Source organism: Molothrus ater, chromosome 8 (genome assembly GCF_012460135.2).
Source record: "Molothrus ater isolate BHLD 08-10-18 breed brown headed cowbird chromosome 8, BPBGC_Mater_1.1, whole genome shotgun sequence".
Lineage (NCBI taxonomy): Eukaryota > Metazoa > Chordata > Aves > Passeriformes > Icteridae > Molothrus > Molothrus ater.
This window is the reverse complement of record NC_050485.2, coordinates 22,884,041-23,005,936: the sequence shown is the minus strand read 5'-3', so window position 1 is coordinate 23,005,936 and position 121,896 is coordinate 22,884,041. Positions and strand designations below refer to the sequence as shown.

General features: G+C 53.4%; 8 protein-coding genes and 1 long non-coding RNA gene across 17 annotated transcripts; 7 read left to right on the top strand and 2 right to left on the bottom strand.

The window, feature by feature from the left end:
- Positions 1-290: 290 nt before the first annotated feature.
- SLF2 (SMC5-SMC6 complex localization factor 2) lies at positions 291-38,243 on the top strand. 2 transcript variants are annotated; one of them, XM_036385484.2, is made up of 20 exons: positions 291-511; positions 14,244-14,287; positions 14,762-14,916; positions 16,126-16,177; positions 16,864-17,999; positions 20,948-21,030; positions 22,004-22,114; positions 22,387-22,554; positions 24,531-24,633; positions 26,074-26,149; positions 27,429-27,570; positions 28,007-28,112; positions 28,727-28,900; positions 29,463-29,560; positions 30,176-30,263; positions 30,758-30,883; positions 31,712-31,789; positions 33,381-33,467; positions 34,843-34,911; positions 36,059-38,243. In XM_036385484.2, the coding sequence occupies exons 1-20, from the start codon at positions 402-404 to the stop codon at positions 36,092-36,094; spliced, it is 3,042 nt and encodes a 1,013-aa protein (XP_036241377.1). In that variant the 5' UTR covers positions 291-401; the 3' UTR covers positions 36,095-38,243. The 2 variants fall into 2 exon arrangements, with proteins under 2 accessions (XP_036241377.1, XP_054371528.1); XM_054515553.1 differs by lacking the exon at positions 291-511 and having other exon boundaries at positions 12,007-14,287; positions 14,766-14,916.
- On the top strand, positions 7,333-12,014 carry LOC129046740 (uncharacterized). The gene is made up of 3 exons (XR_008508501.1): positions 7,333-7,344; positions 8,240-8,313; positions 11,689-12,014. It is a non-coding gene; the product is annotated as an uncharacterized LOC129046740 (long non-coding RNA).
- A 2,566-nt stretch (positions 38,244-40,809) lies between the features above and the next one.
- Positions 40,810-70,055, top strand: SEMA4G (semaphorin 4G). Of its 3 annotated transcripts, XM_036385723.1 has the most exons (17): positions 40,811-41,054; positions 61,405-61,618; positions 62,791-62,939; positions 63,460-63,522; positions 63,602-63,700; positions 64,869-64,962; positions 65,154-65,267; positions 65,456-65,622; positions 65,771-65,940; positions 66,104-66,248; positions 66,326-66,548; positions 66,635-66,750; positions 67,075-67,226; positions 67,416-67,477; positions 67,559-68,830; positions 69,041-69,168; positions 69,251-70,055. In XM_036385723.1, the coding sequence occupies exons 2-15, from the start codon at positions 61,495-61,497 to the stop codon at positions 68,413-68,415; spliced, it is 2,535 nt and encodes an 844-aa protein (XP_036241616.1). In that variant the 5' UTR covers positions 40,811-41,054; positions 61,405-61,494; the 3' UTR covers positions 68,416-68,830; positions 69,041-69,168; positions 69,251-70,055. The 3 variants fall into 3 exon arrangements, with proteins under 3 accessions (XP_054371554.1, XP_036241616.1, XP_036241618.1); XM_054515579.1 differs by lacking the exon at positions 61,405-61,618 and having other exon boundaries at positions 40,810-41,054; XM_036385725.1 differs by lacking the exon at positions 40,811-41,054 and having other exon boundaries at positions 61,496-61,618; positions 62,736-62,939.
- A 50-nt stretch (positions 70,056-70,105) lies between these two features.
- Positions 70,106-71,134, bottom strand: MRPL43 (mitochondrial ribosomal protein L43). Its single transcript, XM_036385726.1, has 3 exons — positions 70,983-71,134; positions 70,533-70,645; positions 70,106-70,337 (listed from the first exon to the last, which is right to left on the bottom strand). Exons 1-3 carry the CDS (start codon positions 71,111-71,113, stop codon positions 70,123-70,125), a joined length of 459 nt encoding a protein of 152 aa, XP_036241619.1. The 5' UTR covers positions 71,114-71,134; the 3' UTR covers positions 70,106-70,122.
- A 103-nt stretch (positions 71,135-71,237) lies between these two features.
- TWNK (twinkle mtDNA helicase) lies at positions 71,238-76,318 on the top strand. The gene is made up of 5 exons (XM_036386209.2): positions 71,238-72,593; positions 73,114-73,354; positions 74,022-74,129; positions 74,469-74,610; positions 75,174-76,318. The coding sequence occupies exons 1-5, from the start codon at positions 71,333-71,335 to the stop codon at positions 75,426-75,428; spliced, it is 2,007 nt and encodes a 668-aa protein (XP_036242102.1). The 5' UTR covers positions 71,238-71,332; the 3' UTR covers positions 75,429-76,318.
- Positions 76,319-78,422: 2,104 nt separating this feature from the next.
- Positions 78,423-83,830, top strand: LZTS2 (leucine zipper tumor suppressor 2). Its single transcript, XM_036385512.1, has 6 exons — positions 78,423-78,473; positions 78,934-79,002; positions 80,025-80,465; positions 80,823-81,338; positions 81,858-82,127; positions 82,218-83,830. The coding sequence occupies exons 3-6, from the start codon at positions 80,064-80,066 to the stop codon at positions 82,893-82,895; spliced, it is 1,866 nt and encodes a 621-aa protein (XP_036241405.1). The 5' UTR covers positions 78,423-78,473; positions 78,934-79,002; positions 80,025-80,063; the 3' UTR covers positions 82,896-83,830.
- Positions 83,691-92,677, bottom strand: PDZD7 (PDZ domain containing 7). 3 transcript variants are annotated; one of them, XM_036385508.2, is made up of 17 exons: positions 91,483-92,677; positions 90,437-90,844; positions 90,115-90,255; positions 89,577-89,751; positions 89,069-89,245; positions 88,700-88,847; positions 88,413-88,473; positions 87,537-87,962; positions 86,849-87,052; positions 86,629-86,670; positions 86,284-86,441; positions 86,014-86,105; positions 85,777-85,868; positions 85,609-85,680; positions 84,742-85,233; positions 84,338-84,438; positions 83,691-84,196 (listed from the first exon to the last, which is right to left on the bottom strand). In XM_036385508.2, exons 2-17 carry the CDS (start codon positions 90,627-90,629, stop codon positions 84,047-84,049), a joined length of 2,724 nt encoding a protein of 907 aa, XP_036241401.1. In that variant the 5' UTR covers positions 90,630-90,844; positions 91,483-92,677; the 3' UTR covers positions 83,691-84,046. The 3 variants fall into 3 exon arrangements, with proteins under 3 accessions (XP_036241401.1, XP_036241403.1, XP_036241404.1); XM_036385510.2 differs by lacking the exon at positions 86,629-86,670; XM_036385511.2 differs by lacking the exon at positions 91,483-92,677 and having other exon boundaries at positions 89,577-89,746; positions 90,437-90,612.
- Positions 91,664-97,645, top strand: SFXN3 (sideroflexin 3). Of its 4 annotated transcripts, none has more exons than XM_036385514.2 (11): positions 91,664-91,991; positions 93,397-93,560; positions 93,782-93,952; positions 94,114-94,212; positions 94,473-94,548; positions 94,992-95,077; positions 95,402-95,529; positions 95,655-95,704; positions 95,859-95,908; positions 96,378-96,425; positions 96,672-97,645. In XM_036385514.2, exons 1-11 carry the CDS (start codon positions 91,869-91,871, stop codon positions 96,766-96,768), a joined length of 1,092 nt encoding a protein of 363 aa, XP_036241407.1. In that variant the 5' UTR covers positions 91,664-91,868; the 3' UTR covers positions 96,769-97,645. The 4 variants fall into 4 exon arrangements, with proteins under 4 accessions (XP_036241407.1, XP_036241406.1, XP_036241409.1 ...); XM_036385513.2 differs by having other exon boundaries at positions 93,394-93,560; XM_036385516.2 differs by lacking the exon at positions 91,664-91,991 and adding an exon at positions 92,757-92,839 and having other exon boundaries at positions 93,394-93,560.
- Positions 97,646-103,457: 5,812 nt separating this feature from the next.
- Positions 103,458-110,136, top strand: KAZALD1 (Kazal type serine peptidase inhibitor domain 1). Its single transcript, XM_036386206.2, has 5 exons — positions 103,458-103,585; positions 105,083-105,683; positions 106,898-107,058; positions 108,048-108,195; positions 108,388-110,136. Exons 2-5 carry the CDS (start codon positions 105,182-105,184, stop codon positions 108,471-108,473), a joined length of 897 nt encoding a protein of 298 aa, XP_036242099.1. The 5' UTR covers positions 103,458-103,585; positions 105,083-105,181; the 3' UTR covers positions 108,474-110,136.
- Positions 110,137-121,896: the final 11,760 nt, after the last annotated feature.

Below are 121,896 nucleotides of genomic sequence, written 5' to 3'. Positions count from 1 at the left end.
GCGGCGGGGGCGGGGCCCGTCCTGAACGCACCAATCAGAGAGCGGCAGCGCGGGCGGGGGACCGGCACGAGATCAAGGCGCCAAACAACCCTTCCTCCCTCGGACACGGAACGGCGCTCCCGCCCTGCGCTCCGCAGCAGCCAATCACAGCTACGATCCGGCTGCACGTCCCGCCCCCCGCCGGAAAGAAACCAATGGAAGACGCAGCTGCTGCAGGCGTTCAGCCAATCAGAGTCTGCGCCCATTGAAAAAGGAAGAGCGGAGCCCGTTAGCTACCGCCCGTAACCTGCGGCCGCGCTGGGCGTTCCGGCCGTCTGGGGCGTTCGAGCCGCGCTCCTGGCGATGCTGCCGGCGGCGGCCGCTCCCCTCCTCCGCTCGGGCCCCGCCGTGCCGCCCGTGCCATGACCCGACCACTCGGCGAGGGGCTGCCGTCTCCGGGCCCGCCCTTCGCCATGTCCCGCCGCCATGTTACGCCGGCGGCCGCGGGCAGAGAGGCGGCCCAGGACTGCAGGTACGGGCGGGGCGCGGGAGAGGAGCGGTCGCAGTCGTCGCAGGGCACCGAGCCCGCCTAGTGGGGCGCCCCGGCTGCCGGTGTGCGCTGCGCTGCCCAGGGTGGGTGGCGGGGGTCGGCTCGGTGGGGGTTACCGGGAGCTCCCCGGGAGCATCGCCGGGAGCCTGCCCCGGTGTTGCAGCCGCCGAGGGGCCCGGCCGGGGCCTCCCCATCGGAACCGGCTCGTGGTGCCGCTGTTCGTTGGCCAGGGGGTCTGGCAGCGTCCCGGAGTCTGAGGGGAGTGTCCAGCAGAGTTCAGGCTGGCATTCCCAGCGCATCCTTCAGGATGCCGGGGCCGTCCCCCCTGTGCCCTCCCAGCCCTGCCCGGGCGTTACCCAGCCCACCTGCGCAGCCCGACGGCTCCAGCGGTTCGGTCTAACCGAGAACTTGGGCTGTCGGTTCAGCTCCCGAACCTGCTCCGGCCGGGACCTGCTCCTAACGGTGCTGGGGGACACTGCCCCGGGAAAACACGGGCTGTCAGTGACAGCCTTAAATAGTGTGTTTTTAGACTTGACAAACTTGTCTGCTAACTAGCAATTCAAATTCTGCCAAAGATTTGAGGTTTTTCAGAGGCTGCTGTACTGTTTCTTGCAGAAAGAGACAAGTCACAATTTTCTTATGCTGTTAGTAGCACTTTACTTTGTTCAGATCCTCTGTTTTGATGGCACTGTCATTTAAATGAAAGGGACAGGGTAAACGTTTGTAGCCTGCTCTGCGGCCACGGGAGCCGGACAAATGCCGGCTAGCCGCTCCCGGTGTGTGGCCGGAGGGGGCCACAACCCGGCCACTCCCGGGTTCTCCTCGAAAACCTCGGGTAGTGGTGCCGTCTGCGGCGTGGGTGGTGCAGGTGAGAGCGTAGCTATGAAGTCCCGAGATAAAGGAAGGAGAGACTGGACACTCGTATGGATGCCAAGGAGATTTACTTCCCAGACGGGACCAGGGACCGTGTCAGAGGGGAAGGGCTTGAGGAGGCACTGATAAAGGGAGTGGGCGTGATAGCAGGAGACACGAGGTGAGCAATAAACGAAGCTCAGGGGAGGAACGCGGGACACAACTGGACCAGTGAGCATCCATCACATAGGGGAGGGAAGGGGCTCTGGAGGCAAATCATACATCGAGTAAGGGATGATTTTCACGGAAAATTCTCGTGAGAAATAAAGGGAGGGGGGTGGTAATAAATGATACAGAGGAAGTGGGCAGCACCAGGAGGGAGGAGATAAACTTATAAGGGCATAAAGGGAAGGATCAAGGGGTCACATCGAGGGACAAGCCATTGGCAGGAAAACAAGGGGTAAACAGGGAGAAACCATGGTGAGGGGGAGCCGAGAACCAAACCATATCTTTAACTTATAAAAGGGATAACCAGCTTTACAACCAAACTCATATAAACATTTTAAAACACATGATGCCGCAAACATTCACTGTTTCAATCTTACTTTTTGCATAAGAAAGTGAATTGAAACTGCAATTTCAGTTTTGTTGCAGTTGTCTGAAAGACTGAATTTTTCTATGTGAGTTTCTGTTTTGGCTGGTTTTGTTGTGTTTTTCTTTGGTTTTGGGTGTTTGTTTGGTTTTGCTCTTTTTACAGAGCTTTCCAAGATGCTCTATGTTGTCAAAGATGTAGTAGCTTTTTGTAGTTTATTCCTACGTTATGAGAATGTGCTATCTTGGAGCTATTGCTAGTGTTTCCAATACAACTTTTTAAAAGGGTTGTTTTAATCCAGCCAGAGATAACCACGAATATGGCTGTAAACAGTAACAGCTTTTACGAAATGCTTAGGGGGTTGTTTTTTAAGACAAATGAAAGTATTTCCTCCTTCCCTCTTCCATGCAGGCTGTGTCCTTAGTTTTGAAAGGCCTGGAAGGTCTGTTAGGTTCATCTCCTGGTCATGCAGCTTTTTTCTGTTGTTGGGTCGGATAATGTATTTATGGGTTTTGCATTTTCTTTTGGATTTTTAGTGGTCTCCTTGGTGTCCTAGTCAAGCTGAGATTTCACAAAATATGATGTGATAATTTTTATTTGGGATAAAAGGTCTTGCTGAATTTATATATATTGCTGAAAAGTGTTAACCAGAGCTGTATAGTGGTTCAGGAAGATAAACAACTGTGATTTTCATGTTAGCAAAAGAGTGAAACACAGTAGCCTTCAACTAAAGGGTGGAGATTCTCCTGTGAACTGTTTGTGAACAGTTATGGCCCCATTCACATAGAAAATCACATTTCTCCTTGTACTTTCACATGTATGTAAAAGGCAAGTTGTATGGCCCAATTCTTTTTCACGTTCTTCCTTGTACTGTATTGAATTCTTTCTTTTTTTCTTTTCTCCACCCTTTGCTTTTGTCTGAAGTTTCTACTACACTTCCTTGTCTGAGACACCATGCAGAACTTTGGCTGGACAGTTCCTTGCACTTCAAAAAGCAGAGTTACAAACTCAGAGGAGAAAATATTGGTGGATTAGCACTTCCAAACAAGCTGCCTAAGACAAATCACTCGCCATGTCTTCATTCAAATTAAACTTGAGGGAGAAGGGAAGTGCCTTCACTCCCTGTTGTTTTGCATAATTATGGGATAAACAGAAATTCTGTTACAAAGCTCTTGGATTTATAATAAAAGACAGCAAAAAGAACACTATGGGAAGGACAGAAGCAGTCATTTGGAATCAATGGCTGTGGAAACAAGGACAGGGATGGCAGAAGGCCTTGGGTTTTGGTTTTGTTACAAGCTGCCCCCAAAGGCCGGAGTAACTGAGGTTCTTGTTAATTGGTCCCTTGGGGCAGATTAGAGGGAAAGAACACTGAATACCTGGTGTTTATATATATGCCCACATAGGATTTATTTTATGATGATTTGGTTGCAATGGAAATGAGGTATGTAGCCATTTTGGTTGTTATCTCTAGTAATATGACAATATAAAAATATAAAGAAACCACTTAAGGAAATATATAAGGAAAAGAGAGAAAAAGCAAGGATAGGAGTAGATTGCAGAGGTATCAGCACCATGGACCCAGTGATGAGATTTGATTGTTGCAATTCCAATGTCTGCTGGGCGAAGTGGAACTTGAAGTCTTGATCAGTCAGGGATGTGGGAAGGCCCCAAAATGCAGAGTTCAGTGGGTTAAAGGGTGTTCGGGTGGGAATGCCCAGGTACCTCCCTTGGAGAGGGTGAATTTAACACTCTCTGTTGCAAGGTCCCAGAAATGAGTCTGGGGGCACTTCGGGGGTCTTTGATGGTTTATGACCACATCTTTGACCAGTGTTTCTCACATAATGTTTTCTCACATTATTCCTTATCAGAAGGGATAAATACCTTCAGCCTACGTGTGAATATGCCAATACCTCCCCCTGGGTGGGGGGTGCTGTTTTGCACCTGAGCCAGTTGTGTAAGGGAGGACATTGGTGTGATAAAAAGCATTTTCCCACCCCCACAGGGTCTGTGCCTTATCGTCCTTGTCCCTTGTCTGGCTCAAGCCTCAGCTTGTTTTGTCGTGGTCGTGCTCCGGATGTGGGCGTACACCCTCTTCTGTCTTGGGCACATCAGAGGTTTCAACACCACACACAAAAACCCTCTCCTTCCCCCCTTCCATTGAGGGGTGCAAACCTGGGCCTCAGCAGTATTGCTTGTTTGAGTCAGTGACCTTTTAACATTTCTCGCCATTTGTCTGCAAGATTTAGGTGCAGAGAGGAGTGTGGGTGGTAACTGAAGATGAGATGTGGCCTGCCAGCAGTGCTTCGTGTGCAGCTGGGGCTTTAATGGGGAAGAAAGAAGTGTACAGTATCTCAGTTAGGAGAAGAGGAAGGGTTTGGAGGATAGGCAGTGTGGAAAGCTCTGGGCACCGGATGATTTTGCGGCTTGAGAGCAGCCCAAGCAAGCACCGGGTGTGTCCTGAGGAATGCGAGGTGGAGAGGGCTTTGCTGCAAGCAGGTGAGGCCAGTGTGGAGTGCAGGGAGGACTAGGGCAGGAAAACAAATCAGTCAGCAGCAGTTACAGTGAATAAACCTGCATTTAAGTCTTTGGTTCTTCTGCTGAACTGAAATACAGGAATCCTGTGTGCTGAAATTTTTCTCGTATTTAAAAGTAGCTGAGTGATAGAAATAGCAAGAGTTGTTAGGCTGCAGGTTGAACTCTACTTGAACTACAAGCTCTGCTGAGTGAGTCAAAGATGGACTATAGCAAAACCTGGGGCTAACAACCTGAACATTAACAGTTGTTAGACTAGACAATGTTAATGGCTTAAATATTACTTTAAAATTAATAGCTGGAGTGGACAGCCCATAAATAGTGGTACATGAACAGTAACAACCATATTTACAACATGGACCACGGAACCAACTGAAATTCCCCCGAAACAGCCTAGGAGGGTGTGAATATGACCACAGAGCACTGCTGGGTAGCAAAACAGTGAACCAATTGTTGTGGTTTGTGTTTGGTTTGTTCCGTTCCCCCCTCTCCTAGCTTGGCAAGTTGGTCTGGCTCAAACCCCCAGTTATGTCAATCACGGTTTTCCCCTCCTCATTTTCCCTCATTATCCCTTATTTGTCCTTGTACCCCCTCCCCAGGCCTTCTGCCAATCACCGGCACCCCGCCCCAAGTTCCAGAATCTTCCAGCTAGGGTGTCGAGTGATTGGCTGGTAGGCCTGGGCTCCTCCCCTGACCTATCCCCATTGATCCACACCACCCATCAGTCTTCAATGTATGCAAATTTTCGTTCTGTGATTGGTTTCTTGTGTACCCACCCCTTCCCTGTAAAACCTGGTCCCCGGAGGGGCCCGGGGCTCCTCCTCCGCTCGCCACCTTTGGGTGGCCACCCTGCACTTCCCCTACCCTGGATTAAACCAAGTTAATTCACCCAGCAGAGGAGGGCCGTCTCTTTTCTTCACTCCTGCGGCGTGGTTGCTTCAATATCGGTGACTGTTTCCTCTCACCCCACCCACGGTCGGCACATGCTTCTGGCTTCGTGCCAGGGGAGTGCCGGTGTAGCTGAAGGTGGCTGGATTCTCTAAATCCCTTCAGCCGGGCCCCCCTTAAAAACAGCCACAGCTTCAGTTGCTGGCGCCCACGTGGGGCCCCTCTGCATCGATTGCCTGCTCCTGGTCGGCCGGATTTGGGACCAGTAGAGCCTGGACTTACAATCTTCGCAAGGACCCTACGGATTTTGGACTCCGTCCTTTGGACGCAGCAGCACCCCGAGGTGAGCAGGCCCTCTGAGGCAGCGCTCCCCGGGGACCGGACGGGACCTCGAGCACCCCGAGCCGTCCGGCCGCAGGACCCGCTTCGCCGCGCTTTCCTTTGATAGCCCACCGGACACGTGAGTGTTTCGCCGCTCTCCCTGTCGTCCTCCCCAGTCCCCAGGGTGTTCTGCCGCCCTCCCTTGATTTTACAGGCAGGGGCCGGTGGGTGGTCACCTTTTAGTTTTCGTTTTCCCTTTTGCGTGGCAGATAGGGCTCGAAGTTCTTAGTAGTGGACATTTGACTTCGTGGGAAGTCTCTACTAGCTATGGGTGCTAAGCTGTCCACTGCCCAAAAGAGACTTATTATCCAAGTTGAGGGAATCCTTGTTGGGGGGGGAATTGTTTATGAAAAACCTGTTGTTGAAAAATTAATAAAATGGGTCTCTTCTGAGTTCCCGGAGGTTTCGCCTGACCTGATCAAAAATCCGGCCTTTTGGCGGAGGGTTAAAACTCGACTCTCGGAGTTGTTCAGGCCAGGCGACGCTTCCCTCATACAATTGGCCAGGCTTGTTGCCCAAATTAGAAAAATATTAAAAGAAGAAGGGAGCTCAGAACAGGCCACAGTTCGAGTTAAACGTTGCCCCAGTTCGGTTTCGCACCCCAGTTCGGTTTCCTCACCCTCTGTCCCGAATACCCCTTCCCGTACGCCCAAACTTAAAACCGGGATTCTGAAGGGGGCACCCCCCCAGACCAGCCAGGCGCAGGGCGTTCCATCATCCCCTGGCCCTCTCCAGAATACCCGGTCCCCCCGCCCCGAGAGTTCTGGCCAAACTCTCGGGGGCTCCTCGACTTGTCCTGCCTCCCCTGCTCCTGTCCCCAAACCCCAGAGTTATGTACCCCAGTTCGTTGAATCCCCAGTTTGCCCCGGGTCGCCTCTGGTTTCACAAGATGGCCGCGGCGTGGCCCAAAATGGAGGCGACCGCATGGTCGAGATGGCGGGAAAACCCCCATCCTCATCCCAGAATCCTTTTCTTCCAAGTTCCAACCCCTTCCTGCCTCTCGGCCACTCCCCTTTCCCCGCCCCTTCCCTCCCGACCTCCCCCCAGCTCCACCCTCTATCTGACCCCTCCCATCTCGTTTCCCCGCCTCCCTTTCCCATGATAGCTCCTCCCATCGTTCCTCCCACAATCCCGCCCCTTTCCCCGCCCACCGCTTGCCACTGTGCCCCGCCTCCTGCTCCCGCCTCCGGGGACGGCCCCTCGTCATCGGGCCGCCCAGTCTCCCGCCACGCCCCCTCCTCCCCTTCTTCCGGTTCCCACGCCCCTCCCTCCGGTTCCCACGGTTCGGGGCCCGGGGGGGGGGGGGGCCAAAGGCCGGGAACCGGAGCCGGCCACTGTACCATCGGCGGCTCCGGTTGTTTACCAGCCAGAAGCGGGTGGGGGAGTGCGTCGCCAATGGGTCCCATTAAGTCATTCACAAATTAAGGAGCTGGTCAAAGCCCAAAAGGAGTACGGCCGGGAGAGTGAATACTTCCGGGGAGTTTTGGAAGCAACACTCTCCGAAGCAGAGATCACCCCCTTCGATGTCCGGCGGCTTTTCACTTGCCTGCTGAATCCATCCGAGCGGGTAATGTGGGAAGCCGTCTGGAGGAGGGGGGTGACTGAAGCCCTCCCAAGCCTGTGGAGTCAACCCCAATCGGGAGTTGATTTCACAGGTCGCCCTTTGGCCATCGACCAGCTCCTGGGGACCGGGGACTGGGAAGATGGGTACTCCCAGGCGAGTACCCTTCCCCGGGAGGCTCTTAAAGCGTCGGCAGCTGCCGCAGAAAAAGCCTTTTTGTTGCTGCCGGGGGGCGCGCCCCCAACTGCCTTTTCTAGAATCTCTCAGGGTCCAGACGAGGCCTTCCTTGACTTCGTGGAGAAGTTGAGGAAGGCCATTGAACATCAGGTGTCGGACGAAGGAGCTAGAAGCACCATCTTGCGGGAGGTGGCGTCCTCAAATGCCAACCAGGCATGCAGGGATGCCATCCTCAGCCTGCCCCTCCACCCGGCACCGCAGATGGCTGATATGTTGGAAGTGTGCGCGCGTAAGGTCCCGCTACTGACCACCAGGGACAGCGAAAAGAGGAGGATTCAACCTCCCCGGGTCGCCGCGGCAGAAGAGCCCTCCACCGAGCAGGGTGTTGCAGCAGCTGTTTCGTCGAAGTCCTCCGCACCCTGCCATTTGTGTGGGAGGACTGGACATTGGATGCCGGACTGCCCCCTACGGGCAGAATTTTACAAATTTAAAAGGGAGCAGGGACAGTTGGGGGCCAACCCCCCAAAAAACCAAAATCGGAGCGCAGTGCCCCCCTGCGCGCTGACAAAAATCAGGCGGGCCATTTATCATCATCGCGTAGGGGGAAGGGAGATCAGGGACCGCCGCCAACTAAATGTGACCAATACTTACCGGACTTGACTTCTGTTTTACCAATTCAAACAAGACCTGTACTAACGGCCGCTTCTGCTTTTGCACCCTATAGGTTGCGGCTCTCGGAGGCTCTCCACCTAAGGACCTCCGACTTTCAACTCGTTGCTGTCGACCCGGAGTGCCCAGGTAACTGGGGACGGATTCGCTGCAAGTATGTTGTGGTCGGTGATACTAAGCACACACCACCGACGGTGAACATTATCCCGGGCCTCTTACCATCGGACCCGGGGGTGTTCGCCGTCGGCCTGCACTGTGTCCAGCCCCCCATCTTTTTGCCTAAAGGGCAGATTGTAGCTCAGGCAATCCCAGTGCCTGAAATAACCTGGGATTTATATCAAACATCAGAAAACACCACGCCGACCATCGCATGGGCCCAGGTTTTGGGGCACGAAAGACCTTGCCTCGATTGTTATATTACAAAAGGGGGGGAAGGCAAACAGCTAAAAGGCCTTTTGGACACTGGGGCGGATGTCACGGTCATTCCTTCTCGGGAGTGGCCGTCGCATTGGGAGTTGCAAACCGCGCCTGGACACGTCCGTGGTGTTGGGGGTTTACAATTGGCCAGACAATCTAAGAGCATCGTGCAAATTACGGGGCCTGATGGGCAATTGGCTTCTATACGCCCATTCGTTTTAGATTATACGGAGCCCCTGTGGGGGAGAGACCTCCTAGCCCAGTGGGGAGCCCGAATTGACCTTCCAGCGGCTCCCCAGGTTTTTCGGGCGGCGGTCACTGATGAGCGCCCTACCTGGAAGCTCAATTGGAAATCAGATAAGCCAGTCCAGGTAGTGCAGTGGCCGCTTAATAAACAGAAATTGGCGGCGCTCAAGGAGCTCGTTGAGGAGCAACTACTTAAGGGCAATATCGTGGAGACCACGTCACCGTGGAATTCTCCCGTGTTTGTCATCAAAAAGCCCAATAAGGACAAGTGGCGGCTTCTCCACGACCTCCGCCAAATCAACAACATTATAGAAGATATGGGGCCTCTCCAACCAGGGATGCCCTCCCCAACGATGCTCCCACAAAATTGGGAATTGGCTGTGATTGATATAAAGGATTGCTTTTTTCAAATTCCCCTCCACCCGGACGATGCCCCGCGTTTTGCGTTCACGGTTCCTTCCATCAACCGTGAGTCCCCAAGCAAGCGCTACCATTGGCGGGTCCTTCCACAAGGCCTAAAGTGCAGCCCAGTGATCTGCCAATGGTACGTCGCTTCCTTGCTGTCCCCAATACGTGCAGTGGTAAACGATGCCATCATTTACCATTACATGGATGACATCCTGGTGTGTGCCCCGACCGCTGACATACTTGGCCACGCCCTTGACCTGACAGTCGATGCGCTGGTTGCTGCAGGGTTCGAGCTCCAACAGGAAAAAATTCAAAGGGTGCCGCCTTGGAAGTATCTGGGCCTGGAAATTACTAAGAGGACCATTGTTCCTCAGAAATTGGCTATTGTAACAACTATCAAAACCTTGGCGGATGTTCACCAGCTGTGTGGATCTTTGAATTGGGTAAGACCTTGGCTGGGCATACCAACAGAAGACCTGGCCCCCCTTTTCAATTTATTGAAAGGGGGAGAGGAGCTAAGTTCTCCCAGGACCCTTACCCCAGAGGCGAGGATTGCACTAGAGAAAATCCAGAGACTCATTTCGGCTAGGCAGGCCCACCGCTGTCATCCGGGCCTGCCATTTAAATTCATTATTTGCGGCAAACTGCCACACCTCCACGGGGTGATTTTTCAGTGGGACAACGCCACCAAAGGCAGGGACCGGGGCTCGAGTGACCCCCTCTTAATCATTGAGTGGGTGTTCCTCAGCCACCATCGGTCCAAGAGAATGACACAGCCCGCTGAACTGGTGGCAGAGTTGATCCGGAAAGCTAGGCTGAGGATCAGAGAGCTGGCAGGCGTTGATCTTGCGTGCATATACATTCCTCTTAAATTAAATTCGGGCCACCTAAAACAAAAGGTAATTGACAGCCTCCTGCAAACAAATGCAGCTTTGCAGTTTGCTCTAGATAGCTACTCCGGCCAAATTAGTGTTGATCGGCCGGCCCATAAATTATTCAATCAGGAGTTCGTATTATCTATAAAATCGATCCAGAGCAGAACTCCTCTAAAGGCAATGACCATTTTTACTGATGCGTCTGGAAGATCCCACAAGTCAGTCATGACTTGGAGGAATCCCCAAACTCGGGAGTGGGAGTCCGATGTCACCGAGGTTGAAGGTTCACCTCAAATTGCCGAGTTGGACGCAGTCGTCAGAGCCTTTGAGAGGTTCCCTGGACCTTTCAATTTAGTTACGGATTCAGCCTATGTAGCGGGTGTAGTGTCCAGAGCTGAAAATGCTGTGCTGCAGGAGGTGTCAAACCCAAAATTGTACGACTTGCTCTCCAAATTGGTTCAATTGGTCTCCCACCGAGAGCAACCCTTTTATGTCATGCACGTGAGATCACACACCGATTTGCCGGGGTTCATAGCGGAGGGCAACCGGCGTGCCGATGCCCTTGCCGCCCCTGTTCAAGTGGCCCCGCTCCCTGATCTCTTCAGTCAAGCCAAGATCAGCCACCAGTTGTTCCATCAGAATGCGCCTGGCCTGGTTCGGCAGTTCCATCTGACGCGCGAACAGGCCAAGGCCATTGTGGCTACATGTCCTCACTGCCAGTCCCACCAGCTCCCTTCTGTCCCTCTCGGAGCTAACCCCCGTGGTTTGTCCAGCTGCGAGGTGTGGCAGATGGACGTAACCCATTATCCATCATTCGGCCGCTTTAAGTTTGTACGTGTCTCTGTGGACACTTTCTCTGGTGCTGTCTTTGCCTCTGCCCACACAGGTGAGAGGGCTGCGGATTGCAGGAAGCATATGCTTCAGGCATTCGCGGTCCTGGGCATCCCTAAGGTAATCAAAACAGATAACGGCCCAGCTTACAAATCCAAGGAACTGCGGAGCTTCCTACAGCAATGGGGAATAGAACACAAGACCGGCATCCCCTATTCCCCGACAGGCCAAGCCGTGGTGGAGAGGACCCACCAGAGCCTTAAAAGGATTTTGGAGCAACAGCATTCGGCAGTGAAGGTGGAGTCCCCTCACATCCGTCTCGCACGGGCGTTGTATACTATCAACTTTCTAAATTGCTCCTTTGAAAATCTCAACCCGCCCATAGTGCGACACTTCGGGAAGCACGAGGAGCTGCGACCTAGGGCCAGGCCCCCGGTCCTCATTAAGGATCCGGAGACCTGGAAAACGGAGGGGCCATTTGATCTCGTGACCTGGGGTAGGGGTTACGCTTGCGTGTCCACTCCCTCAGGTCCGAGATGGATTCCATCAAAGTGGGTCAAGCCCTTCCGCCCTAAGCGGGGTGCAAGACCAGAACCGGTCCCACAGGTAGCAGAGGCGTGCTGGCGGCGGAAACGGAGGAACTGGTGGGTGAGCCACCATTGACCACGGTCCTGACCCCCCCCTCTCGAGCCAGACCTTCTTAATTTATATTTCTGTTTCTTTTTAGTTGATCTCCCGCCTGCATGGACCCGATGACCATCATTACCCTCCTGACAGTCCCCCTTATCGAGGCTGGGGACTGTCAGGATGGGCCGGGTCCATAGTTCGGTCCGTCTTATATTTTGTTTTAGTTATATTCGCAATTGTCATCGCCTGCTCCCTAATGTGGGGATTGGTTAAGAGACTTCTGCTGAATGCCTCAGCGGCCAACATAAACCATCTGGAGCTTTCAGATGTCGAGGAGGACCCTGCCTCGACTTCAGACTCTGAAAGCGTGAGCGGTGGAAGCCTGGACTTTAAAACAGCACAAGAGACAACTGCCGCCTGATTATAAGGGACCGTTTGTTTTCTCCCTTCCTTTTCTTTTTAAACAAAAAAGGGGGAGATGTTGTGGTTTGTGTTTGGTTTGTTCCGTTCCCCCCTCTCCTAGCTTGGCAAGTTGGTCTGGCTCAAACCCCCAGTTATGTCAATCACGGTTTTCCCCTCCTCATTTTCCCTCATTATCCCTTATTTGTCCTTGTACCCCCTCCCCAGGCCTTCTGCCAATCACTGGCACCCCGCCCCAAGTTCCAGAATCTTCCAGCTAGGGTGTCGAGTGATTGGCTGGTAGGCCTGGGCTCCTCCCCTGACCTATCCCCATTGATCCACACCACCCATCAGTCTTCAATGTATGCAAATTTTCGTTCTGTGATTGGTTTCTTGTGTACCCACCCCTTCCCTGTAAAACCTGGTCCCCGGAGGGGCCCGGGGCTCCTCCTCCGCTCGCCACCTTTGGGTGGCCACCCTGCACTTCCCCTACCCTGGATTAAACCAAGTTAATTCACCCAGCAGAGGAGGGCCGTCTCTTTTCTTCACTCCTGCGGCGTGGTTGCTTCAATATCGGTGACTGTTTCCTCTCACCCCACCCACGGTCGGCACATGCTTCTGGCTTCGTGCCAGGGGAGTGCCGGTGTAGCTGAAGGTGGCTGGATTCTCTAAATCCCTTCAGCCGGGCCCCCCTTAAAAACAGCCACAGCTTCACCAATGATGACTGACAAGATTCCAGACCATAAAATCACTATTGATCTGGACTGGTGGGTAGTTTAGATTGCCCAGGGATTTCTGTTTGTGGTCCCTTTTTTGAGGCACCAGCTTAAGCTACCACTAGGTAACTGATTTATGCCATTAAACTTGTCTAATGGAGTTGAGAGCCTGGTGTCCACAATTTAACACTGTTGCTGTAATATGTGGGAAGAACACACATATTTTGTCCTATGTCAAACTGAGTTGAGATAAGCTGGAGGCAGCCAGTCTTTGACAAGTAGTTTCTCTGCTGTCTTTGGTAAGCCAAACCCAGTTTTGTGCACCCACAGATTCTGATTACAGGTTACTTTTCGCCGAGTTACAGTATCTTCAAATATCAGTGCTTGCCAGTATCCTGATTTAAGAAGTATCAGTGCATTATAAACAGCTTTTTGTATTTCTGTAGGTGCTAACAATGCAAATGCTGTGTCAGAAAATGAAAAATTGATGGTTACAATCTTACAGATTCAAAATGAGATCCAGATTAATTTCATTTTTTGAAGTTTGTCATCTTCATATTCTGCACACACTCCTGATAAAAATAACCACAGTGGGTTCTTCTGGCCTAAACTTCGAATATGGTTACTGAATCTTTGGGGACACAGTCATGTATGGATACTTGTATATGTTAATTTAGTTTCTGGAGTAAGTAGGTTTTGCCTTTGTTATCACTGTTACTCAGGCAACAACTATGTAACTTTGCCTTGGAAGGCACAGAAAGACAACTAAACTTGGACACCACCTCTGCTGTTCTTGCAACAATGTGAACAATTGTGCTCACATCAATACTTTGTTTGAACTTCCAGACACTTCCAAAGCAGGCACTCAGTATAGCCTTAAAGTCATTAGCAAGCTGTGTGGAGGAAGATGAAGATACCAAATTCAGAGATTGTGATGCGTTTTGTTGCTCAAAGTGCACCTTGTTCAGCCAACCTGCCCATTTTTAGAAGTGATGTTCTTCAGTGAAGAATGCCCTGGCGTTCTCATGTCCCACTTGTTTTTGCCAGAGAAAAAACCTCTGATTTCAAGCTAGTAATTACCTGGTAGGTGGCAGTAGGCTGCTCGCTGTTGGAAGCTGGGTGAGATAGATGCTAGCTTGAGTTAGCAGCTCAGAGTGATGGTGGACATGGGGAGGTTGTTAAATGACATCATGTCATCACAATGTGCTGGTGAGGTCTCACCTGGGATCCTGGGTGCAGATGAGGTCAGTCCCATTCAGGACAGCTTTAGTTTAAGGTGGAAAGGTGGTTAAGATTTACCAGGATTATAAAGAAAACAGTTGGAGTGAGGAAACGGACACGTTTAACTTCATTAGCCAAGCAGAGCAAAGGCTAGAAGGTGAAGACAGATGATGCTTTTTCTGATTTATCAGAAATAAGAGCTGCTGGCACTAAAGAAAATCTGTAGAAGTAATTTGTAGTATTTTAATTATGTAACATTCACTGAATGGGCATTTATTTATTGTTCTTTTATAAAGATAAAATTATGTTTTCTCTTCAGAAACCAGTTGATTACAGAGTTCTTCAAGCCAGTTTTAAGTCCAGGTAAATATGTTTTTTTCTAAGTGGAAGATATTTATATGAATTATAATTATGTTAGCATCCAGACTGATAATCCAATTTCATTCTGTAGTGGAGCAGCAACATAATGAGTATAGTTTACCAAATGTGTCAAAATGACCACATTTAAATTTTTCAAATAATGTAACTGAAAATATCAATTTCCTGTTTTAATTAATTTCTTCAAATAGTGATGTAATTATTATTTAAAGTTCTGTCTCATGCTTATGGCAGATTGTTTATAACAAGTGAAGTTGCATCATAGGTCATGTGATTCTTTGCATGGCAGTAGCAAAACTGGATGATTAAGTTAGTTAATTTTGGATTATATGTGAGAGAGAGAAAATATCAAGTAATACACTCTAATAGGGTTTGTTGTTTTGTTTTTGGTTAGTTTTTTTTCCCAATATAGTTTTTGTGAGTAATTGGTCTTTTTTCTCCTACACCATGTCCATAAAGACAGAACTGTGCTGTCCTCACCAGACAAAGGAAATGTAAAAGATGAAGGAATGGGACTGTCTGTCTTATGCACTGAAGGTTTTGAAAGGAGTTCATCTTCTCCAAAGAAGGTCAGAAGAAAAAGATGCCAGACCAAACACCAAATGAGTCCTGTGGTAGGTGTCTTTTGGAAAAGAATTGAGGAAAAGGGACAGTGTGAGCATGTCAGAGAATGGCAGAGTGTGCAGGGCCCTGGGTTTGTTGTAGGCAAAAGTTGTGATTCAGAAACTCCTTGTTGCTGCAGGGTCTCAGGGGCATTCCTTGACCAAAAAGGAAAAGACTGCCTAGCCAGAGCAGGGAAAAATGAGAAGTGCCTGGGTGAAAGGAGAGCACTATTGTCTTATGGAAATAGTTGGGAAGAGAAGAATGACTCTATGGATCTCACAGACTCTGACAAATGGGTTTCACCTGCAGAAGCTGATATATATTGAAAAGCCTGGGCTGGAAAAATGCCACTGTGAGCACCACATCTCTGTGCTCAAGCCAGATTTCCCCACTGCCCTGCTCTCCTGCATTTAGGTTGTCACTGGAAGCTCTCTGCAGAGAAAGGGAATGGGAGAAACAGAAATTGAAACAATCTAAGCCATATCCTGTAAAAGCATTATAAGGAACAAATGTTTTGTATCAGATGTTTTTAAAGGAGTTATTAAAGGTGGAAATCACTGACCCATTGTGCATATGAATTTTTAAATTTTTAGATTTTTAAAATTTTACACGGCAAGATCAGATTCTTGGTGCTGCCTTTTTCAAATGTAACACCAGTTTATGTTCTTTTCCTATTCCTTTTTAAGTTTTAGGTCATACTTGGGTAAGCTGGTTCTTAATAATTTTACAATCAATGAAAAATCCTGTTTTAAAAGCAGGGTAAATATTCTGGGCTAGATGCAAGCATGGAAATGCAATAGAAATTGTAACTTGAAATTGTATTTTGTAGCAAAAGATGCCTTTATCTTAAATGCCTTATCTTGTGTGTTCTTTCAATGTAGCTTAGGGAGCAGACTGGCAAACTTCTGCTATTTAGAAGTTGCAGTTAAGAGCAGTTCAGATTTATACATTTAAGCCACAGTATTTAGATAGAGATGGGAGTGGTCCTATTACAAATGTAGTTTTTAATTACAGGTCACTTTACAGGTCCTTAATCTGAAGGAAAAAATATATAATTTGGGTTCTGGAGAGATCTTTGCATCTGTGTTTTAAATTTGTCTTGAAAATAGGTCCATTAACATATTTCTGGGGGTGTGTGGAACTAAGTCTTTGCTAGGTTCAACGTTGGTTTTTAAAAGTATACAAGTAATTTTTTTATCTCCCTCTATCTTTATTTTTAGGGATGTCCTGTAAGGAAAAAAATGCCTTTTGGTTCAAGGGAGATTGCCTCAGGTATGTGCATTGCTGTTAATATAGAATTAATTAATTGAATTCATCACTTCATGTCTATTTTTAATGGCTTTTTTTCCTTGAAAGTGTTTTCTATTTTCTTTTACTAAAACAATAATTGCTACTGAATAGCCAATATTATTTCTAATATATGGCTAGTTTGAAGCGTTTTAAAAGTAATTTAGGATTTTAGTGTAAAACACATTGATTGTAACTTAATTAGAATTTGTGATATTTCATTGTCTTAAAACCTTGATCCCAGATTTTTTTATGGTTTCTCTTGTGTTTTGGATAATCCACATTTTCTGTGGTGGTTAATAAATTGTGCCTTTTAGCTTAATCCAGAAAGGATATTCTTGTTGACCCAGCCACTAAGTTTAAGCTGTTTGGTTTTTTTTTTTTGTTTTTTGACCTTTTTAAGCACATAATTTTGTTCAATGGATGGTAGAATGGAATCTAAAAAGCTTGAGGTAGGTCAGTAGGAAGATAAACTTCAAAAATATAAAAAAAATGAGGGTGGAAACTCATTAGACTCTTTACTGCTCTAGTCCTAGTTGACGTAAAAACAGAAGTCAGTTTTTAAAATGGAGAGCTGTTACATGTTTGTTTTTTAAGACAATTACTGTTACTATTTTGATTTTTTAAAACATGATAATGATGTTTTATCTTTTTTCTCCGACGCTTCATAGATGACCCATCTCAAGCAAGGCTAACTCAGATTTTAGAACATGAGCCATCTTCTCCACAGGCATTTAGAACATCATCTGAGATGGCCTCTGGGGCACCAAAGAGCCCAGCTGTTCCTTCTCACTTCCTTAAGGCATCCTTTGGGCTATCCAAACCAAGAGACTCTCCTGGGAAGAGAAAACACTCTGCCATGAGTGTGGATGTAGATGGTTCAGATGAATCTGAAGTGGACGACCCTGCTTTTAGTAGATCACCAAAATGCAAAAATTGGAGGTGTGGTTTTGTAAAAAATATCTTTTTAAAGTCTCCTCATGATGATGTTCTGCAGCTCAAGGAGCCTGCTACCCTGTCTGGACATGATTTGGCTCTTTCAGAGGATTTCCTCAACTCAAGCAATGAAAAGGAGAAAAGTAATTACTCCACTGTAGGTTTATCATCTTCTTATTCTGCACACAGTGCTAAAAATAACCACATTTCTGTTGTGGATACCAAAGAGAATCAATTGCAGCTGGCTAACTCATGCTTTTTCTTGGAAAAGTCACTTCCCTTTTCTCAGGAAAAAAGTACTGTGTTGCCTTCTCCCCACCACTTCACACAAACAAAAATCATGAAGTCCCCTCTCCAGGTTGCTGGCTTACCTCAGGTATTGGATGTTAGGAAAGAACAAGATAAAAGACCAGAAAGACATGAATGGAATAAAGGACACAGTATTCAACCCAGCAACAGTTTTTCAAATATAGTCCCTGAGATTTCTGAAAATACTCCTGATTGCTGTAGAATGGAAATCTCTGCCAAACTTGGACTGTCCCCAGAGACTGGCAAAAGTGTTCCCCCTTCATTGCCTTTGGAAGAGTCTTTTGTGGACAGCTGCCATGAGTCTTCACAACCCTCAGGAGAAGTGGAAGATAAAAGGAACCTTACACACAAGTCCAAGCTGAGCAGAAAATGGCAAAGCAGCTCTGAGAGTGAGGATGACGTTTTGGAATGCATTCTAGATGATGATGAAGAAGAAGAAGAAGAAGCATTAATGCCACTGCACAAAATGCTTAATTCAAGTCTCAAACCACAGGCAAGAACCCTGGAGGACTCCTTTGACAGTGTTTCTCAGGACACTCTAACTCCATTACGGAAGCTTCATGTAAGTTGACTAAAAACCAGAAAAACACATTCTTTCAAGTATTCTTTTATAGATGTTATGTGCAAGAAAAGTAGAGATTTTAGCACAGTGCAGGGCCCAGTGGGTGCTAAGTTATTACCCCATATTTCAAATTTTAGGAGAATGAAATTTTATATAGTAGGGATATACCACCAAAACACAGACAGAGGCCCAGGTGGATGGAGACATCTCATACTCAAAAATAAAATTGCTCCAACCTCACCTGTTCATCTGGCACATACAGACAGCAGCTTGTTTAGGTGTGCCACAGAACTAATTTCTACTATTTAGCTCAGTTTTATAAACAAATAACAAGCTACTTGAGCAGCTAAGATGTCCAGTAGTCTTCTAGTACCTGTTCAGTCAGGATGTGTGTGACTGGTTGTTAATGGTTACTTTACATTAATTTTAGTCAAAAATGTACCAACACTCAGCCACCTCTTGCTGATTCTCACTATGCCATTAAAGCCATAGCAGAGTATAATGAGATAGCAGATAATCAGCTCTATGTTGTGTTTTTATACGATTTTCTCCCTTATTCATAATGCATGATAATTCAGAATTATTTGCCTGCAAAGCTGCTTACTTGGCTTAAGGGTCCTGTACTGCTGTGCAGTTACAGTGTAGTTGGAGCAGGGATGTGCTTGTTACTGTGCTTGTCCTGGGAATGCCTGAAAGATGGTTTCTGCAGCCAAATTGATTTAGCTCTATCCCTTCTGCTTGTTTTTAGGAGTTTTGTTTTTGCTCTTTCCCCCCCAAAGTTAGGAGGCTACATTTAGAAAATGCGTGCAGTCTAATGGTTTTGTTTTCCTAGTCAGGTAAGATTTTGATGAGCTGAAGTTAACTGGACGAAATTGATACAGACATTTAGAGATCTGTGTGCTAGACTCCAGTCATATATCCTTGCCACAGTCTGTGATTGTCAGAGATCTGAGTGTGAGTAAGTGTGGTGTTTTCTTTGAGGTTGTATTTCATGGAAATTGGAAGTATTTTAGGATTTCAAAAAGCTGAATGAATTCTGATCACAGGGGATAGATGACGTCTTTAAATCCCTGTGTACAGGATATTATGGTGATGTATTGGTGTTTTTAAAATTAGCTCATTTGTTCAATAAGAGCTTGTCAAATAGGTACTGATTTTGAAGTTTTATTGTAAAATGATGTTTTAATAGGGAAGGTCCTGCAGTGGGTCTAAGTGTGGCATTCCTGACAGTTGGTACAGGTTGGGAATGGCTGTATTTAAACAAAGATATTTCGTACTGAGCCTGGCTGGGTTGGAATTAATGTTCTTTATAACAGCTGTATGGTGCTGTGTGTTTCAGGCAAAACCAGTGTTGATAACAGATCAGTCTTCTACCTGTTGTGGAGCTCTACTTGCACAGCATCAAGGCTTTGTCCTCTTCCCATGCTGCCCCCATAGAGCAGACAAAAAGCTGGGAGGGAACAGAGCCTGGAAAACAGACTCTGGATGACCAAAGGGATGTATTCCATGCCACATAATGTCATGCTCAGCAATCAAAAAACCAACGGGGGGATTTGGTCTGGCGTGTAGCTTGGTATCCCTCTGTTGTCAGACGTGCTGAGTGACTGCCTTTGAATAGCTTTTTCTTTTCTTGCTTATGCCCTTTCCCTTACTAAACTGTTGTTAACCCATTAATTCTCTTGTCTTTGCTTTTCTTGCTTTTCTTTTCACTGCCCTGCACCACTGGCTGGGGAAATGGCCAAGCTGTGTTGTGGTGCTTAGCTGCTGGCTGGGGTCAGCCCATCACTAGTTTCTAGAGTGGAAAACAAACAGCAGAATACCTGTATAAATTCTCTCTTCTGCCTTCCCTTCTCCTCATGCTTTTCAATCTCTGATAGGTTTATTTGTTGACTGAGTTACTGTCTCCATGGGCAGATGTTGAGCAGCCATAATTATTTAATCTGTTTTTATGATTCTGTAATCAAGAGTGTTAGAGATCAGACTTGTGTGGTTTCATATGTATTTCACAATCTCAGCACACATGACTACCTGATTAATGGTTAAGCCTGATAAACACATGCAGCAAATGCTTGTGGGACATGTGTGTGACCACAACATTTGGCTGGCCTGTTCCTGATAAAATTAATGGCCAAGTAAGACAGAACAGTTTAGAGCAGTCCTAACATTTCTATGACCATGATTTTTGTGTATATCCACATTCTTCTCTTGTAAGAAAGGATGTATGTGTACATTGGAATAAAGGTTTGATTCCCTGTTTGTTCAACAGTTTACTTGGCAGATATTGACCAAATATAAAATAAGCTAAGAAGTCTTGCAGATATCCCACACAAAGACGTGCTGCTTGTTACATTTAAGAGATGACTGAATACCAGGGTGGTGTCAAAAGAGCTGTGCTCGTCCAAAGAATGGAATCGTGGCCATAAAAGTTTTCAAATCTGTTGTCTGCTACAAGCTGAATGAAAGACTGGCTACTGAAAAACAAGCCGCTAGCAACATTTATTAAAACTTTTTGTGTGTTCTGTTTATTAGTGCCTTAATTTGGTTTTATATTGGGATTTTGATTGGAAATTTTCTTTTGTTTGATTTATTTAGAGATCATTTAGCAAACACTGGAATTTTGCCCTCTAGGGACTCTGAAAATAAAAGAACTAAGTAATTTTTGGAGGTTCTTGTCTCATGCACAAGAATGGGGGTTCCCAGGGTCTCAGTGGATGATAATAATAGTAGAGTTGTGAGGTAAAAGGCTTCTGATGGTAATGCTCATGTAAAATTGTCAAGGGACTGAGAAACTTAAACTGATAATCATCCCGTTTTGCAGGGTCTCCTTTAGGTTTATATCTGCATGTAAAATATCATTAAAATTAGAAGAGGTTTCTATTTTGATTATTGTCTAATAATGAATTCATGGCTTATGGTATTTTTTAAATGTCTTGCTATTTTATTTACAGCTTTCTAAGACTCCTGTTATAAGCAAGGTGTCCTATGTGAACAGCTTAGATCATCTCTTCGAGGAGGATGAAGGAGATAGAAGGTTTGTTTCTTAAAGCTGGTTTGAAAAATGTGGGATGGTGTTGTAGAAGCTTGGATTTGCCTTGTCTCCCCAGAACTGATGGAGTTTGATTAGCAGCAGGCTAAGCTTTGCCTGCTGATGCCACCAACATACAACTGAATGACAGGAACCTACAAGTGTTGTTTAAATGGTAAAAGCTGAATGACAGGCTCCCTTCAAGCAACAAGGAATGATTTGTGCTACATGTGTTTATCCCTGAAGAGCCAGGCTAAATTTACTGATGCCTTCGTTTTAGGTCAGTGAGCCAGCTAGCAGCTGCTGGTCAGGCATGAAATAGAAATATTTATGTAGACTTACTGTAGTAGTTTTTTCAAAGGCATTTGCAGCTCAGTATTGGTTGCCAAATTTTGCAGGCTATGGATGTCTTGAGTAGTTACACAGGTCAGTGAACAGAACTAATGAGTATTCTTACAAGAGATCTTTTGGGTAGGAAGGGAAATGTGGTTTGTGTTAATGGCAAGTGGTGGTGATGAGTATATGTGTTTAACTGCTTATGTGATTAACTGTTTTGATTAAAGAATTTGACCCTGGTAACTATGGGCTTACTGCCAATGGAGTAGCAGATACTCCTGTAACTAATAGTGTTTAACAAATAAAATACTTGTTTGGTGCTTAGAAAAAAAGTAAACATTCAGCCACAAGATCGAAAGTTTTGTGTAATTACAAAAACTTTATCAGAGGTTGGTTGAGTATTTGTGTCTGACAGGCCAGTGATTGATTGTGCTGTTGGAAATTCATTAGGTTTTGGGAAAAAAATACTTTGTGTCTTGGAATAGCAAGATGCTTGGGTTTTACACAGATGCAATGCCTCACATGGTTTTGCTGTGTGTAAATGGCTACTGATTCCAGGGTTCACATTCAGAGCTTGGGTTTTGTTGATTGTGCTGTAAATATTAAATGGTGATGGTATGCTCTGCTGCTGCTATTATTTCAGGTTAGAGGAAATAGTGAAACGTTTACAGGAAGACATAGAAAGAGAGGACAATGCTTCAGATGGAGAAAAAGAGGACAATGCCAATGGAGATGATCTCCTGGAAGAGCACAGGTCCTTGCAACTCCAAAACCAATGAAATATTGATCTCTGCTTTTCTAGCCTTTTTATCCCTAACCTCTCTCTGTTTCCAACAATTGTTAATATGTTTAATGAGAACCATTTTAAAATCTTTTGGGGTTGGGTGGATTTCCTTGGGTGCAACTGTATTTTGACAATTCAACTTTCACATAAGACTGATGTGTTCATAATCTGCAAATAACTTTCTCAAGCGGGAAATAGCTTCTCAGTGTTTGAGTTGATAAAAGCAATTTTGAATTTTACAGGGCCTTTATGAAGAGATTTTCAGTAGCAACTTATGTCATACCTGACAAACACCCTGGAGAAGATTTATTTGATTTATCAGCTGCTGGGAAAATCTTCACTCAACATAACCTTGACTTGAGGAATTTTCACTTTGTCCCTCAAAATCGTATAGAATATCTGCTTGTGAAGTAAGAATATGCTCTTTACTTTGCTGTGTTTACTTGTACAATTTTCTTGTTATTTTTAGTAGTTTTAATGTACTGTTTAATCTTTGCATGCAAATGAGCTCTGCCTTACTAAATAGGCAAGACTGGTTCCCTTTCCCTGGAATTTTCCTTTCTGAGTTAGCTTTACAGAATAGTAAATTGTAATTTGAAGCTTCCTTCTTTTCTCCTCTGGAATTCTTGAAAAACCTCTTAAATGAGACATGAGGAAAACCAGCTGTTCTGGCCTCTTCCATATTTCTCCCACACTGGGCTATTGTTGATAACCTTACCAGTTTGTGGGAGACAAAAGCAGAAGTGAAATATTATAATGAACACAAGCTTAACCATGTGCAGACTGAAAGACCTTTGTGGTTACCTGTTTGTGACCTTCTAGTGTTACATTATGTCTGCTGAAAGACTTTTGGTGCTTCCATGCTGGATGGGCCTGGCACTTGGGGCTCCCTCTGATGAGGATTGCAGAGGGTCAGGATCTCTCACATCTGTTAGATTCAGTCACTGAGCCACTGGTGTGTCTCTGTGTACATAAACAACTGCTCTGTAACCCACAGGCATTTCTGCTCTATATTTATGGGGCTGTCGCACTACAAATAGCTGGACAAATACTTGCCTAATGCCACAAGTGAAAATCCTGAAAATTTCTGGGTATTTCATTTGGTATTTTATTCCAAACATGCATTGGAGGAACTGAGAGAGTTCAATTACTCTTCAAGGATTTTTATGTACATGAATATGTGTGGTTGTGGGTGTGAAGAGGTGGAGAGTGACTTCTCATCTCTTGAGGGAATGGTGGTTGTGATACACTCCTTTGGCTTCAGGCCTTTCTGTTAATGTTTTGAAGATCACAAGGGTATGAGCTTCAAAAGCATCTTGTAAATCAGTGACTAGAGGAATGAGGATTACACTGATCATCCCTTGCAGAAGGCAATTATGATTTAATTGCTTATGCATTCAGCCAAGTTGGCAGGGCTGGCACAGACTGGCTGCCCAGTTGGCACATGGAGGTCTTACCAGTCAGGCAGGTAGAGGGTATATGTGGGAGTTAGGACACAGATCTCTCGACAGAGTTACCTGGTTTAGTAGACAGAGAGAACAGAGGAGACTAAAGAAGGGTGTGGGGGAAACAGGATATCTTTAGTTCAGCTGCTTATGACATCCCTAACTTTCTAAAGAAGGATAATAGAATATCCTGAGTTGGAAGGGACCCACAAGGATCATCAAGTCCAACTCTTAAGGCAGTGGTCCATATGGGATTTGAACCCATGAGGTTGGTGTTACCAGCACCGTGCTCTGACCAGCTGAACTCACCCTGGTGACTAAAGCTCCAGTGATTCAGTAATAGCAATGGCACACTTTCTGTTATCCCAACAGCTACTGTTTGCACCCCACAAATTTGCACAGTGAGATTAGGCTGTGGGATTTTAATTGCATTGGTTTGCTCTCCAGACCCTTTATTTAAAAGGGCATTTTAAAAATTTTGGAAACAATATTTTTTCTCTCTTATTCTGAAATTGTTGGTAAAGGTCATTGGACAGTTAAAAATCTTATTTAATAGTCTCATTGAGTATAGCAGGCTGTCTGTGTAGTCAGGCACAGTGGTTCACAGTACGGTAGTGTAAATCAATGTTTGTTTGAAACTATTATTCCCTAATAATGCAGATGTTTCCAGACTGTATAGTATGGCTTTATAAAGAGAAAGATAGATAGTTGTTCTAAAGGACATTTGTAAAGTTGATTGCTATTAAAAATCAAGGCTTGATTACTATGACATTTTATATAAGTAATAGCATAAGAATAACACCTCTATTGCATATTCAGATCTTTCTTTGCTGTTGATGATGATCTGAGGGATGAGGAAGTTCTTATGTTTTTGTGAAAGTGATGATGCAACCACTAATCAATTTTTATCCTCTTTACTTGCCCCCATTTTTCTCTTACAGTTCTAGTATAACACAGCAGCTTTTTTTAGTTGTTAATGGCATTCTAAGTTCTGCTTACCATGATACACCTTGTCCCATAGCAATTCTGAAGTGGCTGTTCCAGGTAAGTCTGTGCTATTCATGTAGTTATCATAACTCTGTGCATGTGTAATATTTTTCCTGGAAGCCAGTTGAAGAACTTTGTGAATCTGTTCCATTAACAACTTTTAAATCAGATATTATTTTCTCTCCTGGGTTCTGATTTGTTCTCCCATCTGAAGTACTTTGATTGTCACTAGGGGTGTAACAATTGAGAGCCTTTTCTCCACACTCTGAGTGAATGCAAAGCTGCATGTCCATGTTCATATATGCTTCTGCATTGAAAAAGGACACAGTAAGTGAGGAAAGGTGCTGTGGGCCACATCATAAGCAAATGCTAATCTTATTTCCTTTCACTCTTAGAAAAACAATACATGCTGCAGTATGCAAAAGTGCAGAGGTACCATTTTCTACATATATAATCTTCTAAATCACCAGTGATACCAGCATTGTCAGATAATTTTCATTTGGAAAAGGTACCTTATGGCTCAGGAAGAAGCCTGGAGTCATTCTCAAAGGAAATGTGGTGACTCTCTCCTTTCAAGATATCTGTGTCAGTCTCTGAATCACCAGGAATTTACACAGGGCTGTTAGTCACAAAAATGCCTCCCTGCAGTCTCCATTCTGTTATTAATTGCCACATTCTAACTGCACCTGAAACAAAAAAAGAAATCTGGACCACCTGGGAAGTTGCAGCTTCAGTCTGTTGACTGACTTTCTACATTGGCCAAAAGCAAAACATTTTGCTTTTCCATGTCCTTCCCTCCAGCCAGTTAAAAATTGCTTTCCTCCTTTCTGTGAGCTCTGGTGTTCCACTAATAAGGAAGAAGTGTGAGCCAATTAAGATCACTTGCAGAGCAGGAAACTATCCAGCACCTGGAGGAGAAAAAGAAGTTTTTGTTGGGCCAGTGAAGTGCTCCAGGGTATCTGAACTGTACTTCATAGTCATGTTTTTGTAGTTAAGAGTTATGTGAAAAACCAAGAATTCACTGTTTGGGTTTAGTATTGCATATGTCCAACTTGTCTGTGACTGGAAAAGGGTGTAGTTAACTTTGTTGCCTTCACTCCTGCTCAGGGAGCTCAATTTGATCACAGATACAAATGGGCTCCAAAGGGATATGTGATACTTTCTATTCTCTTAACCCTCAGAACTTGTTTATAAACCAACGTGGGGTTACAGCATTCTGATACTGTAAATAATTAATTTTACAGTATTCATATCATCTTTGCAGTGCTTGAAATAATCAATGTTCACAGTATTCTGTTCTCATTGGTGTATCTTGCTTTAGAGGCTTTGGGGTTAGGTTTTTTGTTTGTTTGTTTTTTAATCTGTTACTCATTTTACTCTGCTGGGAAGTTTGGTGTTGTTTTTGTTCTGGTTTGATGTGGGGTTTTTTTTTCTAATTAAAAGAAAATGATGCCATCATGCAGCTTGGTTTTTGATGCATAGCTTCTCTGTTCACAGATGATGTCTATTCATCCTGACCATTGTGTTTCCACCAAGATCTTGGACAGATTGATGGAGTTATCACTAAAAAACTGTAAGCATTTGAAGGATGGAAAACTGACCACCTGAGTGAAAGCACTTCTCCTCTCATCAGCTTAGAAAAGTGTTAGTGAGGAAGTAAAAGGCACTAGTTCTGTTGGGTGATTTTTGGCTTGAATTTAGGCTCTAGTTTTACTAATGTAATGCAGAAATGGGGCTGACCTTCACTGAGTGTGTGCAACCTGTATCACAGTATATGGTCCTGGCACATACCTCCAAAGTAGCGCATCCAGTACAGAGCCTTTAAACTCACTCCTGGTGTTTCACAAATAGAATTAACCTGAAGAGAAGCTCAGTCTGCTCAAAAGTTTGCCCTCCTTTCCATCTTTTACTTTGGATGATGCAGACATTTGTAGCTTAAGCATTGCAAGATGTTTTTCACATTGTCATTCCCAGTATGTAGCACTTCATGATTTCTTTTCCAGATAAATGACAAAAATGAAGTGATTCATACACCTGCACAGAAACACTTTGAAGGATCTGCTTCAGCCCACAGTGCTTCTACTGTCTTCTGTGTTTTGTCTTCTTCCTTTGTCTGTACTCAAATATTTCTCCACTACAAGTTCCTTTGTATGTTCCCCATGTCCTCATTCAGATCCATCAAATGTGACATTCATTTAAGACTACCAGTTGACATTGTTAATGTAATGTGGTTCTCTTGAAGTATTTGCTCAGGCCTGTCCAAATTGTATCCTGTATTTTAATTCTTGTTTGACATCAGAGCTGGTATCAGAGGCAATGTAGCCTCCTTTATTTTATGCCTTGCTGGCATTAGGCTGGATTCTGAATGAACAGTTCAAGATAATGAATGAGCATTCAAATAATTAAGGCTGGGAGTTCCTTGTTTACCTCTTCTGTTCTAGAAACCTTGCCTGTTTTCAAATCTTACTTAGCTTCTCTTCTAGTCCCACTCTGATAACACCTTCTTACCTTTGCCTACACAGGCAGTAATTTGTGTTCTCTTAGACAAAAATATTGCTTTGTTGCTTGTTCTGCTGTTTGTGATGAAAGAGAACTATGACAGAAAATGGGTGGAATTTGAAAGCAATTGACCTGTTATGTAGGCAAGATGTGTCCCTAGTGTAAAATACCATATTAGACTTTTTTTCCTCCCTCCTTGTTCTGAAAATAAGCTTACTGTTTAATGTACTGACTCCTCTGAGATGAGAGCTGGTAGAATTGATGCAAACTGCTAAGCTTATTTGTTTCCCTTAAAAGGAACTAATGCTAAGAACTAAATTTAAACTAATCCATTCCATGTCTTTTATTTGTAGCTTCCATCAGTGATGAGCAGCTTAAACCATGGATTCCTTCAATAGCTGATATATCAACTGTTTTTGTCAATATGGGTGTTGGGTTCAGATCTCTCTTTCCATTGCAACATCTTCAACCCCCCTTCAATGAGCATGATATTTTGTAAGTGTTTTCCTTTTAATTTTTTTTCCTCGATCCTATGAAAACAAGTTTTTTTTGCTCAGAATCTAGAATCAGAAGTTTCTTCTTTATTTCCTTTCCCATACTCTATAAGTTCTTGGCTCAGCTCGTAGTGAGAATAAATAACTCTGGAATTCAAACAATGCCTTCTAGGTAAGGATTCAGCAAACCAGAGCATTGTCCTTGTCCTGCATCTTCCTAGTGAGGATTTGTAGGAATACTGGCTAAATAGCTGGGCAAAGTAATTTGCTACAAGTGGAGTTAGATATGTGTGTTGGGTGCTCTGGAACTGAGGAGTATTTTGATTTGAAGGCATTTTGATAAATGCAGGATTTTTTTTCCTTCAGTTTGATGTCAGTAAACCTTTGTGGGCTTTTGAATTGTTCATTTTTTGCTCAGATTGTCTTTCTTCTATTAGAAGTCAGGCGCAAGAATCAGCAAGTCAACAGCCAAGAGGAGATGAAGCCACTGCCAGTCCAGTGTTCCCCAATCTACTTGAAAACAATTTAATTAATATGATTAAGGTGAGAAAACTCCAAGGTTTTTGTGGGCTGGGTTTCTTTTTTGTGTGTGTGTGTGTTTATTTTTGGGAGGGAGGATAGGGTTTGCAATCCAGTCCTGAGCATGTGTTTGAGTAGATGCTCTCCTGAGACTTCAGCTTCACATCCAGCAGAATTTATTGCAGGCATTTTGCAAACTTCAGTTTCTTGTCACTCCCAACTGCAGAGTTTTTCTGCTTCCCTTATACAGCTCTGGCACTTCATAGAATATCTTGACTCCCTCACATAGAAGAAACTATCCACTGATTTCAGTTTTCAGTATTACTGAAGTATTTAGAAAATATTTTGGCCTTTCCCTCAATTAAAGGAGGATTATCTATGTAGAAAAGAAAGATCTTTCCTGCTCCAGTAGTGTCTGGGCAATATTGCCATTGCTCAAAAAAATGAGTCTCCAGCAGGTATTAAAATAAAAGGGTGGTGTTACTGGGAGAGAGGGATATGTTAGTAGACAAGTGCTGCCAAAACAGTACATCATTTGAGGTACATTTTACTGTGAGTGTGGAAAACTTAAGTTCTCATCATGCTTCAAAATAAGCTAAAATAATTCCATATTTTAATGCTTTGTATTTTTTTTAAAGTTTCTAGTTTTCTGTACGTCGGTAATTCACGATGGATATACTGACCAAGAAATATGGCTGCTGCTTATATTGCTATTTAAAATAAGCTTGGAGAAACAGTTAAAACCTTTTCTGACAGATTTTCAGTGCCTTTTTCTCAAGCTTCTGATGAATATAAAAGACTGGGATACAAAGGTAACTTCATAAATTTATTGTACTAGATTTGTGAAACTGCAATTTGTGTTTGAAGTTTTCTTTATTTTTTCTTTTTTGACATAAAAAAGTACTGGCTGAAGATGTAATACAGAATTTTCAATAATAGTACAGATAATAATATGAAAAATTCAAAGCTTTGTGTTTGTGTGAGATTTAGGAAGTGGGTGGGTATACTGAGAGGGTTTTTGTTGCATGACATTGAGTTGCCTGTCCTCTTCTACAAGTTTGTTTATCTTAAGATTATGTGTGCTAAAATAGCTGTATGTTTAAAATGGCAGTCTGAAAGAATGAAGAAATTACTGCACTATGCTGGTAAGCTGTCATTAAAGACATTCTGATCTCAACTACCCTACTTTAAACTGTATTTAGCAGACTCACTTGCTGGTGCAGCACAGACATTTTTATGTACATCATCTCTTGTTAGATCAGTTCCTTTTATCAATTATGCCACCTGTGTTTCTGGGGAGTAGGTGTGTGCTCCTTTGCAAATAAAGCAAACAGCCCTTCTTCAGTTTCAGGATGTTTTGTTGTTCTTTTGAAGATGCCTGAGCTGTGCCTGTCAGTGAGTGAGCTCTCCAGCAATCCCCACAACCTCCTGTGGCTCGTTCAGCTGGTGCCCAGCTGCATCGCACGCGGACGGTAACGACACTGTTGTGTCAGAAATGCATAGATCTTTAACACTTAAAAAACAAAAGGGATTTGTTTTCTCATATGTTACAGATAAATGTGCAACCCTTGGTGTGCATGTATAGCTTCCTGATCACCTCTGCTGTGAAAAAGGGTTGTTAAATCCTTCTATGTAGTTTCTGGGCTGTGGGTTCTTGGTACACTGTAGCAAAGGAAGGCTTAGCTTCAGGTTCTGACATCCATCACTCTAATTCTTGTCTGAGTGACCAAAATTTAAATCTTCTTTGGGTGATTCATGTCTGCTTCTAAGCAATATTTTGAGTTCTGTATCTTTGAAATTAGTAAACTGTAATGTGAGTGAGCAGAATAAGTTAGGTCATTATCTTCAGGCTTGGAGACAAGTATCTAGCATTGTTTACTTGTGCAGAAGCTGAGCTGCAATGAGATTGAGGATACTTCTGTTTTACTAGCTGACTTACTGGTTTATATAGCTCTTATATTCAGAAAATCCAGTTTAATAGTTGCAAGCAAATTTATGTCTAAGGAAGACACGCATAGGCTCACATACTTTGTAGAAACCGTGGGTTTAAAAAATTCTTAGGGAAATAATTTTTAATTGTTTTTCAGGGAAGTAAAAAGGCGCCTTAGCCTAGTGATAATTGCAAAATTTCTTCATAAGAAGCACGTAGAAATACCTGATGACAGTGACAAGCAGGTACTGCTTACATATATTGTCTTTGTAGAATTTGAAAGTTCAGAAAACATTAATATATGCTTGTGTTTTATGTTTTAATATTGTAAGCCTGTTTTCAAGAACTTTACCAAATGACCAATTAATAATTTTCTGTCTAGATTAGTGTTAAAAGTGCATTTGCACATGTGTGTAATCTGCACGTTCTGCAGCTTGTGCTTGTTTATATGCCCAAATGTTAGTTTTAGACATTAGAAAGAAGTCTACATTTCTTTGAGTCTTCCTTTTGTAATCATGTGGACATGCTGTTTTCATAGGTTTGATCTTTATTGAGAAAGTGTACAAACACTGAAGTCTGTGAATAGTCAAAAATTACTCAAAGCATGAAAACTTCTTTTTTAATTAAAAATCCCTTTTCTGTTCCTGTTCCAATGGATAAGTAATATTGTAGGGGCACTCAATTTCCAATTTTCTGTTGTTAGTAAATCAGTCCAATTTGTTAATGCTTGTATCTGTAGATGTTTCTTCTGCATCAGTTTCTGGTGAGTATGAAACCTTCTTATCTACTGAAGAAGATGAGAGAGATGAGAAAAGGGCAGAAGGAACATGAAGATGATGAAGTTCATGCAGAACTAGAACATGAGGTATATAGCCAAGTGCTTTTTTGCTTTTGTTTTTTATGCATCTTTTTAATATTTTATGTGTAATATCATATATTACAATACTATTTGGGGAATATTTCTTTTACTTTTAAAAAGTTCTCTATGTGGAACTGTAAATACACTGTTTTGTTACTGTTCATCTCTCTCTAAAATATTACTAATTTTGGTTATAGCCATGGGGGAAGGAAAGGAGTATGTGGTGGAGGAACCTGTATTGGGTTGTTTTGCAAACAGGGAAATGGTCAGATTTTCTGAAGTCGCAGGGAAGTCTTGAGTCTCTACTTCTGTAATCAGGGGACAATCTTCCCTTCCTTCTGATGTAATCAGTGAAGACTGTTCAGTGCTGAGCCAAAACTTTAACTTCAGGTTTCAGAAAAAGATTTGTGAATATTCTATTAATATCTTCTCTCAAACAAGTGTTAAAAAGATTGAGTATTTCCATCCATCCAAAAATTGAATATTGGTTTGGTTATTTAAGTGGTTGTCATGGAATCTCTCAGCAAGTGTTTTGATCTGGGGGTAGATTGAGGGAAAATAAAGCCAACTGCTGAATTTAATTTTCAGTTAGTAAAACTACATTTTTATGGATTACTTAGGTTATTTAAACCAGTATAATACTGGTTTAAAATGTTTCTAATATGTGAATATACTGTTTCAAATTAGCTATTTAGGCAGATGTGTTGCTATACTTGTCCATTGGCCTGGCTGTTGCAGGATTCATTCCAGAAAGCAGAGATGGTTCCATGTCTAGGTGCGAAGAGTTAAAATAATGGTGCTTTCACTGCTAAAGCTCTTTTGATCTCTCTCCAGGTATACTACCTAATCTATGTCCTCCTTCATCTAGTCAGTGAAGCCAGTTTCCTTGATGTTGTAAATTCTAGTCAAAGGGTAAGTAACTTTAGTGGCTAGACCTTTAGATTTTAAAATGTTGTCTATCATGCACATTTAGTGTGTTTTGGTAAGAGCTATCGTGTGATGGAAGATCACCAGTGCATAAGAGCACTGGGGGAAGCTTTTGTTCTGGGCAAGGTAAATGCAGAAGCACTTGTGTGTATTTACTGCAGAGAAAACTCTTCTGTGTTTCTGTGAATGGAGCTACCTCCAGACATAAGGCTGTGAAAGAGCAGGCATTTGTTGTGTTAATCTTTCTCAGAAGGTATCTGGAGGTAAACTTAACACAGAAATTCTAAGTCAAATGATTCTATCAACTTTGGAAGTCGGTTTGAAATTTTTCAGTCTAGGAGAAAATCACTTCAAAGATACCCAGTAAAATATTTTCAAGCACATTTCAGTTTCCTGTGCTGGTGTGCAGCAAGTGAAAGCAGGACTGTAGCTCTTCTCTATAGTGGTAGTTCCTTTTTGCCATGTGATGTGAACATCTTCTAAGTAATTCTGTCTGCTTAGCCTTTCAGTATTTCTATTCAGATTTCTGTGATCATTTGCTGGGAGTTGCTTGCTGCAAGGTGTCTGTGTAAACCTTCTGCCCTGTAGAATCACTCTTGGCTTTTAAGAAATCTGTCACAGGAACTGTTTGAGAGACATAAACCAGTAATGTTTGGCTACATTTGGATGCTTAGGTGTCTCAGTAGTACTTAGATTTGTGGAGAACTTGATATTTTCAATTATTTTTTTTAATGTCTCAATTTCTTAAGGAAGAAAAACTTTATAATTCACTGACCTATTAGCCATCAAGTGGCAAGAGAGGTATGGCTGAATATTGTGCAGGCTGAACTTGTGCAAAATCAATCTTGACTATTTAATTTCTGCCCGTCTTCCAGTTAGAGAGGATAAATTCTGGTGGTCTTGAGACACCAGCAAATGTTTATAAATAGAATTTCAGCATGTCTCACCTGTTCTGCAGAGTGGAGCCTCTTGGCAGCTGTTCAGTGAGAGACTGAAAACAGGAATTTTATGAAGGAATTAACAGAATGTGAAAGACCTTGGGAGTCATTATCAAGAGATCCTGAAGTGCAAAACTGCTTTATTAAAGTAATCAGAAATTTAGAGAAAATAAAAGATCAGCGCATAAAACCTTGGATATATTTTACCTGCTCAGCCAATTCCTACAAAAGAAATTACCTGAGTCATCATTACTGAAAAGGTTATTTTCAGCTATTGTAACTTCAGAATTTTTTTGCTGATAAAAGATGTGAATGGCACTGCACTGTGTTTGCTATTTTGGGGGCAGAAAGGATTTGCAAATTAGTTAGCAGGAACTTTAGAATTTGTGTCGTATAGCTCTGCTATACTTTGAAACTGCTTTTAAAAACTCTTAGACCTGCTTTACCAGGAGCATGCCAGCAACAGATAGAGGATCTTGCAATGTGGTCTTGTTTTCTTTCTTTTCCCTTTCTTAACTATGTATTTCTGAGAAAAATTCAAACTGAAGCATGTAATTTTTAAATTGATACAATATTTAAATAAAGCCTGTAGTTTTGACATGGAGGATTAAGAGCTGTACACTTTTGTCTTTATTTAGCAACACTTAGTGAAGCTTTGTCGTGCCTTAGTTAAGCATGTGAAAGGTGATATTAGGGAAGATGCAAGAATGTTTTATCGGTCTAAGGTAAGATGCAGAACTTGATTTTGTGTTTCGTTTTAGTTTTGGGGTGGTTTTTTGTGTTTGTGATGCATGTTGTTCCCTCATCTCAGCCCTAGATATTCTAGGAGTTGGTCATGGGCCTGGGGGTTTTTCCTCTTTTTTCTATCTGCATCATGTCTTTGCGTGGGAATAAATACATGCCCATTTTAATTCACTGAAAATACTCCTAATGCTAACAGTGGGACTCTTAGCAGCTCTGAAATGTGACTGATCATCCCTTTAGCCAGGCATCTCCACGTTTAGGCCCCCAGAGTTGCTCTGTTTCTCTTTGTGGCAGTCACTGGTAGCTGACTGCAGTTGTAAGAGCAGAGCCTACCTGCAGGGCAGGTACAGAGGACTGAGAAAGTTGCCTGTTTCGCACGAGTCTCCATTTTATTTTTCAAATAAATGGATTGATTCAAAGTGCTTTGGATTTAAGCCAGCTGTATGTGATGTAGCATCAAGCTTGGACAGCTGCCTTTTATTTGCTTTGTCTGTGAGCCTTACATCTGATAGTCCTAATTTTGTGACCTCCAGGCTTTGCATGCTACAAACCAAGTCAGCTCAGTGAAAAAGTCACCAGCCCCAGCTTTGAAAAGCCTTGGCTTCTTCAGCTTTAAATCAGACATTTGCAGTTGTGTGCTTCCTTACCTCTCAAAAACATTCTTCTTTTCTTACTCAGATTAGTGGAGCATGGATCCTTTTAACAAGTTAATTGCTCTTGCCTTGGAGTGTTGTATCGCTGGTTGCTTTCACTTCTGTTTCTATTTGTCTTTGCACTGAGAGGGGAAAATCTTACTCTGGTTTCTCCATTGCTTCATTTGTGTAATACTGCAGTAACTTCTAGAGGATGCCACTGTGCTGGGTTTTAACTCAGGAGATGAAGCAAATCTCAGTGTGAATGGCTTGGATTAAACACCTGCTTGTGCCTGGTTATGAAAAAGCACAGTTTATGTACAAGGAATTTGTTTCAGAAGCAGCCAGTGCTGCATTGTTGGCTTTTGTGGCCGCAGTTGCACCTGTTCTAGGTACAATCAGACTTGTGACAAACCTCATTTCCCAGGGATGAGGTGGTGTTTGGAGGGCAGAGGTTTGCATGGTGATTCCAAACATTCAACCTGAGGAGTCATGTGCCTCTAATGTTTGTGGAGTGCATGACTTTCAATTCAGAGTAATGAGTTACAGGGATCTGAAGTTGAGATGATGATACTTCCTGACAATAAAATTGTTCCTTTCCAGTAAACCTTGTATGTTGGGTTATCTGTTTATTTTTGAGTTTAGAGCAGTGAGGGGGAACACAGGGTATGATTTTTTTTAATTTTTAACAAAAATGGCTAAATTAATCAATGTGAATTTGCAGGTAAGCTGCTTGGCTGCTAGGATATTTGAGAAATGGCAGGACGTGATACAAAGCACTCGGCTTACTCAGGTACTGTAATGAAACTTCTCTTCCCTCATTGCAGCTGTGCATTTAACTCTGTTTTTAGCACTTGAAAATGGCAAATCCTTTCAAGAGATTTTCTATATAAATGGCATGGCTGTGGAATACACTTATGTGTATTAGAATGGATTTGAATTAAAATTCTTACTTTGCTGGCTTCAATAAAAGCAGGATCTCCTCTCCATTGTTAAAAGCTCTGTTTTTGTAAAGGTATGTGTAATACACTGAAATCCCAGTCCTGAGCCGAGTCACAGGGCCTGTCTCTGATTACAGCTATTAGCAGATGCTTCCAAAAGGAAATTGGGACAGGAATGCAGTGAGGCACATCCTGCTGTGGTCTGGCACCGTGTGGCTTTGAGGCTTCTTGAGTCCAGGGCTTTATTCACATATGTTAAGGGCTCTCAACAACTCCTCCCCCTTTGATTGTGTCAAATTTCATGGCATGATTAGGCAAAGCCTCTCATGTTTGTAAAAGTATGCAGTAGTAAATAATGCCTTGATAAGTCTCAGAAATATTTGCCTTTGTGACACCTAGCTGGCCTTGGTAGAATAGGTGGATAATTTCTGCTGATACACGAAGTTCAGAGCTCCTTCTTCCAGCCTTGGCTCGTAAGGTTTCAGTTGTAATGTGATCAGACCACCTGTGTGAGTCCTGTCTTGGAACATAAAGCAATCTCTCTGGAAGCTTAACTTTCCAGTCCTGCAGAGTATCATTTACATAAAATTTAAATTATACATTATGCCTAGTATTGATTCCAGTCAAAAACTGTGTAATTAACCATTAGTAAAGACTATTGATTCCTCCCAACAATGTGCAAAAAAAAAGTTCTGTGTAGTGTGTGTGATATTTTATGTTCTGAGCACTCCAGATCAAGGAGTGACACATGTAACACATGGCTACAGAATCTCCTTAGAAATTAATGAAAGTTGGTAATGAGGTGGCTCTTTCAGTATTGTTTTTTTGGAGGTATTTGGGGTTGATTCATAGATGAGAAACTGGCAAGTGTTTCAGAATAAAATTCCAGCGATTTTTCCAGCACATTGTGGTGCTCCCAAGCTAAGCACTTGCCTACTCTACTAATTTCTTCTGACACTGAATTTCTGACTTGTATACTAATTTGTTTTTATTCTCTAGGGAAAACTGCATGACTTCTGGGAGCCAGATTCATGAAATCTTGCCTAGTTAAGTGAAAATAGCAGAAACTGAAATCAAGGAGGATGTAGAATGAATGGAGCTTCACCTTGTTTGGAACAGAAGAAATCAGTCACCTGAGTTAGAACTTGAGCTTGATTCAGACAAGCTCTAGACACATGAGAATCTGATTTGACTAACATTGTTTTTTACTACAAGTGCTCTACTTCTGAAAAATTGAAGTTGATCAACTGAAAAAAACCCAGCTGTTCCTATAGCCCTATCCGAACTGGCTAGAAATATTTTACTATATTGAAAGCTGAGGGAACTTTTCTTGTTTCCCTTGTTAATCACAAGACCTATTTGATAACAGCAAGTATTTATTTTCTTGCCAGCACATACCTGCAAGCATTGTTTAGGTTGGCTGGGAAAGAACTACCCTGTGACATGAAATGTGAGTTCAGGAGGAGTGTTAGACCTCCCCTGTTGTGAGCAGGTGAGGAAGTGGTTCAGATGTGGGCTGAATCATAGTAATCTGCAAAGCAGAATTGATATCAACATCCAGTGTCTCTTAAAAATACAAAATACAGCAGTTGCACCTTCGTTAAATGGAGAATAAAATATCATCTCAGTGGAGATTAGAGAACAGCATTTGGCTCACCTTTGTAAGACTATGAAAGCCATATGATGACTGAATTCCTTGGTGTGAAGTCCTGCTGCACAGACAATATGTGCTCAAAGCTTCAGGAGCTGTTTATGAAATAAGCAGAGGAAGATGTGATCTCCTTTTGTGTTCTCTGTACAAATGTTATCACTTAAATCTTACACTGTGGTTTGTCTGTAGAATGGATGTAATAGGAAGAAAAGTTCAGTTATTGGGTAGAAACACCAATGGGGATTCCCATAATAAGAGATTTTTAATAACATGAACATTTGTATTTTAAAATACTGTTTTAATTCTTGTAGATTACTCTGTCTTGTATGGAATTCTGTATAATAAGAATGTAAAATAAGGCTTAAAAATCCTGCCAACTACAAAACCTTCAAATTTAATTTGTGTATTACATATAAAAGAACTGCTATAGAATGGACACATCTTAGAGGAAGTCTATTAGATTTGAAAATTCATACTAAATGTTATTTTTTATCAAGTGTTACGCTGCTACGTCAATGTCATCTTTTGCTCTTTGATAGCTCATCTGCCTTCCCTCTCATAGCAGTTCTTACTTTGTTGAATATATTGTATGTAATTTTATTAATGTTTTTATTTTTTTCACTAATATTGTATAAAGATAAAAAAATGTTGAATGTTTACTGTATTTAATGTGTATATATTTTCTTACGGTGTAAAGTCGACATTGCTGGCCTGTATATTTTGAAGACTAAAAGGGGAGGAGTTTAGATGAACAGCTTTTGTACTGCAGTTCAAAGCATGTTGAAACTGCTGAGGGTTTTTCCACACAAAATAGCCACTTTGCTATTTACTTTCATTTAACAGAACAATGAAAAAATAAAACCAGACACTCCTTTCTAGTTAAATATCCCTGGAGAAAATGGGCTCTGTTTCATTAAAAACAAATGGCCACAGGTCCTATTTTATTCTTATGGCACATTTTACAATTCTTGGTTTTACAGCTGATTAGCTCACTATAGATGAAGACAGTCTTGAAATCATTCTCAGCTCAGCCAGTCCTGTGTTTTCATGCTTAATGCCTGTTCCAGCACTTTCCCTCTTCCCCCACTCCTGCTTGGTCTGGATTTCTCTTCCATCTGTTCTGTAGCTGAGGAGTAATTCCTCAAGAGCTGAAGTCTAGGTGTGGGTTAAATTGGTGCTCATCAGAATCCTTACAGAAATGATTCCCAAGCATCACTACAGGGTCTTTACAAGAGGGTCCTGGCAGTGAAATAGCAAACCTGCTGCCCTTGTGTTTTGCCAACTCATTTGCTGTCCCTCAGCCAGGACTTGCATGCATTGGAAAAGGCTGTTTCCTTTTCCTGCAAAAGGTTGTTGCACACTAAAGGTCTTAACTGCTTTGGATGTCTTCAGAGAAGCATTTTGCACTTGAGGTCTATCTTTTGATACTGTATTGGCTATATTAAGAGCCCAATTTTCACATTTCATGTGGAAGTAGGTGCAATTTATTGCAGTAATAACAGAAAAAAAATTAAAGTCTGGTTGTAAAATATATGTTTGTAGCTCCTTGCCTTTTTTTTTCCTTTAGTTTTCTGACAAGCCTCTCTATGGCTTAAAATAACCCAAAGACTTCTGGTTTTAAAGCTGAAGAAACCTGACAGTGAAACTATTTGTGCATCTCATATTCTCACTGTTCCTATTATGGAACTTGGTAATGGATGGGGATTTCAGAAGTGATTAATGATATGCAGGTAGGTCTGGCTGAAGGTCAGTAGGACATTTCATTGATGCAGCAGCTGCAGGAACTCTCTGAAGTCCCCAAGATAATGATTTAGTTGAGAATGTCTTTGGGAAAAGCAGGTGACTGGAATATTTGAAGTGTGTTGTTGTTATTGGTGGAGGATCTGGTTAGATTGCTGCAAAGGACATTTTAGAGGTAGGATTTCAGTGTGGAAAAAGACTTAATACTGAGGGTTGATTCACATATGGGAAACTGGCAAGTGTTTCAGAATAAAATTGCTGTGCTGGTTTTCTGAGCACAGAAAGCCAGGTCTGTCTCCGTGAGAGGGGTCTGTGCTCAGCACTGTCCAGGACCAGTCCTGGGGGCCAACATTTGGGCACAGGGGCTGCAACAGACTCTGCTGCTGTGGAGATTCAGGCAAGTACTTCCAGGTAGCTGGGTTCCTCTGCTCACCCTGTCACTAGCAGGAATACCGGAGCTCCAGTACTAATGCTGGTCTTCTGTTTGTTTTCATTCCCAGGGGAGCTGTATGTGTAGCACAGTATCCCTGGCTCGGGGTTTGTGTTTTGGTGTTTTGTTGGTTCATCTTCCACTGGTTTGTGGTGGTTGTGACTTTTTGTTTTACTGAGAAGGGCAAATCAGAAAGGTTTCTGCTGGAGATGACCCTCCTAATTTTTCTGGGGTCCTATTCCTTGGGTTTGTGAGCTTTTGGAAAACTGCTTCTTGCCTAAAGTTCCCCAGTGGGAAACACCGCCCTCTGCCCGAGGGGTAGCGGTTTCCACTGGCATATTAGTGCTTCTTTTTGCATCCAGAAAGAGAGAAAAGGCTCTTGGGACCGGCTGACTTTGAGGGAAGAGGTTTGATGAGCTTGTAGGAGCCTAAGCAGCTGCTGAGGAGCTCCAAAGGAGCTGCCCAGAGGGGTCAGACAATCATTAGTGGATTTAGCTTATTCCTTGTGGTTTAACTTATCAAAATTCCTTTAATTGCCCTTTTCCCCATATTCCCCCCAGGCTGTGAAATACCTTCATGTTTTGCCTTGTGGATATTTTGCCAGCTTTACTGGCAGGGCCCCTTCTTATCACGTGTTGAAAAGGGCTTTCAGTGCTGGGGAATGGCGCGGGCTGCTGGTGGGAAGGATCCTAGGAAAACTGAATTCCTTGAAGGGCTTCTCTTTGCAGAGAAGCTTTTAGTTTTGCCTGGCTGATGCTTTTTTCAGCCAGCGCTTCCTCGCCTTTGCAGTCAGGAATTTGAAAGGGAGTATTTTATCTGGTAGCAAAAGCAAGGCTGGGTGGTGAGCGAAGAAAAACATTTGCATCTTCCATCTTGATATTTTGATCTGTTTGGAGAAAGTCAGTCCTATGCTTTAAGGCTGCTTTTAAGTGGCGTTTGGATATGTAGTACTTTTTTGAATGCCTCCCTTGTCTCTGCGTGGTGAGATGCTGCTAATGTTTCACCTCCTTCAGCTTCCCTGCCACCTCCCAGTTCCCTGTAGGGAGGTCACAGGGGAAGGGATGGAAACTCCACTGGAATTGTTCCCTTCATTGTCATCAAAGCGCCTTTGCCATCAGCCTGGGGGGAAACCCAAAACTTTTCAAGGCAGGCTTGGCCCTCATGGTGTGTGGGGGTGGATAAAGGGGCCATTTTCACACACCCTTGTCCCAGTGCTTCCCCTTGGGTTTGCATTTGCGGCTGAAGCTGCCTGAAGCCGGGCGAGCGATGCTCCTTCTCTCGCAGAGAGGAGCAGAAAGGGTGAATGGATTTGTGCTGCTTTTGTGCTGCGGGGGAGTCCTTCACCGGAGCAGTGAGCGCTCTGGGCTGGGGTGGGCACGCAGGCTCCGGGGCTTTGCCTCTGGGTTTCAGGCTCTCTTCTCCCGAGGCTTGCTGGAACTCCTGGCTCTCGGAGCAGATGCAGGAGCAGAGGGTCCCCTTCCTCTCCGGACTGACCGCCAGGCTGCAGCTGAAATAAAAACAATAGCTTCAAGCTGCCAGGGGCAGTGGTGGGGAGAGGGGGGTAAGGCATCCAGTTTCATGCTTTATTCGCACTGCAGGCTTTTATAAAGGCAGTGTAAATCATGCAGAGCAGCCGTGGGCTCCGCAGACAGCATCGCTCAGGCTCTCAGACACATTGATCTGCATGCTGGAAACTGAGCATGTCCCTTTGCCCTGACCAGGCTGTGGGGAGAGGCCTGCCAGGTGAGGATGCTGAGCTGCTGCACTGCATATCAGCTCTCCTTCACCTTTGTGAAGCACTGCCTGCCTCCCCTGTGTACTAACCCATTTCCCCCCCGCCCAGTATTTTGTGCTCCAGCATTGTTATGGCAAGGCTTGCACAACGCAATGTGTTTTTCCCCCCAGTTGATTTTCTCTGATTAGCCCATTTTTCCTCTTGCCCTCATTCTGTTTTTCCCGCAGTATGCGAACGCCGTTTGCTGAGAAACTGTGTCAGCCTTCCTCTAATTAAGAGTCTGGCAGGAGGCAGCGCAACAGTAATTTTGGAGATGACGCTTCCAGTTTGGAGCTGACAGGGAGCTGAGGTGCTGCAGCAGGCGCTGGTGCTGGGGATGCAGGAATGTTCTCCGGCTGAGCAGGACAGGGGGACCCACAAGGAGCCTGCTGCAGGAGCAGTGAGTACCCTGGGTGCTTGGGTGTTTGAACTGTGTCCTCTTGAAAAGCAGCTGCAGGAATGGTTAAATCCGTGGTTATGTCACAGGTTTAGCCCTTTGTGAGGGTGTCTCTGTGTGTGTGTAAAGGACAGGAATAAATTGCAGTGGCCCTAAGTCGGCTGCATCTCTCTGAAATAGTTGTAATGTTGGAAAGTAAGATGGAGAGCTCAACAATCAAATGGCCTGAAAAAGGGCAAATAAGGAGAAGCCATTCAATGGCGCTCTGTCATACGGCTTCAGACTCCATAGTTCTTTTATTAGCAGGAAAGCTCAAAGCAAACAAAAGGAGACAGGAGCTGGGGATCTGCTTGCCTCAGGATGTTGTGGATGCTAAAAGCTTAGAGGTTCAAAGAGCATTTTATGGCAGAAAAATGCAGCAGGGGTCTGTGAAATGAAAGCTGTTCTCCCTGGCTGAGAAAGCTCAGGCTGCTGATCCCTGGAGGGTGGAGCATGTGCTGGGGAGATATCCCAGATGTCTGTCCCATTCCTTCACCCCCTGCAAGGTGCTAGGGTTTGGTCCAGTGTGCTGTTAATGCCTGTATGCTTTACATGAACAGCTGAGGGATTTCATGTCATCTCTCAGTTTCCTAACAGTCCATCATGTCCACCATTCTGTCTCTCCATCCACTCCTGAGACAGAAGTTGCTGTTGAAGGTGGTGCCAGCCCTTACTCTGAAGGAGCCTAGTGAGGTGTATGGGGTCAAATGTTTCATTTGGCTGAAGAAAACTCAGTGACATTTTTTGATCTTTCTAATGACCCTGTGAGTGAGACTAGGAAAACGAGTTGTGTGGTTCAGGAACTCCAGCAGAACACAGCCAGCCACATGCCAGAGTTGACCTCCTTCCTCTCCCCTCCCACCTCATCCACAGATGTTTGCAGCTAGGGAGAAGTACAAATAAGAGCAGATGAGGAGATTTTTTTTTTTTTTAAATCCTTCCTATGTGGTACCACTAGAGCACAATTCAGCATTTTCCCTCTCTACTTGCTGTGTCACATTTGCCTCTTGGGGGCAACCTCACCCCACTCCGGCTGAGACCAAAGGGAGCTCGAGTGCTTGGGGGGCGATGACTCACTGCGCATCTCTCTCTGCCTTTGCGTTATCTGATCATTTTTAGTAATCGAGGTCATAATTTGCTGAAAGGATTTTAGGATTTAAGCCGTCGAGGCTGACTGTTGGTGGCTTTTCAGAAAAGACGTGATTGGCTCTTGAAGGTCCCTTTCGAGGCTTGGAGTCCTTCAAAGTTTTTTCCTGCCTTGGTGTCCTTCAGAGAGAGGAGGGTAGTATGGAAGGACATGTGTTTTGTGGTTCTGGTTTAATGGGTAGAGCATAAATCTCTGCGAGAAAGATTTACACTGTTCTCCTGGCTCTTCTGCCTGGGTTGGCTTGGACTGTCACTAAGCCTATCAGATACTGCTGAGGACACTCTGACTTGTCAGGGGGAGAGCAAAATTACTGCTCCAGCTCCATTTCAGCCCTGAGTCCCCGAGTAGGCATCTCATACAAACCTCGTCCACAAAAAACCATTTGCATTTATTTAAAGGGCGTTGAGGTATATGATGGAATAAAGGAAGTATTATTCATGCTTCGTGCTGTGGTTCCTAATGGTACTTTACACGCTGATATGACCTACAAAGCTTGTTGTTTTGTGCCTGCAGTGCTCTGATGTTCTTCCTACCCTGAGGGTCAGAAATGACAAGAATAAATGATTGTGACGAGCTCCCTGCTCCCTGTCCTTGGAAGTGTCCTTGCCAGGGCACAGCTCAGTGACCTTGCTGGCACAGGCAGCAGAGGGGCAGCATCCTTGTCTGGCCCATGGGACTGAACGAGTGATCTTCCTGTGAGATGTGAGGGCAAATCCATTTATCCATAGTCGTGTTTCACTTTCTCCCCAAAGCACAGGGACGCAGCTAGGGCTGGGCAAGGGGCTTGGCCCAAGCTGAACACACGCAGGGCCTGTCCTCTGGAAAATACCAGGGAGGAGGCTGGAGCAAGTGAGGTTAACCATGGACCCCAAAGCATAGGGACTACTCCAAAGGGGGGTGCAGGGCCCTGCAGCCTGTGTCAGCCCAGTGAGGGACTGAGTCAGCCTTGCTGGGGCAGCAGCTCCTGGCTCCAGCCAGCCTGGGCACTTGGACAGCAGCAACCACGGCAGCTCATTAACCCAGCCCTCCAGCACTTGCTCTGCTGGCCTTGACACTGTCCCTCTTAATAGCTCCTCTTCTTTCCTTTTTTTTTTTTTTCTTTTAATAAAGGTAAATTAGCTATATGGATATGCAGGAACATGAATCAAAGGAATTCAGCTGACTCTTGAACGAACTGTTCATACAGAGATGTGCTAAAGCACCAGGATGTGATGGATGCAGCCTGCTCAGAAAACACCTAAGGACAAAAACTGCTTGTAAGGCATCTCACTGCAGTCTCCAAAAATCTGATTATGTAGGGGGAGGAAAAAAAAAATCAGGTTTTGGAATACATTAACTCAGTTGAACAGCACAGAGAGAAGGTACCAGCAAGAAGCAAGGCTGCTGGGAAATCTCACTGAATTGAAGCTTCAGAGTAAGGCTGGCTGCACTTAGAAGAGTTATGTTTCACCTGAAATATTTAACACTGGGCACTTGAAGTGCTCTGTGTGTCCAAAGAGCCCACCAAAAATATGCTTACGAGGAGATTTTAGAGGAACCCTGGGCTCATGCCATGCTGTTGATGGGTGAACCCAGATGTTCACATTGTTCAGTTTTGTTGGGTTTTTGTTGGTTTTTTGGTTGTTTTTTTGTTCTGTCTTTTTTTAAGAAAAGCATGGGAAGGATAAGTCCCTCGCCTCCATCATGGGAAGCAAAAATTACCATGTAATGAATGCTGGTCTGCTTTTGGGACACGTGCTGACAGATCTGTTGTTAGGAGGAGATGTTTCCATAGCAAAACCATCATCATAAATGGCACTGTAATGCAGCAAAGATGCTGAGGTGGCCCTGGGGACCATCTTCCCGGACCATTCTGAGCATCCTTCCAGGGAATATGGGAGAATGATGGCAGGGGGGATCAGAGCAGCTCATGGTGATGCTCCTCACAGCACTGCCACAGCACCAGGGCTCTGCTGGCAAGGCTGTCAGCTCAGCGTTTTTCAGTCCTTTCTGACTTCAACAGAAAACTACAACAAAAGGCAAGCTTGAAATAGCTCGTTTTATCTCCACAAACAACTTGCTTTGAGCATCATTGTCACTCAGCCTAAATTACTTTTAGATGTTTTTAATGACTGGGTAACGTTTTTCAGCTGTTCATTCTGCAGCACCCTGCTGAGGGACAGTCCATCTGTAAAGACCAAGGACTCCAATATTGTGGTTGCTCTTCCTGACATTCATTTAGCTTTATTATTTGATATGTGATTCCCTGTGGCTAGGGAATGTTTAGAGATGTTTTCAGCTAAATTTACGGCTACAAGCTCTTTTCTTTGCATGAAGGGGATCTGTTTCCAAAAGGGCTGGAAGGCTGTTTATGCATGTACCAGTGGAAGGTCAGGGATGTAGAGGAGAAACTCCGGGAGATTGAAGGTGACAGTCCAAGTCCTGTCTGCACTGAGGGTGACATTACCCTTTGGGCTGCAGGGATTTTAGCCCATCATTTGTTACCTCTACCTTGCACTTTACTTGTAATGCACAGCACGGAGAGCTGTGACTTGCAAAATGATCCCACTGGGGCTGTGGTTTGTGACATCAGCCATGCAGGTCTCTCAAGCCCCTCTTTCCAAGGCAGGCACAGCTTTTGCATTCATTTCTAAAGGCAACTTCTAAGCCACTCGCCTTCACCATCTCTGGGTTTTGCAGTGCTTCTGGGAGACTGTATTTTTAAATCCTAGCTCATAAATTTTGGAAGCTCCTTTCCTTCCCCACCCCCTCGCCCCAATCAAAGTGTCAGAGCTGAAGAAAAACTGCGAGAGTGATGGATGTGCCCAGCTCTGCTTGCCAGTGCTCTGCTCTGGGGGGGGGTTATTTACTGCACTGCTGGGGTTGTTTCTTCTTTGGTGGCAGAGACAGCAGTGTAGCAGCTTGGTGCCTGGGAAGGAGGGGTGGGATGCCCATGGACCATCCAAACATTTGGCCGGAGGAGGCAGGGCTGGGACAGAGGTTGCTTGGGTACAGTGACATAGAGAGCAAAAAAGGTGAAGCCATGGGGACATGGATCCTGTCTGGTGGCTTGGCCCAAAGGGTGGATGCCAGGGCCCATAACACCTTCCTGGCTTCAGCTCTGGGGGTGCAGGTTGGCTCACCCAAAAGGGCAGCTTTTAACAGCCACCAGTCTTATCCCATCCTTCATGCAACCCCAGGTATTTGTGTTACTGCTCTAGGCAGTGTGTGGCAGGGACCTGACCTGCCATGCAGGGGAAACACAGGGGTCTGTGCCCCACTGCAGAAGCAGAGAGAGACACCCCTGTGCTCCCTGGCCAGGCTGGAGCCTGCCTGCTTTTACTGGGAGCAGCTGGGGTGATGGGCAGAGGGGTTGTCAATGTCCAGCCCAGCAAATCACTTCTCCTGGAGCTATCCCTCTGTCTCTTCCCTGTCTGCAGCCACCTTTGTCCTGCTCCTGCCCCAGAGCTGGGACAAGACAGCACAATGAGCTTCAAAACTCCATTTTCTAATGGAACTCCCAGTGCCTGCTGGCGTTTCCCCCCCATGCTGCAGGAGCATCCCAAAGCAGCTCTGCCTGGTTGAAAGGCAGGTCAGGACCCTGCCCTCCCGCAGTCTCACCAGCCCTTCCCTGAGGGCACGCTGCCGACAGATCCGGAGCCAGGGAGATGCTTTCCGCTGGCTTAGAGAGGTTTGCAGACAAGCAAACCAACCCAAACCTGCCAGCTCGCTGTGTGAGCGCCTGTCCTCCGTGAACTCCCGTGCGCCTCTTGCAGCCGGGCTTGTGGGAACGGATCGGAGGCTGCTGTGACTCAGCTGCTTCTCCCTTGAGAAAATCTGCCCTGGCACGGTGCTTGGCTCTGCGGCTGGGGCTGCCGGCACCTGGCAGCCTTCATCAACAAATGGCCTTGGGCAGAACATCCCAATTTCCACTGCCAAGCATTTATGGGAGGAGAAATGCAGCATGTGATCTTGCAGGAAGTGGAAGCAGCAACTCTGAGCTGGGGGGAAAAGTCCCATCCCTCCCTGAAGCTGAGCCTTGGGCTGGAGGGGCTGCAGCACAGGCTGGCTCTTCTGGTCTGCCCCTGCCTTTTTCCATCTCCTTATAACTTTCTCAGACAAATTCTTCTGCAATTGTAATTTTCTCCACTGGCTCTCAGCCTGAAGAAACAGTGGTTTGGAAAGTTTGCTCAATGACTTGAAGAGAAGAGGCTCCCAAGCCTTTCATGCTCTGTGCCCATTGGAATATTTTTTTTTCCCGGGGCTAATCTGTGGAGCATCACACTTGGCTTGATGAGTCCGTGACGCTCTCAAGAAACAAAGCCAAGCCTGGTGAGTGTGTACTCAGCTGCTGGGAAGCCCCAAGTGCTGCTGTCAGAGTCCAGGCAACACCATGTGGTCTTTTCTGTTCCTCTGCTCCACACAGATCTGCTGGCCTGGAATCTGGGCAGGCTGCTCCTGTGAGGGGAGAAGGAGACTGATGAGGTTTCCCCACTCCCCTGTGGCATGGGGCTGGTGTTCTCCCCACGGGGCTTTTTTTCCATGGAGGCAGGTAAAGCAGCAGTGCAGGTCTCACAGCGTAGCTGAAGGATGGAGGGGCCTGGAGAAAGGCTGTTTTGCTTGTTGCTTTCTCATGTCAGAAGGGGAAAGTACCCGTTTTTCCGCTGGTGGTTTTGCCTTTATAACAAGCCTCTCGCTGTGGTGTGGGCTGGCACGGCCTTAGTCTGAGTTTCACAACTCCTTTGTGGGTTTCATAAACCCCAGCGGCTGGAGCACCATGATTTTGTAACTCCCAGGTGGCTTTTAAGCCAGTCTGGAGAGGAGCTTGAAATGGTTGGATGCCTGCTGCCTCTTGGACTACAGGAGGCTGGCAAACCAAATCCCAGATCCGGAGTTTTATCTCAGTTTTCTTACCTGGGGCAAGGGAAAGACAGTCTGCAGGTACTGCTGAGCAGAAGCCAGGCCTGCCTTAGGAAGCAGTTTCCTACCAAATGCTGGGAATCCTGGTCAGCCCCATGGGTTTGATAAGTACCAATGCCCTGCTAGTGCTGCAATCCCAAAACAGAACCGTTTGTGACATGCTGCTCCCATGGTGTGCACCCTGCCAGTGTATTTCTAATTTAATCCTGGCTGCTATTTGATCCTGCTAAGTTGTTTGTCTTTACACCTCTCTGATCCATAATGAAATCATCTGTCTGACCAAACCTGGTTTCCAGTAGTGGGAGAGGGGACACAGAGCCGTGGGGAGTGTGGGGGTCTTCTGACAGCCACCCTGGACACCCCAGGGTGTCTGGAACAAGATCTTATGTGTGGGACATCCATAAGATCTTGGTTGTGCAGGATAAGCCTGAGAGGGGGCAAAAGGGCTGGGAGCTGGCACATTTTGGGACTGCAGGCAGGGTGAGGGTCCCTTGGGGCCTTGGGTGACTGTTGGTGCCGAGCTACAGCCAAGCCAGACAATGGTTCATCCCCAGCAGACCTTGAGGCAGAGCAGTGTCATGCATTAAGCACCCTGAATCACATCACTGTGTGCTCTGAGGGGTCTGCATGTCCCTGCAGGAAGGCTGAAGGCTGGTGCTGGCTGGGGAAGTGTCTCTGGCAGGGAGCAGCTGGCAGTGCTGCTGCCCTGGGAGCTGAGCTGCAACCTGAGTGCGGGCAGGTCGCATCTCCCCGCTCGGGGCGAGCGCAGCCTGCGTGCTGGGAGAGCTGATCTGTGCTAATCCCATCAATATTTCACGGTGTCGTGGCCCTGTTATAATTCCTCGCATCATTTGGGATGCTGGCTGGGATGGGGGTGTGGTGCCAAGTGAAACATGAGACCTGCCATGGCTTTGCCCTGGCTCCCTGGGCATCTGGGGGGTGAAAGAGGCTGTGAGCTTTTCTACTGGCTGCCACAGGTAGAGTTGTGTGGCAGAAACAGGTGAACTCAGAAATGCTGGCTCTTGGCATCTGCCTGGTTTTGCCGTGTGCCGGAGTGGTGGGGCTGTGCTGTGCTGGGCAGCTGGCCCATGCATGGGTGGGGCTGTGACACGGCAGAGCCTGCTCTACTTGGTCCTCTCTCTGTGGGACACAGTGTTTAAGTGACAACAAGAGGAAATTAAACAGTAACCAGTCTCTGGGATGGTGATGAGTGCGCAAAAACATTTCCTTTTCCTAAAGGCTGTTTGGAGTAACAGGGAGAGACCACTACAGACAAAATCTGGCACCATGTTGTGACTCAAAGGGTCCCTTGCTTCGGGCTGGGATAGGAGTTGTAGGGCTGTAAATCCTATGAGGAGCAGATGATGGAACTGGGGTTGTTTAACCTGGAGAAAAGGATGTTCTGGAGAGACTGTGTCACTCTCTGGAATTGCCTGAAAGGAGATTGTAGCAGGGTGAGGGTCAGCATCTTCTCCCAAGTAACAAGTGATACGACAAGAGGAAATGGCCTCAAGCTGCACCAGCGGAGGTTCAAGTTGGGCATCATGAAGAATTTATTCTCTCTAAGTGTTGTTAAGTATTTGAATGGACTGTACAGGGAAATGGTGGGGTCACCATCCCTGAAGATGTTCAAGAATTGACTGGACATGGCACTTAGTGCTGTGGCTTTCTTGACCAGGTCAAAGGTTGGACTCAATGATCTTGAAGATCGCTTCCAACCTTAATGATTCTACGATTCTAGAGCTGCCCCAATAGGAAATTCCCCTTCCAGCACCTTCCTGGATCTGGGCTAGGGTTGAAGCAGGAGCCAGACCTCCCTGCTTAGCAGAACTAATCCATGGATATGAGGGATGCAAGTACAGGAGAGGGTTGGGTCTGTTTGGGCTCCTGCTGCCTGGAAAAGTGCCTCTCTGACTCTTGGGAAAGCCATGCGAAGAGAGGAAGGTCCTGGCCTTCAACCTCTTGGAGCCCTAAATTCCTTCAGTTAATCTCATGGGGGCAGCAGAGCAAGCAAAGCTCTGAAAATAGATCTGTTTCCAGCTGCCAATGACTCGTGTTAATTAATTAAAGCCTCACAAGCTCGGGCCTGTAAAAGCCCAGTGCTGGTCGCGCCAGGCTCGGCTTGCTCTGCACTCACGCACTAATTATCCTACTGCAAGGCCAGCAGCTAACGAAGCTCCAATTTGTGCTGGCTTCGGCTTCCAGCCATGTGGGAGGCAGGGAGTGCTGCTGCAGGATGGGATGGGTACAGTGCCCTGGGTAAGGGGGAGCTTTGGGCAGCACTGTTCCAACCCTGGTATCCCCTTCCCCAGCACTCATGGACCACCTCTCCCCATAACTGGCCCCTCACACTCCAGCTGTGCCTCTGCTAAAGTAGGGAATGGGGTTTGGAGAGGGTGTGGAGCACCAGCTGCCTTGTAGCACCTGAAAACCCCATACCTAGGTAAGACAGGCTGGCCAAGAACGTCCCTGCCTGGCTCCCATCCCTGCCTGGCTCCCTGTGCGTGGGCCTCCCACTTCCGCAGGGTGGGCAGAGAGGCGAGGCAAGGTGAGGCGTGGAGGAGACGCTGGGGTTTTGCCCAAGGACAGGAGGAAATGGTAATTAGCCTCTGGAGCACAGAGGAGGCGAGGGCAGGAAGGCAGGGAGTGCTCCAGGAGGTGGGTAGCGTCTGCTCTGAGAGTGGGGACAAGGAATGGGCCTTGGGATGTCATGCTGGGAGAGCAGGGTGGTGGCTGCTTGGGGAGTGTGTGCAAGGGTGACAGAACCACCTGTCATCAAGAGCACTAGGATGAGTCCCTCCTCAGCTGAGACCCATTGGTGGGTGAGGGCTGGGGGGATTCAAACCCCTGTTACCCTCCCTCCCACCTATAGTGTTTGTAGGAGGCAGGATCCTGGCAGTCAGAGGCCCTGGGAATGGCATGTTAGTCAGGCTCCCCACAGGAACACCCTGGCCCTGCCATCTTTACTGACCCTTGAGGTCCAGAAGGTGGTGGAATCTCAGCTGGGGCTGACCCTCATCCCCAAACAATGCTCAGCAACTGTGGCACAACCTGCTCAGCCCTATGCCCTGCTATGGGTCTGGCTCCAGGTCTGCAGGGTCTGGGGTTGGGGTGTCTTTGTCCCCTTCCTGGAGACCTCACCCCTGGGACGGGCTGGTGTGGAGTGGAGGGGTTGAACTGGCATCCAGAGGTGATGGTGCTGCGACTGGGCACCACATGGCTTTGTAACCACAGGCTGGCATCACCCGGCCACCCTGCCAGCTCCAAGAGAGCTGTAATTCAGCATACACAAGTACAGCATTTCCCCACCTCCTGCTCCAGCTGATTTCCAACTGCCCTAGATCCAACCTGCTGATTACACACAATGTTGGCTCAGAGTTTGGTTTTGGGAGGCCTGCTGCTGCTGTGAGGGTTGAGGAGGGAGGGTTGGCCAGGTGCTGGAAGCTTACGAAAGGAAAGCAAACACAGGCCTGGACTTGGCAGCTCCTCCACATGGGGAGGAGCTGCAGAAGCCACCCAGGATAAAAAGGCTCCACACAGGGCCCCAGAGAAACCATTACCTGCCTGTGTTTCCAAACAAGCTTCCGCCATGCGTGAATGGCAAGACTTGCTGAGAGCAGGGAGAAGATGGGGCACAGTGTCTGACTCAGGCGTGCAGTGCAGGATGCTGGGGTGACTTTGAGGGGCAAGACACCTTAGTGAGCACCATGGCACTGGGAGGGGGCTGTGCTGTGCTGACACTGGTGCCTCTGGCTGAGGTTTTGGCGTGATGGTACAGGTAGCATGTGCTTGCTGTGCTGGCAGAGTAGGATGGCACTTATCCGTGTTCAGTCACGCTTTTTCACAGTCCTAAGTCCACGATATCAGCCCTTTGCCTCTCTGACTTTGCAAAGGGAATTCTCACTGGCTTTTGGGGGCTGCATCACCCAAACCACTTGTGCTGAGTGAGCCCCCGGCCCACTCTAGGTGTTGGGGGCTGCACGGTAGCCTCCCGTCCCTGCCTGCCGCGACTCTGCCCAGGGACATGCTGCCACCAGCTTCCACGCAACGCAGGCAGGGGCGGCCCTGCTCCGCTCCCCTCCTCCTCCTCCTCCTCCTCCTCCTCCTCCTCGCGGCCCCACGCTGCGGGCCGATCCCCCGCGCACGGCGCTGCCGGCAGGGGGCGCTGCGGGGCGCGGCTCGGTCCGCACGGCGGGGCCGCGACAGCCGGGCTGCGCTGCGAGCCGAGCCGAGCCGAGCCCGGCCGAGCCCTGCTCTCGCCCGCCGTGCCGCCCCACCAGGCAAGTACCGAGGGGCCGCGAGCAGCGGCGGCCGGGGCGGGCGCGGGTCCGCAGGCCAGGGGGGTGCTGGGTTTGGGCGCCGCGTCCGCGGGCAGGATCCGGGAAGCTGGGTCGGTCGTGCGCGGGGTGCGGGTACTGCGCGCACATGGCTGGGGCCGGGTGATCAGCCCACGGGCAGGATCTGGAGTGCTGGGTGCGGGTGTTGAATCGCTTGGGAAGTCCTGGGGTGCTGGCTCGGGGTCGGGTCTGGGTCTGCAGGTAGGGTTTGGGGTGCTGGATCCCAGCTGCTGAGTCCGCAGGTAGGATTAGGGGTGCTGGGTCCGGCTGCTGAGTCCGCAGGCAGGGTTGGGTTGTTGGATCTGGAGTGCCGGGTCTTGGTTGGGGTCCACAAGCGAGGTTTGGAATGCTGGTTCTGTCTGCTCAGGTGCTGGATGCGGGTGCTGAGTCCACAGGCAGGTTCTGAGGTGCTGGGTGTGGGTGCTGCTCACAGGAAGGGTCCAGAGAAAGACGAGCAGGGCTCTGACCTGCTGTGGTTGAAATCCAGGGAATAATGCGTTGGGGAAACAAGAGGGCAGAACCTCGGAAACGACAGGGTAAGGGATTCAGGGTAGGGCTGATGCAGGTGAGGGTTTGGGGGTGAAGAGCCGGAGGGGAGGTGGGATATGCTGGATGTGGTGGCAGTGCAGGAGCTTGCTTTGGGGACAGGTTTGGGGTGTGGAGTGAGCTGGGTCTGGGGGACCTGGGTAGGAGTGACGGGGGAACAAGCTGGGGGTGTGAGGGAACGCGATTCTAGGAGTTATGGACAGACGGGGCACCAGCTCCGGCAGGGAGGGCTGGATACTGCCCTTTCCTTCCCCAGCAGGCTGGGGGGATCAGGGGTCTGTAGGGATGAGAACTGCTGGGGGTGTTTGGGAAGGCTGAGCATTACCTGGGGTCAGCTGGTGTTTCAGATGGCTCGGATGAGGTACTAAAACCGATGCAGGTGGTGCAGTGCAATCCCTGCCCCCTCTCCTTCCCTTTGGAAATCAGGGGGTGGTCATGGAATGTGGCTTGTCTGAGCCTTGACTCGTCGAGATTCATCTCCTTGGGATGCATTGCTGTGGGGGCTGCAGATGGCCCCCAGGCAAAGCAGACCAGCCTGTGCTGGGGCTTCTCTGCATCTTCGTGCTAATCCAAAGGCAGAAAGTACCTGCAGCACTGGAATTTGGGGCTCTCTTTGCTCTCTCTATTAGTGCCCAGGTGAGCCAGTGACTTGTGCCTGGCCTTTAAACCAAGAGCGTGAAGTGGGAGGGGGAACCGTGAAAAGGCTCTTCGGGTGCCAAAAAACCCAGTCTCCTCAGACAAAGAGGCTTCCCAAAATGGATGAGGAGTGCAGTTCTGCTCAGATGCAGGGAAATTATTAATAACAACAGCGGCATTTTTGGTGCTAGTTGGGCTGCCACTGCGGGCTCCGGCTGCTTTGCTTCCCTCTGCGGCAGGCACTGGTTGGGCCCCCCCCCCCCGAACCCCGAAGCTGGGCAGGGTGACCCTGGCAGCCGCAGATGCTGCGTGTGTGCCCTGCAGGACAGGTCTGTGCTTCATCTCGGTTTGGCCAGGCTTGCTCTGCCCAGAGGGATGAGGGGCAGGGAGCTGCCCCCCAGCAGGAGAGATCCCTATCAGGACTTTGTTTTTGTGTTGCAACCTGAGGGGGGAAAAAAAAAAGGCAACAAATCCAAACCACCCTTTCAGCTGCTGCAGATGAGGCTTTGTTCTCCCCCTCTGCCTTTTCCAACATCTATTTGAACATTTCACCACTTTACCCACCAGGAATGCAGCGGGTTTGCTGGAGCTGGGAGGTTTATTCAGCAAATCTGGCAGGTCATGTGCCGGGAAAAAGCGTGCAGGTGTGCTTAGCAAGGCTGGTGAGGGGCCTCTGCCGGCCCCGTGCAGGAGGGCAGCGGTGGGTGCAGGGAGATGTGGTGCCAGCCTCGCCTGGCCGCGTGTGGGGAATTTCCTTGCACTTGCCCGCCGGCTCTGCTTGGCATCTTGATGAGACTTGTTGGGAAGCACCTCATGTGATGGGTGGTTTTGTGAGAGGGGGCCCGTCCTGGGGACCTGCTGCTCGTCAGAGAGGAGAGGTGATGCCCCCAGACATTTTTATGTAACCTCCCCCGACAGTGGTGCTGGGTGGGTGCCTGTTCCTGTTCAAAGGTGAGAGCTCCCTGCCGGCTGCTGCTTCAGGAGGAAACGCTGCCATCTCCATTCCTCTGTTCCTGGCTGGCTGTGCCACCAGCTCCTCATGATTTACAAGCATGAGGGCTCTGCCACAGCAAGGTCATCACAAAGCCACCCCCTCCTTCCTCCTGGGGCCTGAGCTCTGCTGTTCAGAGACCAAGGGGGCCCAGGGTTAGGCTCCAGGTAACCTGTGTGGGGGCCAGGATGCATCTTCGTGGTTCAGGGTGTGCTCTAGGTTCTGCTTTTCTTGTTGCTTAAAAGATCCCTCCAGGTACAATCCCACCTCCGTTACCTGACAGAGGGAGACTGTTTGCCTGTTGCAAAGCCCAGCCCATGTAAATCATGTGGGGATCTGATTTTGGGGCAGCAAAGCTGGCGGTATGCAAACAACTGTGGGAAAGGCCAGATGTTACTGCTTTTTGCTGTGCAGTTTTGAATGCAAAGTGGAATATCAAAATTGGGTTTGACCCCGAATTGAAGCTTTGTTGGAGGGAAAGCAAAGGAAACAAGAAGATGTTGTCGAAACTAGAAGCCCTAAAACTGCTCCCGTCATCTGGTTTTGCTGGACTTTGGAAAAGAAAACAGTTTATCTTTGGAATAAATAAAAGGGAGAGGAACAGGCTTGCAGCAGAAAGCCCCATGTTCCCTGCAGACAAGCTGGATTGTGCTCCACCTCTTGCCCCTGCTTCCCAGGGACCCCAGGTTGTGTGGGATTTCTGAGCCTCTGTTTCCCCTTGGGAAAGCCCTGCACCGTCCCGACGGTGGGAACCCCAGGCATTGCCAAGAAACATCTTTGAAACTCAAACCTGGCTTTGTAAAATAACTGGAAGACAAACCGGCTCTAAACAAACACCCAAGTTAATTCCGTGTCTTGCATTGTATGAGCCCAGTGAAATGAAACAGTGCAGCCACAGGGATGGGCAAATGGATTCAGATGCTTTAAAAAGCCCTGAAATCTGCTGGCTTTGAGATGTCCTTTTACATTTAGGGTTGGGATTTTTTTCTTGTTTTCTTTCTAATTGTTCCTGGGAATTTAATTCTACAATTATTTTGCTGCTTCTGCTGAGGAGACAATGTGCTTCAGCCACAAAGCCTTTGAAGGCTGAATTGCAGATCACATCCAGTGCTGAGCCACTTGGATGCAGACGCCCCCTTGCTGGGAGAATTTGCTGTGATGTGGAGGGCTGTCTGTCTGTTCGTTTGTCCAGGCTGCCGAGGGGCTGCCGGCCAGCGGTGAAGCTTGTCATGCTGCAAATGAAAAAAGGATGGAGCATGTTGGGCTTTGGAGGTGATGTTGCTAGCACCAAGCCTGCCTAATGATGGGGGAGGTGGGAGCCCCAGGGATCTGCATCCCGTATCTCAGGGCTCAGTGGCTGCTCTCTGCTTCCCCCATGTCCTGGGTTGGAGGCGTGAGAGTGGAGTCAGAGCGAGGCCACAAAGTCTCGGCACCATCCGGTTTCACTTCCCGGCTGTTGCACGACTCCCTGCTGTTCTCTCAGGTGCTCCCAGGCTGTGGGGTCAACCCAGGGCTGCTGCTGTGGCGTTTCCAAAGGGGAGAGATGTGCTGTGAGAGAGAAGAGCCATGGGGGCTGTGTCCTCACTGCTGTCCTGCAAGAGTTAATGGCCTCCAGCATGTGAAGAATTGCTCCTGTGAGGGGAGTTTTGCTGCTCTGTCCAGGGCTGGCTGTGGCATCCCTTGGTGCTCTCAGTCCAACCACTGAGCTGCAGGGGTTTGCCCTTCAGCCTCCCCTCCTTGTAGCCTTCCAGGCGATCTCCTGGCAAGGCCTCTGGACCCAGGCAGGGAACTGTTTCAACTAACAGACAGTGTTGGTGGATTCTCCTTCGGGTGGGCAGTGGAGGAGTGATCTCTTCTGCTGTCATGGGCACTGTGCTCTTGCTGTCTGCTTGTGTGGTGTCATGAGCAGCTGGAGCAGAGCTGTCCCCGTGCCTGGCAGCCATGGCACAGGGCAGAGCAGCTTTCCTTATTTTCTCAGTCGGACTTTTTTGGGTGGGTTTGGATGGGAATGGCTGGAGATCTCTCATGGGGACTTGGCACTGAGCTCTGTTGCTGCCTGGCAGCCCCTTTGAATCTCCTGCTTCACATCAGACCCGACCTGATGGAGGAGAGGAACGAGTTCTTGTGAGATTAGTGAAAACAGGGAGCTTGGGAGAAGCTAACACACCCTGATCCCTGCAGCCCTGCAGGGATGACACCATGAATCCCTGCTCCTTGTAGAGTGGGCAACATTCCCCACAGGAATGCAGCAGGGGGATGTCGATAAAGGCATGGGGCTGGGGGCAGGGTGGGAGGGGTGGGGGGCAAATCTCTTGGAAACTGGGCTGTTGTTAGTTTTATTGCTGACTGCTCAGCTTGTCTTTCCAGGAATGTTTGGCTCCCTCCACTCCCTCCAGCACTGGGGCCCCTTACACTGTCCCACATCCCCGACTGTCCCTACTCTCTCTCCCATCCATCACTTGGCTACTTCGCATGTCTCCTCCCTGCCGTGACATTTCTGGGATCAGAGCTGGGTGCTCTCCTCTGCTGGTGGCTGGTGAGGACTGCTGTGGGAATTCAGAGCCTGTTCCCATGGCCTGCAGGAGCCTCCCACCCGCCTCCCTGGCTCCACGATGGCTGTGCTCTGCGTGGGGGCTTTGCGTTGGGAGCAGGGCAGGATACTCTGTGAGAGGAGCTGAAGTTGCAGCTCTTCCTCCCCTTCTCTGTGCCCAAATCCCAAATTTGGGTAAAGGAGAAGTACATCTGCTTCCTGAATGGCGGAAGCTCTAGTGTGTGTCTGCTGAAGCACCTCAGGGTCACGCATGGTTTTGTTTAAAGAAAGCAAAAATAAACCCAGGGAGGGGCTCCCAGGAGGTCACTGTGCTCCTTCTCTCCCTGACCCAGCATGGGTCCCCTCTTCCTGGAGGGCATTTGGCAAGTTTGCATTTTTTTCTTGTGTTGTTGACAAAAATCCTGTCTGGTTGAGAAATATCTGTGCAGCAGCGCCAGCCCAGTCCCACGGGTCAAATCCTGCCCCTGCAAATCTGTGCTGGGAACAGCGGCTTGTTTTGGGCTGGCCTTTGGGGGTGCTGCCACGGGGGACCCATGTCCTTGCAGGGCAATCTGGGCACGAGGCCAGGAGCAAACTCCTTGAACAAATGGATGGACACGATGGGCTTGGGGTGGATCTGATGTTTTATCATTTGCTGGTTGGGCTCTGCAGCAGAAGCAAAGTGCTGGAAGTTCGTCAAGGGCTGAATTAAAGTTGCCTGGCAACCTCCATCCCGGCTCCTCTTCCCACATCTCGCAGGATTTCCCACCCAAGGTCTGCCGCCTCCAGGGAAGGGGGGCCCAAAATGCACCGCGCTCACACCAGGCTGGGGCCAGGCTTGTCTCCCTTCCCATAACTCACTGGCTGTTCCCATGCCCGGCAGCCCGGACCTCTCCCCACCTCACCATCCCCTGGGGCAGGTGCCTTTCCCCCAGCCTGCCCCAGGAACGGGCCAGGCTGTTTCAGCTGAACCTGAGAGCAACCTGAGTGGATCTCCTGGGGGGTGGGACAGTTCAGTGACAGTGGGAATGCGAGTGGCTGCAGGGGGATGTGCCAGGCTTGGCATCAGTGAGTAGAGTGGAATCGGCTGCATGGGGTTTGGAGTGCCCAGGCTCCAAAAAAAGCTAAGTGCAATTGGTGTCTTCTGGTGCGGTGCCTGGGGATTTTGTTAAGGCTGTTTTGCAGCTCCATAACCCAGAGAAGACCCACTGGAAATCCCTGTCTCCCACTGGGAAACTGGCAGTGCTTGCTTGTAGTCTGTGATGCCAAGGGGAACATCCCATGATGGAGGAGGAATGTCCAGCAGCCACTCTGGGAGCCTGCTTGGGCTTTACTAGATCTTGGTGGAACAACTATAAGCTGTCTAGGGAGGAGTGGGATGGGAAAGTGTCTTATCCCACTCCGCAAATCTGTCCTGCCATCCAGAATGGATGCTGAGGGTAAGCTGGAGAAGTGCTGCTCCCATGCACCTCTTCCTTTCTTTCTCCTGAGTTCCTTTGAAATTAAAAAGCTGGCATAATTTTTTTTTTTTGAGGAAACATCTATGGGGGGCCTGTGAGACCCTGTCTGTGGTCTCTCCCAGACCCTGTCTGTTTGGCAGCCCCACAGACACCACAGCTTCCTTGCAGTGCAGCTTGAAAACACCTTGTGCTCCCAGGTGTTGCTGCCTTGTGACTTTGAGGACCATGGGGCGCTGGGAAGGGGCTCCTATGCCCACAGAATGTCCTGCTGCAGTGGCTGTTGAGGTGTGTGCCAGCTTTGGCTTGTTTCTTTGGCCAGATCCAGGTTGGTGAGAGTGTGAAATTCACTCATCAAAAGCTTTCTGCTCCTCCGGAGACGCTGGTCATGGGGATTTTAAGGAGGTGCCAACTGGGCCAGCCCGTTTGGGTGTGCTGTGCCTGGCTGCCGGTGGGAGGCTGAGGCCAGCACAGTCATGCTCACACAGCTCCCGTGGTGACCCAATAAACCCAGTCAGACCTGACCAGGGCTCGCTCGCTGCCCTGTGCGCTCACCCACGCCTGCACGCCTCTGCTGCCCCGCTGCTTTCCTGCATTCCCCAGGGACCAGCAAACACATCCCACCGGTGAGAGACGGTACCTGGCTCCGGCTCCGTGCTGGGAGCTGTGGCTGAAGCCCGTAGGGGCACTGATAGCCAGTGATAGGAGGGTGGGCTTTTACCTCTGTGGATGTTGCGCGTTGTGAGTAGAGCAGTTGGTTCCTGGCTTCGCCCCTCTCGGGGTGTCCGTCAGTCCTGTGCCTGTGTCCTGCATCCACCGTCCTGCTTCTTCAGCATCACCAGCCAGCGACGGGAGCCTCAGTGGGAGTTGAGGCTGGACCATCAGGTCCTATGTTGGCCCCTCTGTGCTGGGAAGTAGGTGAGGTGCCAAGGGACTTGGGAGCTCATTCCTGGGGAATGGGGTGGGATTTTATGGGCAGTTTTTCTCTTAAACGCCTAGCTTTCTTGGAGCTGCTGCTGCTTTTTAGCCTCTTCATCTCCCCTTTTTGTTTCCCTTCCCTAGAGAAAACTCTGTGCATTTCCATTCCCAGCTTTTTTCTATTTCTTGTTGAAGTGCTGGATTTGTGTAATCCATCTTCCCCCAGTCCTAGTGGTGAGTCCCATGGATCAAAACCTCCTCTACTTCCTGCCTGAGCCCTCAGCTTCACCCTGAGCTTAGAACTTGCACCCTGACAAGGGGGAAGTGATGGGTTTGGGGGTGTTTGGTGTGGCTGCACACCAGGGTATTGACCTCAGGGTAGTAAAGGATTGTTTCAGTTCCTTCTTGCTTTTTCTCCCCAACTCTAGGTATGAAAAATAAGAACTAGAAAGTTAAAAAAAAAAATAGGGATTCTTGGAACAGCCCTTCTCCTTGAGTAAATATTAACTGGCTCTTACAACATAACTGACTAAATGTTCTTTAGGACAAAGTTACATCTGATCTCGGTCAAAGGAACCTTTGGAAATGGGCATAGCTGCTTCACTGGAAAAAGCGGAAGAGCCCAGCCCTGACAGCATGGGAGGCTGCTTCCCCCTGCCCAGCCAGGAACCCTGCACAACCTCCCAGTTTAATATATTTTTGTTTTCCCCCTGTACTGGCTTGGTGTGTATGATGGTTAATGTTAGCTGGGGCTGGCTCACAGCACCATGCTGGCCCTGTGATAAACACCATCCCTGCCACCCTGGCCAGCCACACTCCCAGCTCCGCTCCCTGGCACATCGGGAGCCAAGCAGCAGGCAAAGTTCAGGGTTTGTTTGTGCAGGGGAGATAAGCTGAGGACGCCCAGGGCTGTTACTCATTTATGAGAGATCATTGTTTGCCTTGTCTTAAGGAGGTTTTTCCTCTACTCTGCTTTCCCATCCCAGGTGCAGCAGCTCTTGTGGCTTGTGCATGATTCCAGACTTGTGTCCCCATGTGGACACTTGGGGAAGGGTCCCTGTAACTTCCAGAGTGGTCCTGCTCCCACTGGTAGGATGGAGATGTGTCAGCATGGGACTGGCCGGGGTGCTTTGGTGCTCCAGGTGTGACCCCACCACTTGGTTTGCCCAAAGCTTGGTGGGTTTGGCTTGTGCTAGACATGGTTGCCACCAAAGCAAATTGTTTCTTCTTGATGTCTGTCTGCACTCACCTGCCTTGCATTGCTGTGCTGTCATTCATGGGCAGACCCTCTGTCTGTACAGGGCTTGTCCTGGAAACAGGAGTAAGCTGGAGCGAGCCTCCTCTGGGATCTGCTCCCCAAGGAGCTCAGCCCTGCATGCAGCACCCTACATAAACCCAGGGTTGGATGCTTTTGGGTGCTCTGTGCTGGTCTGGGGGGACAGTGGGGCAGCAGGGAGAAATATTTCCTATCTGCCTCATTCCCAGAATGCTCTCGGGCAGCCGCCAGTGCAGGTGTGAGGTTTGTGTCTGAAACCCCTTGAAGGAACCAGCACTTTGATGCAAGCTCCAGAACTATGGCTGAATCCACATCCGGCCCCTCACTTCTCCTTCTCAGCCCCAAAGCCCTCTTCACCTTGGTTTTACCTCCCTTCTTCTTGGGACTCAGCAAAGTATTTGCTTCAGGGAAATTGTTTGCAGTGAGCGTGTTTGAGCAAATTCTCTACAGGGTCAGGTATTTGGGCTTTATATATATATATATATATCTGTATGTGGGTGTATATATGTATTTATAAACCTCTAAGCAAATACTTAGGTGCTGGTTGCTTACTGGGAGCTCTCCAGCTCAGAGATACCCAGTCATCTTTTTCCTCCTTAGTGCCTGCAAGATGAGCTAGTGGCTTTGCTCAGTGCAGCTGTGAGAGGTGGGGGTTATTTGAGAGGGATCGAATGCATGAAAGTGAGAGCTGAAGTAGATGTGGAGCTTCAAGGCAGCTTGGGATGAAAGAGAACCTGAAATCTTTTGGAAAAACACAGGAGGGAAAAATTGTTTCCTCTTGAAAAGGTTTGCTGAAGATTCCAAGCAGTTCCTGTATGGATTTTCCTTCACCTTACATCCCTGAAGCATCCTTTCCAATGCCTCAGTCCTCTGGAGTCTCATCACTTCAGGGGGGGCAAAGCTGGGGCCAAGGACCATGTCCTTGCACAGCAGGACATGGTCAGCTGGGCTTTTGGGAAGGAGAGGAGACCTTGGGCTCCCCAGGACCCTCACTGTTGCCATTCCTGCTGCAGCCACTCTGGGGGTGCAGTGGGTCTTGGGGTACCCCTGTGTGCCAAGAGACCCACAGAGAGGCTTGGCCCTGAGCCCCTTTCTCTGCTTTTGAGGGAAAAATGTTTCTGCTTTTTGGATGTGATATGCAATGGGGGGATCAGCTGCCTCTGCTGAAACATATCCTTCGGTCAGGGGGATCTGCAGGAGCAAAAGGCTGGGGGTAAATGAGGGATGAACCCAGAGAAGACTTGAGGGAAAATGTACCTCCAAGCAGCTGACCCAAGTGCTCAGCAAGCAGCTCCCTGCTGTGACAGAATGGTTGCTGACCCAGGGGGATGCTGCAGAAGGTCACTGTGCTCAAACTCCCCTCCATGCTCCGTGATGGTTGCAGGCTCCATGCCTTGTGCTATGCCTTGCTTTCCCCTTGAGCAAATGAGGGTTTGTTTTTCCCTGAAGCCATCCCTGGTCTGAGGCCGTGCTGGGTCAAGCATCCATGTGTGTGTGCAGCTGGCTCCTTCCCAAGCCTGCCTGCTTGTGAGGTGCTGGGACAGCAGGAGTGTCTGAGCCAGCACTCTGTGTTTCAGGAGGGTTTGGTGGCCAACCCTGTCCCAGAGAGCTGGAGAGCCTGTGCTGAGGAGTGGCTGTGCCGGCCCGGCGGCTGAGAGAGCAGGAAGATGAGCGCAGGGCCGGCACATCTCCTGACAACTCTCTTCATGGCAGCGGCAGCCATGGGCTACCCGTCCCGGCGCTCTGCCACTGACCTGGATGCCACCCCCAGGACAACAGTCACCTTTGATGGTAAGGGGGTGTGGGTCCTGGTGGTGGCAGTGAGGTTTGGGATTTTGCTGGCACTGGCCTTGGTGCATTGTGACTGCATCTAAGCTTTGCCACCCACCTGGAGCAAGGGGCTCAGCCTGGGAGAGTGGCTACATGGGGCCTCTGATCCCCTGGGCTCCAGAAATCAGAGCCCACATGGCTGTCTGGTATTGTGTGCCCCAAAGAAATGAGCATGGCAAAATCATCTCCCCAAAAGCCAGAAGGGGACGAGGATGTGCAGGGAACCAGCCCTGACCAACCCCTGGCCCTGCCCAGCAGCCCTTGGAGGGTGTCCTGAGCTGGCATCATACCTGGACTGGGATCTCATGGCCCAAATAGTCAGCAGGAAACTTTCTTCCATGATTTTCTCTAATTGACACTGAGCTCTTGACCTCCAGCCTCTGTGGTGTCAGTGAGCCCAGCAGTGTCATAGTCCCTTGGGGACAATGGGATCCACACGGCATCATTGACCTCATTAGTGAGGCTCAACTCAGCAATTGATGGTGGGAGAGTTTCACTGTAGCTGGGGTGCCCTTTTCTCTCCAGGCAATGCCTATTTTCTGGGAAAAATGGGGAATCATTCCTTTTCCAGCTGCCCACAGGGTCCCAAGCTTCATAGAATTTTCACTTCCTGCTGGTCCCTCTGGCCAGGGCTGAGTCCTACCTCACACTTCTCAGCACCTCAAATTGGATGGTTTCATTGGCTTGGTGGACAGGAGCACTCAGCCTCACAGCAGAATCACTCCCCTTGTGTGACAGTTTTGGTTCAGGTTTTTTTATCCTTCCCTGGGCTGGCTGGGCTCAGTTCAGAGACAGAGTCACTGCCAGCATGTTTCTGCTTTCTTCAGCAGTTTCCCAAACAACATGGCAGGTCCATGCCCAGCACAGACATTGCAGCTCCCACCCCTGAGCTGTGCTTTAATTAGCAGAGAGAAATTTCCTCTGTGACCTGAGGCCGATTAATGCCTTTTGCCTTTTACCAAACCTTCTCCTTTCCTTTCCTCCTGCTGTAACTGCTGTCACCCAGCACTGCCTGCCTGATAACCTCAGCAAGTGCCATCCCACCCACTTCCAGCTCCATTCTCTTGTCTTTTCCCAGTGGCTCGCGCTGTGCCTGCCCCGGGGTCCCCCTCAGCCCCCTGTTCCCTTTGCAGAGCTGTCGGGAGTCCGGCGCTTCACTGCACACACCCTCAACTACAGCACCCTGCTGCTGGAGGATGAGCGGGGCATCCTCTACGTGGGCGCCAGGGGAGCCATCTTCGCCCTCAACTCCAGCGACGTGGCCGACGGCTCCCACCACACGGTGAGCCACACTGCCCAATCCCCATCCAAATCGTGGCCACTCTATCCCTGCTCAACCTCCCCCTCACCATCTCAGGTCCTACCTGGAGGTGATGTCCCCAAGTCTGTCCCCCGGTCCCCTGTGGACACCTGGTCCTTCTCCCCGGCCAGGCAGCATGGGGACAGCGGTGGGAGACATACCGAAGCTCAGAGCTGCCTGTTTCAGGGACACCCCAGCAGAATGAAGGGCAGGGAGGGAATCACACTCTTTTGCTCCCCCAGGGAAGGATATCCCAAAATCCTCCAGGCTCCTGCAGTGCTCTGGGATGTCTGCCCACTAATTGGGGTGTGGGACCACTCTTGCCCCAGGCTGGTGGGATGTGTGCAGGGTGCCATCTTGTGTTCTGAGCAACCATCCCTCCCTAAACAAATAAATAAGGATTTTATCATCTCTGATGGCTCTGATGAAAGCTGGAGGTTACAGTGACAGGGACCATGCAGTGATGGGGGTCATGCAGTAGCAGTCTCTCTTCCCCTTGCAGATCCACTGGGAAGCCTCCCCGGAGAAGCGGATGGACTGCCTGCAGAAGGGCAAAAACAACAAGGTAGAGCTGCTGGGTGGGTGCCAGGGAGGGGCTGCCCCTGCTTTTCCTGGTTTGTAACACCTGCCCTCCCCCTCTGCAGACCGAGTGCTTCAACCACGTGCGGTTCCTGCAGCGGCTGAACAGCACCCACCTCTATGCCTGCGGGACCTACGCCTTCCACCCGCTCTGCGCCGCCATCGTGAGTACGGCTCACCCACGGCTGCCCCTGTCCCCTGCCACTGTGTCACCCTGGAAAGGTGCAACCCCTGTCCTGTCCTACCATCTCCACCCACAGCCCCACTCCCTTTCTACCGCTGTCCCTGCCCCTGCCTGGCTCACTCCCAGGTGAGTGACTCCCAGGCTGGGGTGAGTAAGTTTGAGGATGTGGCCATCATGATGCAGATGCCATGAGTCCCTGCTCCACCACTGGGATTGGACTCTGACCCCAAGCGAGGGCTGGGGATGGATCAGTGTCATGGAGGATGCATGTGGGCTCAGCAGGATGGGATGCACCAGCCCTGGACTTGGTCTCCACTGCCTGCTGTTGCAGAATACCCTCCCAGAGGAGGGGCTGCAGAGTGGCTGATCCAGGTGGTGGTATGCATGCCCAGGGAAAGGTGACAGGGGCAGAACTGACTCAGCAGCCCTTCCCCAGGAACTTCCTGTGCTAGTCTGAGAGTCCACACATGGCTGTGACTCATGTGTCCAAGAGCAGCCTTGTTTTATTGGCAGTGGGACTTTGACCCCCTTTCAGTAGCTCCTTGAGTCAGTGGAGACTCAGTTGCCATTTGCCCACCTCTCTTTCTGAGCTGGGGGGCAAGGGGGCCCTGTGACCATGCCTGCAGTGTGGCCAGGGAGCCCTGGAGAGGCTGTGCCTGTTCCCATGGCTGTGCTGCTGGTCCAGTTTGGCCCTCGCACACACTGGAAATTGGGTGGAGGAGCTGCCAAGCTGGAAGGGCCCTGTCATTATTTAACATGCTTTGAACTGCAAACCCCAAAGAAAGTAACTCCTGCTATGACATGGACAGCACCTGGGGGGACTCCAGGCTGGCTGAGCAACATCTGCCAACCAGGCACTGCCTGGGAATATTGGCTGCACTGGCTGGCTCCTGCCCAGTGCCCATGCAAAGCCTAGCTGGGGCTCCTCTTCATCCCAGAGCCCTCTACCCACTCTTGGCTGGGGGCTGTGGCTGGCTGTGTGGTTCCTGACCAGCTGGAGGGTGCCAGGGGGGTTCTTCTTACTTGGACAAGGGCATGGCTATGGGCATCACTTTGTCCCTGCTAGCAGGCTCAGCAGAGAGCCTGAGGCCGGCAGGTGAGGTGGGTCTGTCCCCTCTTGTCTAACCTGATTCCCTGTCCCCCTCAAGGATGCCAACAGGTTCATGTTGCCGTCTCACTTTGAAGAAGGCAAGGAGAAGTGTCCATATGACCCTGCCCGTGGCTACACTGGGCTCATTGTGGGTAAGCAGCACCTTTCCGGGGCTGGTGGGGACATGCAGGATGCCACTGATCATGGCCCCATCCCCAACACCTCTCCAGGGGGTACCAGTGGTCCTCCCCCCAATCGTTAGCCTGGGGTGTGGGGATGCTGGTGGCCTGTGGGCCTGTTCTCAGGCTGCAGGGCCATGCTGATGGGCACCTGCCCTGCACAGATGGAGGCTTGTACACAGCAACACGCTACGAGTTTCGGAGCCTCCCTGACATTCGGAGGAACCTGCATCAGCGGCCACTGAAAACAGAGGAGTCCCCACTGCACTGGCTGAATGGTGAGATGTCCCTGTCCCTCCCATCTCGAGGGCTGTGGCACACTGTGCATTGCCCTGGAGATTGTGGAGCAGGTGTGGGGGATGGCTCTGGAGTCCTGTGTGGTTTGCTATGAGAAGGAACTGAGGCAGGGAAGGATTGCCCATTCTGTGTTGGTCTCCAATCACCACCTCTTGCTCCGTGTTCCTAGACGCGGAGTTTGTGACCTCTGTGCTGGTCCGGGAGAGCAGGGACAACCCTGTGGGTGACGATGACAAAATCTACTACTTCTTCATGGAGCGGGCAGGAGAGGAGACCACATCCTTCTTTGACAAGAGTCAGGTGGCCCGAGTGGCCCGGGTGGCCCGTGTTTGCAAGGTAGGCATGCTCCCAGCCACAGGGAGCGAAGCACTGCTCCTGTTGGTGCAGGGGCAGCATGCCTCTGCCTGTGGGAAGACTGATGCACAGGGAGAGGGGAATGAGCAACTGTCCAGCTTGTGCAGAAATGCTCTCTGCACCCTCCCAGAGCGATGTGGGGGGGAAGAAGATTCTGCAGCGCAAGTGGACGTCCTTCATGAAGGCACGCCTGGTCTGCTACATCCCCTACTACGAGGTGCTGCGCAGTGTCTGCAGCCTGGACGGGGGCGGCTGGGCCAGCACCGTCTTCTATGCTGCCTTCGCACTCTCAGCACAGTGGTGAGTGGGGAAGCGGCCAAAAGCCTTGGGGCTAAAAGTCTGCAGCACCAGGGGAGCCAGAGATGTGCGAGGGGATGTGCAGGCAGGTGCTGAGCACCTGGGGGTGCATTTGCTGGGAGCACCCACGTATCTGCCCAGGCTTAGGCGAGGTTCTGCTTCTCAGGAGGACCATGGAGGCCTCGGCCGTGTGCCGCTACAACATCTCGGCGGTGCAGCGTGCCTTCGAGGGCCCCTACATGGAGTACCAGGACTGGGCTCGCAAATGGTCCCGCTACGACGGTGCAGTGCCCGAGCCCCGGCCCGGCTCCGTGAGTGCCTAGGAGTGCAGAGCAGGGGTGGCAGGGGGCAGCTGCCTTCCTCTCTGACCCCTGTTTCCCCTGGGCAGTGCATCACGGACCACTCCCGCAGGAAGGGCTACAACTCCTCACAGGACCTGCCCAACAGTGTCCTGGACTTTGTCAAGCTGCACCCACTCATGTTTGAGGAGGTGAAGCCAGCTGATGGGGAGCCGCTCCTGGTGAAGAAGAACGTGGTGTACAGCCAGCTGGCTGTAGACAGGGTGCAGGCCCTGGATGGTCGCTCCTACGATGTGCTCTTCATGGGGACAGGTGAGTGTGAGATGAGTTTGATAGGCCTCTGCTGGGCAAAGGCCACACCTCACATTCCCTCCTGAATCCCCTGCTCTGCTCTCCAGGGGATGGCTGGATCCACAAGGCTGTGGTGGTGAACTCTGGCATCCACATTGTGGAGGAGGTGCAGGTGTTCAGGGACCTGCAGCCTGTGGAGAGCCTGGTGATCTCCCACATCCAGGTGAGGGGTGGAACAATTAGGGGGAGACTACACATGGGGCATGCTTGTGTTGTGAAGCTGCCATTGTGCTGTTTGGGGCATTGTGGGGACATGACTCCTGGGTCACCCCAGTTCGGGATATGTGCTGGAGCCCAGGAGGGTAGCTTGGGGAAATGAACCAGCCTGGCCATCAGCACTGACTGGGAGCTAGGGGCTCTTCTCATGCACACCCACGAAGGGAGAGCTGTGCTGTGGGGCTGGGGAGGATCTCTGGGCACCATGGTGCACTCCACAGCCCAGCAGCATCATGCCAGATCCATACTGAGCCAGCCCTTTCCCCCTCAGAGGAGCCTGTACGTGGGGGCAGCCAGCGGGATCGTGCAGGTGCCCCTGGCCTCCTGTGCCAAGTACTCCTCCTGCTATGACTGCATCCTTGCCCGGGACCCCTACTGTGCCTGGGATGGCAGGGCATGCCGCACCATCGCCACCACAGACAGGTAGGGATGGGCTGCCCATCCGCAGATGGGTCCCCATGAACCTTCCACTTGCCCCATCCCACGCTGTTTCACGTCACCCCAGAGCCAACCCCAAAGGTCTGCCATCTGACAGTGGGTCTCTGGTGGCCGTGACCCCCATAAGGGTGGGTTCAGCTGAGGCTGTATGGCTGAGCCCCCCATGCCTTGCAGCATAGGGCTGGTGCAGGACATTCAAAGTGGCAACAAGGGATGCCGGAGCAGCTCTGGACGGGGTGAGTCTCTCCTGCCCTTTGGGACCACGAGGATGCTGGTGCCCAGCATCCCTTAGAATAGCTGGGAGAGGTGCAAGGCAGTGCGTGTCCCCACAGGCTCCCTGCTGTGGAAAAACCGGACGGTGCTGCAGGGGGATGATGTGCTGCTGCCCTGTGACCAGCGCTCCAACCTGGCCCGAGCCGTGTGGCTGCTGAACGGCAGCGAAGTGCTGGGCATGGGGCAGGACCGGCTGCGCGTGGGGGTGGATGGGCTGCTGGTGACGGACACGCTGCCCCAGTACAGCGGCGAGTACCGCTGCTACGGCGAGGAGCAGGGTCTCCGGACACTGTTGGCTACCTACAGCCTCTCCGTGCTGCCCGAGCTGCCCCGCAGCCCTACAGCTGCCCCATCACCCCATGCCTCCAGCCAGACGACCAACGACATGAAGGTGGTTTACATTTCTGCCATCGTCACTTTGGTGGTGCTCTGCACTGTGCTCAGCATCATCCTCCTGTACGTGTCCTGCCTGGAGAAGCGCAAGGGCAAGTATGTGCTAGGGGAGCCGCGGCCAGCCAGCGTGGAGCTGCAGACCGTCTCGGCCAACTGCCTGCGCAAGGGCCACCGGGAGGAGGAGGAGGAAGAGCTCACCTACCCCGACGGCTGCCTGCGGATCATCCCCGGCGAGGCGCCCACGGCTGCCACCTCCCCAGTCAAGGAGCTGCCGGCTGCTGTGCCCCCACTGCCACCCCCGCTGCCAGCCGAGCTCACCAATGGCGTGGGGGCTCTGCCCAATGTCCTGCGCAAGATGAACGGCAACAGCTACATGTTGCTGCAGCAGCAGGAGGAGCCACTGGCCTCCCCGCTCTACAACGCGTCCTTCACCGAGGAGCTCAGCAAAATCCTGGAGAAGCGAAAACACACGCAACTGGTGGAAAAGCTGGATGAGAGCTCTGTGTAGGGGCTGGGGAGGGGGGTCCTGCCAGTGGGGCCCTCCTCCCCTCCAGCCCCTTCTCCCACCCTTTGCCAGCAGTGTTACAAGTCTCAGGCAAAACTACCTCCTTGATGGCAGAGCTGGGCCGGGCCCAGGCTCAGCCAATTTCCTTTGGCTTCTCATTCACTTCTGAGACTTGCTGTACAGAAAAAAAGGAAGAAGTATCTATTTAAATTTGGAGCTCTATTTATGTATAAAAACTCACTGACAGTGGCCACGAGCTGGAGACAGGAGCTGGCACCTGGCTGAAGGTGGACACCATGGGGAGGGAGAGTTTTTGTCTGTTCACCCAGGCACGAGAGAGACGCTGTTGTGGATGTGTGGACTTGGCCAGCCCTGCTGGGTGTCCCTTGGCACACAGGAGCTGGATAGCTGCTGAGAGGTGGGTGAAGAGCATGGAGGGGGGCTGAGGGCTGACATACTGTGCCTGTGCCTCTCACAGGGCACAGATCCCTTGCTGACGGAGGGCTGGTGGGTTTTTCCCAGCTGCCAGCCCTCAGGCAGGAGAGGGGCCCTGGACACATCTCACATTGTGAGGGGTTGTCTCAGTGGCTTCCAGCCCCTATCTGCTGTTCTGCATCTGCCCCCTCAGGGTTTCCTCTCTGAGAGAGGATGGTTTGGCAAGGCACAAGAGATAGGGCGAGGAGCTGATGTCCTGAATACCCTGGAGCAGCTGGTGAAGGGGCATGTGCCCACTGCAGAGGCCAGAAGAGGCCACAGGTGAAATACGGGGCTGGGTGTACTGGGGAGGTGGCACCCCCAGGGCCTCCAACCCTGACAAGGCTCTGCTCCCTTTTCCCAGGGCACTGGATGCAGCAGCAGGCAGCAAAATGCACTAGCAGCAGGACTGGGAGCCACCACCGTGCCCTACAGCATGACAAGGGATCAGCACATCATCCACATACCCCTGATGTCTGCAGTGCCCCTGTGGCTCCAAGCACAACATGTTTCTGCCCTCCTGTGCAGTGCCGTTGGTGAACTGGAGTTCAGGCACAGCCCTGCCACCCGTGGGGAAATGCGCGGGCAGGGAAATATCCTCACATAGTGAGGAAGAAGAATCTTGGACAAGGGCCTGCCTCCCTGTGGAGCCTTCTCTTCATGGCACTTTCCAGGAGCAGCCACGGTCCCTAAATCCTCATAACTGTTTCTGCAACTGCCACCTCCTGGGGACTGAGAGATGGGTGTGACAAAAGCATCTCAGCTCCAGGGACAGTGTGGTGACACTGGAGAAACTGGGGAGGGACACGCCTGTGGGGGTCCATGTCCTCCCCCATGTTCCTTGCTCATACCTCCATGATCAGGACATGGTCAAGGGCTCAGCCCTGCAGGGGAAACAGGAGATGGGTGACAACCCCCAGAGTCTCTCACAAGCTGCAGCTCAGGCCTCCTATTCCAGGAGCGTGAGGCTTAGCAGGAAAAGGCAAGAGTTGCACACTCTGCCACCCTGCCCCAGCCCTTGTTTTTGCTGCAAGAAGGGGGTGTGAGCCACCCCCAAGGACTACCCCAAGGACCACCTGCAACCCTCCAAGGAGGGGCATTGCTCTGTGTCTGGCACTCCTCATGCACAGCTCCACATTCCCCCTGCAATAAAAATGGCTCTGTCTGGACGTGGTGTAGCAGTGTTCCTCCAAAGGCAGGAGAAATGGATGCAGAGACGTGGGGGTGGAGGAGGCTTTATTTGGGCTGCAGGCGTGGGCCCTGGACGGTGAGGATGGAAGGTTTGTTGGTGAGGGGATGCCACTGGCCCTGGACACTGGGGTTGTCAGTGTGGAAGGGCTTGCGGATGCGGATGATGTCCAGGCCGGACTGGTTGGCCAGCTTGGTGGCCAGCTGCACGATCTCCTCACTCGTCTTGCTGGCGATGAGTTCGTCCCGCACCGTCCCGTTCACTGCAGCAGAGTGAGGGGTTCAGGCCACGATCCCCTCACTCCACAGCCTCCGGGGGGGCAGCTGCTGCTCCCCCATCCCACAGCAGCTGCCCTGGCACCATCTGTGCCGGGCAGAGGTGGTACAGAGCTGGGGCAGGGCAGGGAGACCCCCCCCCCCCGTACCCCCGTCCCCTCCCCAAGCCCCCCAGCACTCACAGTACTCGGCCCGCAGTACCGGGGCCGGGCCCGGGCCCGAGTGGGGGCTCACGTAGAGGACGACATCGGGGTGCTGCCGGGCGAAGTCCTGTGCCGCCTCCTCCACGAACTGCCTGGGGGCCAGAGGGGACCCTCAGCCCCAGCCGGGCCAGAGAAGGGACGAATCGCCACAACCGCCAGACATGGGTCACCGTCCGCCCGTGCCGGGCCCACGGGAGGGGTCACAGCGCAGAATTTGGGGTGATGTCCCCGGTGCCGCCTACCAGCTCCTGCCCCGTCTCGCAGGAGGCTGGGGGTCCCACCCCGCCGCTGCCCCCCGTGCGATCAGCGGCAGCAGCACTGTCCCTTCCCCACGCTGACAGGCCCAGGGAAGACCCGTCCTGCCACTTAAGGGGTCAGCAGGCTCCCCCCACCCCATCCCCGGCAGTCGGGTGGTGCCTCCGGCGGTACCTGGCGCCGCGGGCGTCAGCCGCGGTGGGGCTGAAGAGGAGCTGCAGGCGCTGGAGCTGCCGCACGTACCGGCCCACGCCGTTGTGCAGCACGGCGGTCAAGAACCGGCTGGGCGACCCGCGGCCTGTCATGGCTCCGCGCTCACCCGGAGCCGGAACCGGCGGCAGGGGCGGGACGGGGCAGCCCCGACCGCGCCGGGAAGTGACGCGCAGGGAGCGGGAGCGGCAATGGCGGTGTCCGTGCGGACCCACGTGGGGGTTGCGGCCTGAGCGGCTCGGCGGGGCCGGGGGCCGCGGGGCAGCCGCCCATGCGGAGCGGCGGCGGCGCGGTCGGGTGCCGGGGCGGTCGGGATGGCGCTGGTGCCCCTGCGGCCCGGGAGAGCCGCCAGCCGCCTCCTGCCGCTGCTGTGCGGGGGGGCCAGGAGCAAGGGAGCCTCGCTGAGCCCCGGGGCGCCGGGCCGCCTCGGGCAGCGACGCTACAAGAAGGGCGTGCTGCCCTCCCCCGACGGGCCCGCGCCCTCCGTCTCCATCACTGAGATCCGCCAGTACCTGCGGGCGCAGGACATCCCCTTCCACGATGGGTACAGCTGCCTGCACACCCCCAGCCTCTTCACCGGCGACCGCGGGGACCAGCCGTTGTCCGCCAATGCCCCGTTCACGCTTTTCATTGACAAGACCACGGGCAGCTTCCTGTGCACAGCCACCCTGGCCGAGGGCACCTGGCAGGACTTCCAGGCTAACGTGGAAATGCGGCACCATGGCGTTACCCCCATTCCCCCTGCCAGCTCGGAGGAGACGGAGGAGGAAATGCGACAGGCTCGAGAGGATGCCCGCTGCATCTGGGAACGGGCTCTGCCGCTCTGGGAGCTGCTGGATGAGAAGGAGACCAAGGAGACCAAGGCTTTGTTTGGTATCTCCCAGGTGACAGATGCCACCTTGAAACGCTTCGGTGTGCGTTATCTGAGGGCTGCCAGGTCTCTTGTCTTCCCCTGGTTCAGTCCTCAAGATGCAACCCTGAAGGGCCTGAAACTCCTGAGGGTGGAGAAAAAGGGGGGCACAAAAACTTACGTGGAAGAGACTTTACCCCGCTTTGATTCCTATCGCAATCTTTTTGGGCTGCCCCTGATTGGCCGCCGAGACACAGAGCTAGTCTTAACCGGCTGGGAGCTGGATGCCCTGGCCCTGCACCAAGCTGCAGGAGTGGCCAGCCTGGCCCTGCCACGGGGGGCCAGCTCCCTGCCTCCCACCCTTCTTCCTTACCTGGAGCAGTTCAAGCGCATCACGCTGTGGCTCGGCGAGGACTTGCGCTCCTGGGAAGCTGCCAAGCTCTTTGCTCGCAAGCTGAGCCTCAAGCGCTGCTCTCTGGTGCGGCCTGGCAACCTGCAGCCCCGGCCCTTGGAGGCTCTGAACCAGGGGCTGAACGTCACCAAAATCCTGCGTTCTGCCTTGCTTGCCAGCCACAAATCCATCATCTCCTTCCGGCAACTGCGCGAGGAGGTGTTTGGGGAGCTGGTGAACACCGAGCAGGTGTCTGGCGTCAAGTGGGCACGTTTCCCCGAGCTCAACAAGCTCCTCAAAGGGCACCGCAGAGGGGAGCTCACCATCTTCACAGGTAATGGGAGTAGCGACTGGTGGACAGGGCAAGCAGAGGGGTGTTTGGTGGCTTCACCCTCCTGGGGGTGGTGCTTCACGAGTCTTCCAGGTCTCTTTCTGCTCAAGGCTTTTGCTGAGCCTGTCTTTCGGGTGTGTGAGAGGCTGGGGTGCATTCCTCAGTTCGGTGGGACCGTGCATGCCAGTGTGTTGAAGGGCTCCCTGCCTGGGGCAGTGTAGGAAGTCCTGGGCTGTCCCTTACCCCTGCTCCCAGCTGCCACCCTGAGCCCTCCCTGTGCTCACCCCACTGGCTGCCCAGCCCTTCACAGGGACCTGTGGGGACCCATAAGCTGTGGAAGCCTGTGCCCAAGCACCCAGGTGTGTAGTGTGGCACAAGAAGTTTCTTTATGGTCTGAGTGCTTCAGATGGGCTTCTCTTACCCTAGTCCCTGGTGCTTCCACCTCTAAACAACCCCCCAACACCGTCAGGATGGGTCAGATCATCTCCCCCAGCTAATTCTCCTGTTGTTGTCCGTGTACCAGGCCCAACAGGCAGTGGGAAGACCACGTTTATCAGCGAGTATGCACTGGACCTGTGCATGCAGGGCGTGTGCACACTGTGGGGCAGCTTTGAGATCAACAATGTCCGTCTGGCCAAAATCATGCTGACACAGTTTGCTGGCCGGCGCCTGGAGGACCAGCTGGAACTGTACGATGAGTGGGCTGATCGCTTCGAGGAGCTCCCGCTCTACTTCATGACCTTCCATGGCCAGCAGAACATCAAGTATGGTCCTGCACCTCCGTTCCCAGTGGCATTTACCCCTCATGGCATGTGCTGCAGGGCCCTAGGGAGCTGGGGCTCTTCCCCCTCAGTTACTCACAGATTTGGGGCTGGCAGGAGTGACATTGGGACTGTTCAAGTCCCAGGGTTGGTGTGTGGGGACTGTGTGGCCAACCACCTGTGTTCCTCCTGTCATGGTGACTCTCACAAACTCTCTCTGGGGTGGGGGTAAAGGAGGGGACTTGATCCCATGTGCTCTGAAGCCAGCCTGTGCCCATGGCAGGACATGTCCCCTCACACCCTGCTTACCTGCAGTGCTGTTGTTTGCTGAAGAGGGAGGACAGGCATCTCCAACCCCTTTTATTCATCAGGCACTGTGCACCTGCATGCATCCCTATGTGCCCTGAGGATCCCTGTGGGCTGGGGGCATTGCAGGGCAGTAGGCAGGGACTGTGTGGGCAGCACTGGGTTCTTCTGATCCCACCTACCTTTACCTGGGGGATGGGGCTGCACCTGCTATACAGTAGGGGAGGTGCAGAGGTGAGATGTGCCCACATCCCATCAGGACCTGGTACCTTCCAGCTCTTTCTCTACATCCCTTTGCCTGGCTCAGCATTCCCATCCCTACCTCCACTAATCCCTGGGGCTGATCCTGATCTCCTCTGCTCAGGACAGTGATTGACACCATGCAGCACGCAGTCTACATGTACGACATCACCCACGTGGTTGTTGACAATCTCCAGTTCATGATGGGACACGAGCACCTCTCTGTGGACAGGTAGTCCTTCTTCAGTTGGACCCTTCCTTCCTCTGTCACCCTCACTGCTGGAGCTGTCCCTGTCAGGTGTCACGCCAGGGCGTGGGGTTCTGCACAGGGTGTCACCTTTACTCCTCTCTGGCCACCCTGTTTCATTAAAGGGCAACCAGTGCCCTAGGGAGGAAGAGGTGGGAAGGGGTGAGCAGGTCACCATCCATCCCTGCCATACCACATCACTCTTCCCATGTGGGCTTGTTTGCCTCATGTTCCTGGGTGGTTTCTGCTGTGGGGATCAGCACCTTGCTGCCTTCTGCCACTGAGCAATGCCAGCCCCTGACCCCATTCTTGCTGCTCTGGCAGGCTTGCTGCCCAGGACTTCATCGTTGGTGCCTTCCGCAAGTTTGCCACGGACAACACGTGCCACATCACCCTGATCATCCATCCTCGCAAGGAGGATGATGAGAAGGAGCTGCAGACAGCCTCCATCTTTGGCTCTGCCAAGGTGAGCTGGCCCTTCCTTGGGCACAGTGTATTCCCAGGAAGGGGCTAGGATATGTTGGGCAGTCGTCCTCAGCTGCCATCAGTGCCTTGGATCATCACTGGGGACTTGAAAGGTGTAGGATGTCTCCCAGAGGCCTGATGCAGGCAGAGAGCAAACCCATTGTCAGCTAAAGCTCTGTTGGGGCTTTAGGTGCATTTAATTAATACTGACTGTGGGTGGAATGTAGTAGGAGATAATTAAAGAGGGAGGCAGGGAGGGTGTGGGGACGGGCTCTGAGTATTCCAGTCTCTTCCGTGATGCTGACCAGCTCTGCAGTTGTGGGCAGGAGGTGCTCTCTGTGCACAACCCTCCAGTGATCCCATTTCCCCAGGGTGGGCTGTGGCACAGGATGTGCTTGGTGGGTCACTGGCCATTCCAGGGGAACACAAGGGGTTGGTGCTGGGCAAATGCTGGGGTTGCTGTGGCATGGGGTGCCCTGTAAAAGGGTTTAAAGGAGCTGGGAAAGTGTTTGTGACTCTGGCAGCATTCCTGGCACCCTCCTGGAGATGTTTTCCTCTCCCCAGGCCAGCCAGGAGGCCGACAACGTCCTCATCCTGCAGGACCGTAAGCTGGTGACAGGGCCAGGGAAGCGCTACCTGCAGGTGTCCAAGAATCGCTTCGACGGGGACGTGGGTATCTTCCCTCTGGAGTTCAGCAAGGCCTCGCTCTCCTTCTCATCTTCCAAAAGCAAGGTTAGGCTGAAGAAGATGAAGGAGGAGAAGGAGATTTTAGCCAACAAAATCGTGGAGGGAGGCTCAGGAGCCTCCAAGAAGCCATGAGCCCAGCAGGTCTCTTCCTCAGTTTGTCTGGAGGAACAGATCCTAGTTCTGTCAGCCCAAGGCTGGGATATGCCAGCTTCTCTTCCCTGGGAGCCTCTGCCATGGGGCTCTGTGGCCCTTTCTCCTGCATGAACAAACCTCTTGACCACCAGCACAGTGTCTGAGATGGGGGACCACCATGAGAGGAGGAGTGGTCCCATCCTAGCGAAGAGTGGATGGGGAAGGTTCTTTGACAAACCGTGGCTGCTCCACATTGATGCTGAGTGCTGGGAGCATGGCGGGAGTGGAGGCAGAGTGAGCTGGATGATGGTGAGGATGATCTGCAGGTCTGGGACTTGGATATCTCTGGACCTGGGACGGGTCGTTAAATTGTGTCTGAAATGAAGCTGAAATCCTGAGCTGTCGTTAAAGTGGGAGGGGATTGTGGAGGGCAACTATGCAGAGGGACATGTAGTAGAAATCTCCCTGTCACAAATGGGGTCTGTGGGCTCAATCCTGCATGGGATGGAGCCAGCAAGGGAAAGATGGTGAAGGAAAGTGTGGGAGATTGTGGGTCGCTCATGCTCCAGGGTGGGAGCAGGTGTTACATGGAACTTGCTGTTTCTACCCGCTGGACTGGTGCCTGACTTGGCCCCCTTTGCTCAGGGTCTCCCAAGCCCCTTTCTCTGAGGGGGCATCACCAGCAATAAAACCATGTGGGGAACAGTCTTGCCTTGCCCTGCTGGGTTTGGGGGAGCTGCCATCCCCCCTGTCCTCAGGGCTGCGGGCAGCAAATACTGTGACCTGACTAGTCCTTGCCATGGTAGGGAGTGTCCATGGCTGGATCTTGGTCTAATCCCTTTGATTTTTTTCCCTCTTTCTAGTTTTATTAAAGCATAAATATGAGTGTCTTTTTGTCTCTGTTACTGGAGTACCTTTAGTCTGGGGAGGGTACCCTGGCCAGGGAGGAGGTGCCCCCCGATGATGTCCCTGCTGCACTGAGCATCCTGCCTCCATCCTGGCTCACGGGATTATTACCAACCCCCATGCTGGGAATAGTTTTGACCTGAGCCATAATGAGGGCCCAGAGCAGCCGGATGGTACACACCCAGCCCTGGGTTTCCGGGGCGCACCAGCTCGCCTGGAGAGCACCCTTGGGTGCTGTCAGTGCAGGTGTGAGCACCCACAGGCAGGACAGGGGTGGTTGCAGAGGAGGGTCCTGAGGAAGCAGAGGTAAGGCAGGGGGGAGTGGAGCTAGGTCAGGGTTCACATGGCGGTGTGGGTGAGGGCAGTGGGTTTCCCCTCTCAGCCCAAGGGTTCCCTCCATCTCACTGGCTTCCATTTGACCCAGTCTAGTTCAGGTGAGGTGCTGTCATGGGGGGCTAGAGTGGAAGTAAGGCAGTGGGATAGCCCAGGGCGCCATCTCCTACCTATCCCTCCATGGGCCCTAGAGGAGGTGAAAAAGCTGAGCCTGTGGGGGGATGCTGGCTGCTCCCAGACCCTGGGAGGCAAGTGATTTCTTGAGGGTTTATTTTATTCTCCTTTTGCCCCCAGTTTGGGTCTCCACAAAAGGGTAGAGGATGGCAATAGCTGTAACTCATGGGGAGGCACACTGTGATGTCAAGCGGGTCAAAGGCCCTCAGGCCCCTTAGCAGAGTGCTGGGCTCACCAAATAATTGCGGAGGGGGCGCAATCTAGGGAGGGGGCATAATCAGCCCAGAGACCAGGGGATACTTTGGGAGTGCAGAACCCTCAGGGGGCTTGGCTGGGGGAGGGAAGGGGATGAGCGCCGGGAATCCCCCGGGACGGAGGTGACTGGGAATGTCCCGGGCGGGGTCCCCGCGCACCCCCCGGTGCCCCCGTGCCCCGGCCCCTGCCCGGGGGGCGTGGCCTCGTGAGAGGGCGGGACAATGGGGGCGTGGTCGAGGGGCGGGGCCTGTTCGGGGCGGGGCCGGGGCGCGGCGCGGAGCGGGAGGCGGCGGCGGGGCCGCGGTGAGTGCGGGGGCCGGGCCGGGGGCGCCCGGGGGTCCCGTGGGGCCGGCGGGGCGCGGGGGCGCTCCGGGGAGTTGGCTGGCGGGGTGCTTCGGGGGGAACTGCTGGCCCTTGGGGTGTTGTGGGGCCGGGCCCCCCGGGGCCGATTTGGGGGGGGTCCGGGGGCTGCGGGGGCAGCGGCGGCCCTGGAGCTCCGTGCGGTGCTTTGGGGATGTTTCGGGGCACTTCGGGACCGTCCTGCGAATGCAGAGGTCCAGGGGCTCGGTGGGGTAGTTGAGGGGGTCGCGGGGCACTTTTGGGGTGCTTCAGGGGCGAGCTATTGGGCAGTGCAGGCCTAGCCGCCCCGTGGGGCACTTTGGGGGTGTTTTGGAGCACTTTGGGGGTGGTTTAGGAGCACTTTAGGGGCGGGGTGGTGCGGCAGAGGCCCAGGAGCGCCGTGAAGCATTTTAGGGGTGTCATGGGGAACTTTGGGGATGGTTTAGGGCAGAGTGGGGGAGCTGTAGTGCAGTGGGGCCCACGGGCACCGTGGGGCGTTTCAGGGTGCTATGGGGTTGGGATGGGTGGGAGCACCGCGGGTCAGGCTCGGCGCTCTGGGGCAGCGGAAGGTGGGTGGGAGGGCGGGGGGGGGGGGCGTTGGGCGGGCAAAGGGGGGCAGCATCGTTGAGGGAACCTCAGGATGCCGGGGGCCTGGAGAGGGGCACAGCCGGGCATGGATGGTATCCGTCCCACATATGCTGGGTGTGTGGGGAGGGACGGGGGCTGACCCTCATTCCCCCTGCTCGGGGGTGCGCCTGAGATGCCGTCGAGGTACGGGGGTCCCTGGGGGCCCGGAATCCCCACAGCAGCTCAGGGTGGGGGTCTGGCAGAGCAGGGACCGACAGTTCCCTTGCCATTTAGGGGTCGGAACGGTGGGATCCGGCAGCGCTGTGCTCCGGCCGGAGTGGCTGGACGTGACGCCACCCCAGTTGGTGACTGGTTTTACTGGGTGGCTGGAGGCCGGGCTGGGCACTCCCTCCCCCCGTGGGCGGCGGTGGGACCCTCTCGGCAGGCCGGGGGGCTGGGAGGAGGGAGAAGGTAAAGTCTGTTCCCACCGCCTGCCTGGCGGGGCCCCAGAAGTGTCCCCTCTAAGCTGCGCAGGGACCCACTGTCCCCGGGGCTGTCCGTCCCCGTGACCTGCACATCCTGGGGGAGTTTTGCTGGGGTGGGGTACTGTGCCTTGGCTGGCTGGGCTGGGGGGCCAGTAGATGTCCCTTTGGTGTTCCTGGTCCCCGATTCCCGTTCCTTTGGCAGCAGCAGGTCCCCAGTGGCGGGCTCTTGTTCTCAGCACACTTCCCGGGTTGACCGCAGCCCACCCTGGGTGCCAGGAGCAGCGCACCCGCCGCCGGGCTCCCGTGCCACCCTCAGTGCCACGCTGGCACCACCTGCCTTGGCCCTGCCGGCCGGGGCATTTGGGGGGGAGGGGGCAGAGGGGAACACCAGGGACCCTGCTGCCGAAAGTCCCCTGACCCCCTCCTCTTCCTCCTCCCCGCTTCAGGGGCCGGCGGAGCCGTGTTCACGGTGCGGGGGCCCGAGAGGACCGGACGGATGGGCAGCGGCTGGCGAGGTGAGCGGAGCTGTTAGGGGGGTCCCCACCTGCCCCCGCAAGGGTATCACGAGCGCGGAGTGAGGTCACGGTGCCTGCGGATGGCACGTGCCGGTGGGGGTGACGGTGGCGGGGGGGTTGGCTCGCCGGCATCTCTGCCCTGCTCGCCCCTCCCCGGGCGCTGGCAGGCGGATTGATTTCAGGTGACAGCTCGGCGGGCGAGACCGTGCGGGCAGCGCCCCCCCCCCGCCCGCGCCCTGTGCCAGCCGCAGCCATGTGCGAGATGCGATGAGGCAGCAGGGGATGGATCCGGCCCGTCGGCCGGCTCCCGTCACGCGGGCGTATGGCGTGGGTTGGGGCAGGGGGAGTCACAGCAGAGACCGGCAGAGCCCCCCCCAGCTGGAGGGGTGGGAACAAGCCTCCATGTGTTGGGGCTGGGAAAGAGCCTGGTGCCCACCTGGCAGCTTCCCCCTTGGTGGCCCTCCCCAGGGAACCCTGTGCCCCACTGTGGATGGTTGGAGGTGGAAAGCAGGCTCTGTGGGGTCACTGCTGAGAGGTGGGGGCTCTGGGGCAGAGGAAGTGGACGACCCTGGTGTGTGAGGCTGTCCCCTCCATGATGCCCATGAGGCAGACAGGCGGGCAGGCTGCCTGTGAGCCAGCTCTCTGCAGGCCTCTCGGGATTCGCATCCAGTCCTGGCACACTTCCCATGGCAGGGTCACACCAGGGCACGGCACGAGGCAGGACTGCATCGCCACTGCCCTACTGTGCTACCAGCACCCTAGAGCCCCTGGCAGCCCCAGGCTGCTCCACTGAGGTGGAGCACCCAGGGTGCTGAGGCCAGCATGGGGGTTCCTAGTACCACTCCCCCCAGCTAATCCTGATTTTGTTCTGATTCATTTGGCATCTCCTGCCCTTGGGCCAACCTACACTTATAAGATTGGGAATGGTGACTGTCGACCTGGGGATGCCCCCATGCCCACCTGGGTGACTGGTGGGGTTGTCAGTGCCCATCGTTCTGATGCCCTGTCTCCCTTGCCTGCAGGCTGCCCACGTGCCCCTGCCCGCCGGGGGCCACCCCGCCATGGCCATCGTGCAGACACTGCCAGTGCCCCTTGAGGCTGTGTCTGAGGGGGCCACACAGCTCCGTGCCACTGCCCGCTCACCCCCTGCCACCATGGGCAGTGTGGGCAGCCTCCTGCCCGTCCGGCCTCGCCACGACTGCGCAAGTGATGGGGACCCCTCCGCTGCCTCCTTCTGCAAGCAGGAGGGGCTACTCCGAGCCACTCCTGAGGAGTCCCGCGTGTCTGTGCCCGGTGTCACCCACTCCTATGCCAATGGGGGCTTCTGTGGGGACTGGCTTGATGCCTCCTCTCCTGCCAGCCCCTGTAGCGACTCAGATGATCTCCGTGATGACCAAGCACCAAGTGATCACCTTCGGGGGCCGCCCCCCAAGCTTGTACCTGTCTCTGGCAAGCTGGAAGAGGTGGGGGGGCGGCAGCAGGGTGGGTGGGTGTGTGCTGCAGTCTTGACTTTCTACCCTGTGCCACACTGGGACTGTTGGCTCAGATGTGTGAAATGGGATCATATGGCCACACTTCTGGTGTCCCTGGGAAAGTGGCAATCCCTATGCTCTTAATGTCCCCTCCATCATGACAAGGGTGTCTGGGAGCTCACCTGAACACGCATGGAAAGGCGATGAAGTGGGTGGTGACTGGCCTCTGTCTCCTTTGGGGTGTGAAGGCATCAGGGCTGGGAGCACCCACTGTAACGTTCCTAGGCAGCCCTTTTTGGGGCTAATGGGTCCTCCCCATCACCTCACTCTTCCCTCTTTTCCTGGCAGAATGTGGAGAAGACCCTAATCCGCCCCATGGCCTTCAAGCCAGTGGTATCCAAGCTTCGGAATGCCCAGCCAGGCACACGCCTAGGGCTCTCAGAGAGCCAGGTGAGCCTCACCCACTTGCTGGCTGCTGAGAAGCCTGGCTCTCTGAGCTGCCGTGCCAGCACACTCTCGGACTCGGGGCGCAACTCCCTCTCCAGCCTGCCCACTTACAGCACGGGCTGCAGCCAGCACCCAGAGGTGGGTGCCCTGCCGACCACCCCCCATGGCCCCCTTGACCCTCCGGGGGGCTGCCGCCCCTCCAACTCGGACAGCGGGCGCTCATCCTCCAGCAAGAGCACGGGCTCGCTGAGTGGCCGGGGCCGGCCCTCCTCAGAGAGTGGCTCCTGCGGGCGCTCTCCGCTGCCTGGCGAGGAGGCCATGCTGGTGCGGGAGCTGGAGGACAAGCTGCGGGAGAGGGAGGCCGAACTGCGGCTCCTGCGGGACAGCCTGGATGAGAACGAGGTGGCCATCTGCCAGGTATGTCCCTGGTGTCCTCATGTCCTGTACCTGTCCCCCTCCCTGGAGACAGGTGTCAACATAACCCCTGGTTGGGAGTAGGGACCCACTTTGAGGACCCATTATAGACCCGTGCAGAGGGATACATTTTCCTGTGGGTCTGGGTATGTGGGTTTTTCCCACCAGCTGGGTGGTCCATGGGGGAGCCTTGTTTGGCCCATGGGACCAGCTGAACAGACTGGGGTGCCTTATCTTGGGATGCCCTTTTTTGAATGAACCTGGGACCTGTGGCTTCTGCCTGCTTGTGATGGAGCCGGAGGAGCCCTATAGGCTCTGGGGATGCTAACATGGGGGGCTCATCATGCAGAAGTATAGGGGAGCACAAGGAGGTGTGTACCACCACATTGCACTCTTCCTGGACCCTTCCTCCATTTGGGGGAGGTATGCTGCCCCCTCCCTGTGATGCAGATCTTGGAGGTGGCAGGTGAAGTGGGAGGGTGCCATGCTGCCCTCCCAGCACCTGTGCATCCCCTGGCCCAGGTGTTTGAGGAGAAGCAGCGTCGGTGTGAGCAGGAGCTGGAGGGGCTGCGGCAGCGCTGTGCGGCCCAGGCACGGCAGGCGGCCCACGCAGCACATCGGGGGCAGCAGGTCCTGCAGCTCCAGGTGCTGCAGTTGCAGCAGGAGAAGAAGCAGCTGCAGGAGGACTTGACCCAGCTGCTGCAGGAGCATGAACTGCTGGAGCGTCGCTGTGCCTCCTTCCAGCGGGAGCGCACTGAGCTGGCACCCCGGCTGGAGGAGACCAAGTGGGAGGTGAGTCACCCAGCAGCACCAGGCATGTCAGGGGGCGCAGGCTGTGGCTGGGGGGTCCCGGCTGGCACCTGAACCCCATCATCCCCACAGGTGTGCCAGAAGTCGGGGGAGATCTCTCTGCTGAAGCAGCAGCTGAAAGAAGCGCAGGCGGAGCTGGCGCAGCGGGGTGCCGAGCTGCTGGGGCTGCGGGCTCAGCTGCGGGAGGCGCGGGCGCAGCTGCAGGCGGGCGAGCGGCGGGCTCAGGGGCTGCAGGAGGCCGCCCGCCTCAAGGCGCTGGAGCTGGAGGTCTGTGCCAATGAACTGCAGCGCCGCAAGAGCGAGGCTGACCTCTTTCGCGCCAAAGCCGGCCGGCTCGAGCAGGAGGTGGTGGGGCTGCGGGAAGCTGCCCGCGGGCGATGCCCACCAGGCACTGGTGAAGGGTGCCCTCCGCCTGGGGAAGGATGCCCCCCGGCCAGCGAGGAGCCCCGGGGCAGTGCGGGGCTGCGGCGGCAGCTGGAGCGGCTGCGGGCGGAGGTGGCGCTGGAGCGGCGGCGTGGGCAGGAGCAGCGGGATGCCTTCGAGCAGGAGCGCGGCACGTGGCAGGGCGAGAAGGAGCGCGTCATCCGCTACCAGAAGCAGCTGCAGTACAGCTACATCCAGATGTACCGGCGCAACCGGCGGCTCGAGCAGCGGCTCCAGCATCTCCGGCTTCAGGGCGAGGACCCCCTGCCCGAGCCCTGTGACCCACCGGACCCGCCCTTTGAGGAGATAACAGCCACTGAGATCTGAGATGCTGCCTGCCCTTGCCCCATGCATGGAGGGCTGAAGGGGCCTCCAGCCTCTGTGATTTTGGGAGCTGTGGGGGGCCCCTGCTCTCCTCCAGCTCTGCAAACTGCAGCCACTGTGAAGGGGCAGGGGAGACCACAGGTGCTGCCCCTCCCCAGCGTTGAGGTCTTGGGGCGAGGATGTATCGGTGCCCACAGGGAGGGCTGCCTGTGAGATGTGGGGTCAGGTGGGTGCTGAGTCCTGGCCTTGGGGCCGCCCGGAACTGGTTTCTGCTGATCCTCTTAGCTCCTGGGGATTAGCAGCACTGGCTTCAGCCAGGGTCACCTTGGGCAGAGGGAGGGCTGACTTGTCCCCTCCCTCTCATCCCTGCTGGCACTGTCACCCAGTCACTTGGCGTGTGCCCTGTCTCTGCCCATGCCAGCCTCCCTCATGCCCCTTTGTGTGTTTGTCAGGGAATTTGTTTCTGTGCCATTTTAAATAACTCTATTTTTATAGGACCTACCAAAACATATCACCCTCTTCCAGCTCACAGTTCACCAGTCCGTGCCCCCTCACCCCTACCACGGGGCAGCTTGCCCTCAGTGCCTTTCCCATGCTCTTGCCCCCCAGCATCCCTCTGTTTCCCCCCCAGAAAAGCCCATGCCTCTGTGATGCCCAGCCTGCCAGGGGAGAGGGGCATGGTGCTCCATGTGCCAGCTGGGGACACCCTGGGGACACTCCTAGGGATGGGCAGAGGTGAGGGGCCCTGCTGGGCACCCGGGGGGGTCAAACCAAAGGAAAAGTCTGGATGTGCCCAGCTGTGGCTTGGTCACCCCTGGCTCCAGGGGGGGATTTTTGTACTTTATTTCAGTCATGTCTCGTTCCCAGAGCCTGGCTCATCAGTGTACCACCCGGAAACAGCAATTAAAAACAAGCCCCTGGCTGTGTTTTTTTCAGGACTCTGTCTGCATGTCCAGAGCAGGGTCAGGGACCAGCTGTCCTTCCCCTGTGTCGCCATTGCTGTCCTCCCTTGGGTCCTGCAGCTGCTCCATGCCCTTGGGGCAGATCTGGCTCTCACCCTCTGGCTGCACTGAGGCCAGCCACAGCTCAGTGCAGGAATGAGCCATCTGACTCCTCTGGAACACAGCATGGCTCCTCAAAAAGGGGCTGCAGCATCACTCCGTCGGTGGTCCAGGCACCCGCACCACCAGCTCCATGGGCTCCTTGGCTTTGTTGCGGTAGGCCTGGCGGATGATGTCCACAGCCCTCTGGTGCGTGACATTCTGCAGGCTCTCCCCATCCACTGACACCAGCTCCTGCCCGGCCTAGGTCCCAGATGGGAACACCACAGGGTGAAGTGCAGCTGCTTTAGGACTGCCAGAGGACTGCCAGCAACCCAGTGGCACCAGGGGATGGGAGTGTCTGGATATCTGCCCACCCCCTGGCATGTGCTGGGACCCCCATACCTTGAGGATGCCACTGAGGAAGGCAGCTCCACCAGGGAAGATCTTCTCAATCTTCACCACTGGCTGTGCCCTTGACTCAATACCACCAGAGATGCTGATCCCTGCAATGGAGCCATGAGACCCTCACACCTGGGTAGGCTGGGACCCCAACCCACTCCCAAGCACCAAGCACCACATTTCCCTGGTGAGCTGCACCTCTGTCTTGCCCTATTTTGGTAGGTCCTACAGAGATGAGGGACTGGGGCAGGGACAGCTATTCCCCCCCATTCTCATTTTGGAGGAATGCTCTGGAGTTTGCCCCATGCCAAGGGGGTGCCACCCATCCCACTGATGCTGCTGCCAGAAGGGTCCTCACCCCACCCTTGGAGTCCCACCCATGTGCCACCCACCCACGTGCCACCCACCCAGTGAGTGCTTCAGCTTGGAGAGGGTGACGGTGAGCAGATGATACTCTTCCTCCTCCTCTTCCTCCCTGCCAGCATCTTCAGGGCCATTGGCTGCCCCAGCCCTTGCCTCACCCCCTGGCCCCCCAAAGAGTGGGGCAAGAGGAGGCCGTGTCCGCTGGGGCTTCCCCAGCACTTCAGCTTCTCTGCTGGGTGCTGTCCTGGGGGGTTCCTTGCGCCAGGTGGCCCGGGGGCTGCGAGAGTGCCCATGGCCCTTGCCAGGGGAGGGCTCAGCCAGCAGCCAGTTCGGGGCCTGAGGGCTGAGGGTGGGCAGGGGCCGGCTGGTGGAGGCATAGGCATCCACTGGCACGTCAGGGAGCGGGGTGTAGGTGCGGGGGTGAGGCCGGCGGGGGCTGGGGGAGGCTCTTGGACGGGCTGGGCTCGCCTGCTGCTCCCCCGCTTCCTCTGGCTCTGGGGTCCCTGCTGGCTTCAGCAGGAATCCTCCCCGATAGTCTGCAATGAGAGGGGCTCAGGGATCTCCCCAGGGACCCACAGCCCTGCTCCCTGGGACCCCTGCCACGTAGGCCTCCCATGAGTACCCCAAAGCCCTGGGTCCCTTGCCACCTAGTGCCCCCCTCATCTAGAGACCCCTAGACACCCCAGTTGTCTGCAAGCACTCCATGTTCTCCTCCCCAAGAACCCCAGCACCCAAGATCCACAGATTTTGCTGCTCCCAGTCTTCCCAACACCCAGAGATGCCAGATGCCTTCTTCCCTGGGAGCCCCTGCACTCAGGTATCCCAGCCTCCTTTCTCTTGCCCCAGACCCCCTCCACCCTGTCCCCACCCTGCAGCCTCGTGTCCAGGCAGACCCTACAGGTGGCACTTACCAGGCACTGGTGTGATGAGGTGTCTCTTGGGGGGGGCGTCATGGTGGGCTGGGCGGAGGGCAGGTGAGCGCACTGCAGTCAGGGAGAACCCCCAGTCACCTCCTGAGCTGCACCCACCCTTGACCACAACCTGCCCCCAGTCAAGGTCGCTGGGGGGCTGGGATCTACCTGAGCGGCTCTTTAGGGCATCAAAGGCTTCCAGCTCCAGTGGCATCACCATGCTATCAAACCTGCCCAGGTCTGTGGGGGCCACCACGCTCCTGCCAAGGCAAAAAGGTGGGGACAGATTGTAGCAACCTCTGGGGTGGAGTGTGATCAGGGCTGAGGAGTATGTGTGAGGCTCCACTTCAATCACACCAGGATGGGCAGCACTGGGGTTCCCAGATATTTCCTAGCAGCACTTGCCTCACATCCCGTAGCAGCAGGACCTTCTCGGGCCGGTCCAGGATGGCCAGCAGTGGCCGCACCAAATCCTCCACACTGCCCTCATGCAGGTACTGCCGGCACAGGAGGGGGATCAGTGGATCACCTGTTCCTTGGTTTACCTCCCAGAGTTAAGCATGGGCACAGAGTGCTCACCATGCCCCTAGGACTTCAGGAGCTTTCCAGGGATGAGCCCAGGGTGGCAGCACTGCCCTGCCTGTGCCCTGCCTGCCCCCTGCCATCGGTGCATACCCGGGAGCAGTGGCGGAGCACGGCCGTCACCTCATCGGGGCTGAGGAGACGTGCAGCAGTGTCCTGGATGTGCGAGAGCCGGGCCTCAGGGTCGCTGCCATTGGGCTGCAGGGTGGCCATGCCCATGGGGCCCAGAATGCTGGCACGCCGGCTTTTCTCTGGGGAGGCACAACAAGGAGGGGTGGCCAGCGGAGCAAGGACTGCCCCAGCCAGCCCAGAGAGTTCCCCATCCCCCCTACCCCAGCAGCTCACTCCACACCAGAGCGGGACAGACACAAGCAGCGCAGGGCCAGGCGCATGCAGAGCCTGCCCCACACCCCCCCAGGCACACAGCACCCCCGTTACCCCGCCTCAGGCTCCGGATGACAAACTTCTGCACAGCACCTACTGCAAGGGAGATGGAGAGCGGTGAGTGCCCAGGGCAGACAGCAGCACCCACTGTCAAAACTGCGTGCTTGGGGAACCCCTCCCTGTGCTCCCTTCATGCCAGGGATGCCACAAGGCCCATAGAAGGGGGAACAGTCCCACCTCGAGTCCCTCTCTGCCCTGTCACCCAGGCTGATACCTCTGTCCCCGTCAGAGCGCCCTGGGGACTTGGAGCGTGCCCAGCGTTCAGAGCCAGGGGCCTCCTGGCTGGGGGGGGCCCAGCTCTGGCTGGTGGCACGGCCCCCCTTGAAAAAGAGGTTGACAAGGGTCTTGGAGCGGTGCAATCCTGGGGTAGCCCCCCGTGCCCCTTGTCCCTCTGGCTTCTCCTTCTTCCGCTTCTCCTCTGTGGACAGATAGAAGGGGCTGTTGGAATAGAGAGGTGAGGGGATGCCATCCCAAATCTTGCCTGGGGACACAGAACTTTGGGGGATTGGAGGGGCTCCTGGGAGATGCTGACTGGAAAAGAGTCCATCTGTGGGGTGCAGTGGATCACCAGGAGCCATGGGGCTGGGCTTTGGGGTGTCTGGGAAAGCCCAGGGACAGAGCTGGGGCTATGTGGGGTTATAGGATACCCAGGATTAGTGGCCAGGGGGCCATATGGGCTATAAGGTGCCAGGGTAGGGACCTAGACATTCGCTATAGGAAGCCCAGGAGTGGGGGGCAGGTATCCATGTATGTCAGGGCCTATCGGATGCTTGAGTGGGAGACAGGCTCTCCACATGGGGCAGGGCCTGAGCTGTGGGACTCCCAGGGCTGGGTGTGCAGGGTTGGAAGGGGACTTCAGCCAGGGTTCAGTCCCATGTGTGGGGCTGTGCCCCGGTGCCTACCGGCGACAGTGAGGTCACTCTGGGAGCGTGTGATGGGCTGCCGTGGCCGGCTCAGCGCCAGCAGAAGCGCCGTCTTGGGTGAGTGGGTGAAGGTGCGGCGTGGGTGGGTGCCAGGGGCCTCGCGGGTGCCCTGGCCCCGGATGGCCGTGTCCCGCAGCAGCTCGGGGGGCCGCACTGTGCGCCGTGTCTCCGGCAGCCCCTCCGTGGCTGGCTCGGTCTGCATGGCCCGCTCAGCACGTTCCCGCACCCAGCCCCGCCGTGGCCCGTCCTCCGTGGAGATGGCCACATCCACGGTGCGGGCTGGGGGCACTGGGGAAGCTGCCCCCAGCCCATTCACCGCCCCTGGGGCTGGTCCTGAGGAGTAGGAGGAGATGGAGGAGCTGGTTTCCGAGGTCTGAGCCAGCTGTTGCAGCTGCCCGTTGGTCACTGCAAAGGCACAGCAGGACACACTGACACACTGTGGGCCACTTAGAGCTCCATGTCCCTCCCAAAGACAGCAGTCATGTCGGGAACCTGCAGGGCCATGGGGACCTGTGGACTACTGGCCATTGCATAGGGATCATCATGTCGTCTCCAAGAAAGTGGACATGTAGAATGCTGTGGGATCACAGGGACCACAAGGCTGCTGGCCATGGCAGGGGGCTCTTCATGCCTCCTCCAAGGATGGGCACAGCTGGGACCTTGCAAGTCCATCAGGCCTGTGGGTAAGCTAACAGCGGCACAGGGAGCTCCCTGCCCCCTCCAAGGCCTTGGGACCCCATGGCATGCAGACCTTCTCCCTCCCTACAGTGGTCAGACATCACATGCATGGGAGTCCCAACCCCACCGTGCCCCAGACCAGCGCCCCTGCCAGTACCCGCGCGGCACTGCCCTTACAGCGACTGAGCCAGCAGTACTCGGCCACCAACTCCTTGTAGGCAGGGAACCGGCCTGTCTCCTAGGCACAGGGGGAGAGGACAAGGGGGTCAGTGAGTGCTGGCTGCCCCGGCGAACTCGATCCGGTGCCAGCCATGAATAATGCATTCCCCCCCTCCCACCCGCCTGAAACCCAACCAGCCAGCAGCTGCACCAGCCCCCGGCACTTAGCTGAGCAGGGGCAGTGCCAGCGAAGGGACATGCCAACCCTGCCTCACCCGAGGGTCCATGGGGCAGGGCGTGGGTACCTTGATTGTGAGCATGATGTGGGTCTGCCCCTTGAGCACCTCCACTGCCTTGCTATGGCTTATGTCTTCAAACTTGACTCCATTGGCTGCAAGGACTTGGTCTCCCACCCGAATGCCGTTTTGCTCCGCCAGCCCTCCGGGGTCCACCCTAGGGAAGCAGGGGAGCAGGATGGGGCCAAGCCCTTGCTGGAGTCCTGCTCCTGCCCCACGCCTCCACTTGGGTGGCCCCGTGGCTCAGCACCCGTGGTGGTAATGCCCAAAGTGTTGTGATAGTGGTGTGGCTCAGCCAGAGAGGAGGGGCTGAGCCCCAGCATGGGCACAGCACAGATTGGGGTTTCACAACCCCTTCACGCCCCGGGGCAGCCGTACTTGGAGACGTAGATGCCGAGGCCGAACTCTTTGCCACCGCGGATGTTGAAGCCCAGGCAGTAGTCATCAGAGGTGGTGTAGAGGTGGACGATGCGCCGCAGCCCGTCCTCGGAGCCACTCTCCGATGGTGTCGAGCCACTTTTCTCTACTACCAGGCGCCTGTTCACCACGTCCACCCTGGAGCATGGGTACAGTGTAGGTAGTCTCAGGGATTTGGGTCTTGTCCCCCAGCAGGATGGGACCGTTGGTGGCACCCAGAGGAGGAGAGTGATGGGGATGGAGGATGTTTAGGATGGGGCTTGCACCCACCCTACCTGCTCCAGACCTTCCTATCCCATCCTGTATCCCACTCTTGTCTCTCCCCATCTTTGCCAGAGATTTCTGATGCCACTCCACCCTGGGCGTCCCCCATGGGTCCCTGTTGCCCAGAATTCCTCACCAACCTCCCCCAGCATGCCCTCCATGGGGTTGGGTTTTGGGGTGCTGGCATGGGACATGCCCTGCTCACCACGCCGTCTTCTCCTTGGAGAACTTGATTCCTGGCACACGGCCCATCCGCCGGACCACCATGCGGAGGCGGTTGTTGCCGGTGAGGACCTTGACAGCGCTGCTCATCGTGATGTTCTCCAGACTCACACTGTTCACCTCTGTGATCTTGTCGCCAACACACAGCCCGGCCTGCTCTACAGGGGACACACGGCTCATCTGGGCACCTGACCTGGTACTGATGCCCTCATTTGACATCCCCTACCTCAATGTCTCCTCAACCTGCTCTGAACCCCTTGGGAACAGAAGCAGGGGTGGCTGACAACTGCACTGAGTGGCTTGGGGATGGAGCTCAGAGTCATTGGCACAGGGCCGTCTACTTCTATGTCCTGCCCTTCACTTTGGGCAGCCTGCAAATCTCATGGCCAAAGGCAGCAGGGAGCAAATGGTGGTTTTCCACCATGAAGGGCGGCATTGTTGCTGCGATCCCATGTCACTGGGAGCTCCTTGAGAGGGTCTTGCTGGCATGTGCCTGGTGTCCCTCACCCTGACCCTCTTACCGGCAGTGCTCCCCTCCTCCACTTTGCTGACAAAGATGCCCAACCCATGCTCCGAGCCGCCACGGACGCTGAAGCCCAGTTTGCCATCCACGCTCTTCTCCACTGTGATGGCATTGATGACATCACTCTCATTGCTGCTGGCTGTGGGGACAGGGGAGCAGACAAGTCACACATGCTGTGTGTCCAAGGGCAAGGGGTATCTCTCTTCCTGGGAACATCCCCAGGCCCAGGACAGCCCTCCCTGCCCCTAGACCCAGGGAATTCAGCCACTGGGACCCTCCTGGCCATGGGGGCAGGCAGGGGGCCAGGACACCCCACACACCTTCGATGGGGGCGTTGATGAGGATGACACGGCCCATGGGGGAGGCGGCACGGCTGCTCCGGGTGGTCCCATTGAGCAGGCGGCTCTGCTTGCTGAGGAGGTAGCGGGGAGCCAGGCTGGCTTCGCTGCTGGAGCTCCACGAGCGGCTGCCTGTCGTCATCCCTGACAGCACCGCGTCCCACTCCTGGGCCATGGTGGTGCTGGGCACACTGGCGTCCTGGCGTCTGGCTCAGGGCTGGCTGTGTCCTCACAGGGCCAGGGCTGCCTGTCAGCCAGCGGGGGACATGGCATAGTCCAGAAGCACATGCCCGGGCTTGGGCACCGCTCTTTTTTAGCAGTGCAATGCTGGGGGCAGCTGGCCTGGGCACTCGCCGCTGGCAAGACAGGTCCCAGGTGCAGCAGCACAGCCTGGAGGGACAAGGAGCTTTGTGACCTCCTCTCCAGCCTGATCCCTTCCCGTCCTATGCTGTCCCAAGCATCCAACTGTCACATAGCTCCTGGGTACTACCATGGGGGTGTGGGCACAGGCTGCCCTGCCCTGGGGTAAGGATGCTGGGGTGAAAAGGAGCTCTCCCTCGCAGCGTAAATCTGGAACAGGGGATGCAAAGGGGCTTTACTTGACAGCACAAATCCGGAAAGGCTCCAGAGAGGGAACACGGGGACATCAGCTTTATGCTAGAGAGCAGGACCTGATCCCTCTGGCCATTTCCTATCCTCCCCGGAGCCCCTCTGAATTCCCAACGCCATGCGGCTGGACATGGGTGCACCAGTCCCCAACGCAGTTCCCGCGGGGATTTTCCAGGCGTGGGTGAAACGCCACCACGGTGCCCCCCCCACTTCATTCCCCGCTCGCCCCTGCCTGACCTCAATAAATAAGTGATGGCCCCGGCCGCGGGGACACGCCGGTATCCCCGCCGCTGCCAGCCCCACACAGCGCCCACCCATTACCCCCCGCCAGCATCAGACGCGGAGGCCCCCTCCCCGAAGGGGCGCAGGGGACCCCCTACCGCCGTCCCTCCCTTCCCCCCGCCCCGTGCCCTCCTCACCTGTCCCCATGGTGCCACCTGCGAAAGAGACACCTGGCAGCAGCGCGGGGGGGAAGGCGAGGCCGGGGGGCAGCACCGCCTCCTGCCCCCCCGGCCGCGGGGATTGGCTTTCCCTGTGGGACCGGAGAGGCCATCGGGCGCGGGAGCTGTCAATCGAGAGCGGCCGGGGCTGGCCTTGCAGCTGGCGGGGGGGGGACAGTCCCGTGGGTGTCCCCCGCGAGGGGGTCCGGGGGCGCGACCCCCGGCGAGGCTGCGTGTGGCAAGGGATGTGGCGTCCCCCCTGACCTCGTCCCTTAGCGCAGAGCATCCCGGGGGCACACGGGGGAAACTGAGGCACGGTCAGGGGAGGAGGGGTGTCGCGTCCCTCCGCTTCGCTCACTCCGGTGATGCGAGCCGGTATCCCCCCGTGTCCCCCTTCCCGGGGGGCATCGCCTCCAGCCCGGGCCGGCCGTGACCCCCCGGCGGGGCCCGGCGCCGCCAGCGCGAACCCGACACCGCGGCGGTTTCAGGTGATGCGCGGCGGCCGCGGGGACTGCGGGGGGGCTGCGGGCGGGCGGCGGGGGCGGGGGCCGGCGCGGGGGGGCCGCCCCGACAACGCCGGGGTGAGGGGCTGGGGGGGCACGGCCGGCGTGGGGACACGTACCCACATGCACACACACCCCATGCACCCGCACGTCCACGGCATGCGTGTCCGTGCCCTTGCGCGCACTCACGGACGCCCGCGGAGCGCCGCACACGCGTGTTCGTGGCCCCGCTCACACGCGCGTGTTCCGGCACGCACCGCCCCACGCTCGAGCCGGCGCCCACTCCCGCGGAGGCGCGGGCCCCGCGCGCTCCGGCGCAACAACCGCGACGCGCGTGGACGCCAACGCGGCGCGCGCGTCCGCGGCGCTACGGACACGCGCGCGCGCGTGGCGCGGGCATCGAGACCCCGGGGACACGCGCGCGGCTGACACGGGGACGCGCGGAAACGCGCACGTGAACACCCACGTGCAAACACACGCGCGCGCGAGCACCCGAGCGAGCGGAGGCCGAGCCGACGTGCGAGCACACGCGCGCGGTCACGGACAGGCGCGTGCACGCCCACGGGCACGCCCACAGAAGCGCGGGAGGGCCGCGGGCACCGCGTGTGGCTCGGCACGTACCGCTCCCCCCGCCGCCGGCCCCGGTCACGCGTGGTCCCCGCCGCCCCCCGCGCGCCGCCCTTCCCGTCCCGCCCCGCCCGCCCGGCGCGGGGCCGCCCACCCGTGACGAGGCCTCACGTCAGCGCGCGCAGGGGCGGGAGTGGGGCGGTGGCGGCGGCGACGGCGGCGGCGACGGCGGCGGCGCGGGCACGGCGGGCGCTGTCGCGGGAGCCGTGAGTGCGGGGGCTGCCCCGGGTCCCTGTGCAGGGGGGTCACGCGTGGCGGGAGGGATGCTCGGCGCGGGAAGGCAGGGAGCAGAGCCCCGCTTCCCTCGGGGCAGGGCGGTGTGGAAATAAAGCCGCGCCGGGTGTGTCGGTGCCTTGCCGGGAGGGACGTTCCTCCTTCCAGTGCCCTTCCTCACTCCGCTCTCCTGGTGCTGGCAGCAGCTGTGGCCCCTTCGTGGTGGGTCCCTGTCCCCTCCTGTGTGACCGGGGTGCTCTGCTGGGGTGGGGGGTCCCTGATTTCTGGCGGCTGGTGTGGGCAAGGTCGGGGGTTTCTCTTTGGCACATTGCAAGGTGCAGTCCCATTTACAGGTCGCGCCACCCACAAAATGCTTCATGTGCTGGGAGGGCCCAAGAGTCGCTGCTGAGCTCCTTTACAAAGGGGCTTCCTGTTCACCCCTTGTCCCCCCAGGTGGAGGGAGCGCAGAGCTGCTGCAGCAGGGATGGGGCCAGGGGACACACAGGCACCACATCCCATATAACCCTTTCATCCCCTGCCCTGCCAGAAGATGCCACCGTCCTTGCCTGCCACCATCAACATCCGGGAGCCCCGCTGGGACCAGAGCACCTTTCAGGGCCGGGCCAAGCACTTCTTCATGGTGACCGACCCCCGAAACCTGCTGCTCTCAGGGGCTACACTGGAGGAAGCCCGACGGGTGGTGGAGGACTACAGGTACCCACTGGGAGGGTGGATGTACCCTCAGCACTGTTCCCCGGCAGGAGCCATTCCCAGGAGTGGGAGTAGAAGTGATGTTGGCCTCCCCAGCCAAAGCCCCCAAAACTGCCTGGCTGGTCCCTAAAGCATCTCCCAGCTGCCCCAAAGGGTGTGGGAGACCAGTTTGGCCATGTGTGCTGGCAGAGGGTCTTTCAACAGGTGTTACCCTCACCTGGCAGGGCAGGCACCATACACCCTGGGCTGACAGAGGACCAGCTTTGGCGGGCAAAGTACATCTATGACTCGGCTTTCCACCCTGACACGGGCGAGAAGATGATCCTTGTGGGGCGCATGTCTGCTCAGGTCCCCATGAACATGACCATCACTGGTTGCATGTTGACCTTCTACAGGTACCTGTCCTCTCCTCACCTCAGGACCAAGAGGATGCCTGGAGGATCCTCCTGGCTCTGGGGTGAGGAGGGGACACGCGTCCCGTACCCCACTCGTATTCATGCTGTAGGAGCATGGGTGACATCCCCTAGTGTCTCTAGCACCCTTCTCTCTCTGGCAGGACCACACCAGCTGTGCTGTTCTGGCAGTGGGTCAACCAGTCCTTCAATGCCATTGTCAACTACACCAACCGCAGCGGAGATGCACCCATCACCCCCAGGTGAGCATCTCTCTGACCAGGCCCTCAAGGCAGCCCAAAACACCAGGGGGTGCCTTGCATAGCAGGGTGCTGGGAGATGGGACAAGGGAGACCTGGTGAAGGCAGAGATGGATGCCATTGGGACTGTCAGGGTTAGTGGTAGAGCTGAGAGAGGAACCCAGATGTCCTGATGCTCTTGAAGGGCATGCTGTTCCTTCCTTTGGAGGGGCAGCTGGGATGGGGAGAGCCTGGATTACTGGTGTCACTTCCTGCTCTTTCAGCCAGCTGGGGACAGCCTATGTGAGTGCAACCACGGGGGCAGTTGTCACAGCACTGGGACTCAAATCCCTCACCAAGGTAAGCTGATCCTTGGCCATCGCAGCTGGGGGATGTGGACCCTCCACATGGGATCTCCCTGAGCTCTGAGCTGAGCAGGGGATTCACCTGGAGTGGGGGAGAAAATGAAGAAAAGGAGTTTGCTGAGGTTGCCCACACAAGGCAACTGCTCTCCCCAGTGATGGCTGTGGAGATGGCCTGTCCCTCCAGCCTTGCTCTGGATGTATCTCCAGGCTTCTTTCACCCCTCAGCCTCTGTCCAGGCCTGGCAGGGGACCTGAGTCCCCCCAGACCCTTTGGTCTGTGCAGCTTTTACCAGCTGAGGGTTGCAGGGGAGGAGGAAATGCTTTTCCCCCAGTGGGGCTGGGACACCCCAAGGTCTTGCAGGAAGATGGAGGCAGACCCAGGGACAGCCAGCTCTGCCCCCAGACCCTCTCCGTGACATTCTCCTGCTTTTCCCCCCAGCACTTGCCAGCCATCATTGGCCGGTACGTGCCTTTTGCGGCCGTGGCAGCTGCCAACTGCATCAACATCCCGCTGATGAGGCAGAGGTGAGCCCCCGAGGTGGGACAGGCTGGCCTCAGGGTTTGTAGGCACTGGTGGGGAATGCGGGGACTTCCTTGCTGATCCTTAGCATGGGGGGATAGCTTGAGGGTACCAGCACCTGGTTGCAAGCCAGGGGGTTATTGGTCCCTGTACAGCCCTGTTGAGGCTGCTGCCAAATGTGAATGTGGCTCCAGCTGAGACCCCTCTGATTTATTGTGTGGATGGGGTACAGGAGGATGCCAGCCTCCCTTGGAGACATGTCCCTGTCCTGTGTCCTGATCCCCTCACCATTGTGCCCTGTGACCCCCTGACCCCCTGTGTCCCTGCAGAGAGCTCAAGCTGGGGATCCCTGTCACGGATGAGAATGGGAACCGCCTGGGTGAATCCACAGCAGCTGCCCAGAAGGCCATTTTCCAGGTGGTGGTGTCCCGCATTGGCATGGCAGCGCCAGCCATGGGTGAGTGTCCCTTCCTCCGCCTGTGCTGGGAGATTGCAGCTGATCCCTGGCAGTGTGGGATGGGGTCCCACTGCTGGCAGGGAACTGTGAGCATTGGGAGCTCATCTCCTTCCTCCCTGCCTCAGCCATTCCGCCGGTGATCATGAACATGCTGGAGAAGAGAGCTTTCCTGAAGGTACCAGTGAACCTGGGATGGGCAGGTGGGCATAGGGACGCCCACCAAGCTTGGCACATTGTTGGCACCCTCAAGGCTGGCACCCTGTTGGGGAATAGACCCCTTCCTGCCCTGTCCACTGCACTAACACACTTCCTCTCCCTGTCCCTGGCAGCGGTACCCGTACCTGAATGCTCCCCTGCAGGTCAGCCTGGTGGGACTCTGGTAAGTCCTCCTCCACTGATGGGCATTGCTGCCCTGGGCAGATACCAAGCCCAAGTGTATGGGGCAGTGCTGCTGGGAACCCTGCTTGGCAGTGGGGGGAGAGAACTGCCCCAAAGTTTCCTGGGGGGATGCCAGAGCTTGGCCAGGCTAGTTGCACCCCGGGCAGATGGGATGGGATATGACGTTCTGGCGCTAGGAGTTGTTTTGCTTCATCTTGGTGTCTCTCAAGCCTGCCATGGGTTCCTACTCAGCATTCCTGTTCCCCCACATCATCAGGGGACAGACCTTGCCCCTCCTCAGGAGCCAAATGCAGAGTCTGGAGCTTGGAGAGGGCATCTCTGTAGCCCTTTCCTGGCTGGACACCCAGCACAGGTCTGGCCTGCCTCATTGCTGCTCTGTGATCAGGCCATGGGTGGGTGTGGGTGATTTATGCAGCCCAGCTTCACCTTTCCCTGTCTTTCCTTTGCAGTTTGGTGTTTGCCACCCCGTTGTGCTGTGCACTCTTCCCACAGAAAAGGTACAGACTGGCACTTTGCCTGCACGTGTGGCTCCTGTGTGGGATGGGGGTGCTCTCTGACTCCCAAGAGATTCTTTTGCTTCTTTGAGCAGTCAGGGGCTTAAGCCAGTGCACACACATCTCTGTTACCAAGGGTCTGTGCTGGGCCATGGGGACAGCCTCCCCGTGGGATGCAGAGGTAGTTTCCAACCTGAGGCCACTGGTGGCTATACCCCTCCATCCTCTGTATCCATGTTTCCTCTACAGCTCAATGCCTGTGAGCAGCCTGGAGCCTGAAGTCCAAGACCAGATCCGGAAGAAAGATCCATTGCTGGAGACTGTCTACTTCAACAAAGGGCTCTGAGCAGGTCCTGGGGTGGCTGCCAGGCCAGCGCATTGCTGAGCTTTGCCCTTGGATCCCCTTGGGGCTGCTGCCGCTTTCCCTTGGCCATTGTGTGTCCATAGGTCCCAGGTGCTCAGCCCTCCTTCCCGGGGTGCCTGCAGCCATGCAGCACCACACCAACCCCTGTCCCTGTGCCTGGCTCAGCCCTGCTCTGGGGACCTCCTGTGTGGCACCCTGGTGCACTCCTCCTCTCTGCGTGTGCCTGTGGCTCTGTGCAGTGCGCAGGGAAGTGCGGGCAGCAACACCAGGGACGTTGTGAGCTGTGCTGGAGGGAAAAATAAAAGTGAGATGAGGAAGACAATGGTGCTCCCCAGCTTTAGGAGGCAGCAGAGAATCAGCAATTGAAGGTAGAGTACCTCTGCAGGCACCCTACAGTGCCCAGCGGTTCAGCAGCTGGTGCCTGGGGATGGCAGAGCAGCTTTTGGAGAGGAAAACTCCCCATGCCCAAAATAGCTGGGGGTGAGTGATCGATTGCATGTAGTGGCTGGAACTCAGAGTGGGGGGCTCTCCCAGCCCAGGCATGTGCTCCCAGCTCACCTTCTGCTCTCCTCCAGGCTGCTCTGGGGATTTAATCTGGCTTTCTGCTGCTTCCATCTCCAGAGCAAATGGCACATTTTAATCCCAGTAGAGTCTTGGTTTTTATTCTCATTTTAATGCCATCTGTGTTCAGGGCTGGGCTTCCCCTGAGGGGTTATTCTACCCCTTCCTGGAGTGCTTGCTTTCAGGTGGACCTTCTCAAATAGCTTTAAGTGCACTGTGGTTTCCTCTAGATATTTTTGATATACATATAAATGTACCTATATATACCAAACAATAAAGGCAGATTGTTTATACAAAACCAACAGCAAAGAGAAGTGTGCTGCTTCCTAATTTGTATATGGTGGAAAGAGACTGCTATTGGGGTGAGGATGGGAGCAGGAGAGAGGAGCAGGCTGGCTTTTGGGGTGCCTCTGCACCCCCTGGGGCTGGGTTCTGCTTTCCAGCCCGCTGCCTTTGCAGCAGCTCTGGCTGGCCTGGCATGTGTTTAAGCTTATCCAGCTGTCAGGAGGGTTTTTTTTAGTACAGTCGGCTTTGGACCTCGCCGCTGCGCAGAGAGCTTTGCTAAGCTGCTGCCCTGGATGCTGCTGGTTTGGAGAGGCCAGAGTGTCACCCTGGCTCTGCCCACACTCACACCCCCTCTTGCAGCCTGCTCACAGGACAACTCTGGCATTTCTCCTGTGCCTTCCCTGCAGGACTATTTTTATCCCACTTTCTATGTACAGCTATCAGAGAGCACATTGCAGAGCACATCACTGCTGTCGCAGGACCCTGGCGAGCCTGCGGGCAGCAGCTGCCTCCCCCTCAGCTTTCTGTCTGACAGGGCAGTCAGAAGGAGCAGTGGATATCCAGCCAGGGAGAGGAGGGATGGAGGCAGCTGTGCTCTGCAGTGCCCCATGCTGAAGGATGGAGTGAGATCACTGCAGAGGCCAAGATGGGCAGATACAGCAATGATGAGACAAGGGCCAGGCAGCCCGAAGGCACCCTGTGCCACAGCTTCCACAGCTGGCAGGGGCTGGCAGAGGCCAGTCTGGAGCTGCTTCCCTCAAGGGGTAGCCAGAAAAACACCTGCACCCAGCACCTGCCCAGGGTGGGGAAGGGAGTGGATTGGGACAGGCACATCAGGGATCTGTCCCCCTCCTTCTCCCAGCCCCGGAATATTGCAAATATCTCCCCTGAGCCAGCCATTGGCAGCTTATAAATAATGCAGCCCCTTGCCGTGCAATAAGGGCTTGTCAGTAGCTATTCTGCTCTCATAAATTAAAGATGAAAAGGTACAAGGCTCTTGCCAGAAAAATGAAGACAAATTTTTAATAGCTTGCCAAGGCACAGGGAGATGGAGCGCTCAGGAAAAATGAATTACGTTTTTATTATGTGTTTTATTGTGGTATAATTGAACGGGATTATCTGAGAATACAATATATTTCCAGAGCAGTGTAAAGAAAACAAAAATAATGATGACACCTGCCTCCTCCCACACACACCACCCAGCTTTGCAGGGACACCCTCCTTGTATGTGCTGGCTGGGAGCTGGCCCTGAGCTGCTGGTGGCCACGAGAGGCAGAGATGGAAATGGGAGGGCCATGGGACCAGAGACACAGATGCTTGGGGTGGCTGGGTCTGGCTGCATGGGTCTGGCCAGGCTGAGTCTGGGCTAACCCCAAGAGACCCCCAAGAGCCATGAGGCTGGGATACAGGGCAGTGTGGTGTGGCACACAGAGCCACTGAGTGTCCTTCATCTGTCACCTGCTTTCATTCCATCCCTGAGATCCCCTTTGGTCTGTCCCACACCTGCACAAGCTGGCACCACTAGGCAGAGACATGAAAAACTCAGTACTGGAGCACTGCAGGTCTGGGCTGCTCAGCCACGGTGTCTGTTCTCTCCTGGAGCCAGCAGCGGTGCAGATTCAGCCACTTCACTGCACTAGGGGGAACCCTGGATTCCCCTGACTGGGGAAGAGAAATCTTACTTGGCCGGTGAGTTTTGGGGGTTGACAAGCCCAAAAGGGACGCTGCTGCCTCTGCAGGGGAGCCCAGGATGCAGTGGGGGAGCAAGGATGCTCAGTCCCTCCCGAGCTGGCTCATCACAGAGGTCAAGGGCCAGTCCCAGAAAGAGAGCAGCTGGATGTCCCCAGGGGTGCTGGGGGTGCTGGGCGGCGCTGGGCTGGGGACATTGATTGGTCCCTGGCATTTTTAATGAGCTGCCCGACCACATGCTTTAACCTTGCCCATAATGAGGGCGAGCAGCAGCAATTCCTACCGCCTCAGCCGGCTCCCCCAGCCTTAATGAGCTAATCAATACTTGTTCTCAGCTTAATTTCCAGCTAATTGCTCTTTAATGACGCCTGGAAATGGGCAGCCTCTTGCAGGGGGGAGCGGGCAGGCTCCCCCTCCCCAGTGCCCGTCCCCAGTGGCAGCGGGTGCCGGGGTGCTGGCAGCGGGTCACCTTCCCTGGCTGCATCCCAGCCCTGCCGGCGCTTCTGGAGGCTGGGGAAAGGGAGGGTGGCAAAGGCGGCAACGGGCGCGGTGCTACTGAGCTGGCAGCACCCTCTGGAGCACCCACCCCGTCTGGGGGGGGGGGGGGGGCATACAGCCCTGAGCACCAGGGCAGGCTGAACAGAGGATCCCACCGTCACAGGAGGATGTGCCCAAGCCCCTCAGGACATTACATCGCTCCCAGGTTCGGCTGACAGTGGGGCTTTTAGGGCGCAGAAGATAAGGGTGGTGGGGCTGAGGTGTCCATGCATTACTGCAGATTCTGCAGCCCCCGGGTACGGGGTCAGTGTCACCGCAACGGGCCGGGGACGAGGCCAGCAGTGCCCTGGAGGTGGCAGCAGAGACCCCGCAGCCGCCACCGCCCCCGCAGCCGGGGCAGCCCTGCGGGCCGGGCGGGACTCGCCGGGCCCCGTTCGCCGCGGGCTGCGGGAGGAGCCGGGCGGGTCCCGGGCCGTGGAACCCGTTCTCACCCAGCACCGCAGTGTCAAAATTAGCACGGTCGTGCCAGTGCGGGGACATCCCGGGAATGCAGCCCCCGCCGTCTTTTCGGCTCCTACCCCCTGGGTTATTAGACTTGCGCTGTGATGGGGCTGGTGGGAAAACCTCAGGATTCCTGCCGGGATGGAGCTGAGCCGCGGCTCTTGCCGGGGACCCCGGGCAGTCCCGACACCGGGGCGTCCCTCACCATTCGGGACGCGCCTCGGGGCCGGGTGACCCTGCGCACAGCTGCAACCGCTTCCCCAAGAATTTGCTGACGGGTTGGTTCTTCAGAGGAATTTGGTCTGGAAAAGCCTGGAGAAACCGGAGCCTGGCTGCTTCCTTGAGCAGGTCCGGCCTGGCACGCAGGCGGGGTGACCTGCCTGCTGCCCCTGCCTTGTCCCCACAGTGGAACCCTGGAATGTGGCTGGGGCCCCTCGAGAACCATCCAGCCGGGCTGCCAGAACCGGGCTGTTTCAGGCTGTCAAACAGCAGGAAGCAGAGAGTGTATTTGATGTGAAATGAGAGAGATTTGGTTTATTACCAGAAGGAGACCCCCACGGCCCAGGCAGTGTGCCGGCAGCATTCTGTCCCAGGATCTCTGGTGACATGTGCTTCTGCTGTGACATAACCCACATTCCCAACTCCGCCAGCCCAGCCCCAGTGCTGCTCGCCAGCCCTGCCTAAAGTGACGTACGTTGAGTCACTTGGCCTAGGGCTGGGGCTTTTTTTTCCAGAGTGGATTTTTCCCTTGGCTTCGTCTTCCATAAACCCCAGATTGCTATGGGCTGTCTGGGGGGTCAGCCCAAAGCTGCAGGGGTGTCAGTGGGGCCAGGAGCAGTGTGGTACCCCTGACTGGATGTGATGTGTTTCATTCTAAAGGCAGATCTCTGCAGGGATGCCAAGGATGTGGGCCTGCCAGGAGCACCCATGGACTCCTGGCTTCTCTAGGACCATCGCAACATGAGGAAAAGTGATGGGGAGCAACCCACCAGGAAGGGAGGAGATTTTGGTGGTTTAGGATCAGCCTTCAAAGCCCAGCTCCAGGAGCTTCACTGGGCTCATGAAGTGAGGAAAGAGAGATAACCAGCCAGCACTGGTAGGGAGCCAGGAATGCAATTTACCCAAGTGCCAGGCCATGCAGGGCTGGGATCACCCTTTTCCCCACAAAGCTCTCAAGCAACCTAAGCCACAAACCCCATTTGCAGCCACGGCTGTGTTGATTGACTTCAGGTGTGATTGAGCAGAACTCCTTGTCAAGCACAGGTTAGATCTTCCACCTCTCATTCATAGCTGCTACTGTCTATTAACACATTCAATAGTGTCATTAAGCAGGAGGTTTAATTAACTGCCACGTTTGAGCTCCATCTTGTTGAGCTGAGCTAAGCTGCCCTTGGCTTTCTGAGGCTGGGTTGTATTCCTCCACAACTGGAGCTGCTCCTGCTCAGACCTGTGTTTGGATTTCACCTTTGGCCAGGGGCTCTCCCCAGTTAGTGTCTGATGCTGCTGTGGTGCTCAGGTGAATTCAGCCACCCAGAGGCCATGATAATCCCATGGAGATAAGACACAGCAAGTGTTTGGGCCATGGCACATGGGAGGAGGAACCATGTGTGGGAAAGAACAGCAGCAATGGGGTCTGTTCCCCCTTGCTGAGGGCGAGAGACACAAATAACCCAAAACACTGATGGTCTGTTTTCAGCAGTGCCTGGGATTTAAGTGCTGGCTCTGTTTTTGTGCTGGCCAGGAGCTTTGTGAGCAGGAGGTGGCATACAGGGCCAGGCTTGCTTTACTGCTTTGCCCCCTGTGTGGATCAGGGACAAGTGAGGGTGTGCAGGAATGCCTGAACATCCAGGCAGTCCTTCATTCCAAAGTGGGAAGGGTGCTGTGGCAGGGATAGCCCAGGAGGCTCAGCACTCCTGTCTGTCTCCTCTCTGCTCAGGCTCTGACCCAGCATGTAGGAAAACCTCAGCCCTTCCTGACTTTTTCCCTGCTCCCAAAACAGCTGCAGCCCCAGCTGCTCAGAAACTCGTGGATGCTGGACCTGAAAACTTGTGGCATGTGGGGACTGAACTCAATAGGTTGGACAAGGGGAGCCAGGGGGGGAGGCAGCCCTGAGCCAAGGGGCTGGGGGCCACAGAGGGGGAGTGGGACGTGAGGCTGAAGGCAGAGCTGGCAGGAAACCCCACTCTGCAGCAGGGGGCTGGGGAGGGGAGCTTAGCCAGCAGAGGCAGATTTAAGGGGGCTGAAGCCTGCTGCATTTTCTGTTCGTTAGACATGGCTGGACTCACAATGTCACCAAGCAAAAGCTCTGGAACCCAGAACAAATTTGCAGGAGGGTGTTGGAAAGCAAAAGGAGATTTTTGCAGGATGGTGAAGGAAACCAGATCCTTAGAGGGATCCTGCTTTGCTTGAGCTTCATGGGGGAACTAAATCCCACAAATTCCTTGCCTGGAGAGGAGCAGGCTGTGTGATTGCCCCCCTCCCCTGTCATGGCATCCAGAGCAAGATGCAAAGGCAAGGTGTGTGTTTGTGCTGCAAAGGCAGGCTGGCTCCCCCACTCCTCAGCGCCAATTCCAGAGGGAAACTGAGGCAGGGAGCAGTGAGGCAGCTTTCTGGGGAGGTGTGGAGCCCCAGCCCTGTGCACATGGGTTTTGCACTGCTGTGGCATGGAGCAGCCCCACCCTTGCTCCCAATAGCTCCGCTCCAGCCAAGGTTTACACCCCAGTGCCCCCTTCACTCGTGGCTCCTGGTGTGAGGCGAGTGCAGACATTCCCAGGAGTTATCCCCCCCCATTTACTTACAGCAGCTGCTCAACTTTTCAGTCTGTGTTTCCTAACCAAATTACAGCCTCAGAGATGCTTTTGACCACTTCCTTAGCCATGGCCTCCTCTCCCATTCACTTGTCCCCAAGGACTGCTGCCAAGTTGGACTGCAAAGGAGGGGACCCCAGTCCCTCCCTGCCCCATGGATGGGGCGGAGCATCAGCCCGGGTCCCGCACACGACCGGGGGTGATTGCAGCGGGGAGGTGCCGGTGCCAGGGAGCGGAGCGGAAGATTCCCGGGGCCAGGCTGGGTGCGTGGCGGGACCCCGGCAGGGAAGGGGTGCCAGCCAGCCCGTGTCCCGGTCCAGGGACGGGCCGCGGGCCCGGAGAGGGGCGGGGGGATTCACGTTTCGCTGACATCACGGCGGTGCTGGAGCGGCCGGGGGCCAGCAGCCCCGGGGGCCCGCAGCCACGGCCACTGCGCACCCCCGGCACCGGCGCCTCCGGTAAGTGGCGGCTGATGGCGGGGGGGCTCCTGGGGGACCCCAAGGGACGTCGTGCCCCTTCCCAGCGCTCTTCCAGCACCCCCAGCGCCTGCACCCCAGACATGCGGAGCCAGAGACCAACTTTGCAGTTCCCCCGTACCCTTTCTCTGGCCCCCCACATCCATCGCGGGATGGAGCCTTACTCCGTACAGACTGGGGTAGGGTGGGCAGGGGGAGGGCTCCGGCACTGGGACCCTCTGCCCCTTTCCACCCCTGGGGCGCCTGGTGGTCTCTGGTAAAGGGGTCAAATCTTCACGGTTTCTTATCCGGGGGATGCATATGTGTAACCCAATATCCGGGCCATCCCCACCCCAGCTCTGGGCTGTGTTAGCCCCGAGAGTGGGGGTGTAGCTGGGGGGCTGCAGCTTGCCCTTCGCTGCTGTTCCCAGCGGGAGGGAGGGGACAGCCTGTCTCCTCAGGTCCCCTCCCCAGCCCCGCTCGCTTCTGCTGAGTCGCCCCGGGGCGGAGGACCGTAATTTCACCCATCTCAGGGAAGGCAGCCAAGGTATAACAGGGGGCAGGGAGGGATGTTCGCAAAGGGATTTGGTTCACTGTCACCCTCTCTGGGGACAGGCTCTGAGATGCCACGTTTACCCCCCAGGGACAGATGGGAAGCCCGGAATAGATCAGCTTCTTCCTTGCCTGAGTAGGTAATGCAGACTCGGAGTTTGAGGGCAGGGACCCTGCTGTGCTGGTACACACTGATCACACGGGGTCTGCTCTCAGTCCAGTGGTTGCTCACCTGTGCACTGGGCTCCTCCATGCTCAGCTTCAGTTGCCTGTGTGATAACTGAGGGGGTCACAAAACCTTCTGGGGAGTGGACATTTGTTCTCCTGCTCTAATAGGTGGTGCCTAAAAAGAGGGGTTACAGCAGAGGGAGCGAAGTAGAACAAAAGCCAGGCATGAGTGGGAGCATCCTCCTGGCTTGGCTGCCTCCAGCACAGAAAGAGCACCTTGTCTGCAGGATCAGCCACTCCATTGTGGTTGTATGGATGGTGAGGGAGGAAAAAACTGTTTGTGACTCTTGCAAAGCAGTGGGGAAAAGAAAGGGGCTTGAAAGCAACTTTCTGCCAGGAGACCAGGAGCAGGGTATGAAGGAGCTGATCCATAATGTTGTAGAACAGCCTGTCCAGTGCCCTGCCAGCCTTGTGGCTTCCCAGGCTATCCTGGGGTCAGAGGAGGCTGGACTTTGCATGCTGGGCTGCCAAGGGAACAAGGATGAAACCTCGTGGGCTGGGGTCATCAGCACTATCTCTCCAGAAGTTGCTCAGTGTTTCAGGACAGGAGCTGGTTGGGGAGCTCCAGGGTGCAAAGGCCATGACTGCAGGGGGTGAGAGGGGCTGGGACCAACCCTCCTCTGCACATCATGCAGTGCTGCTGCTCAGAACAAGCCAGCCAGAGACAAAGGAGTGGGAGACACTTCCTGCACCAGTAACACACTTTCTCCCTCCTCACAGGCCAGGATGGCTCCTCAGATCTAGACAGGGAGACCAGAGCAGTGCCAGAAATCCCCATCCAAGTGACAGTGGGACTGGGATAGAGGAGTTGCCGTGAGGATGTCTGAAGCCAAGCCCCTCAGCATCTCTTGCCTCGTGCTCTCCTTGCTCTCCTTGCACTGGGCTTTGCTCCAGCTGGGCCAGGCTTTTCCCAGCACCTCTGACTACCTCCAGCGGGGCTGGCAGCGGCTGCTGGAGGAAGGGGAGGGCTGCACCGAGTGCCAGCCAGCGGAGTGCCCGACGCCGCGCGGGTGCCTGGCAGGCACGGTGCGGGATGCCTGCGACTGCTGCTGGGAATGTGCCAACCTGGAGGGACAGATCTGTGACCTGGACAACACCAACCACTTCTACGGCAAGTGTGGGGAGCACCTGGAGTGCCGGCTGGATGCCGGGGACCTGCATCACGGAGAGGTGCCCGAGCCCCAGTGCGCCTGCCTCTCCCACCTGGCCCTCTGCGGCTCTGACGGCAAAACCTACGCCCAGATCTGCCGGTTCCTGGAGGCTGCCCATGCTCACCCCGATGCCAACCTCACCGTGGCCCACGAAGGTCCCTGCGAGTCAGGTAGTGGCCCTGGAGCTGTGGGAAGACCCAGGCAAGAGGGTCTGGCCAGGCTGTTTCACCTGGCAGCAAAACCAGGGACGGGACTGTGCTGGGGGCTGCTTCCTGCAGTGCCAGGTTCCCACCAGTGCCCCCACCCTGCTGCTCTGGGGGAGCCCCTTGCAGATCCAGTGCTTGGAGGAATCTGGGAGCAGCTTTGCCAAGAGGGAGTGGAGTTTATGGAAGCAACAAATCCTGCTGGAGCAGATGGGGAAGTTCCAGGGAATTGTTAGTGAATTCTTGGCGGCAGGGCTGGGTTCACACTGGCCTGTTGCTCCCGAGAAATGTGCCTGCCTCCTGCAAATAGAAACCAGGGTTGGTTTGGCTTGGCTGTGTGATTTCCATCTCCCAGTTAAAACTCAGGTGGGGGTTGAGAGGGGACATTCTAGCAGGAAGGCCATGCCCCATCCTGCCCAGTCCAGCACAGGTCACCCAGTGATGTCACTGCAGCCTGAGGGGTGCCAAGGTTGACCTTATTTTCTGTAGATCATCATCTGTTTTGCCAGGTATATTTGGAGGTGGAAACCTTCCCTTGAACTCTGGCTCATGCTATGGGCCAGATCACGGAGCAGTGTGTGTGAGAAGGACAGTCCTCACTCTGTCCCTCCAGGGAAGGGATGTGGAACATAGAGCTGTTGGCTCCATCCAGGACAGGGGGACCTGCTGACTCCCTTCATTGCTGGCACCAGCCCTGTGTCAGAGCAGAGGCCTCACTTGGCTGGAAGCTCAACTACCTCATCCATCCTCACCAGCCTCAGGCTGGATGAGTGCCCCTTGGCCTTTCTCCTACAGGAGGGGCGTGCTCCAATGGCTCAGGAGAGCTTTGTTTGTAACATCGCTGTCATTGCAATGTTACAAAACTCATTGCAACTCTTCCTGCTGTGTGTGTTGCTTGAGCATCACTGCACAGGCAGGGAAACTGATGCCAGCAGGGATGGCAACCCTCCATGGGCTGGGGGGGCTTGGGGAGGGAGCTCCCAGTCCCAGCTGTGAGGAGGGACCATGTCCTTGGAAAGGTGAAGGTGTGCCGTGGGAGGGAGAGGAGACAGACATGGGAAGGGTCCTAGCATCTCTGTGTGAACCAAATGCTCCAGGGAGCAGCCCAAGAGAGTCCATGGGACCTGCCAAGAGTGAGACCTCTTCTGAGCCCACCCTGCTCTCCTCTACCCCCCTCCCAGAGCCTCAGATCACCTCTCCTCCCTATGACACATGGAACATCACCGGGCAGGATGTCATCTTTGGCTGCGAGGTCTTCGCCTACCCCATGGCATCCATTGAGTGGAGGAAGGATGGCACAGAGATGCTGCTGCCTGGAGATGACCCCCACATCTCTGTCCAGGTGAGGGGTGTGCCCAGGGCATTGAAGACAACCCCAGAGTGACCCAGTGCTTCTCAGGGCTCATGGACAACCAGACCTGAGAGTGGCCATACTCTGGGAATGGCCAAGCCTGGCTTCCTGGGGGTGGGAAGGGGTTACTGGAGGCTCTATAACACAAGGACTGACTGAGCCAGGGCTGGTGTCTCAGTGGTAGGAGCCATCAGCATAGCTCTCTTCTGTGATTTCCTCTAGTAATTTTTGAACTTATTCATAGAGTCCTGCAGCAGGGAGTTTCCCACTTAGGCCTGCCTTTAGTTTGCTGTGTGTGCTGGCTTCACTTGCAGTCTTGCTGGCAGGGTTGGAAAGAGAGAGGGAAAGAGGAAAGAGGACTTCCCTAGTGCCTTACAGCCTGGGTTGTCCTCTGGTCCTACCAGCACACTCAGGCAGTTCCCTGCCCTTTTTTCCCATCAGCAGGGCTTCTCTCCCAGAGCTGGCAGGCCCAGGGGTCAGCATCCTGCCTGTGGCCATCCCCAAATATAGCACCCAGCTGGGAGTACCTAGCTATTAGAGGGTGTGGGCAGAGCCAAAGGGGCCGTACACCTCAGCCAGGCACCAACGAGGAAGAAACTGTGGTGGGATGGATGGAGGGAGCCAGAGGAGCAGGTGGAACCTGCACCATGGCCCTCTCTGTCCTTCAAGCCTCCCCAGAGCTTGTCGCAGGGTCTGATTGAGGATCTTCACCCCAAGCAGGACTACCCTGCCTGGCTGGAGGAAACTCTACTGTCCTCCACCCCTGGCCACCAGACCATAATAGCAGCCTGCAAACACAGCTGCAGCCCAGCTGGGTCAGGAAAAGCTTATTTATTCCTGGGGATAAACAGAAAATAGCATGGTTGCTGCCAGAGCAATCCTGGGACCTCAGTGCCTGCGGGAAGGGGACCAGGGCTCTGTGGCACAGACTCCCTCTTGCTCCTGCCACAAGTGCTGACAGAAACCCTCCCTTCTTGCAGTTCAGAGGTGGCCCCCAGAAATACGAGGTGACAGGCTGGCTCCAGATCCAGGGCGTGCGGGTGACAGACGAGGGCACGTACCGCTGCTTCGCCAGGAACAGGCTCGGGGAGGTGGTGGCACTGGCCAGCCTGACCGTCTTCACACCGGGTGAGCAGCACGTCCTTGTCCCCCTGATCTCCTGGGGACAGTGCACCAGTATGGCAGGAGCTGCTGGAGCATGGGGCTGTGCTGGGGATGCCTCAGAATGCTGCTGTGCATGGTTTGGCTTTGGTCCTGGTGGGGAAGGGGACAGGCACTGCAGGGCGGCAAGGTCACACTGTCCCCATGCTGCCATTTCAGACCAACTCAACCTGACAGACTTCTCCCTGCTGAAGCCCCGCACGACACCTGAGGACTACAGGGAGAGTGAGGAGGACTACTACTAGCCCAGAGATGGCATGTTCAGCTGCAGAGACCACCTTGCCCACAGCAACCCTTCCCTGGGCTTGGGACATCTCTGGAGCAAGCATCCTCTGGCCCAAAACTCCTTTTCTGAACAATCCTGGCACAACAGCCTGTTTTTTGGGGTGGGGGACAGGGTGACACAACCTTTTGAGGTGCTGGGGGATGGGATACTGGCTGCTTGGCAAGGGCTGGGACCAGGGACAGCTCAGGGTGGGTCTGTCCTCTGGCACTGAGTGGAGACACAATGGCAGGTAGGACACTGTGGGGACAGCTGTGCTGTGTGTGATGAGGACGTGGTGCTGGAGATGGAGACAGCCTCCTTTGGGAGACTGAGGCCAGAGCAGGGCCATTGTGTCCTGTGTGAATAATTTTTGGGAAGGTGGAGCAGAGAGCTGGGACCTGACTGTGATAACCAGCATGTCACACCCCCCCTGCCCCTCTCCACCTGCTCTGTGTCCCCCAAGCACAGACACATCCCAGCTTCTCCCCAGAGCCTGAGGAACCTGCTGCCAAAACACCCTTCTCTTCTATTTTGTTTTAAACCAGAAAAGTAGTGATTTGAGGAACCAGGCACTTGTGGCTTTCAGAGCTGTCTTTTCTCCAGCTGAACCACCCTTGAGGTCAGAAACACTTTGGCCTTTTTTTGGCTGACTTAATTTTTCCCTCTCACGCCTTTGACTGACTTCATGCTTTCCTTTGTCATTTCAGTCAATGTTATTTAAAATATACATGTAGGTCAAAGCCAAGGCTGGCTGACTGTCCTGCATCCACAAGGATGATTATGGAGGTGAGGAAGGGTGCAAAAACTGTGGATGCTACCTTGTCCATTTGTGGGGTGCTTGAGTTGAGGAGCCCTCCTGCCCATCCCAGTGCTCACAGCTGGTCCTGGTGTGGGTCCTGCCCTTCCCACCCCACCTGGCGATGGGGGTGCCCAGTGCACAATCTCCTGTGCAGTGGTGATGCATCAGCTCCAATCACTGCACTCCCATGAGTTTGGATTCCATCCCATTGCTGCCCATTTTCTTCTTGGGGCCTTAAGTTCTGTGACGCTGGGGTCTTCACCCAGGTGACCACAGCTCTGTCAAGTGCAAAGCAGCTCTGTGACTAGTTGGTGAAGTAAAGGGGTGCTCCAGTTTCCACTGGAAACATTATATTAAAAAAAAAATCCCACCTACCTCCCAGAGCTGGTGATTTAAGCAAACTTTCATTTGAGGGAGCACAGGAAGGAAGCTCAGAACTGCACAGTGCTGCTCGCTGCCCAGAGAGGGCTGCCAGAACCCTTCCTCTGGGCATTCTGGGGCTGAGCTCACATTCAAGGGGTGCTTTATCCCCCAAAGCAGCAGCATTTACATGACTTTTTGTGCTCAAAAGCTCCATATGGACCAACCCCCTCCCATTTACTCACTCCCAGCTCTGGGGAGGTCCAGAGCTGCGGCAGAGAGCCAGACCCTGTGAGAGAGGAATTGGCAGACCCCGGGCAGGAGCAGGCAGGATGCAGTAAGGCTGGTGGCTCAGGTCCCGTGCTACTCTCCTTCACATGTTTTTTTTCTTTTCTTTTCTTCCTTTTTCTCTTGAGAGCTGGCTCAGATGACACAATTACAGCACTGAAACCTGAACAAGCAAATAAAAGGGATTTGTCTGGAACTGGCAGCAGAGCAAAATTCCTGCAGACGGTGAGGCTGGGCCAGTTCTGGCCCCCTGCACCACAGCTTGACAGGGCACTGCTGCCCTGCCTGCTGGGGTGCCTACCCTTTCTGGCAGAAAACTCCTTCTCAGCCAGAGAAATGCAAAAGCCATTGATGCCTCAGCTTCTCCTTCCATCTAAGAGCACAACAGAATCCTCCTGGGCTGCTCCATCAGAGTCAGAGGGTGTTTAGGAGGGACCAGGGACAGAAGTGTGCCATTGGCTTTTATTTTGCTTTTTTTGGGTGTAAAACATTCTTTCAGAGAAGCTGGGCCTTTTTTTATCCATCCTGATCGCCTTCCTGTTTTGCACACAAATGAGCTGGTGGAACTGGGCCACACTCAGGCTGAGGCTGCCGCGGGGAAATCCGAGAGCCTCCTGGAGCTTCAGCAGTCAGGAGCTGCTTGCTGGGCTCCCTGCCGGTGCCCGGGGCTGGCCCCCAGCCAGGGCTGCCATGCCAACCCTCCTCAGGGCCAGGCTTGCCCTGCCTGTGTTGGCACACACCCAGGTCGTGGCGGTGTGGGTGCAGCTTTGGTCTGGCTGGAGAGAGTCGAATGTGCCACACGCTCCATCCCTGGCTCTCCGTGTGCTCTGCAGGACAATGCCCTGCCTGGGCATCTGCATTTGGATCTCAGCCTTGCCCCCCTCTGCTTCACACCCAGTGCCTTCATACCCTGTAGGGAGCTGGCAGGGAATGCTGGTGGCTCCTGCCTGGCAGGAAGAGAAGTGGGAATGTGGTGACCGAGAGAGGGGGGAATTAGAGCAAAAGCTCTTGGCCAAAATTAACCAAACCAAGGGTTGGTGTCCCAGACTCCTCAGATCCCACTGTCTGACTGGCAGGATGGAGCTCAGCCAGTAGCTGAGCTCCACTCCAAGGTGAAGGGCAGCAGAGTGGCTCCAGGGGCACAGAGAGGGCTGTGCCTCTCCTCATCCCAGCTCCCAGGGTTGCCATTTCCAGTCACTTAAAAATTAAAGAAGCCAATATTGCTGCACGGCTGGAATCGGTCACTGCCACAGAGCTTAATTGAGGTTATTTGTTGGCTCTCAAAACATTTGGTCACCTCTGCTGCTGGCTGCTCAGATGTTTCCTGCAGCCCCAAGGAGGGGGCACCCCAGGCTCTGCAGATCCTGTTCTTAGCTCCAGGCAGGCAGAGGGTCCTGGGGACCTGACCAAACCTGGTGTCCCTGTGGGTTCAGAGGGTGTGCCCCAATGCATGCAGCACCAAACTCCTTTCCTGGCTGATCTTTGGTGCAGTTGCTTTCTGGGGGCAGAAGAAGCTGAGCATCTCCTGCCAGCCCAGCTGACTGCACTCAGAGCACCTGATCAGGTGAGCCCAGAGGTCAGGCTGATGTCAGGGACCGGGAGAGCTGGACTGGGAAGTGTTGACATGGCCACTGGCCCAGGCACAGCACCCACACCTCCTGGCCACCTGGGAGGAGCAGGGTGTGGGTACTTCCCAGGGCACCAGAGGTCACTGCAAGCCTGGGTACAAAGAAGAGGCAGCTTGTCCTGCCAGGACCTGAAAAAACCTGGAGATGCACCCTCTGAGCAGCTGCCAATCACAGGATTTTGTGGTCTGCAGGGAAAACCCACCAAGTCTGGCAAGTACACACACTCCTGTAACAAAGACATGCTGCCCCTGTGCTTCCCTGCCCTTGGGGGTTCTGGAACCTGTCCCTGTCTGGGCCTGGGCAGGAGGCACACGGAATCACAGAATAGTTTGGATTGGAAGGGGCCTCAGAGGTCATTTAGTTCCAATGCCTCTTCCATGGGAAGGGACACCTTCCACTAGGCCAGGTTGCTCAGGGACCTACCCAGCCTGGTCTTGAACACTTCTGGGGCTGGGGAGTCCGCAAATTCTCTGGGCAACCTATGCTGGTTCCTCACCATCCTCACAAAAAGAATTTATTTCTAACATCTGACCTAAATTTACTCTCTTCCAGTTTAAAGCCATTCATCCTTTTTCTATCACTACATGCCCTTGTCAAAAGTCCTTCTCCAGCTCTCTTTAGACCCTTTAGGTTCTGGAACATGCTTTAAGGTGTTCCTGGAGATTTCTCTTCTCCAGCCTACTCCTCTCTCAGCCCATCTCCAGCTCTCTGAGCATCTTCACAGACCTCCTCAGGGCTCACTCCAACAGGTCCAAATCCTTCTAATGCTGGGAGCCCCAGAGCTGGACACGGCACTCAGGTAGGGTCCCACAAGAGCAGAGCAGAGGGACAGAATCACCACCCCCAACCTGCTGGCCGTGCTTCTTGCGGCGCACCCGCGCCTCCCCCCGGTCCGTGCCGGGCCAGGGCGGCGATTATCCGCTAAACAGTGCCACCTCCCGGCACAGCCACCCGGGCCGGGCCGGGCCGGCCACCGCGCTGGGCAGCCCGGCTGGGCACCCCTGGGCACCCCTGGGCACCCCGACCCTCAGATCCATCCGTGCCTGCCCCTGGCAGAGCCTCTGCCTTGCTGGGAGGGGTGATACAAGGGACACGAGCATGAGCTGTCCCTCGGGATGGTCCCAGAGCCAGAGCATCCTCTTGTCACTGGCTTTGGGTGGCTGCTGCAGGCAGAGCTGGGATGAAGCAGAGCCTGGAGATGTTCAGCTGCAATCCTTGGGTGTCTGCGCTGAGCTAGGGCTGCAAAAGGGTAAACGCCCCTCATGGCCACCCTGACAATCCCCCCACGCCATGGGCACCTCCCATGGGAGATCAGTGGCCTTGGCAGAGGCTCATTGAGCCTGAGCTGATCACTGATCTTGCCTGGATGGAAGCAGCACTGTAGCCTTGCTCTGCAAACAGGTAAACTGAGGCAAAAAGCAACTATGCATGGAGAACTCAACCAGAGCCAGAGAGACCTTTACAGCAGAGTGACCAGCTACCCCCAGGGCTTCTGTCTCCCACCTGTCCCCTCCCCTGTTGGGAGTGGCATTTTTTCCCCTGTCTTCTGCATGGCACCTCTTCCCCCTGCTGTAGTGGCTCAGAGAGAAAATAAAGCAGCAAGGCGGCTTCCCTGCCTCCACCCAGCACTTATACTGCCTGATAAACAAAATGGAAATAAATCCTCCTGCGTTTGCAGCAAATAGGTCTCCATGGGGGGTTGCTTTCAATAATTCAAATGCTGTTGCAGAGCAGAGCCCACGCCAATGGGTTTTAATAAACACAGCCGTAATGTGACATGCAATTTATTATTAAGCTTAAAACAGGAAGCAAAGAGTTTAATAAAAGCACCAGGTTCCCTGTATCAGTCACAGCAAGTGGCAGGGTGCTGGCTGTGGGGGGAGGCTGGGCGAGCTGGCGACAGGGACACACTGAGCTGGGTTTGCTTTGCTGAGTGCCCCTCAATCTGGCACTGCAGGAATCCTGGGCAGTGCATGGAGATGTGAGCCAGACCGGGGGAAATGGGGATTATTGCAAGGACAGGGGTAAGGTGTGAAATGCTGCACCCTGTATGGCTGCCCAGCCATCCAGGGAAGAGCTCAGCTCTGCCCTGGCATCACAGCTTGCTTGCAAGGTCGGATTAAAGCCTTGGGTTCAATCGCTCTCTGCAAAACTTTATCACCCACATCCCTTCCTAAGTCAGCTCCACCTGGGCAGCCGTTTTCTGCTCCACCCCTACCAGCCCTGGGCTGCCTTTAGGAGGAGGCAGAGGGGAAAGCTGAGCCTCTGGAGGCAGAGAGGCTGTGCAAGGTGAGATGATGTGAGGCACAGGGAACAGCTGGTGCCTGGTGCTGCAGCAAGTCTGTGTGCTGTACCACTGGGCTGCATGGGTGGCCCTCCAGACATGGATTTGTTCAAGGGCTGGTGAAAAGCGAGAGCTTATCAGGGAGGTGGCTCAGCTGAGGTGGCTCAACAGGTCCAGCTATGTCTGGAGGCACCTCTGTGTGCAGGTGAGGGCTGAAGGATGTTGCACCATCCCATATTCATCACTTAGCAGGATCCAGATGCTGCTTTCTCTCTGTCCTTGCTGTAGGCCTACCTGGACACTAAAATGCTGGCACTTCGCCTCTGTGGCTTTTTTTGCCTCCTCTCCTTGGTCTTGTATCCTAGCTGTGCCCTTTCTGTTTGGGAGCAATCCTGCCAACCCCAGTACCCACTCCTGCAGAGAACAGCATGGCAGGTGGAAGAGATGTGAGAAGTGGTGCAGGACTGCCCATACTGTTTCCCCGTGAAAATGGGTATCTATGACTGCCCTGTGCTCTGGTTTGAGGAGTGGTCTCAAGGAGAAGCAGTTCCCCTGACACAAGCTTTGCTTGAGTTACATAAGACAACAGATAGTCCCTTTCTACCAAGGCTATGGGAGATGGGGAGCTTTGTCCCAGTGCAGCCAAATGACAGTCTGGGGCTAAACCAGCTCCAGGCACCTGCAGCTCCTTCCAGCAGAGCAAGCAGCCTCCTATCTCAAGGAGGGCTTTCCAGGCAGATAAAGCCATGGAAGCAGCCTCTGTCCTCCAGCCTGGCTGAAGTGCTGGCAGGGCTGTGCGTGGGGCAGCTTTTGTGGACTCTTTAGCTGGTGTTGACAGCAGAGGTTTTATGCTGGGATTGAGGCAGGATAACACCCTCTGCTTCTGCCAGTACCGGTGCCTGCTGGAGCCTGTAAAAGGTTTTAACTTGAGACTGCTTTTTTTTTCTCAGCTCTGTCTGTTGAAAGCTCCACTTCCTCTGGCTTGAAAAGCCCAAGAGCTGCTGATGTGACTGTATCCATGACCATTACTGAGGCTATGAGTGGGACGTTAATCTGGATCCAGTGAAGGGACAGAGTATCTTGCCTGTCCCTTTGAGGTGATGATCCCTGTGCAGATTCCTCAGGAGCAGCACCAGCCCAGGCAGGGCTGGAGGGTCCCGACACTCTTCTTGCATCACAGGTGACTCTTTGACATTCATCTGTGATCAGGTGGGGGAAAGATCTATCCTTAGTAGTGTGTGGGCATGGTCTTGGTTGTACCTCCTCTTGTGTGCTCATTTGATGTCCTGGGTTTGCTCCCTAAGCTCTGGGCTTTCCCTTCTTCATGGGCATGGAATTTGGGACTGGGGTCTGACTCCACGGAGAGAGGGGCTGAGCTGGAGCAGGCAATGACCCATGTGAGGGCACAACCTGCAGGGCGCACGGGTATCCTTCAGGGAGCGCCTGGGGTGCGTTATCTCAAAGGCAAGGCGGTGCTCAGCAGGGACCCGCCTTATCGCAGCGCTGGTTGCTGTCTCTCCTCGCAGCCCTTTCTGCCCCGGGACTGCTCTCTGTCACTTCTCTGCTCCGTAACAGCTGGAGGCAGGCGGAAATGGGAGCCCCCGTGCCTGGTCCCTGCCAGAGCACACTGCTTCGGAAGTGGGGGGGTATCTGCCGTGCAATTACTGTGCCTTTGGCTTGGCAGGCCTGAAAGCGTGAGTGATGGGGTCTCTGCAGAGCAGCCCCTGAGCCCTGGCGGCTTGGGAAGAGCTCATACCCGTCAGCAGCTTCCCCCAGCTGCTCTGCCGGTTCGAGAATGTGGGAGGGGAGCAGGGGACAGCAACTTTGGGCTACTTGTGAAAACCCCAAATATTCACCTGGCTGGATGTCCAGTATCAAAGCACAGCCTGAGCCCTCCCCTTTAATAACATCACTCTCCCAGCTATGGCTGTGAGGACAGGCAGAAGCTGCAACCTGCATATCCCATTCCCCTCATCCACCTTTCCCACTTTGCAGCCACATTGGTGAAGGGCTGGGGTGGCTGTTCAGTGTTTCTCCAGGACACCTGCTGGAGCCAGGTGGGAAGAGTTCAGGTGGGAAGAATAAAACAGAAAAATTCTGGTTTTGCATCTTAGCTGGTGTCAGGGGGACCAAGAAGGTCCAGGGAAGCCTGGTCTGGCATGTCCTGCAAGCACAGCTGCAGACAGTGGAGTGAAGGCCTCCATGCCTGTAGATAACAAACCATCAGCCACCATGCTGCTGTGTTGCAGGATGGGAGTGGCAGTTCCCCTGCAAGCATTTTGGGAGGGAGGGATGCTGCCTTCCTTGCCCAAGGATGGAGGAACCAGAAATGAGTGATGCCAGCTCAGCAGGGAACTTTAAACATGGAGAAGGTCCAACAGCACTGAGCCCATGAGGATGGTATTATCAGGAGTTGGCCAAAGCTCCAGCTCTCTCCCACTGCCAGCTTGCCCTGGCCTTGGGGAAGGAAGGGTTAAGCCGCAGGGCTCAGCAAAACAAGTGCTCTCTGAAAAGTCAGCCAAGCTACCCAAATGCTGGCCTCCCCTCTGCCCCCACCCTTATCCATCTCTCTTATCTGCCCTGGGCAAGAGCAGGGCATTTCCCCTGCTCGGCTGACGAGGAGCAGAGCTGGGGACAGGCGGAAGCTGGCTGAGAGCACAGGGCTCAGGGGAGGCTGTGGTGTCCCAGCTGTGGGGTGGCCTGTGTGGCTGCAGGGCAGAGATGTGGAGGGGTGCTATGGCTCACCATGGGGCTGGATCCACTGGCAGATTCCCTATCCCTGGTTGTCTCACACTCTGGGTACTCCAGCAGCCCCTCATTTCTGCAGCACACATTGAGTGAGCTGCTGGGTCTCAGCCCCTTGGAGAGCCTGGCTCACATCAAGGGGGTTATCAGCTCTGCAAGGGTTAAACACCCTCTGGGCACTGCTGTCTGGGGGCACAGCAGTTTGGGGTGGCTCAGGCAGTCCAGGAGAGCTGGGACACAGCTCTGTCCGTGCTGGGGGTGAGGATGGAAGGAGGCAGGGGTGCTTCAGGCAGTGGGAGCAAGGTGCCAGGGCATCTGCTGACACGAGGCAGGCTTGGACGGGCTGTTTAATTAAATGTGAAGAGCTCTCACACTTCACAAGCTGCAGCCCTCACTGCAGCCTGAGCGATTCTGGGGAAGAGCCCTTTTATTAAAAGAGAGAGAGGCTGTGGCTCTGCCAGGCAGCCATCAAACGGCACATTTAATTGTCTCGGCTCGTTTAGCTGTCGCACAGGGAGGGATGAGCTCTGAGCCCTTCAGCCCTCGCTACACAACCTCCCCGGCAGGCACACGTGCTGCCTGCGTCTGGCTGCTCCTGCTGCCCTCCAGCAGGGCTGGTGAGGAGGCCATGGGAGATGAGCCTTCATCCAAGGTCAGCACTGGGGGCTTGCTTGGTGCTCTGACAGCCCAGCCCGCTCAGGGCCGAGCACTGGGGTTCAAACGGGCTCGGGAAAGTGCCTGGAGTGATGGGAACCCCGTGGGAGCTGCCTGGAAGACACAGGGTAACTAAATGACAGCTTAAAAGTATCTCCTTGTTTATTCCCATGGCAGAACGCTTGTGGCTCTGGAGAGGGCATCCTACCCTGGTTTCAATGTGACAACCTCAGTGTGTAAGTCATGGGACAGGCAGGCAATGGGTTGGGATAGTTGTGCTGCACCTTTCCTCTAGGAACTGAAGTCCTTGGAAATATCTTCTGGGCTCTGCACCCTCCCAGCAGCAGGGAGCTGGCCTGTTCAGGGTGCACATGGAGGGACAACAGAGCTCTGGGTGGTTTTGCTTTAAATCTGCTGGGTGATTTGGAGAGGCTGAACTTGGGTTCAGCTGCTGGTACTGAGTCCATCATCCTGGAGGAGAGGCTGTTTGGCTGAGTGATGGAAGATGCCCCTGGAGGGGGAGTCACAGCCTTTCCCGTGGCTGTGCAGGAGCAGCCATGCCAAAACTCACCATTTGGAGAGGAGAGGGGGAAGAAAGAAAGATCAAGAGGGGGCGGAAATACATTCTTTTATCAAAGCCTCCTACTTCAAAGCTGTCCAGCCGAAGTGCTCCCCTTTGGTTTAATTTGAAGTGATGTTTCCTTCAGCATCTGCAGCTAAATGGTATCAAGCCAGGCTGAAATGGCTGGAAAGCCTGGAAAGGGAAGGCACTGTTTGGGAATGGCTCAAGGCAGATCTTCCCATTAGGGTCAGCCTTGAAGGCCTTCCCATAGGGATAAAAACTGCCAATGTGGCATTTCTCATCCCTCAGCTCCTAGCATGGGATAAAATCCAAACCCTTTTGGGAGCAGGAAAATTTCTCATCCTGGGTGCCTGGGGTGGCTCCATCCCTCTCAGGTGGCTGAAGCCACATCTCTCTCTGAGCCCTTGAGGAAGGGGAAGGCAGAAGATGGAGATGTGGGTGCTGCTCTGCCCTGAGGAACCAGTGCATCTCCCAGCTTGTTGTTTCCAGCCTGCAGCCTCCCTGAAGGTGCTTTGGCAGCCCCTGAACACAGGTGAGAGCTAAACCAGATTGCAGGGAGTAGCAGGGGAAGGGGCATGAATCCATCTTCCTGATAAATACCTTCAAACCCTCTTGGAGTGGAAGAGAAAGGCCACTGCTCCCAGTGCCTGGGGAATTTCTGTGTGGGGGCAGAGGGGAAAAACAGCAACTCTGGGGCACGTGCTACACTGTCACAGCATCCCTTAACTATAAAAAAAAACCCAAAAACCCCCAAAAACTCACTGGGAAGCAAAGCAGCTGGCTTTTCCTGGGAAAGACCAATGTTCTCCTGTCTGCTGCATTGGAACTGATTTTCCCCAGCTGGCTGGAGAGAGGCTACTTTGAAAGCAGCTCTGCCCTGTCCCTGCTGGGGGCAGCAGGGCTGGGTGCCCCCTGGGCAGCATGTCTGGTCCCTGAGAGGACAGGGGATCAAAACAGGCCCGCTGCTCTGTAGAGAGGAAGAGGGACATGTCCTGGGAAACAGAAAGGTCATGGTCATCTCTTTAACCTCCAGAGGCCAAAACAAGGCTTTAATGGCAATGACTGTGCTGGCTCTACAGCTACTGACCAGGAAGGAAAGTGAAGGATGAATCACCTCTTGTTGCACATGGAGAAGGGATGCTCACAGATATCTGTCTGCTGGGGACTGCTTGTAACAGCATCTGCAATGCTTCCTCCACCCAAAAGACTTGAGTGTTGTTCCAGCCAGAGGCTGCTTTAGGGAGCAGGACTTCAGAGACTCATGATTGTGGCAGAGCTGGGACCCTGATCCAGATTTTTTAAATTAACTTTCAAAGGGGAGATGCCCAAATACATGTTTGTGTTTGCAGTGATGTGGAGCAGAAGGCAGCTGACCATGTGCTCTTTCTCATACTTTCCTTGATATTTGGGAAAAGATCTCTGCCAAGCTGGAGTGAAGTTTTGAAGCTGTATGAAGAGGAGAGGAGGAAAATAAATTCCTTCCACAAGAGTGGGGTAGAAGGAGCTGTGATTTCTCTTCTCCCAGTCCAGCAATCCCACGTCCTTCACTGCAAATCCATTCCAGCACTGGTATGGCTGCTGCTTTCTCCACTCTCCCTCCTCCTCGCCCCCTCCTCTCCCTCCCCAGCTCCACCCCGCGCGCTCCCGGCTGCTCTAGGAGGATACAGCAGGCGCAGAGTTCACGGAGCCGTACCTGTGCTTTGTCTTCATCTGTCACCCCTCCTGACAGTCAGATCCATCTTAAACTGGGAGCGAGAGGGGAAGAGAGGGAAGCAATAATTAACCTCTGTGCAGGCCGTTCCCAAAATGCTGCAGCCTGGTGATGCACGAGGAGACATCCCTGACACTTTTATTGCTACTCCAGTGCCGTTCTGCGTCTGTAGGAGGTGATTTGGCCAGGCTGGGATACCTGAGACTTTCATTATGGTTGAAGAGCTGCTGGCACCTGCAGCCTTTCTTTATGGGTGCATTAGTGAGGGCTCCCCACCAGCCTTGCTGGCAAAGCTGGAGAGGAAAACTCATTTGGGGTGTTTGCAGGCTGAGTAGGGCTTTCCATGGCTCAGTCCTTGGAGTGGGCACAAGCTGTGTGTTGGATTTGGGAGTTGAAAGTGTTTCTCGTGGAGGTGTAATACAAGTGTGCAGAAGCAGAGCTGGTGTGTCATTCCAGCCCCAGGGTGAGCTCCAGGAGGTGCCAGACATCTAGGGCAGGACCCTAGGTGTTATGGAGATGTGACAGATCACTGGTGTCAACCTTGTCCCACACCTGAATGTTTCCTTGATGGGGTCATGAAGTGGGGAGAGGGGCTGGGGGGTTTTGGACCCCCTTGTGATGCTGTGCTGGACCATAATGCCATCTTGGTGCTGAACATCCCCCTGTTCCCTGCAGCGTCCTGCCATGGGTGCTTGTGACTGTCCTGGCACTCTCGGGGTCAGGTGGCCTCACAGCCACCTCCCAGCAATGCTGGGACAGCAGTGACACTGCACAGCTGACAAATGTCAGCCACTCACCTGCCTGATTGGGGCCTGGTAGCAAAGGAGCCCTGCAATTAAAGCAGCATAAGTGCCCAAGCTCCATGAAATCCAAAGGCAACAGTTGTTCTTGTAAACCCAATGGAGCCTGTGGACAAAAACAGCCTAACCCTTCATGGAAATCAGGAAAATCATCCAAGGGTTGGTGTCTGGCTTGGTTCTTCTGCAGGATTGCTGTGCTGTCAGTTGGAGCAGTGACTGTGTTTCATAACTTGCTGATACCTGTTCAGCAAATGTTGCAGCCTCAACTTATACAAGAGCAAGGAAAAATTGGTGCCAAAAGCACTTGGCAGTCAGACCTTGAGTTGTATGAATGCAAAGTGTTTCATGGTGAGGCAGGTGGTGTATCCTGGTCCTTCACGTGGATGTGCAGAGGCTGGGGAGGGAGGGGAGGGCACTGACCAGAGCTGGGAGCTGGGTATAGGTCCAGATCCTGGTGTGGGATGTTCTGCCATGTCCTGGACATGGAAGGTCATGTGTGTGGGGAAGGGACCTGAAAGGACTCCTTGGAATGTGTCTTTGGGGTATCACTGGCATGTCTATTTGCCCATGAGATGGGTTGCAGCTGCTGTTTCTCCCCAGAAACACTCCCAAGCTGTCCCAGGACTGGGAGCAGTGGCAACCTGGTATCAGGTCCCACTACTGTTCCCAGGGTCTGCAGAAAGGTGCAGCCATCCAAGGGCTTGAGCCGCCTGGATTGGGGGGTCAATGGGACCCAAAGAAAGAGAAAACTACTTAAAAATAAGATCCATTTTGTTTTTCACTTGTTTTAGCAGTGAGAGGGACTGAAATAAGCCTTTCCACTAAGGTTAGAGGAGGTTTAGCCAGCTCTTGGGATCTGCAGAGCAAACTGGGATCCTTTGCTTTGTGTTTTTGTCATAGGGATTCTTTATGCACACCCAAGTTAAGCTGTCAGTGTTTGTAGACAGGTTGATATGATCCATCCTGAGTATTTCTGAGACAACTACAGAGGATCCTGGCATCTCTTCCAGCCTTAAATTTTCTAGTTGCAGCCTTGGTCCTGGCAGATTGCCTACTCTGAGTCCTGGCACCCATGTCTTAGAAACTGTCAGCCCTATGAGTGTCCCCAGACTCATTCTAAGGGGTCTATGCAAAGCCATGAAGAAAGACAGAGGTGGCTTCTGCCATTTGGGCCAAATTTCTAGTGGAAGACACTCTAAAGAAAACACAGTATTTGCAGGTAGGAAGGTGTTGTTTGTATCAGTTGGAAATGGGAAACTGAGGCAAGTAGGATGAGACTGACTTTCCCAGCTGAGGGAAGGACCTGGTAGCAAGCCCAGAGACAACCAAGAAGTCTTTTAAGTCTTCCCTCTTCCAGCTGCAAAAGCATCCATTGGGAGCAGGTCAGCACAGTGAAGAAAACCAGTCCCAAAGTTTCCAGATCAGCCTTCAGGGCCCAGTTTGCCAGTGGTGAAGGGGAAAAAGCTTCTGAGCCCAAAGATGTCCCAACAGGCTGCAGATGAGACCGTGCCCAAGTGCTGCCAGCTCCCTGGCTTTTGAGAAGCGGGAAGC

Excerpts from the sequence above, each read along its gene's own strand:
- LZTS2 (XM_036385512.1), top strand. The coding sequence starts at position 80,064 with ATGGCCATCGTGCAGACACTGCCAGTGCCCCTTGAGGCTGTGTCTGAG. Across the intron at positions 80,466-80,822 it reads TCTCTGGCAAGCTGGAAGAG|AATGTGGAGAAGACCCTAAT; the intron begins GTGGGGGGGCGG and ends TTTTCCTGGCAG. Across the intron at positions 82,128-82,217 it reads TGGAGGAGACCAAGTGGGAG|GTGTGCCAGAAGTCGGGGGA; the intron begins GTGAGTCACCCA and ends TCATCCCCACAG.
- SFXN3 (XM_036385513.2), top strand. The coding sequence starts at position 91,869 with ATGCGAGCCGGTATCCCCCCGTGTCCCCCTTCCCGGGGGGCATCGCCT. Across the intron at positions 91,992-93,393 it reads CGACACCGCGGCGGTTTCAG|AAGATGCCACCGTCCTTGCC; the intron begins GTGATGCGCGGC and ends CTGCCCTGCCAG. Across the intron at positions 95,909-96,377 it reads GTCAGCCTGGTGGGACTCTG|TTTGGTGTTTGCCACCCCGT; the intron begins GTAAGTCCTCCT and ends TTTCCTTTGCAG.
- MRPL43 (XM_036385726.1), bottom strand. The coding sequence starts at position 71,113 with ATGACAGGCCGCGGGTCGCCCAGCCGGTTCTTGACCGCCGTGCTGCAC. Across the intron at positions 70,646-70,982 it reads GCTGACGCCCGCGGCGCCAG|GCAGTTCGTGGAGGAGGCGG; the intron begins GTACCGCCGGAG and ends TCTGGCCCCCAG. Across the intron at positions 70,338-70,532 it reads GGTACTGCGGGCCGAGTACT|TGAACGGGACGGTGCGGGAC; the intron begins GTGAGTGCTGGG and ends ACTCTGCTGCAG.
- KAZALD1 (XM_036386206.2), top strand. The coding sequence starts at position 105,182 with ATGTCTGAAGCCAAGCCCCTCAGCATCTCTTGCCTCGTGCTCTCCTTG. Across the intron at positions 105,684-106,897 it reads CGAAGGTCCCTGCGAGTCAG|AGCCTCAGATCACCTCTCCT; the intron begins GTAGTGGCCCTG and ends CCCCCCTCCCAG. Across the intron at positions 107,059-108,047 it reads ACCCCCACATCTCTGTCCAG|TTCAGAGGTGGCCCCCAGAA; the intron begins GTGAGGGGTGTG and ends CCCTTCTTGCAG.
- SEMA4G (XM_036385723.1), top strand. The coding sequence starts at position 61,495 with ATGAGCGCAGGGCCGGCACATCTCCTGACAACTCTCTTCATGGCAGCG. Across the intron at positions 61,619-62,790 it reads GACAACAGTCACCTTTGATG|AGCTGTCGGGAGTCCGGCGC; the intron begins GTAAGGGGGTGT and ends TTCCCTTTGCAG. Across the intron at positions 65,941-66,103 it reads TTCGCACTCTCAGCACAGTG|GAGGACCATGGAGGCCTCGG; the intron begins GTGAGTGGGGAA and ends TCTGCTTCTCAG.
- PDZD7 (XM_036385508.2), bottom strand. The coding sequence starts at position 90,629 with ATGGCCCAGGAGTGGGACGCGGTGCTGTCAGGGATGACGACAGGCAGC. Across the intron at positions 87,963-88,412 it reads GTACTGCTGGCTCAGTCGCT|TGACCAACGGGCAGCTGCAA; the intron begins GTAAGGGCAGTG and ends GTGCCTTTGCAG. Across the intron at positions 86,106-86,283 it reads TGCTCCGCCACTGCTCCCGG|TACCTGCATGAGGGCAGTGT; the intron begins GTATGCACCGAT and ends CTGTGCCGGCAG.
- SLF2 (XM_036385484.2), top strand. The coding sequence starts at position 402 with ATGACCCGACCACTCGGCGAGGGGCTGCCGTCTCCGGGCCCGCCCTTC. Across the intron at positions 22,555-24,530 it reads ATAGAATATCTGCTTGTGAA|TTCTAGTATAACACAGCAGC; the intron begins GTAAGAATATGC and ends TTTCTCTTACAG. Across the intron at positions 30,264-30,757 it reads CTGATGACAGTGACAAGCAG|ATGTTTCTTCTGCATCAGTT; the intron begins GTACTGCTTACA and ends TTGTATCTGTAG.
- TWNK (XM_036386209.2), top strand. The coding sequence starts at position 71,333 with ATGGCGCTGGTGCCCCTGCGGCCCGGGAGAGCCGCCAGCCGCCTCCTG. Across the intron at positions 73,355-74,021 it reads CATGGCCAGCAGAACATCAA|GACAGTGATTGACACCATGC; the intron begins GTATGGTCCTGC and ends TCCTCTGCTCAG. Across the intron at positions 74,611-75,173 it reads CCATCTTTGGCTCTGCCAAG|GCCAGCCAGGAGGCCGACAA; the intron begins GTGAGCTGGCCC and ends TCCTCTCCCCAG.